We start from the raw sequence: 144,179 nt of genomic DNA, 5'->3' as shown, positions 1-144,179 counted from the left end.
GCAAGCCAAGTAATAGAAAATTAGGCTTGTATACTCCACTTCCAAATCCTTTTCGTCCTTGGGAAAGTGTTTCCATGGATTTTGTTGGGGGATTGCCAAAGTCTAGAAAGAGTCACGATTATTTGTATGTAGTTGTGGATAGGTTCAGTAAGATGTGTATTTTGACACCATGTAATAAACAGGTCACAGCTGAACAAACTGCAAATTTGTTCTTTCAAAATGTATGGGTTCATTTTGGGTTACCCACTTCTATTGTATCCGATCGAGATTCTCTATTTGTCGGGAAATTTTGGTCAAGTCTATGGGAGTTAATGGACACAAAGTTAAATAAGAGCACGAAATTTCATCCGCAAACATATGGTCAGATAGAAGTGGTCAATAGGACAGTGATATAGTTATTGCAGCAAGCATTCCAAACTTTGGGATGAGCATTTGTGTTATGTGCAGCATGCTTACAATCATGCAAAGCATTCTTCTACTCAGAGATCTTCTTTTGAGACTTGTTTTGGTTTTATACCAAAGTCTCCCTTGGATTTTGTCTTTGGAAAAGACATAGTAGTTAATGGACACAGTGATGTGGACAAAGCAACCAAGTTCATTGAACAAATCCAGGAAATTCACTAGGCAATACAGGAACAACTCGAAAGAAGCCAAGCAAAGTATAATGCACGACATGACAAGCATCGAGTTGAGCATAGTTTTCAAGTTGGTGATCAAGTATGGTTGTACATCAGCAAAGAAAGACTGCAAGGGGAAGGTGTTTGGTCAATTTAGTGTCCTATATTGCTCTACATAAATTATCAATCTGGGTATCGTAAACAGATGAAGTGTAGTGCACCGTTTGTGCTAGCTAACCCTTCTTACCTCTTTGTTTTTATGTTTTATGTTGTTTTGGGGGGGTTTTGGTCTTTTAATTCCTAATGATTTACAATGTAAATTATCAGAACTAAATCTAAAAATGAAAACAGAGCTAAGAAAGAAATGAAAATAGAGTTAAGAAAGATATGGAAACAAAGCTAAGCAAAAAATGAAAACAGAGTTTCTATTCCTATTTTACCATTATGTCCAGATCATGAATTAAAATTGAAAGTGAAATCTGCAATTGATGTCTAACTAATTACATAAATAAAACTAAATGAAATACTTGGTTACTCTGCCTCTCAATTTTGGGAGAAAGTTTGCTTGGGATGACATTTGAGTAATTATGTACTTCATTAATATAAGAGAAAGCAAATACAAAGATACAGAAATAACTCATTGCATAGATGAAATGTTCAACCACTTAGTTAAGGATGAATTACCAACTTGAAGGGTTTTCCATAAACATTCATTAACACCATGAGTCAGTAAACTAAAAATGAAATGGCAAAGACAGTAAATGACACTAATTAGTTTAATTGAGAATTTAAACTAGCAAAACAGTGAATGAAGTAAACTATCCAACAATGTATCCTTATCATTCTTCAATCCTACTCTCATCCTGAAACAAGGTTAGTTTTTAATTGAAGAAACAAGATTACACCATTGAATTCTATATTCTAAACCACTCATAAAAAACTAAAAAGAGATGAAGCTAATGGAAATTGCTTCTAAATTATAAACACTATTAATAAGAAAATGATGGAAGTTGCATTATAAACATTGTTAGTAAGAAAATGATTATAAACAATGTTTTATAAAGAAAATGATGAATTTACAGTTAACAAGAAGAAGAAAAATAAAATGAAATGAAACCTTCTTCAGTGCAAGGGCCCTCTGCAACTGATTAGGCTACGCTTGCTCAATCAACTCCAAGAAAAATCCTTCAGATGTTCATAAAAACATGTGGTCTTCTCATATTAAAACAGGGACACAAAATGCCCAGAAATTACAGAGTCTAGAACTTCGATTTCACAATAAAACTATTACTATTACTACTCTCTTCTTCAGTCCTTTACACAGGTATTTATAAGAAAAAAACATATAATTGTTTGTGGAGAAAAGCATGCTACAGCTAAACATGTAGAAGACAGATATGCAGAATTTCTTCCTTGGCTGTTGGAGACATAAATCCAAGACATGGTGGTGGATTCGTTTGTACAGGTGGCTATTGGAGTCCGTAGGTACAGGTAGTTGCTCCGGATAACGCTTCCCATCACTGTGAAACGCATTAATTAACCACAAAACAGAGTCCTGTTACCTTCAGTCTCTTTGTGTTTGACTTATCCATTGACCGTAGTCTTATGCCATCTTCTTTGTCGACCTGGGCTGAATGAATAGGACAGGGTCCATGTCATGATGATTTCCAAGCTGCCCATGTGGCTAGTTTCTCCTTCTGACACCTAGAACTTGTTAGAGCATGAAGGTAGCTGCGAAACAGCTGATTAGCTGCAGAATAGGCTGCGTTCCGTAGCTAATATAGAAAAATTTATTCAAACAACAAAACATAAAAGCATAACATGTAAATCACTAAATGTCCTCCTCAAGACAGTGTATACCGATTATTGATGATGAGAATGCATCTTTCTTATGGAAAAGAAAAATAAAAGGAATGAGAAGAGTTGCTAGGGAAAGAATAATTTTGAGGCTCAACATACCCCCACTACAAAATAATTGCATGTCCCCATGCAATTTTCAAAAATGTGAACTTCTTTCTCCTATTGCATCTGTTCTGACACTTCTGCTAGCACATCCAACTTCCTCTTCTTACTTCTCCTTGCACTAACTGCCATCCTAGGCTTCTTCATAAGAATTCTGTATTTGAGGTTGATAAGTGTTCTGCTCAACTTCCTATTTTTCCTCTTCAGCTTCCTATTTTTCTTGTACCATAATCCTAGGTGCAGCATTGTGTTGCCATGAATGGCTCTATCCAGCTTGTTCTATTGCCTCAAGGTTTCATTTTCTTTTTAATGTGCCTGTTCAAAATCTCTAACTCAAAGATTTCTTGTTTGAGAGAGTTAGTTAGAGGTTCTTGTGGATTGACAGGTTGCTCTAGATTGGTTGAGGATCCTGGATCCATTGAGGTATCCTTTCTCTCTAATGACTCTATGTAGTCATAGATTTGTTGTTGTACTGGATCTATGCCAGGAGAAGCTCTACTTGGGCTACCTTCAAAATTCTATGGAGGAGAGTTTTGTGGACTGTGTTCAGGTGGAATACTGTTAGGAGATTGAATTGGGGTTTCTTCCTCTAAGTTTATGAACTGGGCTTCTTTTGATGTTACCTTCCTCACCTTACCTCGGAGTCTAGAGCTCCTTCTCAGGTTTTGGAAGCTTATGGTTTCTTCTCTTGTGTCCTTCTTCCTCTTTCCTATCTCCTTCTTTTTCTTGATTTTCTCCTTAATCTTGGTCAGTCTTTCGGAGAGTAACTGTTAATCTTCTTATGGTGATGAAGGTTCAGGAATGTCTTCATTGATTTCTTCAACTCTCTCTTTCATTTTTCCTTTCTGTTTATTCTGCTTTCTAACCTCTGGTTTAGAAGTTGTCTTTGCATCATTCTTTTGTGAGGAGGTTTGAATGTTAATGATGATCTTTCTCCTCCTACTTTTCTTAACATGACTCTCCTCAAGTGACTCTGGAGCATCCTGGAAAAAATTTCTTACCAATAAATCTTCCCATGTATCCCCTACACTTTTCAAATGGAATTCAACTAGTATTTTCACTAATCCATGATGATAAATAGTTGTTTCTATGGATTCAATTTTCTTTTGGACATTTGTAGCCATCCTTCTTAGATTGTTTAGAAGGAAGAAGGGAAGTTTGATGGTTCCATTTTCTAAAAAATTCATTAATAAACGTATATGGTAAACATACATAAACCCAAATCTTCCTTCACATGTAATGAATTTTTGCAATATTAACAGCATATTACCCCATTTGTTTTTGAGTGTTGAAGTAGGAATTCCCTTCTTAAATACTGTAACATCCATACCTGGGTTTCTAAGGATAACTTTCCAAGATTCACCAAGAAATTCCTTGTTTTTAAACCATCTTTCTCCTTGTCTCGGCAGCTCTGTTGCTTCTGCTATGAAGGATTCTGTGAATGCAAATTTTATATCTCCTATCTCCACTTCTGTGGCATCAAATGACCTTGCAAAAGACTTGGTAATTTCCTTGTGGTAGCCGTCAAATTTCTCAGTAAAATTTAATCATCCGGCCTTCTGTAGCATCCTTTTACGTTGTGGATACCCCTCCATATACTTTACCCCTATAGGCTCTGTCCTGACAATAAGCCCCATATCCCCTGTTTTCGGTTAACCTTCAAAATTACTCTCACTGTCTATAAAACAAGTGCTATTTAAGAAATGGAATGATTGTGTGTATGGAAATGGAATGACTGCGTATATAGAAAATGGAAAGACTGTGTATATGAAAAGACTGCGTGAATATGAGAGATAAACTTAAGAGTTTGCATGTAATAAATAGATAGTAAGGGTTTAGAGAGTCGTAGATAGGTAGGTCACATCATCATCTTGACCATTAACAGGTGGAGTTGTGGAGGACCGTTTGAGTACAGGTTATGGAGTTTGAAGCGGAGATTTGTTATGAAAGAATCATTGAGATCATTTGTCATTAAAGATGGAAGATATGGCGGAGACATAGTGGCGGTCAAATCAAATGATGGTTGATTAAGGAGACATGTGATTATACATACTATACAAACTTATGTTTTCAAATTGCTTTTTGAAATAAATTTTTGCATTTACCTTTGGAACCTTTACCTTTCGCTTGTTAATTTTTTTTTATGTTGATCCACAGGTACCTTAAGCATGGTTGGTCTTCAAAAATTGATTTTTCTTCAATTCCCTACATACATGATTTTATTAAGAGTTTGTTATGAAACCAGCTCACAAAAAGATAGAAAAGAGAGATCCACGCCTTAGAATTCAGCCTCTTCGAGGGGGCAACCTCCTTTACATTACATAAATGAACAATTCTTGGATGATACAAATGAAAATACCTCCTTTCTATATATAGGAGTCTAAGTGGTCCCAATACAATCAAAGCCTACATAACAATAATATTGTAGGGCACAACAATAACAATAGTGGGCTTCTATGTGGCACAATAGTAACAATATGGGCACTACATGGGTACATCAATATAAATAAGGGGTATAACTACAATAGTAATGGGGTAATCACTAGTATTATAGGGACCCAACATGCCCCTCTCCTTCAAAAAAGTGTTGTCCTCAACGCTTGAGTAGTTCAGGATACTTCTGCATAAAATTCTCGTCCTCCCATGTGGAATCTTCAGCGGATAAGTTCTTCCACTTGATAAGGTACTCTGAAATTGATCGATTTCGTAGCTGTCGAGTTCTTGTTTCTATAACTGCTTCCGGTTCCAATATAATTTTTCCTTCTTCATCAAGTTCTGGCAATATTGTTTGAACTGGGAGCTTGTCGCCTATAACCTTCTTTAAGCATGAAACATGGAAAACTGGGTGCAATCGAGAAGCTGCAGGAAGCTCCAATTTGTATGCCATAGTACCAATCTTTTGCAACACCTTGTACGGACCATAATACTTTGGTGATAATTTATTATCCTTCTTAGCTTGCTTGAGGGACATTTGCTTATATGGTTGTAGCCGTAGGAATACCCAATCACCTACATCAAAACTTCTTTCACTGCGATGTTGATCTGCCTGTTGTTTCATTCTATTTTGTGCCAACACAAGGTTATCCTTTAAGAGTTGGAGGACTTGTTGTTGATGTTCGATGTGATGTTCCACTGCCTGAACCTTAGAATTTTCTCTTAAATATGATGTGATGGATGGTGGTTGATACCCATAAAGTGCCATAAATGGGGTCATTTTTGTTGTTGTATGAAAGGAAGTGTTATACCACCATTCAGCCAGAGGCAACCATTTGACCCATTGTGTCTGTTTATCAGATACAAAGCAACGAAGATATCCTTCCAAACATTTGTTTACTATCTCAGTTTGCCCATCAGATTGAGGATGATAAGATGAGCTATGAGCTAACTGAGTACCAAGACAAGAAAATAATTCTGTCCAAAAATTTCCAGTGAAAATGGGATCTCTGTCACTTACAATAATCTTTGGGTTTCCATGTAGCTTTTGAATTGTTTCCATAAATGCAGTAGAAACTGTACTGGCTTTAAATGGATGTGATAATGCACAAAAGTGTGCATACTTGGTAAGTCTGTCAACTACCACCATGATGACACTCTTTCCCTCAGACTTGGGTAAACCTGTGATAAAATCCATTGAAACCTCCTCCCAACGTTGGCTTGGAATGGATAAAGGTTGTAATAGACCCGGTGTCTTAATTGTTTCAACTTTATTTTGCTGGCAAACCAAACATTCTGCCACAAACTTTTGAATATCTGATTTAAGGCCATCCCAAAAAAATTCCTTCTTAACCCTGTGGTAAGTTTTTAAAAATCCTGAGTGCCCTCCTAAGGGAGAAGTGTGCAATTCCATAAGAATCTTTTGTTTTAGCTGGGAATTCTTACAGAGGTATAAGCGATCTTTGTACCATAACGAATCATTTTTCCAGCTAAATGTATCAGACGTACTGGAATCTTGTTGTAGCTTTCGAATAAGTGCCCACACTTCTTCGTCATTCTTCCATTCCTCCCTTGCTTCATTTATCCAATCTGGTTGGATAATAGAAATGGCGCACAACAATGCTTCCACATCCTCATCCTTTCTTGAGAGTGCATCTGCCACCACATTTTGCTTCCCTTTTTTGTAGATGATTTCAAAGTCATAACCCAACATCTTTGTGACCCACTTTTGTTGCTCTTCAGAGGATAATCTTTGTTCTAAAAAGTATTTAAGGCTATCATGATCTGTTTTTACCTTGAAGTGTCTTCCCATTAGGTAGGGTCGCCATTTCTTAAGTGCATGGAGTATTGCCAACATTTCCTTCTCATAAATAGCTTTTCTTAAAAACTTTCCCTTGATTGGACGACTTTCAAAAGCAATGGGTCTTTCATCTTGCATTAGAACAGCACCAATTCCATTTCCTGAAGCATCACATTCCACAATAAAGGTTTTTGTGAAGTCCGGTGTAGCTAAGACCGGTGCTTGGCACATTGCCTCTTTAAGATGTTCAAAGGCCTTTGTTGCTTCCGGAGTCCATGAAAATGCATCTTTCTTCAATAATGTTGTTAGAGGTGCTGCTATTCTCCCATAATTCTTAACAAACTTGCGATAATACCCTGTCAACCCAAGAAATCCTCGCAGATGCTTTATGGATGTGGGGATTTTCCATTCCTTAATGGCTTTAATTTTGCTAGGGTCTACCTTAACTCCTTCATGAGATACAATATGACCCAAATATTCCACCTCCTGGACTCCAAAGAAACATTTGGATCTTTTTGCATATAATTGTTTCTCCTCCAATAGTTGTAGCACCCTGTCAACATGTTCAACATGATCCTTCCAAGACTTGCTGTAGATTAGTATATCATCAAAAAATACTAACACAAATTTTCTAAGGAATGGTTTGAAAATTGAATTCATCAAACCTTGAAATGTTGAAGGTGCATTGGTAAGGCCAAAAGGCATGACCAAAAATTCATAATGACCCTCATGAGTTCTAAATGCCGTTTTCGGAATGTCTTCAATCTTCATTCTGATTTGATGATATCCTGAACGAAGATCCAACTTGGTGAAGTAAATTGATCCATGCAATTCATCCAGTAATTCATCAATGACAGGAATGGGGAACTTATCTTTAATAGTGAGCTTGTTGAGCTCCCTATAATCCGGACACATGCGCCATGATCCATCCTTCTTGTGCACCAATACTACTGGAGCAGAGAAAGAACTTTGACTCGGTTGAATTATACCAGCCTCTAGCATTTCTGCAACCATACGTTCAATTTCACTTTTTTGGACATAGGGATATCTGTACGGCCTGATGTTTGGAGGAACACTTCCTGGAATCAGATGAATAGCATGATCATGATCACGCATAGGTGGGAGACCTTTGGGAGTCTCAAATACCTTGGAATGATTGTCCAGGACTTTTTGGAGATCTGGAGAAATAGATGATTCCAATGTGGAAACATCTAGCGAACATAATTGTGCAATTACACCCCTTTGCTCCTTTTTTAGAAGCTTTGTCATACCATTAGAGCTGATTATCTTTCCTGGTTTCCCTGCAATACCCCTTAATTCAACTTCCTTTCCTTCCACAGAAAATTTCATGAAAAGTTCTTGAAAATTAAAAGCTATTGTACCCAAGGATTGTAGCCATTGGACTCCTAGTACAACATCAGCACCTCCCATTGGAATGGAAAGCATTGGGCTAGTCAATACATATTCTCCCATGGATAGCTTGATATTATGGCACTTTCCAGAGCAATTTATTGTTCCTCCATTTGCAATCATCACTTGACACTCTGGTGCTGGATATAGGAAGCAATTCAATTCTTTTGCTACCCTACAATGAATAAAATTGTGGGTGCTTCCTGAATCAATCAACACTATTACCTTTTTCTTCTTGATTTGTCCTTCTATCTTGATGGTTTGAGGAGTGGTAATTCCCGCCAATGCATTACAAGATATGGTCGGATTTATTTGTTCTTCATCTAGGCTTTGTTCCTGGAATATATCCTCTTCTTTTGACCTTTCTTGCTCCTTTTCTTCTTCCTCTTCACAATCTATGTAGAATAATTTCTTCTCAGCACACTTATGACCTTTTGTGTATTTGCTATCACAATTGTAACAAAGCCCTTTTGCTCTTTTTTCTTCCAATTGTTGTGGTGTCAACCTTGTAGGTTGTGGAAGACTATGGGCAACAACACTTCCATCTTTATAGTTGTGAATGGTATGCTTCCTAGTTGCCATAATTTTGCTTTCCATTTTTCTTGCTAACCTGAATGCCTTCTCTAATGAATCAGGTTCCCAAAGGCGAACATCATGTTGGATATTATCCTTTAAAGACCCTATGAACACATCAATCCTATGCTCCTCTGGAATATCTTTTACCCTTATGTTCAATTTTTGGAACTCCTCAATGTGCTCCATTATTGAACCCTTTTGTTTGAGACTTATCAATTGGCTAAAAAAAGTGTTGCTTTTTGTATCCTCATAATGTGCTATCAATTCTTCCGTAAAAATTGCCCAAGTGATAAATTGTTTACGAGAACAAAGCCATTGATACCATACAAACTGATTTGGTTCCAAATATAAAGTTGCCATACGTACCTTTTGTGTGTTTTGCACATTATTGAGATCGAAGAATTGCTCCATCTGTAATATCCATGTGGCGGGATCCTTGCCATCAAACTTCCTCATATCGATTTTTGGAACATGGTGAGTCTTCGATCCAACATTAGCATCTATGGTATCATGATTAACATTTCTTTTGTTCTCATCATGAGTTTCCTTTACTACCTTTTCACCATTAGTGACACTTTCTTGTAGCAACTTCTTCAATTCTTCCATATCTGTCTTCAAATCTATCTTCAAATCTGCCATGTCTCTCTTCAAATCTGTCTTTGAATCATCCATCTTAGCTTCCATGCCCTTTATCTTAGATTCCACGCCACTTATCTTAGCTTCTGTTAGCTTTTGTGAGCGTGACATTTGTTGCACTTGTTCTTGTAATTTTGATATATCATGTAGCATTTCTTCTTCTTCTTCATGAGTCATGCTAGAGCTTTCAGGTTCCTTACTAGGTGTTTGCATTTTCTTTTTTTTCACTTTATAGAAGCCTGATATTGAATCTGATGTGTCTCTGTAATTTCGAATCATCCAGTTCTGAAATTGCTACCTGCAGTAGCCTTCTGCGTCCTCTTTCCAATGCCACAAGTCTGAGCCAAATTGGATTCTCCAAGGAAGAGTTATGTGAAATCTCCCACAGTGACTTGCTTTTAGACTGGTTCAGTAGAGCGAACTTGTACGACGTGCCACGAGTCACTGTTTCAACCTTTGAATCTAAAACACACATACAAGAAACTACAGTCCGTCCTCTTTCTGTACCTTTTTACGAAATTTCAATCCGATCCTCAGAGAGAGAGTTATGACGATTTTCCCCAGGTCACCTGTTTTGAATGTAATTCAGGAGTCTGCAAAAAGGCCAACTTCCTTAGATCATATCTCCGAAAATATCGTGCGAAAATCTCTGAAATTCGGACCCAAGGTTCAGCGCCAATTCTTCTCAAATGGGTTTTTTTTTGCGACTTCTGAAACGTCACAGAAAAAAAGTTATAGCGAAAATGCCACGATGACCTGTTTGGAGCAGCGAAACCCTAGAATCCAAAGCTCTGATACCAAATGTTATGAAACCAGCTCACAAAAAGATAGAAAAGAGAGATCCACGCCTTAGAATTCAGCCTCTTCGAGGGGGCAACCTCCTTTACATTACATAAATGAACAATTCTTGGATGATACAAATGAAAATACCTCCTTTCTATATATAGGAGTCTAAGTGGTCCCAATACAATCAAAGCCTACATAACAATAATATTGTAGGGCACAACAATAACAATAGTGGGCTTCTATGTGGCACAATAGTAACAATATGGGCACTACATGGGTACATCAATATAAATAAGGGGTATAACTACAATAGTAATAGGGTAATCACTAGTATTATAGGGACCCAACAGAGTTGTACACTTGTGCCTGAACTGATAAACAAATTGTAGCTGCAGAATCATATTAGCTACAGAACAGAATCAGCTGCAGAACGTGAAACAGAAAGTGGAATATGGCTTATGGATCATGAATGAAATGGAAGTGGCTATGTAAGTGAAATGAAATGAGATGTAAGACAAGATGATAAATGAAATGAAGATGGAATGAAAACTGTAAAAGGAAAAATTGAAAAATTTATTGATGAAATATGACAATGGGATGAAGTGAAACTGCAAAAATAAAACGGAGTGAGGTGAGATGAGATGATGAATTTGCATAATCTAAACTGCAGAGTGACTGTAGCTTTTTGTCACTACTTATTACAGAAAGAAAATGGAAAATATAGGGTGTCAAAAATCTCTGATTTTCACCCTGTATTTTCTGTATAAGTATGCCAATCAATGATTGGTTTTCAACCTTATACAATATATATATATATATATATATATATATATATATATATATATATACATACAAGGAAAAATAAAGATTGAGTTAGTGGAGAAGAAGAATTCTTCTTCACTAGCTTCATTTCAGAATTGTCTTGGAAAATCTTAATGAACTCATCTTTTGAAATTGGTTTCTGATATATCTTTAATCTATGACCATTCATAAGAAGAGGATTTTTACTTTCATCTATTGTTCTTATCCTCACTGCTCCATTACTAAAGACTTTTTCAATCTCATATGGCCCAAGCCAATGAGTTTGAAACTTCCCTTGAAAATCTTTAAACTTTGAATCAAACAATAGCGCCCAATCTCCCACTTGAAACCTCTTGTCCTTGATATATTTGTCATGCCATTTAGCTCTCTGTTGTTGGACTATACTAGTCCTTTGAACTGCCTCTTGCCTGATTTCATCAAGTTCATTTAATTGCTCCAGCCTATGCTTTTGTGCCTCTGATAAATCTAGTCCCAGTTGGACTGCCATCTTGAAAGTTTTGATTCGAAACTCTATAGAGAACAGGACTTGTTTCCCATAAACAAGTTCATAGGGTGTATGTCCCATTGTGTTCCTCCATGTAGTTCTGTAGGCCCATAAGGCTTTAGGAAGCCTTTCTGCCCAATCTCTTCTATGTAGATGCATAGTCTTGGTGAGAATTCTTTCAATCACTTTATTTGTAGATTCCACTTGACCATTTGCTTGTGGATGATAGGGAGTAGATTTCCTATGTTTGATCTTGTATTCTTCCACAAGCCCTTCCACCATGTTAGATGTAAATTGAGATCCCTGATCTATCACAATTTCTCTTGGAACACCAAAACGAGTGAAGATGTCCTCAAAAAGAAAATTAACTACAGATTTTTCATTAGCAAAAGGTAATGCTTTGGCTTCTACCCATTTAGTGACATAATCAGTGCATACTAATATATACTTCTTCTGCTTAGATGGAGGATTAATTGGCCCAATAAAATCTAAGGCCCACTTTTCAAAAGGTTCGATGAGTACCTGAATTTGTAATGGAATTTCATTTGAGGGAGTAGGTTTCCCTACCCTTTGGTAGTTGTCACATCTCTTGACATATTCTTTAGCATATTTGAAGATGGATGGCCAATAATATCCTAAAGAAAGGATTTTATAGGTTGTCCTCTTGTCAGCAAAGTGTCCACCACATGGCTCATCATGACATGCCTTAAGAATCTCGGCATTTCATCTTCCCTGACACACCTTCTGATCATAAGATCTGGGCTTGTTTTATACAATTCGTTAGTGATCCATGAATATCTTTCACTTTCCTGAATAATTTTTCTTTTCTCTCTAGGAAACAAATGTGAAGGTAACTTTCCTGTGACCAAATAGTTAGCAATATCTGCAAACCAAGGAGTTTGAGTAGTTACTGTAGAAAGATATTCATCAGGAAACTTATCTTCAATCGGAGAATCTTCTTTGATATTCTAAATCCTGGATAAGAAATCAACAACTGTGTTTTGTTTTCCAGGTCTATCTAGCATAGTAATGTTGAATTCTTGCAAAAGTAAAAGCCATCTTGTAACTCTGCCATTAGTAATAGGTTTATTCATTAAATATCTAATTGCATAGTGATCTGTATGAACAAAGGTTTCATACCCTGTTATATAGTGTCTGAATTTGTTAATTGCATGAACAACAGCTAAAAATTCCTTTTCAGTCACAGTATAATTTAACTCAGTGGGAGTCAAATTCTTACTTGTATAATAAATAGCATAAGGAATCAAATCTTTTTGTCCCAATACATCCCCCAGAGCTGTATCTGAAGCATCCGTTGAAATATGGAAAGGGAGTTTCCAATTTGGACCTCTTAAAATGGGTGCTTCAGAAATTTTTGTTTTTAAGGTTTCAAATGCCAATTTGTAATCAAAATTCCAATTGAATTCACAATCTTTGGTAAGCAATTTGAAGAGTGGGGATGCTATTTTAGTGAATTTTTCTATAAACCTTCTATAGTATCATGTAAATCCTAGAAAACTTCTAACATCCTTTTGGAAATTTGGAATTGATAATTTAGAGATGACTTCAAATTTAGATTTGTCAACTTTAATCCCATCTCCTGAAATGTGATGTCCTAAAACAATACCTTCTGTAAACATCATAAAACATTTTTCATGGCTTAGTGAAAGGTTTGTTTCTTTACATCTTTTAAGAACTTTTTCCATTTTTTCCAAAGCTTCTTCAAATGTATTCCCATAAACTGTATAATCATCCATATATACCTCTACACAATCATGTATTAGATCAGAAAAAATCCCTAGTATTGCTCTTTGGAATGTTGCAGGTGCATTACATAACCCAAAAGGAAGTACTTGGTAGGCATAAGTTCCCCATGGACAAGTAAATGTGGTTTTATCCTGATCTTCAGGTGCTACCTGAATTTGATTATAACCATTAAAACCATCCAAGAATGAGAAATACTTCTTACTTGCTAATGTATCTAACACTTGATCTATAAAAGGCAAAGGGAAATGATCTTTAAGGGTTGCTTTATTCAATTCTTGATAATCAATGCACACCCTCCATTTATTATTCTTTTTAGGCACAATTACCAAAGGAGAAACCCATTGGCTATCTGAAATTGGGTAAATGAATTTTACATTTAGTAATTTTTTGAGCTCTTCTTTCACAATCTCCCTAAGATTTGGATTCATCCTTCTCTGAGGTTGTCTGATAGGTCTACAATTTTCCTCAATGTAGATGTGATGGATACAAGTCTTAGGATTAATGCCTTTCATGTCGATGTATTCCCATCAAATGCAACAAAATGTTTTTGTAATGTTTTGATTAGCTCTTCTTGTTGTAGTTTCTCCAAGTTTTTGTTTATGTTCAATGTCCAACCTGGAAAAAATTCAATTGTAGAGCTACCAAACTCTTCCATAGAATAGAGAGACATCTGCCTAAATGACAAATATTCAACATTAGATTTTTCTTGAAAATTCTCATGGTCATATTCTGAAGATGATTCAAAATTTTCTAATGTATTTAAAATTTGACTATCTTCACTAATATCTGAAATAGTAAAGAGAGGCTAATTATCATCTTCATCATCAATCCATTCTATGTCATCTATTTTTGTGATTGATTTTGTTGGAGGATATAGAGTAAATTTTTTGTTGAATTACCATCAGAAATATACATGTCACCAGATCTACAGCTAATAAAAGCATCAGCTGTGGCTAGCCAAGGTCTTCATAATATGAGTGGATGTCCTCCAAGATTGTTTTTGGGAGTTAAGATCATGAAATCAACAGGGTATTCCCAAGAATCTAAGGATACTGAAATATCTTCTAACACTCCATCTGGTTTGATTACTGATCTATCTGCTAGTTGCAGTAAGGTAGGTGTGTAGAGAAGATTAGGAAGCTTGAGTTGCTCCATAGTTTGTTTGCTCATGATGTTTATTGTTGCCCCTAAGTCAATCAATGTATTTGGAATTTCAACTCCATTGATATGTGTTTTCACAATTGGACTTCCTAGATCCACATATTTTTGTGTGGAAATTTTTCTTATCATTATGTTTGCTATTTTTCCTACCAGGTGAATTCTTTTTGTTTCCTTTGTTTTTCTTCCTGGTTTCTTTATGCTCAACTCCTTTATTGTTTTGGCTAGAATTGGAATTTCTTTAATGGCTTGTAGCAAAGGGATTTTGATACAGACATTCTTCAATTCATCTAGAAAATCATAATTGGGCAACATAATCTGCTTTTCTACTCCTCTATCAATTTGTAATCTTTCAGGAAAAGGAGGTGTAGAAGTAGATGTTGGTTGCTCAATGATAGGAGTTGTGTTCACTGATTCTTTTTGTTTTTCTTTTTCAATGTTTTGGTTTTGGAGAGATGTTCCCTCAAAACTTTTATTGACCTTTAGAGAATCTTCCTCAGAACTGTCATGTTCCTGAATAACTATAGAAGGTCTTTCCTTTTCTAATATCCTACTAGATCTCAGTTGAACATCATTAAGATCTAGAGGAGTAATCATATAAGTTGGAAATTGTTGTCCTTCTACCATGTAAGCATTCTGAGGGTTTTTATTGTTGGGGTTTGGTAATGGTTGGGCAGGTAGCTGATTTGGTTTCTGCTGAAATGGCAGTAAGAGTTGAGGATTTTGGTTTTGTTGTGGAGATTGTTGTGGAAATGGTAATGAAAGTTGAGGGTTCTGATTTTGAAGTTGTGGCTGCTGATTTTGTTGTTGAATGTGTGGGGGAGGATAATTCTGATATGATGGAGGATATTGATAATATTGAGAAAATCTCCCATAAGGATTTTGTACTCCTTGTGCCCACGGTTGAGATTGAGATTGAGGTTGAGGCCAAGGTTGAGATTGAGATTGAGGTTGAGGCCAAGGTTTCTGCCAAGAATTCCAATTTGGTGGGGGCTGAAGATACATTTGATTGTTAAATCCTTGATTTTGTGGCCCCTGCCAAGGTCTTCTAGCAACAAAACAAAGAGGTTCTGCAGAATTTGGGATTGTTTCCTCTTGAAAGACAACATTAAGACTTGGAACTGAAGGACAACCCTTGGTCTCATGGCTTTCTGAGAAAATCATACAAGTTTCTACAACTTTTGCATCTAAAGGACATTCTCTTAGAGCATGTTTTTTTCTGCATTTTGGACAAAAAATGGCTAAAGCATCAGCCTCGGTTTTCTGCTTGTTTTGTAATTTAAGGGTGTCTATTTTCTCACTAAGACTCCCTAGAATGTTAGTTTTAAATTCATCAAGCATATTACCAATTTCTGCCCTACTTATAGATCTAGTTGCAGATTTGTTTACTCTAACAAGAGAAGGATCTCTTGGACCTTTCCCAGTTTTAGATTTTCCACTTGAGAGATGAACACATAATTCTCCTATATCTTTTAATGGAAGTTGAGAGATATCTCCCTTATCCATCATGTTAAGGATATCTATCCACTCATCTCTAATGGCTTTTAATAAAAGAGCTTTCAAGGTATCTTCATCTAAATTGCCCATTTTTTGTCTTTTCAAATTATAGTTGAATCTCTCAATCAAATCCTCCAAGTTTTCATCCTCTCTTTGCATCATTTTGAACACTTGATCTTTGTGATTGGTAGGCATGAAATAATCCAAGTATCTATCCAAAAACATTTTTTTCATGTCATTCCATGTTCTAATGGACTGAGTGACTAACCCCATGAACTGTTGAGATTGCAACAAGATGATGGAGCTTAGTGAAAAGAGTCGCCTTCACTAAGTGGGCCTGCAGGCAAATTATGGCGCAAGTTCTATTTTTGATCCTAGCAGGGATGATCACAATGTGGGTGACCACAATATGAGTGATCACAGTGTGGGTGACCACAGTGTGAGTGATCACAGTATGAGTGATCAAAGTCTATTTTTAGACTGGCTGTCAAAAATAGAAAAGTCAAATATTATTGTCTCATAATAATATTTGGACTATAAACTTGATCTTATTCTCTTGGAGCACTTCAGGATGAGCTACGGATGTGGTACATGCAGATCCCAGAGGGAAATACGTGGTTACCTATGGGATGACTAATATTTGCATGCAGGACTTCAGTTAGAACTCAAGTAAGTTGAGTTTAGTGGACTGGAGGTGCAGTTAATGGAGTTGTGTTCAGTTTAGCTTTGTTAAACTGGTTGTATTTAGTCTAACTGGCAAATAGACTAGAGATGAGTTGGGTGAATTAGTTATTAATTAATTCACAAGTTATTAACTCATAATGCAACTATAGAATACATCAGTTAACTCAGTTGCATGTCAGTGCATGTTCAGTTCAGCAGGGACAGGTGTTAGAGGATCAGATTGCTATCAGTTGTGACTATAGTTGTGCATGATGATTTGCACAATCAGAGGGATTGAGTATGCCAATGAATTGGCCAATATCAAGAATTGTAGCCTGTGCTCACGTCCAACACAGTGTGAGTGATTCTTTGTAGGTGAAATACGAGTTTGGTAAACCATTCTCATCAGTTCTTGAGCAGGTATTGAGCTAGAGAGGCAGGCAAGCAGTGGAATAGATTTGGAGATCAGATCTGAGCTGTATTGTGTGTAACAGGTGGAGCTGGTACTGGATTGCTTGTGATAAGCATTGTACTTTGTAATGTTACATGGTCTCAATCATTAATATACAGATAGTGTGGGGTTTTTAGCGAGATGCTTTCCCCGGGTTACATATTGTGTTAATGTGTGAATGCTCTTGATGTTTTATTGTTATTGATGCTGCTATATTGATGATCAACGTAGAGGAGCTTATGTATTGTGTATGTATTCCGCAATAGTACATGATCAGGATAATCTCTGTTGAATATGTGTTAAATTATTCAAAATTTCTACATGAACCACTTCAAAGCAGCTCCTTTTAGTGTTGAATGAAACAATTTGAGTTTTTGAGAGTCTTCTAGATAGTCATAGGTTCTGCACAAGACTTCAAACTCAAATAAGAATGTTTCAGGATCCTCACTTTTTAACCCATGAAAGTTTGGGAGGACAAAGGGTGATATATTTTTCATTGTGGCATTTGTTTCCTCATCCACTATAGGGAATCCAAAAGAATTATATACTTCCCTATTTCCTCTGCCTCATCCATTATTTCCTCTACCTCCTCCATTGTTTCCTCTACCTCTTCCTCTACCCCCTCCAAACAGACTGAATTCCCCGTCTTCGCCTTCTTCTGCCATTATAGTTTCCTCAAAGTTAGTATAAGGTTCAACCTGCAAGGTTACTTTATCCTCCTCTGGTTCTTTTATTAATGGGATATGGGAGAGAGGTTCTACTTCTTCTTCCTCACCAGGTATTCGTAATTATTCAACTAAAATGTGCTCTCCTGTGGAGGTGAAAAGGGTTATTCCTGTTGTTGGAGATTCAAGATTTTTCTCCTCTATGACTGAATTGGTAGATGAAGTAGGAGATTCTTTTGATTGAATTTCTGCCTTTGGAATTTCAGGTGTTCTATGGCTAGGAGTATGAGTTTGGGATGGAGGTGTATCTTTCCTTGTTCTTGGTGGAGTAGGTGGTGTTAAAGGAATTGAACTACTACCCCTAGCTATAAATCTACCCCTAGAGTCTCTTTCTCTATGCATATCATTTTTTTTTTGAATGTAAGAGATAAGGCTACCTAGTTACACTTCCCCGGCAACGGCGCCAAAATGTTTGATCAATTTAGTGTCCTAAATTGCTCTACATAAATTATCAATCCGGGTATCGTAAACTGATGAAGTGTAGTGCATTGTTTGTGCTAGCTAACCCTTCTTACCTCATTGTTTTTATGTTTTATGCTGTTTTGGGCGGTTTTTGGTCTTTTAATTCCTAATGATTTACAATGTAAATTATCATAACTAAATCTAAATTTCGTAAAGACTGCTCAAAATCTAAAAATGAAAACAGAGCTAAGAAAGATATGGAAACAAAGCTAAGCAAGAAATGAAAATAGAGTTTCTATTCCTATTTTACCATTATTTCCAAATCATGAATTAAAACTGAAAGTGAAATTTGCAATTGATGTCTAACTAATTACAGAAATAAAACTAAATGAAATACTTGGTTACTCTGCCTCTCAATTTTGGGAGAAAGTCTCATTGGGATGACATTTGAGTAATTCTATACTTCATTAATCTAAGAGAAAGCAAATACAAAGATACAGAAATAACTCATTGCATAGATGAAATGTTCAACCACTTAGTTAAGGATGAATTATCAACTTGAAGGGTTTTCCATAAACATTCATTAACACCATGAGTCAGTAAACTAAAAATGAAATGGCAAAGATAGTAAATGACACTGATCAGTTTAATTGAGAATTTAAACTAGCAAAACAGTGAATGAAGTAAACTATCCAACAGTGTATCCTTATCATTATTCAATCCTACTCTCATCCTGAAACAAGGTTAGTTTTTAATTGAAGAAACAAGATTACACCATTGAGTTCTATCTTCTAAACTACTGATAAAAACTAAAAAGAGATCAAGCTAATGGAAATTGCTTCTAAATTATAAACACTATTAATAAGAAAATGATGGAAATTGCATTATAAACATTGTTAGTAAGAAAATGATTATAAACATTGTTTTAGAAAGAAAATGATGAATTTATAGTTAACAAGAAGAAGAAAAATAAAATGAAATGAAACCTTCTTCAGTGTAGGGGCCCTCTGCAACTGATTAGGCTATGCTTGCTCAATCAACTCCAAGAAAACTCCTTTAGATGTTCATAAAAACATGCGGTCTTCTCATATTAAAACAGGGACACAAAATGCCTAGAAATTACAGAGTCTAGAACTTCGATTTCACAATAAAACTATTACTATTACTACTCTCTTCTTCGGTCCTTTACACAGGTATTTATAAGAAAAATCATATAATTGTTTGTGGAGAAAAGCATGCTACAGCCAAACACGTAGAAGATAGATATGCAGAATTTCTTCCTCGGCTACTGGAGACATAAATCCAAGACATGGTGGCTGTTGGATTCGTTTGTACAGGTGGTTGTTGGAGTCCATAGGTACAGGTAGTTGCTCCGTATAACGCTTCCCATCATTGTGAAACGCATTAATTAACCATGAAACAGAGTCTTGTTACCTTCGGTCTCTTTGTGTTTGACTTATCCATTGACTGTAGTCTTATGCCATCTTCTTTGTCGACCTGGGCTAAATGAATAGGACAGGGTCCATGTCATGATGATTTCCAAGCTGCCCATGTGGCTAGTTTCTCCTTCTGACACCTGGAACCTGTTAGAGCATGAAGGTAGCTGCGGAACAGCCGATTAGTTGCAGAATAGGCTGTGTTCCGTAGCTAATATACAAAAATTTATTCAAACAACAAAACATAAAAGCATAACATGTAAATCACTAAATGTCCTCCTCAAGACAGTATATACTGGTTATTGGTGATGAGAATGCATCTTTCTTATGGAAAAAACCAAGAAAAGTAATGAGAAGAGTTGCTAGGGAAAGAGTAATTTTGAGGCTCAACAGAAGGTAAAAAGTTGAAACCAATTAGATATGGTCCTTTCAAAATACTTGACAAAATTGGTGAAAATGCTTTCTGCCTAGATCTACCAACGTATATGCAGATCTATTCTGTCGTAAATGTTGAAAACTTGCGATTGTATGAACCTTCATTGGTTGAAGATCCCGAAGAGAAAGGTCAGCTACCTTCCATTGAAGATCTTTTGCCCAAGTATCTCAATGAGCTACAGGAGGATATAGTTCTTGACAAGAGGATAAGAACTTCGCGACGGGGAAATGTTGAGTATCTTCGAGTTGGACTCAAAGCTACAAATTCAAGTAAAGCACGATGGATAAAGATTGGAAAAGTGAAGGAAGTTTAGCCTCACTTACTCGACAACTAAAACCAACTTTTGGTGGTCTAAAAGCTTCCAGTGGGGAGGAGTGATCCAAAATGGATCCAGTTTTGCCTCTGCTTCAAAATCTTCAAATGCAGATGAAATTGGGATCAAGTCGAATTGATCGTCGATACAATTCCAACGGTGCGAACAGTGCGTAAATCCAAGTCCAGATGAAGAAGTTAGAGTCAGTCAAAGTTTATGGAAAATTAGGGCAAAAAAGTCAAAAGTCAAAGGTCAATAGTGAATGATCAATGATCAACGGTGTCAATGCCTACGTCAGCAGGGACACGTGTCAACCCGGGAATGAGCCACGGGTCCTAGATGATGTCAGCAGAGGAGGTGATGTGGCAGATTATGATTGATTCATATGGGCCAATCCGGTGCTGACACGTGGTAGCCCGGATTTTGCCCAATTTGCCCTTGTTTCCAAAATTTTGGGGTTCAGGGAGGATCGAACCCCTGACCTCCCAAAATGGTCGAGTTTTCACCAGAGGACCACACCGGACAGGCTACGTTGGGACTTGTTAAGATTTGTGTTGAGATTATATTTATTGTGAAGCGGATTGGGTTGCCGGAAAAAGGTTGGACAGTCGGGGTCAACCCCACGAGTGTCGGATCTTGGAATTTATCATTAATGTAATATCCCACATGCAACGGGCGGTGGTAACCATATACCACATATAAACCAACCGAACCACATAACAAGCAACAACAAGCGGAACCATAGCGGAATGAACCATAGTCTATGTATATCCAATGTAAAACGACGGGAGTGTCGAGTGAGGGTTTCGACCCGCCGACCTCCAACCTTATATACCAACGCTTTGACACATCTCTGCTAATCAACATGTCACATGTTCGAGCTTGATACAAAGCCGAACAAAATTTTATTTAAACTATTGCAGGTGTCGAACCCGCCATACCACCAGCACGCAGTCCTAGGTGGTTCTATGCAAGCCAAGGTGGTTTTTTCCAAACAGAGAGTGGTTTTGCAGGGACAGAGGCTGTTTTGGACCATTCCAGGGGGTCTGGAGGTCACAGTGGCCAAATATGGTCAAGTTTATACTTGTTTGACTCGAAATTTCGAGCTGAACGCAATGGTGAGGTCCATTTTCTCATTTGAGACTCTATTTTTGATCTCATACATGTAACAACATTTTGAAGACGAAATAAAGCGATCAACACTAGAAGCTAAAGGACCAGGAGATGTAGCCAGGAAATCTGGTGAACTCCTTTATTAAATTTTGTTGTGTTGATGTGTTTGAATGTGTTTTCAATTTGCTTGTGTGTTTATGTTATTTGCAACCTTTTCGATCCATTTCACTAAGTAACATAAACAACTTCACATAAAGTCTGTAATACCTTTTTCATTAACGAATCAATATTCTAGACTTGTTTGGGTTGCATTTAGGTGTCTTGGTAGATGGTTGTCATCCTGAAAGGGAACCACATAACTAGATTTAATGGCGCAACCCTAGATCACTGTTGTGAGGGGATGCATATCTATTTGGAAGGATTGAAATAAGCCCAAAACCCAACGTACTAGTGCAGGACCCAAGAAAGGGCAGGCCGCAACAAAATAAGGTATGTTTTATGTGTTTATTAATGGTATCTCTACTACAAGTAAGTCACAAATTGTTGTTGCTTACAATAGGTGATTGGTGGAGTGTTGAGGGTCGTGAAGCCTTGTGGAGTAGACTCTTTGCAGGCGCAACTTCTACAAGAACAACACAACTTGTATAGGGGTAAAGGAGGCTTCAACAAGTAGTTTCCTTGTGCTTTGAAGCAACCCTAAAATGTTGTAACAATTCGAGATCTTTGAGAGCCTTATGGAGGTATCGAAGGTGTCTTAGAAGTCAAGGAAGGGACAACAAATTAGGTGACACATTTGACAAGGGAAATAGTGGTTTTTGAGTTATGGTTTAGGGCTGTTGTGTGCCCTAACTAATGATATACATACACAGAAATCAAGGACAAGGAGACAACAATGAGTTAAGGTTGCAGATGACTCCTTGGTGACAGTTGGATGCTAGTTGGAGGATGTCCTAGGAGAGGACTAGATTTGGAGGACTGTAGCAGCCAAGTGATTGGGTTAACATGGAATGTCAGATGCCCTAATCAATGGGCAAATGTTGTAGCAGTATATTGGAGCCTAGATTTGTACAATAGCTCTTCTATTGCAGAACAAAGGGCAGGCGTGGAGAAGTCTATTAGCAACCATGTGTAAGGGTCTCCTAGGTGTGAGGATGCCCTAAATAGGTGCAGTTGCAACAACATGGACTTGGTCACTCGTGGTCTATTAGAGGGCAACGTGAGAGCGGGCCAAGTGTGGACGTGATTGGGCACTTATGGTCTTTTGGAGGACAACTTGATGGTGTCTAAGTTGGAGCCCAATGAGCAACATCTTGATGGACAAAGGTAGTTGCGAGAGAGGAAGTCGTTGAGCTCAAGGGTCTGATCATCAAGGAGCAATTTGTGGAGCCCTAGACTTGTGTATGGAGAAGGACTTCTACAACAGATGATGGGTAGTCCTCCTAGCTCATGTTCATTATGGGAGATGGACATCTTGTAGTGATAGGTGGCAGCCCTTCGTGCCCTATGTTGATCTTCATCAGAGCAACATAGGAAGACCATAGTGGGCTGAAGTCCCTAAGTAGCTGAGGAGGAGCGGTGGGCAAATTGAGAGTTGTTCACAAGTGGAGCTATGAACAAATCGATAGGAGTCTCGATGTGTTTTGCCTTTGATGAACTAAGGCACAACTAGTGAGCAGATTGATAGTCGATATTCAGTGGCCAGATGGACTTGGAGCATTGATAGAGGCATGAACTCCAGATTGGGAGCCGAAGGACCGGGAAGGTACATGGTGCAACCGAGAGGAGCTAAGAGAGTCGACTGCTATAGCCAGATGACCAGCGTATATTTTTGAGGGCAGATTGGTTGTCAATGTACTGACACCAAGCCCCATTTGTATTCTTGTACTAGTGGATGTATGGGGCCATTATCCTTGGTACGGGAGCCCTAGATTGTTGTAATATATGCTGATTAATATAACAAATTTGGGTTGAAAAATGTAAAAAGTTGTCTATTTTTTGTGCATGTGTGATTTACTGTTGTTTATTTTCCGACGTGGAAAGTATTTCTGTTGAGATTCTTGGTTAGGTAGCATTAGACATTTTAAGATTCTATCCTAGACACCAAGGTCGTGGAAATTCAACATGGTATCAGAGTGTGTTTGAGCTACTTTGAGGGACAGTGAATCAGAGTGTGCACAATGAAGCAACTCAGAGGGAGTTATGGGTGTTTAAATCATGGAGCAGAGGGTTCAGCTGAAGACATGGAGATGTGGTCTTGACTGGCTTAATAGCGAGATTGGTTGGGAGTTCTGTTGGATTGGAGGTGAGCCCGGTGAACAACAATTTGTTTTAGGGCAGATTGTTGATCATGGACTTCCGTTGATTTGTTATGGATGGTTGGGACAACTCGAGGGTTTCTTTGGCATGGATGAGATCAGGATGGTCGAGATGGATTCATGTGATGGACTATAGCTTAGCAGGCTAGAGTCTTCATCATATCGTGATGTTTCATATCTAAGATTGGTGGGATTTGCACGAGCGCTATTTGATCTAGGAGGATGAGTTCTTGTAGGATTGAGCCAGTGGAGACCATGTAGGCTCAGAGGGAGTCTAACCTCAAAGGGAGTAACCCTATGAAGGTTTGGAATCTTCAGGTTCGAATGTGATGAGGTAGAGGCACTACCGAGATTGCCAGATTCATTCTACAGGGTATGTTGCAGTGATGGATGCAAGATGGGCTAGTGTCGTCGTCGAAAATGATGATGATTACTTCCTAGTCTTGGAAGTACCTCTCTCACTAAGAGGAGTGTTGATTTTTGTGTAACTTGGGAGGTACTCCAAGCCCTAGGGTTCGGGGATTGGAGGGAAAAGCACCATAAGGATCACTTGTGGGCTTGAAATCCAAGCTTAGGGTTTTTCACCCATGGAGATTTGGTCCAAAACCATGAGCACATTACAACATGTGATGGATGAGGATGATAACTCTCAGTGAGATGAATCTAACACAACAAGAATCATTCGATTTCGAGTTGTAGAAATGGAGATATGAATTTTGAATTTTTGAAGTTATGATTGGGTTTTGCACACGAGGTGTCAAGGTTGGCCTAACGTTATTTAGGCTTGTGATAGTTGTTCAAGCCCTATTGTGATGTTGGAAGAAGCCCTCCTTTATGTGTATATATAGGAGGTGTTGTGGAGCTCTTTTGATCATCCTTTGAGAGCAACACATGACTTGAAGAGAGAAGAAGAGCTCGTTGAAAAGGGATGACCTTTCTATCTTAGCCGCAAGTAAAGGAGAAACCAAATGAAAGAGGATAAGCCTATGCATAGGGCTTATCTGTTGGTCATTGGATAAGACAATGCTCCCCATGTGTTTTGCGACATGGACTAACTGCCTCTCATGGATCCTTATCTCTGGCGATGTGATCGTTGACTAACACATGTGGGTTTCAGTGTAACAACAATCATGATTCCCAACAAGTGGTATTAGAGCGTAGGTCACGAGTTTGATACACACCCCACTTGCGTTGGGGAGGATATTTTTGGACATAAGATAAGCCAATGCTCCCCGTGTGTTTCGTAACATGGACTAATTGCCTCTCGTGGATCCTTATCTCTGGTGATGCGATCATTGACTAACACCTGCGGGTTTTGGTGTAACAACAATCATGATTCCCAACATTATTCATGATTGTCTTGATTCCATGATTACCTTGCAGGAGGGCCGAAGCGAAAGGGAATATTCTGGACTTGTTTGGGTTACATTTAGGTGTCTTGGTGGATGGTTGTCATCCTAAAAGGGAGCCACATAACTAGATTGAAGGGTGCAACCCTTGATCACTGTTGTGAGGGGATGCATATCTATTTGGAGGGCTGGAAATAAGCCCAAAACCCAACGTACTAGTGTAGGACCCAAGAAAGGGTAGGCCGCAACAAAATAAGGTATGTTTTCTGTGTTTATTGGTGGGATCTCTACTACAAGTAGGCCGTAGAATGTTGTAGCTTACAACAGGTGATTGATGGAGTGTTGAGGGCCATGAAGCCTTGTGGGGAAGGCTATTTATAGGCCGCAACCTCTACAAGAACAACACAACTTGTATAGGGGTAAAGGAGGATTCAATAAGTAATTTCCTTGTGCTTTGAAGCAACCCTAAAATGTTGTAACAATTCGAAATATTTGAGAGCCTTGTGGAGGTATCCATGGTGTCTTAGAAGTCAAGGAAGGGACAACAGATTAGGTGACACATTTGACAAGGGAAATAGTGGTTTTGGAGTGCATGCATGTAAAACCAAATTATGCAGAAAAGAGGAGAATGACAAAATAAGCTCACACACACATAAGACACAAGATATGCTCTCTGGGAAACACTTTCGGGAGAAAACCCAACTCGAAGGTGAGGCCACTTAGCTTTCTTTCTCTGTCTAGAAATATGGTTACAGGTATAAAGAATGCTTGTGGCCCGTGGGTTGCTACAATGCACATATCATCTCTGTGTGCTCTACCTCCTATCTCTCCTGGCTATCTTTGCTCATCTATGGAACAAATTCTCTCGAAAAATGGAATGCCTCTACCTCCTAGTGGCCCGGTTATAACAGAGCCCAATAGCCTACTAGTGGTTAAGTTTGACTACATCAACTCTTAAGTAGAGTTACAAAATAGACTCTTATAGAGTATTCTACATCAAAAACACGTGGATGACCCCTTTTCCATGAATAATGGGGGCTGACGCGGCATTCTCCTGGACTATAGGTGTGAAAACAGGAAGGTCAACTTCTGAATGGCATAACTTTTGCATACATACTCTGATTGACGCGATTCTTGCGTCGTTGGAAAACTTTTTGTGTGTAGACTATCATGTAAAAGTATTATGCTTATTCAACAAAGTTGGACCCCCAAAAAACATTATTTGATGCCTCAAACACTCCTTGAAGGTTTCAGACCCTGTTTCGCCAAACTAGGTCCCGCGAGTAAAAACGGTCTGTGAGCTAATTCCTCCACTTTTTCCACTCCAAATGCATCGAGATGGATGACAAACAATATAATGATTCAATTCGGATCACACCTACCCATTTTGGGAGGATTTTGGTCTCCAAAAGCTTTTACTGAATGAGTTAAGGAAATTTTTCCTCCACCTTCTCCCTGTTGTACCATTTAGCTTTGCCTGGAAGTTGTCCCTTCAACACAATCTACCAAAGGTATTGTTGCCCTTGTCTTATAGTTCTGGACCTCTTCTATAAAACTGCATCTTCTGTCAACTCTGCCTAAGCGTTTGGTGTCAAATCCTCCACAGAAGGTAGGACATGTTCCTCTTCCTAATCTAACATGGAAGGCTCATAGAGTTTCAAATTCTCTACATTTACAATTGAGTAAATGCGCATATATGGTGGTAAACTGAGTCGATAGGCATTATCACCCACCTTTTCTAGTATCTCAAAGGGACCATACCTTAGAGCCTTGATTTTCTTACCAGCCCCTTGCAGCCTCTTCTTGTTCAACTATAGCCATACTCTGTCTCCCACCTTGAATGATTTCTCTGTTCTATGTTGATCATGCCTGGCCTTATACTTCACTTGCGATTTCTGCAATGTTTCCTGTACCTGTAGATGGATCTGCCTGATCTTCTCTATAATTTTTTCAGCCCTCAAAGCATCTCCTATAATGTATTCCTTCACTCTTCCTTGTTGTCCATATGCAATATCCAAAGGTGAAGGGGCAAATATCCCAAACAAGTTTCAGATGGGTACTTACATGTAGAAGTGTGGACCACTCTATTATAATAATGTTGTATATATACCAGATTTTCATCCCAAGTCTTCGGATGCTTCTGGTTGTAACCCCTCAGAAGTTGCACCAAAGTCCTATTGACTACTTTTGTCTACCCATTTGTCTGTGGATGGAATGTTGTAGGTCTATTCAACTTCGTGTCCATATTCTCCCACAATGTAGTCCAGAATGCACTGAGAAATCTTGTATCCCTATCTGAAATGATGCTCCTTGGTATCCCAAAGTGTACCCAGACCTGTCCAAAGAACAAGTTTGCTACTTCTTGTCCATTGATGGTCTTTTTACAGGGCATTAGAACACACATCTTGTTGAACTTGTCAACTACCACGAACAGGTAGCCATGTCCCTTCCTCGTTGTCCGTGAACCTCCCACAAAGTCCATGGAAATGCCTTCCCAAGAATGAGTAGGTACATGTAAGGGATGATACAGACCCTATTTCCTATTGCTAGGCTTGTTGGTACAACAAAGCATGCATCCTCTTATGAACCTAGCTACTTGTTCTTGCATCTTGGGCCAATACACATACCTCTGCAAGTTAGCCACAGTCTTCCCTACACCAAAGTGCCTTGCAACCTTGGAGGTGTGAGCCTCTCTAATTAGTTGCAAATGCTCACCTTTAGGAACACATAGCTTATCCAGCCTATAGAGTAACCCATCCTAGAGATGGTAGTCAATAATGTTGTCGCCATCGTGCACATGACTCTGACTCTGCAACTGTTGATACACCTCCTTGAAGTCCTCATCTTCTAAATATGCCTCTCTGTATGCATCATGGGTGAATGGCTCCATGTGCATAAGAGTCCCCAAAGCTGTAATCTTTGATGTGGGTGGCCTTGAAAGCATATCGGCCAACTTGTTTGTGTTGCCCTTCTTATACTTGATCACCAAATGAAACTGTTGTAAAAGCCCCATCCACTTGTAATGCCTGGTCTGTTGTAGCTTATTATGGGCCTGTAGGTACTGTAACGACTAGTGATCTGTGTGGATTATTGTCTCCTTTCCCATTAGATAATGCTTCCACTTCTTCACAACTTGCACCATGGCATAGAGCTCCTTATCGTAGGTAGGGTAGTTAATAACTGCCCCATGAAATACTTCAGAATGGTAGCAAACATGCCTTCCTCCTTGCATCAAGACAACTCCCATAGCATACCCACTCGCATTTGTCTCCACTTCAAAGGGTCATTGCAAGTTTGGTAATGCCAGAACTGGTGCTTCACTGATCTTCTTCTTTAACTCATCGAAAGCCTTCTACTGCCCTTTTCCCCACTGGAAACTCTTTCCACTTGTTGTTATGGTATGGAGTGGTGCTGCTATCGCTGAAAATGAGGCTACAAATTTCCTCAGGTACTGTGCTACTCCAATGTAACTCCTAACCTTAGTAACATTAATAGGCATTGACCATTTCATGATGGCCTCCATCTTGGAAGGATCTATCTTCAATTCTTCTCCACCAATCACATATCCCAAATACACCAAGGTATGTTGCGCAAACTCACACTTCTTGAGATTTGCTAGCAGTTGGTGCTTCTTCAATGTTTCCAGCACCTGCGTTGAATGTATATGCTCCTCCCAGGTAGCACTTTATACCAATATATCATCCAAATAGATAGTAACAAATGCATCTATAAAAGGGCGCAGTACATCATTCATTAATCTCATAAATGTAGTTGGTGAATTTACAAAGGCCAAATGACATAACTAACCACTCATACAAACCTTGCCTGGTTTTGAAGGCGGTCTTCCATGTATCTTCTTCTTTGACTCAAACCTAGTGATATCTAGACTTCAAGTCTAGCTTGGTGAAATACTTTGCTTGCTGCAACTAATCTAGTAGATTATCTATCCTAGGCAGGGGGTATCTGTTCTTGAGCGTTATTTTATTCAACGCCTTGTAATGTATACAAATCCGCCAATTCCCATCCTTCTTTGGCACATTGATGATGGGTAACCCACATGGTGATGTACTCAATCGAATGACACCTTGTTCCAGCAGTTGCTGCAGCTGTTTCTTCGCCTCACTTGCTTCTATAACAAACTACCTGTAGAGCCCAATATTTGGCAATGGGGAGTCTAGCAATAGCTTGATCTCGTGCTTCACTTCCCTCTTAGGGGTAGCCCTTTAGGCTCTCGAAACACGTCCTTGTATGACTGTAACAACTCCTCCTATTGATGTTTTTGTTTCTTAGTACACACCTCTAGGGATGCCTTGCCTCTTATTGACTCCTCTACAAATTGATTTTCTGTTAACAAAAATAAAACATACTTCTTGCTAGAACTGATCAATTTCTTGGCCTTGTTGGCACTTACTAGCGAAATTTTTGACTTGCCTTTATGCACGTTGATGATGAATGATTTTGTATCCTTGATGAGACGACATTGGTTATCTCTCCTCATGAATATTGCATCATGCATGTACATGTATGGACTCCTAAACACGACTCCACATGCATCAAGGGGAATCACATCCAGATCCACTTCATCAATAAAATCAACGCTGATAACAAATCTAATTTTACATTTTTTTGTTACCTTCAGCTCTGCATCCTTATGTACCCATCCCTGTGGATATGGATTTGGATGATCACGAACTTCCAGCCCCAAGTTCTTGACCAGATATGCCGCAATGAGATTTTCCTACGATCCAGAGTCAAATAGAGCATCAATCTTCATCTTCTTGACTTGTATCTTTATATGAAAGAGTTTGGTCATTTCTTTCTCTTCATGTTGCTGAAGGCTACTGAGATTCACCTCCTTCTGCACTGATGTACAAACGATCTTCTCATCCACGTTTGAGTTGCTTTCAACTTGGTTGCTCGAATTAGTGGTTGTGAGACTCTTCTTCTTATTATCTTTCTTCTTATTCTTCGGGTTTAGATCTGGATGCAATTTCCAACACTTCTCCTCTGTATGGCCATCATTGTTGCAATCGTTGTTGGGATCTTTGCACTGGTGTATTGTGGCTGTCGTCTTTTTATCTTTTCCCCTTTTTGCTTCTTCTTCCACTCCTTAGAAGTTTCATGTTGCTCCTTCTGCTTTGATCCACTTGATTGCACTCTTTTCAAGCTTGTGTTCTCCAGGTACTGTGCTTGTACACAAGCCTCGTCCACTGTTTTTGGCTTGAACAACATCACTTGCTCACGCAGATGGTGGTGTAGACCACCCAAATACTTGAGGAGTACATTTGGGTTCTTTGGAGAGATACCCAACATTATAGCCATCTTTCTGAATTATGTGGTGTACTCCTGCACGCTTTGGCCCGACTTTTGCCTGAACTAATGCCACTGGATCCACTGGTATTCCATGTACCCAATGGGATAAAACTATGACTTAATGAGGGTTTTGAAATCCTCCCACTTAGTCATTGGAGGTTCTCCCTCCAACCTTAGGGTTTCCGTGTGGCTCTCCCACCAAGTCAGTGCATGGCCCTCCAATTTCAGCCGCGTGAATGAGATCTTATGCACTTTCCTTGATCTAATGGACACTGGAATAAACTTCCAGTTGTTGAAACCAATGGTTCAACTTTAGAGCATTGATCTTGCCATGGTATGGCTTGATATCGACTTTTGCTTCCACTTTAAACAGGGATTGGTTCACGACACTCGAACTAGGTTGATATTTTTCGGGTTCTTTCTTCGGATGGTTATCTGCATCTTCCCGATCTCCTAATCCCCCTTCTGATTTGTCCTCTGCATTCGAACCCCCTTTTTATCGAAATATCCCCAGATTATTTCTTAAGGCCGCCATGAGGAGGTTGACATTGCGGTTTATATCCGCGACTTGTTTTTCGAGCCGCGAAAACCTCACCTCTATAGGATTACGAGGTTCATTTACAGATTCGTTGCCCATGATTAGGGTTTTACGATTTTCAACCTCGCCGATCTAGATCCCTACAATCTCCAAAAAAGGACCCAAAGAAACTTGCTATGATACCAAATGATCTATAAATTATCGTGGATATTCCACTCAATAGTTCGTCACACCAGATATGATAATATTATATTAAAAAGTTGAGATTCTATACTATTACAGTTTTATTTAATTTATAGATCTGTAGATCTTACTGTAATTAGTGCTTGCATGTAAAATAAAATTATGCGGAAAAGAAGAGAACGACAAAATAAGCTCACGCACACATAAGACACAAAATATGCTCTTTGGGAAACCCTTTGGGAGAAAACCCAGCTGGAAGGTGAGGCCGCTTCGCTCTCTTTCTTTGTTTGGAAATATGGCTGCAGGTACAAAGAAGAAATGCTTGTGGCCCGTGGGCTGCTATATTGCGCAGATCATCTCTGTGTGCTCTACCTCCTATATCTCCTAGCTATCTTTGCTCATCTATGGAACAAATGTTCTCGAAAGAATGGAAGGTCTCTACCTCCTAGTGGCCCGGTTATAACAGAGTCCGATAGCCTACTAGTGGTTAAGTTTGACACATAAAATCTTAACTAGAGTTACAAAATAGACTCTTCTAGAGTCTTTTACATCAAAAACATGTGGCTAGCCCTTTTCCATGAATAATGGGGGCTAACGTGGCATCCTCCCGAACTATAGGTGTGAAAATAGGAAGGTCAACTTCTGAATGGCATAACTTTTGCATACGAACTTCGATTGACACGATTCTTGCGTTGTTGGAAATATTTTTGTGTGTAGAATAACATGAAAAGGTGTGACATTTTAGCGGCAAAGTTTTACCCCAAAAAAAAAATCGTTTGATGCCTCAAAACACTCCTGGAAGTTTTCAGGCCCCATTTCGTCGAACTGGGCACAACCGTAAAAACGGTCTTGTGAGCTGATTCCTACACTTTTTCCACTCCAAATGCATTGAGATGGATGAAAAACAATATAATGATCCAATTTAGATCAATGCTAGTTGGAGGATGTCCTAGGAGAGGACTAGATTTGGAGGACTATAACAGCCTAGTGATTGGGTTGACACAGACTGTTAGATGCCCTAATCAGTGGGCAGATGTTGTAGCAGTACATTGTAGCGTAGATTTGTGCAATAACTCCTCTATTGTAGAACAAAGGGAAAATGTGGATAAGTATGTTAGCAACCATGTGTAAGGGTCTCCTAGGTGTGAGGATGCTCTAAATAGGTGTAGATGCAACAATGTGGACCTGGTCACTCGTGGGCGGTTGGAGGGCAGCGTGAGAGTGGACCAAGTGTGGACATGATTGGGCACTTATGGTCTGCTGGAGGACAACGTGATGGTGTCCAAGTTGGAGCCTGATGAGCAACACCTTGATGGACAAAGGTAGTTGCGAGAGAGGCAGTTGTTGAGCTTAAGGGTCTGATCAACCAGGAGCAATTTATGGAGCCCTAGAATTGTGTGTGGAGAAGGACTTCTACAACAGATGATGGGAAACCCTCCTATCCCATGTTCATTATGGGAGATGGACATCTTGTAGTGATAGGTGGAATCCCTCCGTGCCCTATGTTGGTCTTCATCAGAGCAGCGCAAGAAGACCATAGTTGGCTGAAGTCCCTGAGTAGCTGAGGAACAACAATTGGCAGATTGAGAGTTGTTCACAAGTGGAGCTGTGAACAACTCGACAGGAGTCTCAATGTGTTGTGCCCTTGATGGACTAAGGTACAACTAGTGAGTAGATTGATAGTCGAGATTCAGTGGTCAGATGCACTTTGAGCATTGATAGAGGCAGGAGCTGCAGATCGGGAGCCGAAGGATTGGGCAGGTACAAGGTACGACCGAGAGGAGCTAAGAGAATTGACTACTACAACCAGATGGTTAGAGTATCTTTTTGAGGGCAGATTGGTTATCGATGTACTGACACCAAGCCCCAGTTTGTATTCTTGTACTAGTGGATGTATGAGGTCCATTATCCCTGGTACGAGAGCCCTAGACTGTTGTATTATATGTTGATTAATATAACGAAGTTGGGTTGAAAAATCTAAAAAGTTGTCTATATTATGTGCATGTGTGATTTATTGTTGTTTATATTTCGTTGTGCAAAGTAGTTCTGTTGAGATTCTTGGTTTGGTAGTGTCAAAGATTTTAAGATTCTATCCTAGACACCAAGGTCGTGGAAATTCAACACCACATGGCCAAAGAATGCTTCTTCTTCTCTCCCTCTTACCACATCTTTGTATGGCCATTTAAAGTTCTTACATGTTAGTGTAGAAAGGCCAAGGTAAAGTAAATTAATTATTCCATTGAACTAACTCTTTTGGTATTTCAAATTAAAAAATGTCTTTCAATGGAAGGGGGGTTGATTTGAGTATTGAGATCAATCAAGAAATTGGGACTTACCCACATCAATGTTCAAGGAGGAAAGTCCCATTTTTTCCAATCAAAATTAATCACAATATCAAAGGGAAGAGGTAGATAAGTGAAGGGAGGGCTCAATTTGGCCATCAAGGTTGATCACCAGATTAGGACAAGGAAACAATTAATGTAGTTGAGGGAGGCCTTGGTTTGGTGGCCTGGATAAATTATGAAACTGAGCTAAGCAGAGACTTTGGTAAGTGCTCAAAATTTGAGAAGAGGATTTTCAAAGTTTGGGAGGAGCATCCATGTTCAAGCAAAGGCTTAAGGAAGTCTGCTTTAAGGATTGGGATCAATTGAAAAATTGGAACCCATTCTCACTATTAATTGAGGAGGGATGCCCCAATTTAGCAGTTGGGCCAAATTCAAAATTGTGATAAGGAAATCATAGTTCAAAGATAAGCTTGAGATGAGCCTTGACTCAACAATCGAGGTTAACACTAAATAAACATGAGGAAATTGTGAATTTAGTGAAGAGAGGTCATGGTTGGAGAATTTGGGTTGACTCAACAAATCAAACTTAACACATTTTGGCAAGATTTCATTATTTGGAAGAAAAAATTCAAAAAGTTCGAATAAAGGATGAAAGTGTTCAAAGGATAAAAAATATAAGTTGATGGCAAAGGGGGCTTAATTTGAAGGTCAAGCCTAGTTTGAAATTAGGACATACCCATACTTTGGTGCTACTCAAAAACTCAAGCCAAGCACGAGGCACGATTATGATGGGATGCCCTAATTTAATAATTGAGGGGATTTTGAACATTGGCTTAAAGGAATTATGTGAAATCTTTCAGTTAGTTTAAAAGTTTAAATGAAAAACTTCATGAATTTCAAATGTTCATGAAGTTCAAATAAAATGAAATTTCAAAGAAATCAAAATTGTTAAGAGAGCTTGAAGGAAATCTCAAAGCAATCAAAATTGTTAAGAGAGCTTGAAGGAAATTTCAAAGAAATCAAAATTGTTAAGAGAGTTTGACTTGTTAATCGGCCTAATGGCCAAAATTTGAAAAGTCAAATTAGTAATAAAAAAATGTGAGCCCACCCAATCTAAAAATAGAGAAGCTAAGCCAACAATTAAAGAATGAAAGAGCTTGATTTAAAATTAAGCACACTTGAAAATTGGAAGCAAACTTCAAAAAAAAATAGAACGCAAATTCAAAAATATTAATTTAAGGCACTCCTAGATGTTAAGTCATTAGTTCAACTCCCCGCCCTAATACAATACAATGTTATTCTTACATATAACCATAACTTAGCTTCACCAACACCAAACTTAAATCAACCTCAAAATAACAATTTTGCTATACAAATTGATAATTAAAACTCCAATTTGAAAATTGAAATTGGTTTTAAATTTCAAAATAAAAATCAACCAATCAAGAAAAAGAATAAGTTTTAGATATCATTTTTTGGGATTCAACTGCGTTAAGTAAGTCATTCAAACGTATGACCATTTCCATGAGAGGTAGTCGTAACTGACTAATTTCTCATGATTTTTGAATAGTTCACTTAGCACTCATTGCATCGGGTGATGCTCACAGGGGTGAAGAAGTGGGATTGAAATTAGTGAAATGTGGAGAACGAATCACATAGCATCAATCATCACTTCCGGGGCTTGCACCCGGTAACCAGGACTTCCCAGGAGGTCACCCATCCCAGAACTCCTCTGGCTCAAGCGCGCTTAACTGTGGAGTTTTTCCCCACAATCAAGCCCACTTAGCTTGCTACCCCATTTGCAAAACCTTAGCAAGTATTGTGCCTCATGAACCATTCAAGTAGAGATCCCTTGACTCTTTTTGAATTTAAGTATGGGGGATTTACGCAGTGCATTATATTAGATATCATTTTTTGGGATTCAACTGCGTTAAGTAAGTCATTCAAACGTATGACCATTTCCATGAGAGGTAGTCGTAACTGACTAATTTCTCATGATTTTTGAATAGTTCACTTAGCACTCATTGCATCGGGTGATGCTCACAGGGGTGAAGAAGTGGGATTGAAACTAGTGAAATGTGGAGAACGAATCACATAGCATCAATCATCACTTCCGGGGCTTGCACCCGGTAACCAGGACTTCCCAGGAGGTCACCCATCCCAAAACTCCTCTGGCTCAAGCGCGCTTAACTGTGGAGTTTTTCCCCACAATCAAGCCCACTTAGCTTGCTACCCCATTTGCAAAACCTTAGCAAGTATTGTGCCTCATGAACCATTCAAGTAGAGATCCCTTGACTCTTTTTGAATTTAAGTATGGGGGATTTACGCAGTGCATTATATTAGATATCATTTTTTGGGATTCAACTGCGTTAAGTAAGTCATTCAAACGTATGACCATTTCCATGAGAGGTAGTCGTAACTGACTAATTTCTCATGATTTTTGAATAGTTCACTTAGCACTCATTGCATCGGGTGATGCTCACAGGGGTGAAGAAGTGGGATTGAAACTAGTGAAATGTGGAGAACGAATCTCTACTTGAATGGTTCATGAGGCACAATACTTGCTAAGGTTTTGCAAATGGGGTAGCAAGCTAAGTGGGCTTGATTGTGGGGAAAAACTCCACAGTTAAGCGCGCTTGAGCCAGAGGAGTTCTGGGATGGGTGACCTCCTGGGAAGTCCTGGTTACCGGGTGCAAGCCCCGGAAGTGATGATTGATGCTATGTGATTCGTTCTCCACATTTCACTAGTTTCAATCCCACTTCTTCACCCCTGTGAGCATCACCCGATGCAATGAGTGCTAAGTGAACTATTCAAAAATCATGAGAAATTAGTCAGTTACGACTACCTCTCATGGAAATGGTCATATGTTTGAATGACTTACTTAACGCAGTTGAATCCCAAAAAATGATATCTAATATAATGCATTGCGTAAATCCCCCATACTTAAATTCAAAAAGAGTCAAGGGATCTCTACTTGAATGGTTCATGAGGCACAATACTTGCTAAGGTTTTGCAAATGGGGTAGCAAGCTAAGTGGGCTTGATTGTGGGGAAAAACTCCACAGTTAAGCGCGCTTGAGCCAGAGGAGTTCTGGGATGGGTGACCTCCTGAGAAGTACTGGTTACCGGGTGCAAGCCCCGGAAGTGATGATTGATGCTATGTGATTCGTTCTCCACATTTCACTAGTTTCAATCCCACTTCTTCACCCCTGTGAGCATCACCCGATGCAATGAGTGCTAAGTGAACTATTCAAAAATCATGAGAAATTAGTCAGTTACGACTACCTCTCATGGAAATGGTCATACGTTTGAATGACTTACTTAACGCAATTGAATCCCAAAAAATGATATCTAATATAATGCACTGCGTAAATCCCCATACTAAAAAAAAGAAAAAAGAATAAGTTTAATTAGAAAATAAAACCTGATTTAAAAATTAAAATACAAATGTGGAAAGCACGGCATGACAATCCACCCTGATTTGAAAGAGAAAACAACCCCAAATAAATGGATGAACAAAGAAACTGGGTAGAAAAAGAAAGTTTAAAGAAGAGAAAAAAAGAGACACAATCAATCAATAAAGTAAAACATAAAAGCTCATGCTTAGCTTTGATTCTGATTGCGGTTATTTTATATGATAATCCGACTCTGTGTGCTTATCAAATTGACGTCTTTCTGTTCTTCCGCGACCTTAGTGTGAAGGTTTTCTAAAAGTCTGTGACCTTGATTCGGATCTTCGCAGCACTGCATTGCCTTTTGAGGTATTGATTTTGCCCTAAATTTCGATTTGCCACCTATTTCTGTTAAGATTTCATTCGCAGAAGATTAAAACATTGACCTTTGGAGATTTTCCTGACTGGGTTCGAATTTTTACTATGTAATTTTTGTGGGTTTTTTTGTGTCTCTGATAAGAAGGCGGATTTAGGGGCACAGTGTGCGGTATTTTGTCTTTCCGCATGGTATTGTGCCCTTATTGTAAGCCCTAATCTATCTTGGCCGTAAATTCTCCATTTCTGAGTGATTTTGGGTTCTGAGAAGCATTTGTTTTGTGATTAGGGATTAGGGTCGTATCTTTTTGATCTTTGAACATATGGGGTTGTGATTAGATGGTCTTCTTTTGTCTTCAGTGTCGTTTCGAAATTGTAATTAGGCTTTAGATCTGGGCCGTTATCGAGGGTTTTTCTTATTGTTGTTCTCCTTTCCTTTTTTATTTTTGTTTAATTTGGTTGTCCCATGTTTCCGACATCTATCCCTTCCATTTTGTTACCCTGATTTTGATTGTGGGTTGCCATCTTGTTGGTTTATGAATCTATCTTGGACGTATATTTCATTGGTGCACAGCCTATAGTGATTTTAGGATTGATTAGGTCCTGCATTTTTTTTTGGGGCTTTAGTGTTTATGGTTTTCTGAAATGTACATCGTTTGATGGTCTGTTACTTGCATTGTTTTTAACTGCAGAAGGTTGTTTAACCTATGTATTCACATAATTCAATCGTTATGGGTTATTGATGACTAGTTTTACTGTATAATTCATCGATTTCATTTTAATGTCCATTTTGTTTGGCTTTATTTGAGAACTCTTTTATTTGTTGCTACTTTTCACTGGACAAGACATGAGGACAAAATTGCAATGTATTCGAATCTGCGTCTTCAATTGGTTTCAACAAACGACTCAAAGTATTCCTTAGTCTTGGTTCACGCTTGCACTTGTGTTATATTTAACCATAGTTACGATTCGACCCAACTGAACGGTTGGAAATTTGATGTCATTGTAAATATTCTTTAGGATGTATCATTATTTCTATGAAATTCAGCTGGAGTGAAAAATACTGATGGCCTTCATTGAAGGACTGATGGAGCGATCTTTTATAGTGAATATGATTTTGATTGATGTGAGGTTTGTCAGCCATCCTAGGGGTCCATGCTATGCTATGCTCAGTAAAGGGCCTTTCCCTGGCTGGTGTGAAGGTCATTATGAGTTTTGGACTATGCCATTTGGACTTAATCAATTGGGATGCGATTTAGCATAGACGTGTGGGAGTTTACCACAGCTAATCCAAGTTAAATTCTCTTGTATTCATACACCTTTACTTAAAATTTTCATGACACAATCATAGAGTTTTGATCTCGCTGCTAAATGATCTGTGCAAGCTTCGAAAGCTGCAACAAGCATGTGGGTGCTTAATAAACTTGCAATTACTTATAAACCCTGAGTTTTGCCAAGTCTAAATAAAAAGAGCTTAGAAGATGGTGAAAATTTTAACAAGCATTATTTTGAAACATGGGAATGCCACTTCCATGGGGCTTGGCTCTAAGTGCATACCAAACAAGGGAGTGATGGTTTTAAATTTAATGGTCGCTCTTCCATATCCATTTATTTTAAAACCATGACTCTTCCGGATCTGTCTTTTCCTAATCAACAACGGTCACTGTGAATCACCCTCCACATATTTTCTTCATCAGTGACGGTTACTATGAATAATCCTTGTATCTTTCAATAATCCTCTGCACTGGTCTACCCTGTGGCTTTTTCTTGAACTGCTTTTTTTTATTTTTACTTTCTAGATTGGATTATTCTGCTCCCAAGGTTTTTCAAGTAAGACTATGTCGAACTTTTTTTCAAGGAAAACCTTGCTGGGAAACCCTTGGGAACTTCCCGATATTCTGTGGATGTTACCCAGGGTAAACCTGTTGGTGCTGATTACGGTGCCTAACCTGGCGGAGACATCAAGTGAGGCATGCAGCAGAGTCAGCTAGTCCACCAGGTTAAGTTTGCCCCGAGACTTGTGCTGCATTTATCAAAATTCCAGTTGAATTTGTGATCCAGTTGTGGAATTTATTCACATCATGGTTACCATTGTTTTTCTTAATGTTGGTTTTAATATGAATGCATAATGAAAATAAAGGCAAGAGATGAATGTGAGCACAAGTGTTCTCAACTCCACTTATATTATCAACTCGATATTGCATAAATGTGAATATAGTACAAACTGGTGCTATAATTGTGAAACTAAAAATTATTCTTAAAGATAAAGTAATCTTGAAGACGAGATTTAGAGATAAAGCACATCTTAATTTCCTAAAACAACACTCTTCACATCAGAATGCTAGAAATACATGATAAAAGCTTAAAACACAGTGGCCCTTATGCCCAAATCAGATAGTTAATGTCTACTTCACACCAGGTTTTAGTCTGAAGTGATAAGCATTGGGAACTGTAATTTTTATGTTTCTCATATTGTTGATCACTGATATTTTCTATTCTTATCTTGCCTAGCCAGGGAATTCACTTTAGAATCTAGATGCACAATTGCAAATTAATCTGTAGCTCCTCATCCATTGAACAAATCAGGATGGAACTTTATGCCCTGAATGAACAATGTGATGGTGCTTAAATAGCAAAAGTGTTGAATGTAATTGTTGAGGACAATCGTTAGACATTTTTGCACCTCCAAGTTTTATCTCGTTGAGGTTTGTAATGCCCTTTGATAGTTGATTCCTGGGTTAATTTTTTAAGACTTTGGTCTCCTCACAACTGGATCCATCTTCATTATCCTGGGAGGCTGGCCTTCTGAATCTGCTAACTTTTAGAGAAAGTTTGATGGGGTTTCCTACTTTTAAGAACAAAAATAATCTATTCAACTGGACTTGAACTCTTCTGTAGTAAAGTGAAGGTGATGAGGTATGCAGCTAAACAACACTCTGTCTCTTTGCGCAAAGTGCATTGCAAATAGTTTCAATTCTTGTAGCTATAGCCTACACAGGAAGATAATTGTTTCCCTCTCTATGGCTCAACATCTGTACTCATGGCTATGTCAACTTCTGCACAAGGACCTGATTGCTTGTTCCTTTTTTGACAATTACACTAGAGAAATTCCAGGAATTTCTGATCTTGAAACTTTTAGACGAACCTCCAAAGCAGGACCTTTGTTGGGAAAGTGCACAAATGCAAGCCCTTGTGGCATTGGAACTTTTCTGAGCTCCAAGGATGGGTTTATGGTTGATTAGTTTTGTTGTTGTATTTGCAATGCTCTTGTATATTGATTGCTTCAAAAAATGTGCTCATAGGACTGAAAGAAAATCAAACTTCAATTCATGTAAATGGCCTTCCACCACCGTTTTGATCAGTTTTGGATGTTCTTGATTTGCCTTATTCTAGCGAAAAGTAAGCCCTTAGCTTGCACTTAATTTGGTCTGCACAGAATGTTCTCTGTTTTTTAACCTTTGACGACATTTGTAACATTAATTTCACTCTTGAATCAAATGAATTGTATCCAATGAATTGTTTTGTAACGTTGCAGTTATCATTATCGGGATAATATCGGTGAAGGAAAAAATCAGGAAAAAATTGTAAAATACAAAAATATTCATTTTTTTAATATCTAAAGCATCTACAACATAAAATAAATACATTGACACATAAATATGATAAAAGAACTAATATATAAGATGTGTAATATCATTTCTAGTGCTACATCACACATAACAGTGAATCATGTCCTGAATAGTCAGTCTTGACTCCTGAGTTGGGACTCAGCCTCAAAATATCAACAAAAATTATAATAATGTATCTGATATCATGAGTCATAATGTCATATACAATGAAATGAACCAAATAACTAATACCACTGATTTCCTCTGCCCCTCTTGCGAGAAAATGCAATAGCTTTCCCTGTAGATGTAGATGCTGGTGGAGTTGGCAGTGGACTCTGCTGTGCTCAAAAGGCTGAAGAACTAGAAGCTACAGGAGGTAGACCACGTCCTCTACTAGTAACAGGGGTAGCCTGGGTAGGTTGTGTCAGCTCCTCATCGCGATTATTTCAAGCTATCGCGGAAAAAAAATTAATGTAAAAATCAGGCAATAATATCGCCACACTAAAAAAATCGTGATTTTCGCAACACTGGTTTTGTTTTCTTAAAAATTGTCGGTCTGAATCACTGTTAGTGTTCTAGGACTAAAGAGTGAAGGCTCCAGGTCCCAATGGAAGTTAAACTAATTTTAAATTCACTATTCTTATGTTGGAGATATATTGAGAAATAGTGCTATGGATTTATTTTTATTTTTATGTTTTTTCTTTCCCTTTTTAGCTTTAATTCTTAGTTTTAGTTTTACCTGGATGGTTAACTTGTGAATCCATCTTTAGTTTTGTGGAAGAAATTGTTCAGGAATAAATGTTGTTTGGCTACCAAGCATTGCTTGACTCAGGAGAGATTGTCAATGCATTTTTATTTTTATTGTTCATAATGGCAGATAATTTTACTTGTATCTACTTGTTTTTGGTCATGCAGGGTGCAGTGCTTGTGCTCCTTTTTCTTTGAATAGGTTCAAATATGAATGATATGTGGAATGGTCTGTGTGTCAAGTTTTCCGTGTAAAGCCTTAGTAAATGCTTGACTTCTTAACTATGATGTATTGAGTTTTCTGTTAAGGTCCTTCATATAGCCATTCTATTGTCGTGCTTGGCTTACAGTGGACAGAAACATGTTTTGCTCATTTTATTGGTAATCTAGATGATAAATGTTATTCTGTGATGCAAATAAAATGTATACAATAATATGCAGGCAATGTTTTGATATCTATATTGAAATCTTGTGGTTGGTTATTTGTATGCTTGGATAATTGAATAATGCTTTGATGAAAATAATTATGTGTAATTTGTTTCGTACAATTATTTATAGGACTAAGGAGGTCAACCAGAGCTTACTGAGCTTATTGAAGACAAAATAAGTAATATGGCAGAACAAGATGCAAAGGGATCTGAGTTTGAGAGGAAAGCAGACAAGAAGATACAGGGATGGTCGATTTTTGGTTCTAAATATGATGATGCTGCAGAGTTATATGAGAAGGCTGGCAATTCCTACAAGCTTGCAAAATCTTGTAAGTTGCATTTTCGTGCAATATTCAGACTCCTGTGTAGGTTACTGAAAAATTACATGATATCAAATAGGTATCGAGAGCAACTTTGTTTTCTGACTATCTTTGCTACTTAGCAACATGCAATGATGAAGTTCTGTATCCTGCTCAGGGAAAATAACCGGAAGCCGAAATGGACGATTGGTTGGAGTCAGTCATCTGTCATTATTAGAGCTGAACAGGGAAATAATCAGAACTTTAAAGAAACTTGTGAACTGTGGTCTATGCATGAAATGTGCACATGCATACATATATATTAATTATATGAAGGTGCCCAAATAGTAAAAAATATTATGAAAATTTAATCATAGAATAAATGTCCTAGACTCAACATGCATGATTTTAACAAGGTCTATTAAACCACAGGTTCAACAGCCTATGACCCAAATGGTTTTCTATTCTGCGTATAGTGAAGAATGCTCCAGCCTCTAATCTACATTGCAATGTAATGTTTCTTTTGTCCATTTTTGAAGTGAGGACATACTAATTTGACCAATGGTGCATACATACATACAGAAAACTAGTTTGCTTATCTCAAACAATGAGTGAAGACGCTCTAGACATACAAAATGTAAGAGCTTTAGCCAGAATCTTATTAGGAGATACTAAGAAGGATAATGGGTTTCCATCCTCTAATATAATCAGATGAAGTATTTTCAAGAATCAGTTGAATAACCCCTTTGTTGCAATAGGCTGTTAAGTTATTCAAAGAAAGAGCCTCATTAGCCATGTAACATAGGTCATCTTCACTATATCCCACAGTCTTGAAAAACAAATGCACAAGGCAATCCATCAATGCCAAGAGACTTACCATTCTTCATGGGGAACAGGGATGCAAAGAGTTCTACCTTGGAAAGCGCATAATGTAATCAGTCTCAATCTGCTAGTGTTCCATGTGAATGTTGATTTCTGGTAGCATCGGATGTGCTCTAAGTCTCAAATTTTGCAGGGAGGCTTGTGCACATGTATTCCAAAGAACCCAAAAAGTGTTTTGGGAAATTCCACTCGAAGACAACTTTATTAAAATAATTAATTATTTTTATGGAACCCTAACTCTAAATTGAGGAAATTATCATTCTTCATGGAGAACAAGGATGCAAATGGTTCTACCTTGGAAAACGCATAATGTAATCAATCCCAATCTGCTAGTGTTCCATGTGGATGTTGATTTCTGGTAGCATCGGATGTGCTCTAAGTCTTAAATTTTGCAGGGAGTGCTGGGCACATGTATTCCAAAGAACCTAGAAAGTGTTTTGGGAAATTCCACCCGAAGACAATTTTATTAAAATAATTAATTATTTTTATGGGACCCTAAGTTTAAACTGAAAATATTAAAATAATTAATGGGTATTAATCTAACTGCGTGTGTAACTTTTAGAAGAAGACGAGGATCAAGCAGAAATGATCTTAGCCATTGATTAGCTTCTAATCTAGGTCGTTGAATGTAAACAAGAAGATTATTTAAGGAGGCTTGAGGGTCATTTGGAAAACACACAGAGAGTTGATGAGTCAGATTGAATTGCTGAAGCTAGAGGCAACACAGTGATTTGTAGTGATCACGTAGTGAGTGGCATAGGGAGTTTTGGCTGGAGGATCTTCTCTTGAGCCAAGAATACTCAGCAAAGAGGTAGAGAGACACATAGAGGAGGCAACGTAGAGGGAAAAGAGGGTGACGTAGAGCTAGGAAGGGCTCACGCAGGCTCCACGCAGAGCAGCGCAGAGGCCTCTAGTGCAAAAGTCTGATTTTGCCAAGGAGGCTGATGTTTCTGAGCTGGGAGGGTTGGAAAAAGCTTTTGAGGGCAAATCGATTCCCAGTTGAGCTGACGGAGGGCTTTAGAGGTTGATGTAGGGCCCGCGCAGGGGCAACGCAGAAGTTGTCGGGGACTCGTTGGTTCAATGATCGAATCAACCGGAACTTGCAGTGTAGAATGAGGTAATCTCATTAATTTCTTCTGCCAAGTGATATTCTCTGTAACTAGATTGCTGGGAAGGCATCCAGAAGTTGTATTTAGAAATACTTCAACTTACTAATAAAAACCCTTAGATCTACTACACTGGATTTCCTACATTGGGTTTTTCCAGGGATGTTTTTCCAAAAAAACTGTCATTTGTGTGTGTCTTTCTCTATTGTTCAGTTTCTTGCTTCGACATATTATTTAAATGGTGTAGGCTGCAGTGTATGTATTTTGATGTTTGCTGTAGGGAACTGCAAATAACTTGTTCATGTAAACCTAACAAGTAGAAGAAATATCATCAGTGCTGCAGTAAGAATTCCTGGGTTTAAGGATATTTCACATGGTATCAGAGAAGTGCAGGTGAGACAAGAAGAACAGTGCCTGAGAATCTAGCGTTGAGTAGAAGAGGAGAGCGAAATAGCTGCAGGAGGCAACAGTTCAAATCCCCAGAGGGGTTTGCGCAATCCAAGCCAGGAGGGTTGATATTTTTCGAGGAAAGTCTCTCTCTGAGTGAGTCGACAGAGAGGAAGGGCTTCCAAATCGAAATCTTGCTGTGGTAGATGGAGTAGTGCTAAGCCTCAGCGTGAGGAAGAGTTGGTGGGACAAAGTTTGCTGGGCTGAAAGACGTCAAAAGAGAGAGAAGTGCAGTGAGAGAATTTTTCCTTAGTAGACTTCTTGCCAAGAAGTCTGTTTTCTTATTGGTTGAGCAACAACAGTAAGAAATAGAGAGGAGTAGTTCTACATTTTCGTGGCAGAGATGGCAACCAGTGGGCTGAGAGATCAGGACAAGTTGGATGGGGCATCCAACTACGTCATCTGAAAGGCAAGGATGTCATTCCTTCTAGATGAGCATTCTCTCAAGACCTATGTCGACAGCATGGCGGCTGTGCTTGCAGATCTAGATCCGCTGAAGAAGTATCGAACAAAAATGGCGAAGGACAAGAGGATGATTCTTGATGGCGTAAAGGATCACGTGGTCTGTCACATCATTATCAAAGGGACTGCTAAGGAGATGTGGGATGCGTTGTCTACGTTGTATCGGGGATCTTCCGAGGAAAGGAAGATGTACTTAGAGCAGAAACTAAGATCTGCATAGATGCAGAAGGGGGAGCGCATAGATCCATTCCTCACGAAGTTTCAAGAGACCTGTGATGAGTTAGCAGCTATGGGGTCTACACCTCAAGGGTCCGAGTTGGTTAGACTGACCCTCAATTTTGTCTCAGATGAGTGGCAAGTCTTTGTCTAGACTCCAGAGTATCTTGGGTAGGGCGACTTTGTCGAATTAGTATGAGATGTGGGCAACTCTCAAGCAAGAGGAGCTAAGAGCAAGACCCCAGAAGAGAGAGGAGAAGCATACTATGGGGTCTACACCTCAAGGGTCCGAGTTGGTTAGACTGACCCTCAATTCTGTCTCAGATGAGTGGCAAGTCTTTGTCTAGACTCCAGAGTATCTTGGGTAGGGCGACTTTGTCGAATTAGTATGAGATGTGGGCAACTCTCAAGCAAGAGGAGCTAAGAGCAAGACCCCAGAAGAGAGAGGAGAAGCATAGTGAGGAAATGTTTCCTCAGTAGACTTCCCGCCAAGAAGTCCGTTTTCTTGTTGGCTGATCAGCAACAGTAAGAAATAGAGGAGCATTTTTGTTGGGTTGTGTTATATTCTTTCCACGACTAGCCTACCTAGTTAATCGGGGGTTAGATGGGGGGTTGAGCCCCTCCTTTATTGTGCCGCAGGGGCGTCACTGGGGGGGCGGCAGCGCCCCAAGGAATTTTTTTGGACCCTATATTAGGTGGGCGGACCTACCTATGGTTTTGTGCATGGTTTTCGCACATGGTTTTGGGCGCGATGGTTTTCGGTCCATGGTATTGGATGCTTCGGCATGTATGTATATGTATTGTAACATTGAAAGGAACATAATGAAAAATAAAACTGGTAGTCTTGGTTTTGGGATCCAGGGGAAAATATCTCTGTATATTTGTTTTATGTGTTATGCTCTCGCTATTGTTTATTTTCTATGTTTTAGAATTCGTATGTAGGTAATTTCTGTACGGGGTTAAAACCTACATTTGGTATTAGAGCTGTTTTGGCTTCAAGGGGACGTCTTTGTTGCTGAGGGGTTTTGCTCGGGCCTGTGGTAGACCCTGTTAAGTGGGAGATCTGCAGGATCGATTCTGTTGGTGAAAGAATATGGCGAGCAGTGGAAAGATAGAGTTCGAGAAATTCAATGGTCAGAGTTTTGAGTTATGGAAACTCAAGATGGAGGATTTGTTGGGAGATAAAGATCAGTGGATCGCAGTAGATCCGGGTACTAAACCAATGGGGGTGTCTGATGAAGAATGGAAGTTGGATCGGAAGGCAAAGAGCACAATGCGATTATGTGCCTCAGATTCAGTATTGTTGAATGTATCAGGGGAAGCTATGGCTAAGGCTTTGTGGGACAAGTTAGGGACTTTGTATCAATCTAAGTCTCTGGTGAATAAACTGTTCCTATAGAAAAAAGTTGTATAACCCAAGGATGAAAGATGGAGACTCGGTGACAGAGCATCTAAACGCATTTAATACTATGGTAAGTCAGTTATTATCTGTTGATATTAAAATTTGAGATGAAGATAAGTGCATTAGTTTGTTGTGTTCTCTACCAGATTCGTGGGATATTCTAGTTATTGCAATAGGTAGCAATGCAACTGCCTTGCAGTTTGATGAAATAGTTTCATCCTTATTGACGGAGGAGATGAGATGGAAAAATATGGATAGCTAGAATGGTGATGCCTTCTCTGTACGAGGAAGGTCCCAGAACAGAAACAAAAATAAGTCATCGAGTGGGAGATCTAAATCTCCAGGAAAACCGGTAAAGGAGTGCTGGAAATGCGGAAAGGAAGGGCACTACAAAAGGGGAAATGTAGAAAGGAAGGGCACTACAAAAGGGACCAGTGTTGATAATATCGCCGAAATATCGGCGATATTCGCAAATATCGCGATATTTTCGGCGGGCCGAAATATCGCCCCCGAAAAATCGCGATATTTTCAACTTTTGAATTTCGCGCGAGAAATATGAAATTTCGGCGATATTTTGGTAAAAATCGCGAGACGAGGGTAAATATCGTCGGTTAGGTTGTATCGACGAATTATAAAATGGTTTTTCAGTTTTTCGTGAGAGCTGGAGAGTGAGACGGAACGCTGCGAAGGAGGGTTTCCCGTTTGGCTGCCAAGAAAACTTCAAAGGTATGAATCCGAGTCCCGACATCGTGTCATCGTCTTCACTGTTCAGTGCCGCTGCGTTTAGTTATATACAAACGCTGGTAACTGGTTTACAAATGCTGGTCTTCACTGTGTTTTAAACTTTTATCATTGATTCATTTATACTCAACGCAAATGTTACACAACCCCTTCAAGGAAAATACTGTGGACTCCAATGATACGATCCCTTATAAACAGAGTTAATAAGTCTGCTACAACACTAAATAACAGTAAGATGGGTCTGCTACAGCGCTAAATAACAGTGAGATGATAGGTCTGTTAAAACTTGAAATAGTATATTCGTTTGTGAGGGAATAGATATATGTATTATGTATATCGTATAATATGATTATATTCACTGATTCACAGTTGGTTGCATCAGAAATAGTGAGGAGGCTGCCGCTGTATTGTTACGTATCTGACATAAGAGCTTCTGAAGGAGATTTATCATTCTGTGGCTGTCATCAATATTTATCCTTTATTATACTCCATCCTTTATGGCAACAAGGGAAACAATTTTAAGAAGATATCAATGCATGTGCAGTAGAAACACAAGTAGTAGAACTCATGAGCCTGAGTCCTTAAGTTCCGAGTGGAATTAGTTAGGTTGTGTATTATAATTTTAATTATCACCTTGCACTTTATCTTGCTTTATCTCATTGTAAATAATAACTGTCACAGGTGACTTTATCAAACTGGATGACTCTATTATGATAAACTCTTCAGGTTTTCCCGCGGGGCTACAAAGGGTTTTCCACAGGCAATTATAAACTATTAAACAGATCATGAATAGACCACAGTGAGACTCGGATGATGGATCTATATCCCACTGTCTCGACATAAGGAGCAATATTACACTCTATAAGGAGAAACAATACTAAAGCTTCAACAAACTGATAATGAAGGAATGATATAGTCTCGGCATCATAACAATAACAAGGACTACATGATGAGAACTTCATAAATCAATGATATTGGAGAAATGTTGTAAGTTTGTAACTATGACCAGAGAATTTACCAACATAATCAAAATGAAGATTACACAACAAAATATAATAAACCCTCTGCTGTTGCATTTTTCCCAGTAATGTAGAATGATAGAATCTAGATGAAATAAACTTCTAAACGTACAGGGCAATATTTCTTAGCGATGGGACCACATTGACCTATAGTAATTCAAATTTCAAACACTTAGCTATCACATGGTCTGCCATCAGCAGGATTTGGTATCGCCTTTGAAGTTTGATGTATCATTTTATTTGACATCATATATATCAATGCCTTCTTCATATTTATGTGCCAATGTGTTTAGTTCATGTTGTTATTGCTTTATATGTTTAGAAATCTGAAAAAAATAATATATTATGCATTTTTTATGCTTGCCGATATTTTGCCGATATTTTTGCCGATATTTCCGATAAGATATTTTTCGGACCCTCGCCGATATTTTCCCGATACCGATATTATCAACACTGAAAGGGACTGTAAATCTAAAGCTCATGACAAAGGAAAGGGATGATGCTCCTTTTGCAGAGGCGAAAACCACCTCAGATGAAGGTGGGGATGTGTATTTGGCTTCTTCAAGTACACATGTAGATCACGAGGCATGGTTGATTGACTTAGGTGCATCCTTTCACTTCACTCCCCATAGAGAGTGGTCCTGTGAGTATGAGAAATATGATGGTGGTGATGTCTTCTTGGGGGATGACAGGAAGACTAAAATCTTTGGTCGCGGAAAAGTTAAGTTGAATTTGCAAGGTGGAATGATTAGAACACTTCCGTGTGTTCTACATATTCCTGCATTGGCCAAAAATCTGATTTCTGTAAGCAAGCTGGATGATGTAGGTATAAAAACAGTGTTCAAGAAGGATATCTGTAAGATGTTTCGGGGAGCATTGGTATTGATGCGGGGAGTTTGGATTGGAACTCTGTACAAGCTGCAAGGTAGCACTGTTGTTGATGGGTGCAACAATTTTGTGGTTCTTGAAAGTGGAGCAGAAAATCTAGTGGTCTCCGGAGAAAAGACCATGCTTTGGCATCAAAGGCTTGGACATATTGGAGAGAAGGGCATTCGAATACTTTATGGTAAAGGTATGGTAGTAGGTATGACTAATAGGTTTCTGGATTTTGGTTTCTGTGAAAATTGTGTATATGGGAAGCAGAATCGGGTGAGTTTCCCCTCTGGTGGTAAGAGGACGAAACCGATATTAGAGTTTGTGCACAATGATGTGTTTGGACCTGTGAAGGTTCCATCACTGGGTAAGTCTGTGTACTATGTATCATTTATAGATGAATTCTCAAGGAATACATGGATATATTTCCTCAAGAAGAAATTTGAAGTCTTTAACAGGTTTAAAGAATTTAAGGCTCTGGTGGAAAACTAGATAGAGAAGAAGATAAAAGTGCTGAGGACAGATAAGGGTGGAGAGTTTTGCAAGAAGGAATTTGAAGAATTCTGTAAAAAGTGTGGTATAGCATGACATAAGACTACTCCATACACACCTGAGCAAAATGGAGTTGCAAAAAGAATGAACAAGACGTCGATGGAAAGGGAAAGAAGCATGTTCAATGGTGCCGGGTTAGGACGAGAATTCTGGGGAGAGGTAGTGGAGACAACATGTTACCTGGTCAATAGATCACCTTCATCAGCGTTGGAGGATAAGACTCCACAAGAGGTGTGGACTGGTAAGAAACCCTCTCTTTCACATCTAACGGTATTTGGATGTGATGCATATGTACATGTTCCAAAGGAAAAAAGAACAAAGTTGGATAGTAAATCTGAAAAGTGCATCTTTATTGGGTATAAGGATGGTTTAAAGGCTTATAAGCTTTGGAACCCAGTAACAAGGAACATTGTGTATAGTCGAGATGTGGTGTTCAGAGAGGTGAAAGATGTTATTAAACTTGAAGTCCAACCAAAGGAACCTGAGAAGATAGAGTTTGAGCTTAAGGAGGAAGAATCAGAGTCTACAGCAGAAGAGGAATCAAAAGATGAAGAGCCACAAACTTCGGTTGTGAGAAGATTAGTTCGAGAAAGAAGGCAACCAGAAAGGTATAATTCATCTGCTTTATGTTTAAATTTTGCTTTATCTATTATTGATGATGATCCCACAATTGTGAAGGAAGCAGTGGATTCAGAGGATGGCGAACTTTGGAAAGAGGCCATGGTTGATGAAGTGGCATCTTTGCACAAAAATGAGGCTTGGGATCTGGTGGAGTTGCTGGCTGGAAGGAAATCCATTGGTAGCAAATGGGTGTTCAAGAAGAAGACAAATGCAGAAGGAAAGGTGGAGAAATACAAAGCTCGGTTGGTAGCAAAAGGTTATTCCTAGGTGTCAGGAATTGATTTTGGTGATATTTTCTCTTTTGTTGCCAAGGTAGTTTCTATTAGATTACTTTTATATGTTGCTGCTGCTTTTGATTTTGAGGTGGAACAGATGGATGTGAAGACAACATTTCTTACGGGGATTTGGAAGAAGGGATCTACGTGAAGCAACGTAAAGGCTTTGCGGTGAAGGGTAAGAAAGAACTGGTATGCAAGTTAAAGAAGTCTTTGTATGGTTAAAATAGTTACCAAGGGTGTGGTATCAGAAATTTAATACATTTATACGGAGACTTGACTTCACCAGAAGCAAAGCAGATCACTGTGTGTATTTTAAATTAATTGGTGACTATGTTATTTATTTGGTCTTGTATGTGGATGATATGCTGCTGGTTGGAAATGACAAAGAAATTATCTAGATTTAAAGACCCAATTGTCCTCCAAATTTGACATGAAAGATCTTGGTGCTGCAAACTATAGTTTGGGGATGGAAATTAAAAGAGATCGGGCAAAGAGGAGCTCTAGTTAAACCAGAGGAAGTATGTGAGAATACTGCAGAGGTTTAATATGTAGGATAGTAAATCGGTGAAGGTTCCTATTCTTGTAGGTGTAAAGTTATCTGCTGAACAGTGTCCCAAGACACAAGAAGAGGAAGAGGACATGTCCCGTGTTCCATATGCAAGTGCAGTGGGTAGCTTGATGTATGCGATGGTCTGTACTAGACCAGACATTGCATATGCAGTGGGAGTATTGAGCAGGTTTATGTCAAAACCAGGGAAGGAGCATTGGACAACAATGAAGCGGGTCTTCAGGTATTTGCGTGGCACTAGTGATTATGGTTTGTGCTACCAAGGAAGACCAGGATTGGACAAAGTTTTTGATATTCATGGCTTTGTTGATGCACACTGGGTTAGAGATCTGGATCAGAGAAGATCTACAAATGGGTATGTGTTTAACGTATTTGGAGGTACAGTCAGTTGGATGAGTAAGAAACAATCTGTAGTGGCATTATCAACTACAGAAGCAAAATACATGGCAACCACTCATGCAAACAAGGAAGTAGTTTGGTTGCAGAGATTCTGTTCAAGTATTGGGTTAGTACAGGGTGTTATAAGAATAGATTGTGATAGCCAAAGTGCAATTTTCTTAGCAAAGAACCCTGCTTACCATTCAAAGACAAAGCACATTGATGTTCAGTATCACTTTGTGAGGGATATGATAGAAGACAAAAAGGTGTTGCTGGTAAAGGTGGACACTTTGAAGAATACTGCAGATGCATTGACAAAATCTATGAGCTCTGAGAAGTTCTCTTGGTGTAGAGAAACAATGGGTGTTGCAGGGTTGGATAAATGACTAAGCTCTCTTGTGGCCCCTTGTGGAAAGAAGACAACAAGTGGGAGAATGTTGGGTTGTGTTATATTCTTTCCATGACTAGCCTACCTAGTTACCCAGGGGGTTAGAGGGGGGGGGGGGCGACAACCCCCCTTGTACAGGGGATTTGAGGGGGGCGGACGGTCAGGGATTTTTTTTTGGACCCTATATTAGGTGGGCAGACCTACCTATGGTTTTGTGCATGGTTTTCGCACATGGATTTGGGTGCGATGATTTTCGGTCCATGGTATTGGATGCTTGGACATGTATATATACGTATTGTAACATTGAAAGGAACATAATGAAAAATCAAGCTGGTAGTTTCGGTTTTGGGATCCAGGGGAAAATCTCTGCGTATATTTGTTTTATGTGTTATGCTCTCGCTATTGTTTATTTTCTGTGTTTTAGAATTCGTATGCAGATAATTTCTGTACGGGGTTAAAACCTACAAGACCTACATTTTCGTGGCAGAGATGGCAACCAGTGGGCTGAGAGATTAGGATAAGTTGGATGGGGTATCCAACTACGTAATCTGGAAGGCAAGGATGTCATTCCTTCTAGATGAGCATTCTCTCAAGACCTATGTCGACAGCGTGGTGACTGCCTGCAGATCTAGATCCGTTGAAGAAGTATCGAACAAAAATGGCGAAGGCCAAGAGGATGATCCTTGATAGCATAAAGGATCACGTGGTCTGTCACATCATTATTAGAGGGACTGCTAAGGAGATGTGGGATGCGTTGTCTACACTGTATCAGGGATCTTCCGAGCAATGGAAGATGCACTTAGAGCAAAAACTGAGATTTGCACAGATGCAGAAGGGGGAGCACATAGATCCGTTCCTCACGAAGCTTCAGGAGACTTGTGATGAGTTAGCAGCTGTGGGGTCTACACCTCAAGGGTCCGAGTTGGTTAGACTGACCCTCAATTCTGTCTCAGATGAGTGGCAAGTCTTTGTCCAGAGATTCCTAGGTAGGGCGACTTTGCCAAATTGGGATGAGATGTGGGCAGCTCTCAAGAGGAGCTGAGGAAAGACTTGGCCAAGTGTAAGCTTGACGAAAGAAACAATAGTGGGTTGAAGCCCAAGGAGGGGATGAGAATGAAACCCTTGCATCGAAGGGGTAGCAGGCGCAATGGAGGCGGAAGAAGGACGTCTCGAAGATCAAATGTTTCAGGTGTGGTGAAATGGGTCACTACGCAACACTATGTCCTCTCAGGAAGAAGGACAAAGATGAGAAGCATGATCTGAAGGTTGCACCCGCGAAGATTGAGGAGGAGTTTGCCAGGATAGCCGAGATACCTCCAGGAGGGAGGTGGCTGATTTGGAGCTGTAGTTCGAAAGAGTTACAAATGGGCATGATCCTTTAGGGGCCCACCTCTCCGATCAATTCCTTGCTACGAGTGCCAGATTAGTAGTAGCAGGATGGACCAAGTGTCAGAGGGTGCAGAGGAGTGTTGGAGCGACAGATGTAGTGGCTAGAACGCCAAGTCTGAGCAGCATAGTGCAAAGTTGTAGCAGTGTAGGGAGGTACAGTGCAGTGACAACAACAATGCAGTGGCTTCAGAAGGGTAGCGTGGGACTAGCAACATTAGATCTTCAACATCGAGATGCATCTATGCTGAACACCTGTTTAGTAATTTGGGATGTTTTTCCGTTGTTGATGCAGTAGCAACACCAGTTTACAGTGTAGGAGCTGTTGGCAGTGGTAGTGCCAGCAACAACATAGATGCAGAAATTCAGAGGCAGCTGTAGTACGGATGCAATGTTGACAGTGCCAGTGTCAGCAGCGGTACAGTTACAACAGCAACGCAGTAGTTGGTGGATAACATGTTAGACATCAACAACGCAGAGGACAATGTTATGAAGTCAGGGTGAAGCTTCCTCGATAAGAGGGAGTGTTGATTTTCGGTAGCATCAGATGTGATCTAAGTCTCAAATTTTGCAGGGAGGCTTGGGTACATGTATTCCAAAGAACCCAGAAAGCGTTTTGGGAAATTCCACACAGAGACAGTTTTATTAAAATAATTAATTATTTTTAATGGGACCATAACTCTAAACTTAGGAAATTAAAATAATTAATGGGTATTAATCTAATTGTGTGTGTAACTTCTAGAAGAAGACAAGGATAAAGCAAAAATGATCTTAGCCATTGATTAGCTTCTAATCTAGGCCGTTGAATGTCAACGAGAAGATTATTTAAGGAGGCTTAAGGGTCATTTGGAAAACACACAAAGAGCTGATGAGTTAGATCGAATTGCTGAAGCTAAAAGTAGTGCAGTGATTTGTAGTGATCACGCAATGAGGGGTAGAGGGAGTTTTGGCTGGAGGATCTTCTCCGGTGCCAAGAATACTCAGCAGAGAGGCAGAGAGACACATAGAGGAGGCAGCGCAGAGGACAGAGAGGGTGACGTAGAGCCAGGAAGGCCTCACGCATGCCCCACGCAGAGGCCTCCAGCGTAGAAGTCCGAGTTTGGTAAGGAGGCTAATGTTTCTGAGCGGGAGGGCTGGAAAAAGCTTCTGAGGGCATATGGATTCCCAGTTGAGCTTACGCAGGGCTTTAGAGGCTGACGCAGGGCCCACGTAGGGGCAACGCAAAAGTAGCCGGGGACTTGTTGGTTCATCTACCGGATCAGCTGGGACTTGCAGTGTAGAGTGAGGTAATCTCACTAATTTCTTTTGCCAAGTGATATTCTCTGTAATTGGATTGCCGGGAAGGCATCCAAAAGTTGTATTCAGAAATTCTTCAGCTTAATAATAAAAACCCTCAGATCTGCTGCACTGGTTTTTTCGCATTGAGTTTTTCGGGGACATTTGTCCAAAAATAATTGTGTCATTTGTGTGTATCTTTCTCTATTGTTTAGTTTCTTGTGTCGGCATATTATTTAAATGGTTTAGGCTGCAGTGTATGTATTTCGATGTTTGCCGTAAGAAACTGTAAATATCTTGTTCATGTAAATCTAACAAGTAGAAGAAATGTCATCAGTGTTGCAATAGGAATTCCCGGGTTTAAGGAATTTTCATAGTGGATGCCTCCTCCACGGGGGGGGGGTGGGTGTGCTCCCTAAATTTCCCAGACTTTTGGGGTGTAATGTCATCTGTAAAGGGGAAACACATTATTTGATGTTATTAGGGTGACATTGGATATTTTGGGGAAATTGGAGGAAAACTTGTGGTAAGAGCCAAAGTTGGGGCAAAATGAAGGGAAACTTGTTAGCCCCTCAAATTAAAATTAGGAGGAAAGACCCCAAAGGGAATTTGTAAAAAGCAGAGCGGAGAATCATTTTACTGTGGACTATTGATCTTTCTTATTTCTGAGTTGCAACACTTGAGGGTTTTAAGATCCCTTTTCTCTAGTTGGTTTTGGTGGTGAAAGGTTCCACCCTAGCCAATCCCTCTCTCTTCTTACTTAGCGTAATTTCTGAGGTGTCATCTATTTATCTGTGGCAACAAGGGTTCTGTCGCACAATCAGTGGCAAGGGTTTTTGGGACTAAATCTTTAGCAACAAGGCTTTGTAAGCAATTACGGGAAGCAAATAATCATTTAAACATTATTCGAAGCAATGACCATCTTCAAGTACCTATCTATTCTAGCGCATTAGTTTCTGAGACTAATCTGCAGGAATACATCACCTCTTTTGGCAAAGCTAGGATTGGTAGCTTCAGTCCCGAGGCAACAAAGTTTGGGCTAGATTTGAGGCAACAAATCTGTGTCGAGGGACAACAAGTGAAGTTTGGGTAGCGAAATTGCCTTTGAAACCCTACCTGAGGCAGTGCCCACCTTCAGGGAGTTTTTCCTGTGGTAGCACAATTGTTTATAAGGTTAAACCCTTGGTAGCGAAGTTTCTTGAGGTAAGAAAAAGGCTTGAATAAACTTTGTTGTGGTAGCGACTACCTGTGAAGGGTCTTAATGGCAGCGGCTCATACCTAGTCAAAACAAACTTCTATTGAGGGCAATGGGTTTGTGTAGGTAACAATTTTGGCATTGAAGGTCTGTTTGGGACAACATAAGTTGGTTCAAGGTTTGCTGGAGCAACGACTCACCTTTATAACATTCTCTAAGGCAATATGTGGCATAATCTATAGCAAATGAAGTCTGGCTGATTGGATTGTGGTAGCAAAGAGGCAACAAATCCAGCTGATCACTAAGGATGGTTGTGATCCAAAATGGATTCAGTTTTGCCTCCGTATCGAAGTCTTCAAATGCAAGTGAAAGTGGTATCAAAGCAGTGAAGCACAGTCGTTGGATCAGTCAGATCAACGAACAAGAGTGAGGGAGATAGACAGCTAGGATTAAGTCGTGCAAAATAAAGTTAAGAAATGAAGAGATCAGATTAAGCACGTGGGTAGTATTTGGCAAGTGGTAAACGGTATCTCGCGCGCCCTAAAGGCTGGAAATGGTATTTCTAAAATTCACGCGATTAACCTTAGCGTGCGACACGTAGCACGAGAAAACCACTTTTCTTGCGCGCTCTCGATCTGATATCGGTCGTGCAAGAATCTGCACGAGATTGCGCGATAGCCGTTCGATTGGACGAATCACATCGACGGTGAAATCGTCCGGGTTAGTTGGTGAGCAGACGATGCGATATCCGTTGGATCATGCGGGACAGATCGACGGTGGAGATTTGGTAATAGATATGATAAACTTGTATTTATTTTGGTGTCGGGATCTCAACCGCAAAAAGGCCGGACGGTTGGGGTCAACCCCACGACCGCCGATCCTTTGATTTTATGTTATCGCATTATCCCACATTCACCGCAGATTGCAACTACATATGGTATATCAATACCATATCACCAAAATAGAACCAAGATGCCGAAGAGTGGGACTTGGTTAACCAAGCCACCAGTTTTTTAATAAACCATTGAAGGGGCCGAACCTGCCCTTCCACCAATGCGCAGTCTGAGGTGGTTTTATGTAGGCCGAGGCGGTTTTTGCCAAACAGAGGGTGGTTTTGCAGGGACAGAGGTGGTTTTGGACCATTCCAGGGGGTTTGGAGGTCACAATGGCCAAATATGGTCGAGTTTATACTCGTTTGACTCGAAATCTCGAGCTGAACGCAGTGGTGATGTTCATTTTCTTATTTGAGACTCTGTTTCTAAGCTCATATCTGTAACAACAATTTGAAGACAAAATAAAGAGGTCAACACTGGAAGCGGAAGGACTAGGAGACATAGCCAGAAAGTCTAGTGAACTCCTTTATTAAATTTGGCTGTGTTGATGTGTTTGAATGTGTTTTCAAGTTGTTTATGTGTTTATGTTATTCACAATCTTTTCTATCCGTTGCACTAAGTAACATAAGCAAATTCACACATAGTCTATAATACCTTTTTCATTAACGGATCAAGTGGTATCAAAGCTACAAGGTTTTTAAGGTTTGACAAGTTTGTGTGGAGATTTGAATGCTTACTAGGTTGAGGCTCGGACGAGGTGAAGGTGAACTTGTTGAGGCGAATCTAGAGATTGGAAGGGTCTTTTCACAAAGAAGGATGGCAGATGAAACTCCACTTGGGTCAGAATCTCAATTCTTGGATAGTTTCATGACAATACGTGCAATGGTGGAAGAGATGTATCGCGAGTTTAAGAAGAACAAAGATGAAGGCACTTCATCACCTAAAGATCAAGAAGATAAGGGAAAGGGAGGAATGCTTCCTCCACCATCTCCTCCATCATCACCATCATCCTCTTCTTCTCATAAATCTAGTCCTTCTAAGAAGAAGAAGAAGAAATCCTCTTTGACCAAATTAGATGTAAAATTTGATTTGCCAATTTATGATGGAGAACTTAACGTTGAAAAGCTATAATTAGATAAGACAAATTGAAGTGTATTGCAGGGTGCAGAAAGCTGTTTCTAAAAGAAAGCAGATCCAGCATGCTAGCCTTCGACTTGGAGGAACTGCACTTGTATGGTGGGAAGGCAAGCCATAAGCAGATCTCCAAAAGCATGGTAAAATCATTTCAACTTGGAATGAATTTGTTTTTGTTATTAAAAAGCAATTTTATCCTTTGGCTTATATGCAATAAGCAATGATGAGTTGGCAAACACTACGTCAATTAAAAGGTCAAAGTGTTCAAAGTTATACTCGGGAATTCCGTAAGAGAGCTTTAACATTAGGCATATCATTGGACTCACCAGAGACATTGTTGAAGTACATAGGTGGTCTTCATAGTTATTTGAGGCATACCATACTTATGTTTAATCCAACTAGCTTAGAGGATGTATCGGTTCAAGCAACTCATCTAGAAGCTAGAGGCAAAAATGTAACCCAAGATGTTGGGAAATGATCCAAACCTATTGAAAGCAAGAATAAAGGCAAGAAGAAACTTAAATGGAAGGAGAAGAAAACAAACACTGTGAAGGATAAACCTTCATGCACTCATTGTAAGAAGGAAGGACACGATGAGGCACACTGCTGGTCATTGCATCCGGAATTGAAGCCTAAGAAGTTTGGGAGTAAAGAGCGAAAGAATGCTGTTGCTATTCAAAAGGACTTGGGATCAGATTCAGGTGACGAGACAACGATTACAACTACAGGTATAAAAGGTAAAGATTCTAAAGCATCTACAAGTACTTCGCATTTTGTTGATAATGATAATGATGAGAGGAAAAGAAATGAGCTATTTCATATTAGAGTCATTTTCAAGCATACTAAAATTGATACATTATTTGATAGTGAGTCACAAGTTAATTTGATTTCTGAAGCAATTGTAAAGAAGTTGGGTCTAGAAACAAAACCTCATAAAAAGCCATATCTATTAGGTTGGGTGTGTAATAAAATTAAGCTACAAGTTACGAAACAATATAAACTTCGTTTTGCAATTGGGTCAAAGTTTGTAGATGAGGTTGAGTTAGACATAGTCCCATTGGACATATGTGGAATTGTATTAGGAAGTCCATACTTGTACGATAGAAATGCTATCTTTTATCGAACTGAAAATAAGTATCAACTCACTAAGGATGGAACTAAATATATTGTGAGCGCTCATAAACTCAAAGATAATTTCTCTCATAAATTCAGGACAGATGAAAAGAATTGTAAATTCAGTAAACAATTTTTACTTCTGATTGTAAAAGCAAAGGATATTGATAAATTCGATGTATTCCAAGGTTGTAATCCTAAACAGAAAGCAGATCTGGTTAAAATTGTTTCCGATTATGATATTCTGTTTCAAGAGCCTAAAGGGCTTCCACCCAAGCGAGAGATAGAACACGTGATTTATTTGCAGCAAGATGCTCCACTACCCAACATTGGAATGTACAGGTTATCAGCTCTAGAGAATGTAGAGATAAAGAAGCAGGTACAGGAGTTGCTCGATCAAGGGTTTATTCGACCAAGCACATCACCGTGCGGATCACCTATTGTGTTAGTGCGAAAGAAAGATGGTTCGTGGAGAATGTGCATTGATTTTAGAGCATTAAATAAAATCACAATAAAGAATCGTTATCCTCTTCCTCATATTGATGATTTGTTAGATCAGTTAAAAGATGCAGTTTACTTCTCTAAATTGGACTTGCGAAGCGGCTACCATCAGATTAGAGTTGCAGAACAAGATGTATGGAAGACTGCTTTCAAAACGAAGCAAGGACTCTATGAATGGATGGTTATGCCTTTTGGCTTAACTAACGCTCCAACTACATTCATGCGAGTCATGAATGATGTATTTAGACCATTCATTGATGATTTTGTAATAGTCTATTTAGATGATATTCTTGTTTTCAGTAGAACATGGGATGAACATGTAAAGCATGTAAAGCAGATTTTAGATGTTTTGAAAAGAGAAAATCTCTATGTAAAACTGTCAAAATGTGAATTTGGTAGAACATCTTTGAATTATTTGGGTTATATTGTAGGGGGTGGTGAATTGAAGATAGATCCCTCTAAGGTCGAAGTCATTGTAAATTGGCCAAAAGTTAGAAGTTTCTTAAGGGCAACACAATATTGGAGAAAGTTTATTGCTAACTTTTCTTTGATTGCAGCTCCTTTACATGCTTTGACAAGTGTGAAACAGGTGTTTCAGTGGGGAGGCAAACAACAGAAAGCCTTCGACACATTGAAAGAAAGGATCAGTACAATCCCAGTACTAGCACTGCCAGATCTTCAGCATCCATTTGAGATTGAGACAGATGCAAGTGAATATGCCATGGGGGCAGTGATGATGCAACATAGAAAGCCTATATGCTTTCATTCTGAGACATTCACATTAGCAGTGGTTAACTATCCTACATATGATAAGGAATTGTATGCATTAGTTCAGAGTGTTAAAAAGTGGAAATGTTACATAATGGGTAAATAAACAATCATACACACAGATCATCAACCACTTCAATATTTACACTCACAAACTAAATTGCAACAGTGACGACATTATAGGTGGATGGGTTTTCTACATCAATTTCATCTTGTTATCAGATATAGGAATGGCATACATAATAAGGTTGCAGACATGTTATCAAGACCAATTATAAATGCATCCACAATACATTGAAAGTTACATTGAACAATATGCTCAAGACACAGATTTTAAGGATGTATATGCAACTTTAAGTCATGGCAAGCAGGTAGAAGAATTGGATTATTTCATAAAGGACAAACTCTTATATCATTTGGGAAAGTTATGCATTCCACAAACTAAAAGAGTTAATATAATTCGAGAAGCACATACTTCTCTCATATCATGTCATTTTGGTGTAAGTAAAATAGTTGCACAATTACAAAGATTCTACTATTGGCCACGAATGAATGAGACAATTTCTAGATATATTAAAGGATGTACTATGTGTGCTACAAGCAAGCCAAGTAATAGAAAATTATGCTTGTATACTCCACTTTCAATTCCTTCTCGTCCCTGGGAAAGTGTTTCCATGGATTTTGTTGGGGGATTGCCAAAGTCTAGAAAGATTCATGATTATTTGTATGTAGTTGTGGATAAGTTCAGTAAGATGTGTATTTTGACACCATGTAATAAACAGGTCACAACTGAACAAACTGCAAAGTTTTTCTTCAAAATGTATGGGTTCATTTTGGGTTACCCACTTCTACTATATCCTATCGAGATTCTCGATTTGTCGGGAAATTTTGGTCAAGCCTATGGGAGTTAATGGACACAAAGTTAAAGAAGAGCACGACATTTCATCCGCAAACAGATGGTCAGACAGAAGTGGTCAATAGGACAGTGATACAGTTGCTTCAAGGATATTGCAGCAAGCATCCCAAACTTTGGGATGAGCATTTGTGTTATGTGCAACATGCTTACAACCATGCAAAACATTCTTCTACTTAGAGATCTCCTTTTGAGACTTGTTTTGGTTTTATACCAAAGTCTCCCTTGGATTTTGTCTTTGGTAAAGACATAGTAGTTGATGGACACAATGATGTGGACAAAGCAACCAAGTTCATTGAACAAATCCAGGAAATTCACCAGGTAGTATAGGAACAACTGGAAAGAAGCCAAGCAAAGTATAAGGCACGACATGACAAGCATCGAGTTGAGCATAGTTTTCAAGTTGGTGATCAAGTTTGGTTGTACATCAGCAAAGAAAGATTGCAAGGGGAAGGTAAAAAGTTGAAACCAATTAGATATGGTCCTTTCAAAATACTTGACAAAATTGGTGAAAATGCTTTTCGCCTAGATCTACCAACTTATATGCAAATCTATTCCGTCGTAAATGTTGAAAACTTGTGATTGTATGAGCCTTCATTGATTGAAGATCCCGAAGAGCAAGGTCAGCTACCTTCCATTGAAGATCTTTTGTCTAAGTATCTCAATGAGCTACAGGAGGACACAGTTCTTGACAAGAGGATAAGGACTTCGAGACAAGGAAATGTTGAGTATCTTCGAGTTGGACTCAAAGGTACAAATTTAAGTAAAGCACGATGGATAGAGATTGGAAAAGTGAAGTAAATTTATCCTCACTTACCCGACAGCTAAAACCAACTTTTGGGGGACCAAAAGCTTCCAGTGGGGAGGAGTGATCCAAAATGGATTCAATTTTGCCTCCGGATTAAAGTCTTCAAATGTAGATGAAAGTGGTATTAGAGCAGTGAAGCACAATCATTGGATTAGTCAGATCAACGAATGAGAGTGAGGGAGATAGACGGTTAGGATTAAGTCGCGCAAAATAAAGTTAAGAAATGAAGAGATCAGATTAAGCACGTGGGTAGTATTTGGCTGTGTTGATGTGTTTTCAAGTTGTTAATGTGTTTAAACTTTATGTTATTCACAATCTTTTCGATCCGTTGCACTATGTAACATAAGCAAATTCACATAGTCTATAATACCTTTTTCATTAACGGATCAGGTTGTAAGGTCAGACCAAGAGTATTAGGACAGTAGGGTTTGATAGCAATTATGTGTTAAATTGGAAGGACTATGGGATTGTAAGTTTGTAACACATTATGTACTATTTGATTGGCTTCATATGTATGAGTTGGTGAAATTAAATATTGGTTACACTGCTTATTGCAATTTAATATTATCTTTGTTTTGAAAGAATATTGTGATACTAGTTAAAATACAAATCTTGTCATGTGCTCTTTCAAACCCTAAGGGTAAATTTCCCCTAAGGGATATTATAGTGGTATCAGAGTTGGCTCTCTTGCCTGGATGGTTTATTTAAGGAATTAGTTTCCCCATTGGGAGAGGAGTCCATAGAGTTTTGGCAAAAATTTGAAGATTGTAACAAGAACCTAACAAAAAGGATAGAACAGGCTAGAACATGGGCAAGGGCACACCGTGATTATTTTACATTACTAACACCTTCTAACAAGAGTCAAACGGTTGCCCGCATAAATCAAGCAAGGGAGGCCAAATTTGAACGTATTGGTGCCAAAACCTTTGAACAACAATAAATCTCATGCATGTCTTCATCTTAATAGCAAGGAGTGGATGCATATCATTGGCAATCAACTTTTGGGGGCCTTCTGTAGAAGACTGTAGCCCAATCCAATCTCAGTCAAAAGAGTTTCAAAATATTCCAGAGGGTGCTTTGGTGGAACACTCGATCCATCTTGATAATGGGTTATATCAAATGTCTGAATGATCTTGCATTCAAGACATGAGACCTGAGTTTCAACAAAGATCTGAGGAGTTTCATGTAGAAGATGTGAGCCTTGAAGAACTCAAGCAAACATCTAGGTGTTCCAACCCATGGAGGAGTAGAAGCAACATATTTTGCAGTTGGTCTCCCCAATGGCAAATTTATATTAAAAAATAGACACAATTCTTAGTGGTGGATACACTGGTGGCTCTGTAATGTACGTGCAACAACTCCAACCTATAATTGCTCAATAAGAAATAGTGATGAAAGATGAACTCGAAACCAAAGCTATTTTAAGCTTGAGGGCAACTGATAATCTAAATGATATTGGAGGTCCTGCTCCTTCAATTGAACACGAAATATCTTTGTTAGGAAAGGATATGGAAGGGGTTGAGAGTCGAGACCACTGTGCCTTCTTTACCTTCTCAAGAAAGCTACATAAATGAAATAGATGTTGGGTTGCCGTTAGTGCTTGACGTTTCGTCGTCATCAGAAAGGAATACTTTGGGAGTATCAGAAACAAGCTTTGTATTGCCATTAGATGCAAGCAAAGGGTTTGAAAAGGTGTCTTTGAAGTAGGTAATGATCAATGGATCTCAGAATATGGATACTGATCCTGGCTCTATCACCAATTCATCTGATGGAGTTGAAACTATCAACCATGATATTATAGATATGGGTGCCACTAGACAACTTAAAATTGAAGAGATTGTTACTGAGGTCCAATTTTTTTTGATGGAAAGTGCTAAGCCATCCATTTCCTTGAATAAAATAAAGAGTGGCAGAGTGGATAACATTGAGCTAGTTATTGCTCAACTAAGTGTTTCTCAAACATAGAGAGTATTGTGCTGTCTGAAAAATAGAAAAATGGTCTTCCTTGGCATGATCATGCAAAAGAGACTGTGATCATAAACATGGTTGAAATAGACATTGCAATGTCGTTTTAATCAGTCAAAGAGGTAATTACCATGTCTGGAGGAATAGTTGATTGGAAAGCATAAAATTATTTGAACATGGAGAAACATGAATTTGTTGACGCCGAGCTTCATAGGTTGCAAAAAAATCGCCTTGAGTTAAAGAAACAACTTAATGTAGCATAAGATGCAAAGGCGCAAGTTCTGAAGGAGTTGGAGCACAAGGAAGCTCATAGATGATTTAATAGTGAATTTGGAGAAAGCATAGACTATAGAACATCAAGCAACACAAGAATTTGAACTTGCAAGGTTGACAGTTGAGGAGATGGAGAAAGATGTGACAAATGAAGTAAGTGTTGTGAGGAAGACACAATTGGAAGTTGCAAAGGGGAGGCATGCAACAATTGTTGCAAAATTGCAAGCTGCAAAGAATGAATTAGAAAACATGAAAGAAGAATACTTGCATTTGATGAAGGCTAGAGATGTTGCGATCAAAAAGGCAGATGAGGCCTTATATGCATCTAAAAAAACAAAGAAAATGGTTGATGAGTTCACCCTAGAGCTGATTGCAACAAAGGGCTCTTTAGATATGGCTCACGCTACACACCAAGAGGCAGAGGAACATCGATTGGCTGCTTCAATGGCCAAAGAGCGAGAGGTTGAGGAAAGAGATAAGGTAATGAATATTGAAAAGGAGGAACTTGAGACGCTACAACAACACCTTCCTTTTGCTAAAACTCTGAACTCAAAGCTTCAAATTGTAGAGCCTTTGTTGCAAAGCTTAAAAATGGAACTTGCTTCTCATGAGTAAGGTGAATCAAAATTAGTAGCAAAATCGGTTGAAGTTGAAGAAAGCCTCACAAAAGCAATGGATGACTTGGAACAAGCGAAAATAGCAGAGGGAAGCAGTTGCAACTTTTGATCCAGTTGAAGTAGAGTTGGAGGAGGTAGGCAAGTAAAAAAAAGCCACAAAAGATGTATCTCAATTGACAATTGAAGATATAGATGTGTAGTGTTTTTATTTTCGGAAATGTTAACCTTGGATTTCAAAATTTTTATTGCGATGGCGTCCTTAATGAATATGTTGGTGATTGTGTTGAAAGGCGCTCTCCAGTTCAATATGGAAGAGATGTTGTAATGTCCTGTCCTATCTTGTCTTGTTAAGCATTTTGACGCTGTCAAATTACATAAAAATAAAAATAAAATAAAATCAACCTAGATCCATCTTAACTCTAGATCTACCAAGTGTTGAGTGGGATCAAATCTCTTTTCACTTTAAAAGAGGTTTTCACCTCAAGAGATTTAATCCCTCGTGACACTTGGTAAATCCAAAATTAAGATGAATCTAGGCTGGTGATAATGGAGTGGGAGTTTAAACATCTTGTATTAATTCGTTCTTTCTTTGTGCCTACTAGTAAATTGTTGGCAAATTGCAATTCTTCTTGTGTTATAATTGTGGCCACAAGCAGTTTTGTTGCCATGGGTAATGATATTTGACCAACAATGTTTATTTCTCGTCAGCTTGTAAATTTTTTGGTTATAAGCCAAATCTAATGAACAGTGGCCAAAGGCCAAGATCATAGAATGAAAATTAAGTGACCAAAGGAATATTAGCCTCACTAGGTGACCTAGACAATGTGCAACACATATGAGTGTTACCATTGTCGTCTGAGTAACTACTCCCCTCTTTTAGTGAGGACACAATCCAACATAAGGGGGGCTTCTTTGGTAGGGCCAAGGAATCAAGCAACCCAGGGATCTTAAGCTAAGAGACCCCTAGGGATTTTGTAATAAAAATATCCACTAGATTAGGATATGACAAACTAAGGTTTGCAGTGGATGAGTGAGTAAAGTCAAGGTTTGTGTTCAAGGGGCTTGTGGTTAATCTAAAGGCTAGGATTTAGACTAGGGAGTCTCAAATAGGTTACCCGAACACACCAAACTAAGAAAAACTCAAGGCTGCTATAACTAGGGTTTTTGGGGAGCAAATAGCAGCAAAACCAAAGTTTACAACAACAAATTTGGTTGTTAAAAGTTTATAAAAATGACATGGAATGAAGGTTAAATTAAAAAGTAAATTAAGGGAAAATTTACAACAAATTTTGATGGTTAGAATAGTCAATAACAAGAAGTAAAGAATGACGTCAACCTTAAAAATGGCCGAAAAACTTTGAATTAACTTTTGTAATGCACTTTTAAACAAACCCTAACCCTAAGGCATACATCAATGAGTCATTAAATCCTAATAACACTAGATTTCAGTTAACCCTAACTTACCATAAAACAGAGGAAAAATGAATTTAGGGTTTTATTTTTTGAAAATAAAAAAAGAAAAGGAATGCCCCAAATGATAAAAACTAGTGCCTTATCAATCTAGTGCAAATGTAGTCCAAGATACAAACCAATCATGTGTTTCTTTTGGGGTATTTCCAAATTCAAACAAACAAACTAGGATAAATAAAGTTACTTTAGGATTTGCAGTTTAGGTTTTCAATTTTTCGGATGGTTAAGGGAAAGGGAAACCTATCTTTGTTCCCCAAATACTTGGAGGAAGGGTTTAGCTCAATATGGGATGATGAAACAAATACTAGCACAAAAACATACATCATATGGAACATAATACCAAGATAAAGCAAATAAACCAACTTACTTCACCAAGCAACATCCAAGATCCACCATAAACATCCAAGAAAAGGGATCACATCACATCCAAGATCCACCCAAGACAAGTCGCTCTATGAGGCTTCCATTGTCCACTAGAGATAATAGGTCACTAATGAGCAAGCATAATGATCTAAGTGTGACATTTATTTAAGGGAAATTGAATACCCTTTGTTTGCTCTAAATTAGTCCAAAAGTCCTAAAAATGAATAAAATCCATGATACAAGGTGGACAGATCACAAATTGACAGCCAAAGATGGTCAAATGAATGAAATAACAAAAAAACAGTCCTCAATTAGCCCACACTTGTGAGTCTAATGTCCTAAAGATTATGTCAACATCAAAAGGATGTAATCAACTAGGGCAATTTTTTGGCCAGGGTTTCCAATATATCAAAAAACCACACAACAACAGTATACATATCAAAAAATTCACAATAGTAATGCATATTCATTTGATTTTGGCTAGGGTTTCTTCAATAAAATAGGCAGATTATATGTCAACCGTGCAACTATGCCTTTGTAGAGGGAGTGCTTAGCTGCTTGAGTTACCTTCACTCGCCTTTGTTTTTCCAAGCTCTCAATATTTTCCCTTTCTTTTCTTGCTTTGTTATGATTTGCTTAACAAGCTTTATGGATTTATCAATAATAACCTTACAATCACTCTTTAATGATGGGCAATTTATCACTTCATTGAGGTTGGGATGTTTACAAAGAGTTTCATTTACTTTGATAGGGGTGATATGCATGGGTACTCTTTAAGGATGAGTAGTTATATAACAGGGGGTAGAGCTCAAGCTAATATTGGCTTTTACTCGCTTTACATCCCTTGCCATTCTTTTGCGTTTTAACATTTGACTCATGCTCTTCATCTTGTTACAATGACATCAACTTTAGGTATATTCAACCCCTTCTCATAGGACAAGGCCAATAGTGAACCAATATGAGTGATTAGCAACAACCAATCAAAAGATGGGATAATGGATATATGGGAATGCTAACAAGTTGAGTATGAATAACCTGGAGCGCTACCACCATCAGAGCCTCCCATTTGTGCTTCTTTTAGACAGTGAAAGAAAAATCTTAAGGAAGGTCTTGCTGGACTATAGACACAGGATAACCACCAAGGTGAAGTAGAGGAACAAGTACACAACCAGTAGTGGTCTATAATTCAATTTTGACCTGTGATCCATACTAGAATGCCTTAAACATTAAATGAAAAAACTTGAATGCAAAAATGGTTAAAGTACATCTCAATAGATGACCCACTTTCATCAGATGAGTAGGCCAGATCAATGAATACAGTGACTGGATCATGGATGAGAGGCATCTGAGGCTGGCTATCTGCGGATTATGGTAGGGCTACTGGCTGGCAAGCTGCAATGTAAGAGAAAAATGTCCTCCTAGGCTATGTCACAAGGTTCGTCGAACTTTAACCTTGAGGTTTGAATTTTGGCGAACCTTAAAAAAAATTTGAGGTTCGGCGAACCTCATCGAACCTCATAGCCATTGACCAAGTCCATAGATCAAAACTCATAACTTCATGTCACAACTCAAGCTTGTAATTTATCCTTGCAGTTTCCATGTCCGTGATAGCATTTTTGATGTTTACTGATGTTAATTTCTTACTATTTTATCCTATAATTCATTATATATATATATATATATATATATAGACGAACCTAATGGCGAACCTCATCAAAACATTCGAACTCAAACCGAACCTAATCATTGCTGAACCCGAACTCGAACCCGAACCATGTGACATTGCTCCTAGGGTCACCCATGTATTTGGTTGGGTAATAGTGCGCAGTGGTGAATTGCTGACAAATTACAATTCTTCCTATGTTATAATTCAGGTCAGAAGCAGTTTTATTGCCATGGGAAATGCAATTTGACCAACAATGTTTCTTTCTTGGTGGCTTGTAAAAATTTTGGTTTTAAGTCAGCTGTAATCGAAAATGGCCAAAGGTCGAGGTTAAAGAATCTCTGAAAATTAAGTGACCAAAGGTATGGGGAAGAATCTCCACAATATTTTCCCAAGCAATACCAATGTAATGAACCAAATTGGTTCATATGTTGAATATCTGAAATAAATAGGATAGCCTAGATGTATCCATACAAATAAAAACATTGTATTGAATATATAATGATAATAGATGATTACAATAGCATTTGCAAGTGTATGTCAATTGGGTTTATCTCTGGTGATAGGGAGAAATGATTATTTTCCTCCCTACCTAGATTCACTTCCTGCAAGTGACATGATGAGCTTTGTTGTAACTTGTAATGGCTTCAAGCCTCATTGTTGAGTCTGAGCAGTCCCCCGAGGACCAAAACATGTATGCTCCTCATATGGAATATAAAGATATGACACATGGAAAAAAAACGTGTACAAGCGTATAAATATACATGGAATGGTCACCTATGTGAATAGACATGCATTTTAGACATGTAACCTTTGGTTATTTGATATTGTTTTGTTATAACTATTATTATTAAAGGTGTATTTAGGTGTGTTACACTAACAAATTTTATTCAGGTGTGAATTGATTCTCTTTGTTAAGTTTTTGATCTATGGTGAATAGAAGTGAAGTGTGTCAATGGCAAGAAAGATCCATCAATAAGGAAGCTGGCCATTTCACATTTTCCAGAATTTAATCTTATTGATTATCATTGACTTTCTGCGGCAGCTTTTGAATCCAAGTGTATAAATATACATAGAATGGTCACCTATTTGAATAGACATGCATTTTATACTCGTGACCTTTGGTTATTTAATATTGTTTTATTAACTATTATTAAAGGTGTTTTTAGGTGTGTTACACTAACAAATTTTATTCAGGTGTGAATTGATTCTCTTTTGTTAAATTTTTGATCTATTGCGAATAGAAGTGTAGTGTGACAATGTCATGAATGATCCATCAATAAAGAAACTGGCCATTTCACATTTTTTAGAATTTAATCTTATTGATTATCATTGACTTTCTGCGGCAGCTTTTGAATCCAAGTACTCCATAAGGGTCCCACGATTTCACATCTCCAAACTGAGAGTGCTTCTAATGCTTGAGCTGCAGAAATATTTATTGATCTATGATATTCCCATTAATAATTGTTTTTTTAGTATATCAAGTAAGGGAATGTGCATATAGCATAGCACCCTCGGTTAAGTCTATTGCGGGGAATCTGGAGGGGAGAGTCAAATCAATCATGTAATAATTTCGCTTGTTTTATATGCTAACGGAGATTTCATTAAAAAATAATAATAATAAAGTAAAGGAAGATGATTTAAATGTTCATGGATGTATGCCTTAGAAGAATGTTGATGCAGAGAACTATTTGCATGTCACAGGGGACAAAGCTGGATCAACATATATCAAGCTAGCAAATTGTCATTTAAAGGTTTGCCTAGCAAAATGTCTATCTTATTGACTTGAAATTTTGAAAGTTTTATTTCCTAACTTTGGTGTCAAACATGGTTTTAATGTTGCTATTCCTTACAGCTGGAAAGTAAGCACGAGGGAGCATCAGCATATGTGGATGCAGCTAACTGCTACAAAAAGACTAACATTCAAGGTTCTGTTCAAGCTTTAGATGCCTTAAGTGTTCTTATTTTACTGTATATATTACTCATTTGCATATAAAGTTCACAATGTATGCCCCTATCTGGCCTTTCAATATGAAATCCGGGAAGAGGATAATTTTTATGGGTGGGGATGCAGAATATATAGCTGGATAAGACACCTTTATTTGCATCTCCTGTTGTATTTAACACTAACTTTTATTGTACCTGTTGTAAGTTGTCGCTATCTATATTAATATTTTTTTTAGTTGTACATATTTAAGACATTTGCATAAGTCAGATTCCCAGCCACAGGTGACACTGTCAAATCCAAAAATGCTGAATTTGAGTTCCTTAGGCTAGAGACCCACATGTTTATTTATGCTGTGCATGCTTTAAAAAACTAAACAGGGAGTCTCAATGGACAAAAGGATAGGGCCAACTTCCTAGTACAAATAACCATTGGCCTAGAGCATATTCTAATTTCTAAGGAACCACAGAGCAAAATCCAAGATGGAAAACTGTGGTTACAAAACATAAAAAGAATCATCGGTATACTGAACAACAAAACTGAGTTGGAACTCTAGCCAGTTACACTGAAATCTCCTCACTTATCAATAATCCTTGATTGATCTCTTCCCCAATTTCACTTCATAATGCGTTAGATTACATTTGATATCACCTTTGATTAACCTACTTTCCCAAATATATGTTGGATTGGCAATTGATCCTTCCTCAAGGTTGTTGTTTCTCACCCATTGCTTGGCCTCTGATTCTCATATTGCCCTTTAGGTCTATGTTAGCAATTTGTGTTGTGACAGGAGGGGGTGTTTTGAGGAGTGACCAATTACAGCAACAAATCTTGTGGCTGGCCCATCATGACAAGCCCACAATCCGTAATTTACCTAATTGGCATAATGAAACATCATGTCTCTAAACCCTAGCTTCACTATTTGTGAAAGAGTCATGACCTTTTCATTGACCATGAAGGTGACACTGGGTTAAGGGACATGGTGGATTGCAATAGGTAGGATTAAGAAGCTGAGTTAGTCCACTCATATGATGACGGCACACAGAAAGGGAAATACAAACCCTGTTCTTGGAAGAACATCTCGATGAACGGATGGATTATGATGAAGTAGTAGATTGACTGAGAACCATGTATGCAGATACACATGAATGTGATAGTGTTTTTGATCTGCTTGTTTCCATGATTAGATTCCTACTTTTGTTGAAAGAAGCAACCTTTATAGAAGTGGGGGATAATCATATATTTCTTGAGAAAAATGCCTTTGGAGCTAGATTTTCGAAAATGGTGCAAGCATCATTGGAGTAACAAGAATGATAAATTCTTGGAATGTTATTCTTGCCTTGGATATCACTGCCTATCACTTCTATTTTCTGCATTGCATACTTCCCATAGAGTTCTCAAGGTTCTTGGAATATTGCTGGATTCATTACTTGTGTCTAATCTTGGTGTTACAGTTTTGATTTGGCAAAAATTGATCGTGTCAGGTTTCCACTATCAATTGAGTTTTCTAATTTGTTGGATTAGGGCAAGACCTATGTGAATGAAACTAATAGTGCAGTAGTTTGGGAAGGCTGATGCATGTTCGTGGATTTGCACGGAGGTTGATTTGATAGAGCTATTGCCTAAATCTATTAATCATGTGGACTGGTAGAACATATCTACAATGCTCAAGATATTTAAAGCCCCCAAATGCTTGTTAAGGATTACCCACATAGAAGGGTGCTCAAATCTGGTTAACTTAACACTGGAACTTTTGCAAGTAAGGAGGCTGAAAAATCTCAAGTTATATGTACGGAGTCTGTCACATTCTCTTCCCCAGGGAAAGCAAGGAGGATGCCTTTGAGGCATTGGAGAGAAGGCAATGTAATAAAATGGATATCAACATCTATGCTTAAAACATGTGAGGTGCATGACCCTAAGGCCTTAATCAAGGATTTTATATTGAACCAAAGACTTGAAGTGTTGTTTGTACGAGGGAAAAACTTTTGGCTTTTTATCTTTGACTGAGAATGTTGCCTTGTTGGCATGATTCCTTTTGGGCCATTAATCATGGACAATGTTTTGGACCTCGGGGTAGCACCCTAATAGAACTCTTAGTCTCTTTTGGTATGGACCTTGATAACATGGGTGGGTGGATTAGTTGCCTTATTGTTGGTAGAGTGGTTGGCTTTTTGCTCCAGCCATGCTCCATTTCTTGTGTAGTAGACTGTAGTTGGTTGTGGTAGGGGTACCGGAATTGCTGGTCCCCCTTGCACTCTTGCTCTTGCTGGAATTGTTGTGGGAATGTGCTGCTGCATAAAAAGAGATGCTCCTTCACACTCCTTAGATAAATGACATGACCATATCATTAAGTTAAAAATGTTGATTATTCACTGGGTTCTAGTCAACAATTGTAAGGCTTGGCAACATGGATGCTTTCAAGTGCTGAACACTTCTTTGCAAGTGAGCTGTTGGAGCACCTGCAATCCAGTTCAGAGTCTACTTATTATTTGCTTTAAAATATTCTATTTTTTTGTAACTGGGAGATTGTGATATGATCTTTGTTACCTGTGTTGTGTGTTCTAAATGGTTGGTTCTTTAATGATTAATCTACCATGGATGACATTTCTAACTAAATATTAATCTAGTATCCATTGACAAGTAGGACAAAAATGTGTATTTTTGTATTTCCACAACCAATTTGGTACTCTGCATGCATTTTATAAATATATATGTTTAAAAATACATAAAATGTTTATTATATAAAAAATTCCTCTTGGATGCTTTGCACTCGGGATTTCTTTGAAGTGGTGCTTTACACGCTCTTGCTTCTGTTGATAATTATAGCTTGGACAGGAAATTCTGCAAATCTTTAGTGTGGGTATGCCATAATTTGTTTGAGATATTTTTGGAAAGTAATTCTACTTTGTGCTTGACTTGAATTAAAAAAGTGAGTGTTAATGAAAAGGTAACTTCGCACTTTGACTAGAAGAAATCTTAAAATAAATTCCTTGCTAAAAATTAAAACTATAAAGACCAGGCAATGCAGAGGCTTTTAAGTTTGAACACATACACTTGAGCAGTTGAGCAAAACAGAGGGTGTGCAGATAGTCAGAGAAGAGGCATTCCTGGGTAGCATGCAATGTTATCGGAACTGGACAGGTCATTGAACCAGTAGATCCCCCAAACAGGGAACCGGTCAGAACCAAATCGAAACTGGTAAAAAAACTGGACCAAAAAACCCGTCAACCAAAAACAAATAAAATATTCAAATTTTAAAGAAAAACATATATATTCATGTGCATCTATGAATCCAAACCATTTATACACAAATAAGCCAAAGTTTCTCATTTATATAGCATGTAAGGATGCACGTAACCAAAATAACAGGAGCGCAATCCATCTTGAACCAAAAATACATCAAAATGCAGGCCCTCTAATGATTGGTTCTAAATGGTTGGTTCTTTAATGATTAATCTACCATGGATGACATTTCTAACTAAATATTAATCTAGTATCCATTGACAAGTAGGACAAAAATGTGTATTTTTGTATTTCCACAACCAATTTGGTACTCTGCATGCATTTTATAAATATATATGTTTAAAAATACATAAAATGTTTATTATATAAAAAATTCCCATGGTACTCTGCATGTAATTCTACTTTGTGCTTGACTTGAATTAAAAAAGTGAGTGTTAATGAAAAGGTAACTTCGCACTTTGACTAGAAGAAATCTTAAAATAAATTCCTTGCTAAAAATTAAAACTATAAAGACCAGGCATTGCAGAGGCTTTTAAGTTTTAACACATACACTTGAGCAGTTGAGCAAAACAGAGGGTGTGCAGATAGTCAGAGAAGAGGCATTCCTGGGTAGCATGCAATGTTATCGGAACTGGACAGGTCATTGAACCAGTAGATCCCCCAAACAGGGAACCGGTCAGAACCAAATCGAAACTGGTAAAAAAACTGGACCAAAAAACCCGTCAACCAAAAACAAATAAAATATTCAAATTTTAAAGAAAAACATATATATTCATGTGCATCTATGAATCCAAACCATTTATACACAAATAAGCCAAAGTTTCTCATTTATATAGCATGTAAGGATGCACGTAACCAAAATAACAGGAGTGCAATCCATCTTGAACCAAAAATACATCAAAATGCAGGCCCTCTAATGATGTGTTCTAAATGGTTGGTTCTTTAATGATTAATCTACCATGGATGACATTTCTAACTAAATATTAATCTAGTATCCATTGACAAGTAGGACAAAAATGTGTATTTTTGTATTTCCACAACCAATTTGGTACTCTGCATGCATTTTATAAATATATATGTTTAAAAATACATAAAATGTTTATTATATAAAAAATTCCCCTTGGATGCTTTGCACTCGGGATTTCTTTGAAGTGGTGCTTTACACACTCTTGCTTCTGTTGATAATTATAGCTTGGACAGGAAATTCTGCAAATCTTTAGTGTGGGTATGCCATAATTTATACACAAATAAGCCAAAGTTTCTCATTTATATAGCATGTAAGGATGCACGTAACCAAAATAACAGGAGTGCAATCCATCTTGAACCAAAAATACATCAAAATGCAGGCCCTAGATGGCCTCTAGCATCCAAAAAAATCACGCTACAACAAATACCTACATATCATCAAAATCTTTGCCTATATTGAGATCTTCGTCATCAATATCACCCTCTAAGCATTAAAATAAGATAGAAAATGCTTACCATTTCAATTCAGGATTTTGTTTGAGTGATGGGTACATTTTTAGTAGGATCATGATGTACATAGAGGGTTTGGTGCTCTTGATGAAATACTACTTCCATACATTCGTACATGACAAAATCCAATGGAAATATTTTAATCCCCCCAATCCTGAAATCCTGTTAAGCCTGCTGGATTTTGAGTGGGACCTAAATTTTTTTTTTTCTCCACATTAAATCCAATGACTTTGGAGCCACTCTCAAACATCCTGAGTCATTTCATGGTAATGTTAAAAATTTAAGTAAAAAGATGATTTTTCATTTTCATCCTTTTACTCAGTGTTTTACGAAACGGCCGGGTTGACTCCGAAACGGCCGTTTCGATCCGGGTCAACCAAAAAAATTTCAAAACGGCCCTATGACCCGGCTCGGTGACCGGGTCAGCTATGACCCGGTCAACCCGGCCGGGTCATAGCTGACCCGGTCAACCCGGCCGGGTCACGTCAAAAAACGGCCGTACCGATTGGAAACGGCTGGGCAGCGTTTTCACTTAAAAAAAATTAATTTTTTGCTGATTTGGAGCTGATTTGGTTAGGGTTTGTGGTACTGGTACTGGCACCACTTCTACAGTTGCAGTTGGAGACGATGATGATGAGGAGGAGCCATGGGGCCCCTTGTCTGGCTCTGCCTCTGATGATGATGATCCAGAGATTGGTCGAGATGATCTTGGCTCCTCTGGCAGTAGCCAGTAGCTACTAGCCTCCTTGGTTATTTGTATTTTGTTTTGACTCTTGAGTCTTTGATCATGTATGACAGACTACAGTTGACTATGTATTTACTATTGCCATTGGGTACACCGTACCATTTTGATATAATGGATTGGTTCATGAGCCTACTTTGATCATATGTTGTCTTCCATGTATATTATAATGTTGTGTGTTTGGAAACTTGAATGAAAATATTTAAAATTATGTTTAAACTATTTAAAATTATGTTTTTTTATAAAAAAAATAAATATTTAATGTATTTTTTACAACGACCGAGTCATTGAAATCGAGCCGGCCGAGTCATTGCCGTTTCCGTTTCCGTTTCCGAGTCGATCCTCGGCCGAGTCCGAATCCGAGTCCGTTTTGTAAAACATTGCTTTTACTTGAAGAATTTAACATTATCATGAATTGCATAGCATTAGTAAGGCCATAGACTTGAATATTAGGCACGTATTGTTGGCCAATAGCCAACTAAGATTAAGAAAAAGAAAAAAGGGAAAAAGAAAAAAAGAAGCAAAACAGTCTGTAAAGTTCTGCAGAGTCATACATACATATATGTTTGGATTCATAGTCATACAAATAGCTCTGTGTAGGCTGTACAGCCTGTCCCACAGGTTGTACAACAGTTTTCTGCTGTTTCTGTTTTTTTCTTTTCAGCAAGCTGTACTAGCTCAGCTCAGGGTGTTTTTGGTATCCATGATTCCATGTGGTGTTGTTTTTTGGGTAGCCTGTGAAGTTTTCCTTGTAAGTTTTTCTTGAAGCAATGAAAGCTGATTTGAAGGAGTAATTACCTTTGTATGTGAAATTAATTTTTATTCTTCCACTGTCTAATTTCTAGCTATTGTGTGATTGATGCGATTTTCTGAAATTTAATTTCAGTATCAATTAAATTTAGCAATCTACTTGTATAATTGAGATCATAATGACATTAATCACCTAGATCTTGAAACTTTCATAGCTCCCACTCACCACTGCTTTGTGCTCTATACTAAGAATGGCTTGTGGTTTGGATTACCATTTCACGGTGAAATGTTGATTGGATCCTCTCAGGTGATTATAACATAGTGTAATGAGAGGAGATATGGAAGGTAAGCTAATCTTTGTTCTTCCTAGAGGAGAGATAGATGCATGATCTAGGTGACAAAGTTAACATTCAAATCTTTGATGTGAAACAGAGGCAAAAACACTTGGAGTTTGGGGGTTGGTCTACTTTGTCCAGTATGAGAAGAACTATGGCTAGAGTATTGGTTTAGTCTATCAATGTATGGGATCCGACCACTTTCCCCTTGTGTCAACCATGATAGTGGAAGAATGTGTAGATTTTATTACTGCTCTTCCTTTTAAGTTGAATGTGTCTTATCTTGCTTCTAAAGTTTAAACACTAGTAAGCACTGATCTTATATGTTTGGAATTTGGTTCCCTGACTGGAGAGTGATAATGGCAGGATCTTATGGTGGGAGGTGACTATTAGAACTGTTGGGTTTCTTTGAGTGTGGGGGAAGACGCTTTGCTAGATTGATCAGAAGACAAAAACAATCATGACAAGTTGGTTGATATACAAACACGTTTAGGCATAGTTTTAAAATTCGGCCGATTCGAAACGGAAACGGCCGAGTTGATCCGTTTCATTGCCCAAAAATATGACTCGGTGGAGGAAACGGTTCGGGAGGCCGAGTTAGCCATGACTTGGCCGTTTCCACATCTACTCGGCCGAGTCACTAAATCCGGCCAGTCACCCAAAAGAACAGGGATTTTTCTAATTTTTTTTAACTTTTTAACATTTAGCTGATTGTTGGGGACTCCAAGATGTTTTCTAAATTGGTTAAGTGCTATTTGGGGTCCATTCCCCTCTCCTAGTATTGATATGCTATTCAAATTTCATGGTAATGTTAAGAAGTAAAAGTGACATTCTTATTAATCTTCATTTTCATCTTTTTACTTAAATTTTTAACATTACCATGAAATGACTCAGGATGTTTGAGAGTGGTTCCGGCCTCATTGGATTTCATATGGAGAAAGTAGAATTTTAGATTTCATTCAAAATACAGCAGACTTATCAGTTTTTCAGGATTTCAGGATTGGAGGATTGCAATGTTTCCATTGAATTTTGTCATGTATTAGGGTATGGAACTCGTATTTAATCAAGAGCACCAATCCCTCTATGTACCTTGATGTTAGTGACATTGGTTGTTGAAATCCTCCGGGATTCGCACCCAAACCAGGAGCTTCTGAAAATGTCACTCGCACTCCCGTTTTCGCTCTCGCTCCCCACTTTCGCTCCCGCTCCCAAGTAACACTAAGCCAGATGATGTTGGCAACTCTCGCAGTTGCCAGTAGTACTGGTCATTGACTTTTGTTGTAGAAGCCATTTATAGTCTCCTTGGTTATGTGTTTTTGTTTTGATCTCTATGTCAACATCGTGTATGTATTGGACAGTGCACTGGGTGCCATTTTGATATAATGGATATATTCATGAGCCTACTTTGATCATATGTTGTCTTCTATCTATATTCTAATGCTGTGTGTTTGGAAACATGAATGAAAATCTTTAAAATTATTTGTTTTTATAAAAAATAAATATTTAGTGTATTTTTTACAACGACCGAGTCATTGAAATTGAGCCAGCTGAGTCGATACCGAGTCGGAGTCGACCCTCGGCCAAGTCGGAGTTTTAAAACATTGCGTTTAGGAGGACATATATAATGTTATCTTGCAGGAAGTAGCAGCTATGTAGGAGCATATTCATGGATATATGGAGGAATATAGAGCCAACATTCAGAATTAGAGCCCTTTTATAGTGGGTGGAGGTTGATGAGCCTTTGATTTTCTCAAATGCAAGAACTCAGATGCTTGGATTTGTTTTGCGTAATGTCTGGGGCTGTTGTAAATTCTGACAAATCAAATTATTGGCCGACTTGGACATCATTGTTAGCATATTAGGGAAGGGGATATTTAGATTTCTTGCTGTCCCATTTGGAGTTAATGTGTCCCTTTGATCAATGTGGAAATGGTTCCTCCAGGAATTGCAACACAAAATTCACTGTTGGAGCTTCCATTTGTAGGGAAATTGACAATCATTAGGAAAATTCTCCAGGCCAATCATGCCTCTTGTTGTTTCTCTTCAAACTCCTAGTTCACCCACTTCGAAAGAATTTTGGGGGCACTTTTGTGGGCTAAAGTTGCTGGTGATAGATCCCTTCTAACAATTCCTTGGAGCATCTGTACCTTACTCAAGCTGGAGGTAAGGTGCTGTTTTTTCAGGTAAATAGATTGTTAGGTTCCCTATTCTTAAAAGATTATTGATATCATGGAAAATAGTGGTACTCTGTGTTTCCTCACTGTGGTCTAGGCATAGAAGAGGCATTGGTATAGCATTATTGTTAGCATATGGGCTTTGGAAGGTATAGATTTCTGTTGCTTCTCACATTGAGAGATTTCTTCCTATGAGGCTGGTAGGATTGTTCAGCTAGAGGGATCAGTGGGACAGGGACACATGGAATGGAATTTTGGTCTCTCCTCTCACGAGTATAGACTTCTGCATTTGGACTGGCTTGGAGCTTCAGAATTGCATTCCAATTGATGAAAGTTGAGAAACACATTAATTAAATAAATGCACTCCAGGGCCTATTTGGTGTGATTTGATGTGATTTATGATAAGTCCATCTAGATTTATAAACCATATAGGTAAGCATCAGGAGCTGCACCCAAAGTATGCTTTTAAAGAAACTCTGAACAGAGTGTGGGATTATGGATGAAGAAATAAAATTGGTTGATTGTCTATGGACAGTGTAGTCCTTTAAGTTCTCTTGTAGTTGAGGGTTTTCTCATGGCCGTTGATTTATCAGGGACTGCCCTCAGAGGAGAGCTTATTAATGTTTTCTGTCCACAGTGGTTTGCGGGGGGCGATGGGGCGGGGAGTACTATTCACCACTTTTTTGCAACTGTAAGTGTTCTAAAGAGCATTGGGAATGCTTATATGCCACTTGGCAACATATCTTGTACATAATGATCGTTTGTTTTGCTCGGACAGGTGTTCTAATCTCAAGTGGTGTCTATGAGGTTAGGAACACAATTGGATTAATTATCTCCAAGCCCAATTTATTTTATGAAGGGAAAATGTCTTAACTAGATTTATTAACCAATTTTAATTATTTTCCTAAGTCTAACGTAGGGAAATGGGTTAATTAATCAATATTAATTAGGACAAGTCGATTTCTCTCTAGTGACTTCTAGGAAAGTGATTTGATGTTTGTCAAGATGATCTTAGCCATCGATTGAGATTAGATCATGGCCGTTGATTCGTCAACAAGAGATTGTAAGAGGAAATCGATGGGGCTCTTGGAGACAATTTTGAGTGAGCAAGGTCGCAGTGACAGCGTGGAAGACACTAGCAGCAGGGTTCAGCGGTGATTGCGATCAAGTTGCCGGAGAGAATTTCTTCACAGAGATTTCCAATTTCTTAGTGACTGAGGGAGATCAAATTATTCTGCAGAGGCTGAATTTCTCTAGGTGGTGCGAATTGACAGGGAGAGGCCGATTTGCCGGAGTGGAGGCCGAATTATTTTGCTAGGGAGTGCGAGTTGCCAGTGGATTCTCCAAGCTGCACGTGTGGGTCGATTTTGGGCTGTACACGAGGGCCGAATTGATTCAGAGGGGCCAAATAGCTTCTGGGAGGTCGAAGTTGCTTGTAGAGGTGAAGAAAATAATTAAGCGGTGCTTTACTAATTTACAACAAGTAGTTTATGTATTATTTCAATTATATATTTGCTGAATATTAATAAAACCATCATTTGCAGAACTGGTTTTCCCCACCTTGGATTTTTGCCAGGCACAGTTTGTCCAAAAATATTGGTGTCCATTTTATGTGTGTGATTTTCTTAGTTCCTGTGGTTTTGTTTATTTGGTGAAATTTGTAGTTGTTTTATTCAGTATTTGCAATAAATAATTTACTGGGACAAATAATCTGTAAAAATTTGGAGAATAATAACCAGATTAATTTCAATAGAGATTTCACACATAAAGGTTTTCTGAAAAACTACCCTGTTAGGGGATTGTTGACTCTCTTGCTCCTCACAAAGTAGTGTCATTGCATTAGTGCTGTTGCTTTAAACGCTATCTGCAAGATTGGATGTGAAGCTGTAATTAGATGGTCCAAGTTCTCTATTCTTCTGTTTAGAGAATGCCTTTTCGATGAGTTAGCTGTACAATTCAGAGTTAAAGGCTCTCTCACTAGGAGAGATGCAAGATATTGTACTCCCACTGCTCTGTCTGATCTAAATGTATCTTAGTGTTCTTTAGGTATCTTTGAGCGTTTTGTGTGTGATTTCTCTTCCATTATGCTTTTTCATGTATTAATATAGGCAGCTTTTTGCCGAAAAATTCTCTTCTTCCTCAAGGTCTCTGTTATAAGAACTTAAGAAGTAATATCACTCTTGTGTGTTTTCTTATGTAATAGCTTTGTCCAAGTTATCATGTGTATTACCTTTTAGCACTATTCTTGCTTGTTGCTGCTAAAGTAACTGTTTGCTAGCTGTAAGCCTTTATGTCAGTACTACTCCTGCAGGTATGTCAGGTCCCAAATCAAAACTATTCTTAATCTCTTGACTGGATTTAGGTATGTTATCTCAAGGGAGGTTGAATGTGCATTAACTTTCACATGTGCATAAACATCAAGCTCCTGATGTGAAATTTAGCTCGATATATGAGAATTTAATGAATTATTGGCACAGCCTTAGGCTGTCTGACATTTTTGACTCAACTGGCTGGAACACAAAAATTATCCTCTGGGGTCCTCAATTTGGATGCTGACCATATGAGACCTCATATTGCCTCCATCGTAGTCTGAGGCCTTTCCCAGACAAAGAGTGATTAAGTTAATGCATCTTCAATGCTTCCTATTAGGTGTTCATTTGCTCGTTTGAGACAAGATTGAGCTTTTCATAACCCATTTGGGTAGTTGTTAGTTTGCAGTTTGGATTGAAGGTGCACCACACCTTAACTGTTATCTGGCATATAGGGACACTATTTTTACTTGGTTATGTGCTTGATGTCATAAGCCTCAAAAGAGTCAAGGAGTTTTCTAATTTCTCGTATTCTCAAATGAGAGATTGTCCATTTGCTCTTGGTTAATTTTGTCACAAGAAGAGGGACCTAGTGGATTTTGATTACATGTTTTGCTCTTTCAAACTTTATTTCAGTCTTTTGAAAATCTGAATAATAGCTTGACATTACTGGAAATTCTTTGTGCTAGTTTATGTGGCCAATATGTGTAGCGAGATTTGTCTAGAATGTAGGTGTTCCACCCCTTGACACTTGGTTGTGTTTAATTCTTGTCTGTGTGACTTGTTTGAGTCTTGTTTACGTGATGCCTGTGTTTTATCACCTAATTTTTGAGATGAAAATTGGTTGAGTGTAATCCTTGTCTATGTGACATGTGACGATCATTTCCTTTCCAAATTTGTGTCAAGTGGATGATTCTTCTTTATATTGTGACTTCATTGTTATAGAGCAGAGTTGAGTTGAGATGAATGAAAAAGATTGGAGGAAGCAAAGATCTTTGATGTTCGAAGAAATTCCTCCCTAGCTGAGAGGGAGTGTTAAAATTTGGCAGCTTAGGCATGAATTTCTCCTAGAAGAAATCATATCTTTCAATTCTGTTTGAACCACCTATAATAAAATTTCATTTCTGACAATTCTAATATGACTTTCCAAAAATAGCAAGTCACATCTCAATTTGGAAGTGACTTTCCAAAATTAGAAAGTCATGTCTAAATGATCAAGGATGATCTCAACATATGGAATCCACTTTAAAATCAAATCAACCATGACTATACAAGTCAAGAATTAATATATTTATCCTTACTAGTATTATTATTATGATACTACTATTTATGAAATAGTTTAAATTTATTCACCTTTAATGGATTAATAAAAACGAATTTTCTCATGGAATAAGTAAATTAAATTGAAAATCTCTTACTTGGAAAATCAAACCTTTCTCTTGGATTAAAATAATAACTCCACACTTAAGAGAATGTAACTCTCCCTCACTAAATCAATGTATGGCAAAAGTGTAACTCCTCATTAAATGCACTTGTAACTCCCTTATTCAATTCGATTTGTAACTCTCACTAAATATTCTCTTATGTTTAAATGTAACTCTCCCTCCCCCTAATTTGAATTGTAGCTCCTCAAGACAAGTGTACCTCTCTCTCTATTCTTGGGATGAGTTACACTTCTCCTCAAATAACTCCTCCCTCATGGAATTCGATTCTCCTTATTGGCTCAAGGCATGAATTCATTTTGTAACTCCTCTCCTTTCTTGTCTATTTAAGCAAAAACAAGTGAGAGTTGGGAGTAGCATGTTCATTGTGAAGGAGAGTTAGTGTTGAGTGTGTGTAAGAGAAGTGTGAGAGCGAGTGAAGAGTAAGAGCAAGGGAAGGGCTAGAGCAAGTGCGAATGATAAGATTTGATCAAGAGAAGGAAATCTTTAAGCAAAGAGCAAGATCACCTTAGTTACAGGTTGATCAGACATTGGTGACTTTATTCATTCTCATTCTCTCTCTCTCTCTCTCTCTCTCTCTTTGTACTCTGCTAAACAATTGAAGAAATCTAATAGAAGAAGAATCATTTGGGGTTTCCCCTTGTGGGTTTTGCCCTGGTCATTGGACATAACTCCCACTGTCTTATATTTGTGCTTGACTGACTTCATATGATCCTTAAGTTTCTGTTCTATCTACAATTGCTGATCTGAAAAGTTTTGAAGAAGAAATCTGCATTCTAAGTAATTACAACAACATAAAACATTTAGTTTTTTGCAAATTGCATTCAATTTTCTGCAAAGTTATTCAGTTTTTGGCTTCAAAGTACATTAAGTTTCATTCAATTCTCTGCAAAGTACATTCAATTTTCTGCATAGAATTTTTAAGTTTCTACAAAGAATTTTTAAATTTTTGCATAGAAATTTCATATTTTGACAAATTAATCGATAGGGAACATTACAACTTTAAAATGTTGTCTACTGGAATTCAATTTTCTATTTTCTCTAACAGAGATGTACTCAATTAGAAGATAATCCCATCCGTTCTCTGACTCTGATTCAGTGGGTGCTCATTTGGAAAGCAAATTTTCTCTCCCAAAAATTTAAGAAGGGTTCTGGACATTTCTTTAAATATTGCTTGCTGAAATGTGCTTCATAATCCATGTAGGCAAAGGAATTAATTAACATGCTTTCAGATGGCACATGTGCATGTGAAGAAGGAAGACAAGACAATGAATGATAACAATAAGTAGGTCAATGGGACTGTAAAAATAACCTCTAGTGTAGGGACATTGTGTAGTGATACTCTTGAAAACAGATAAAGATAAAGATCTATGTCTAGCTAAAAGAAACTATAAGAAAAAAAGTACATTATAAATGCTAAAAACTGAAACTATGTACATTGCAGATGATAAAAATAAAGATCTATGTCTCTAGCTAAAAGAATCTATAAGAAAAGCTTAAAGTACATAATAAATGCTAAAAACTGAAACTATGTACAATACAATTGATAAAGTTAAAGATCTATGTCTTTGGCTAAAAGAAGCTATTACAATTGATACAAGTACATGGAAAATGCTAAAAACTGAAGTAATGTACAATAAAAATGATATGATATCAAGGTATACTAGAATTAGCTGCCAAGCCCAAGTGAGGGGATTGAGAAGCAAGCTCTTGATTGGAGTCATCATTCATTGTGAAATGGTCAATACATTGTTGGATGATGTTAAATTTCCATGAAACTCTACAACTACTTAGATGAATAACTGAAAACTGAAACTAGTTAACTTTCACCAAGATACAAAGACTCTTAACAAATTATAAGCAGCAGAATAAAAACACAGATAAAAACACATCACATAAATATTGACACACTTGTATTCTCAAGAAACCAAACAAGGAAAACTTGCTTGCTTGTATTTTACAATGTTCCACCAAGTCTCCAAGACAGGGGGGGCGCAAGTGCGGGGAGACACACCAGGGGGGATGTGTGGGAGCACCCTCAAATTTTAGGGAAATTTAGGGGGGACGGGGAAACGTTGGGGTATATAATCTTTTTTTTTTTAAATTTTTTATATTTTTATATTTTTAATTTTTTTTTTTTTATATATATATATATATATATTAAAATTCAAAGCATAAATATGTTCATCCATACATAATTGAATTAAATAATGAAATACACTAATCTATATTCATCGTTCATACTGGTACGTATATCATTCATACTCATCATTTATCCATACATTGCGAGAGTCATTTCTAAAATACATTGATTCATGTATATCATCATACTCATCATTCATCCATACACTGCGAGATTCAATATTGAAATACATTGATCCATATTCATCATTAGATCCATAAAACTTAGATTTACCATTCATCATTCTAGAATGTAAATTGATTTAAAATTTAAATTCATTATTCTATAATATAATTAGTACTAAGAAAAATAGATTATAGTAGATACCAATGTTATCGGAACCAAACCAGTGATCAAATCAGAAAACCCTTTGAACAGAGAACCAGTCGGAACTTGTTAAAAACTTGGACCAAAAAACCAGTCAACGAAAAACACCTAAAATATTCAAATTTTAAAGAAAAAATATATCTTCATGTGCATCCATATGAATCCAAACCGTTTATACACAAATAAGCAAAATAAGGGTGCACATAACCAAAATAAAATCAATTTCAATCCATCACTGAACCAAAAATACATCAAGAAACAAGTTGTAGATTGCCTCTACCATCCAAAAGGAATCATGCTACAACAAATACTTACATATCATCAAAATCATTACCTATATTGGGATCTTTGTCATCAATATCACCCTTACATTAAAATAAGATAGAAAAAATGTAGCATGTCAAGTCAAGATTTTGTTTGAGTGATGGGTACATTTTTAGAAGTGCCATAATAGAGGAGTTCGACAACCAATGCCACTAACATCAGGTACATAGAGGGCTTGGTGCTCTTGATTAAATACTATTTCCATAACCTTGTACATGACAAAATCCAATGGAAATGTTGCAATCTCCCCGATCTTGAAATCTTGAAAAACTATAAAGTCTATTGGATTTTGAGTGAGATGTAAAATTCTACTTTTTCCATATGAAATCCAATGAGGTCGGAACCATTTGCACTTGAGTCATTTCTTGGTAATGTTAAAAATTTAAGTAAAATGATGAAATGAAAGATAAAGGAGAATGCCACTTTTACTTTAAGAATTTAACATTACCATGAATTGCATAACAATAATAGGGCCACAGGCATGAATATTAGGCTTCCCCACAATTTTTTTTGAAACTCAAAAGGGGTGCTTCTAGGCATTCCCCCTCAAAAGGGTTGCTTTTGGGCTTCCCCCTTTTGAGGGGTTGTGCCCAGAAGCACCCCTTTTGGGGAGATGCGTCCCCTACACTAGGGAAATGTTTCTCTCTATGTCTCCTTGCACCTCTGAAAAGGGGGACGTGGGGAAATGTTTCCCCAAGTGCCCCCCCGTCTCGGGTGCGTGGGAAGCATGGGGTGCATGCAACCCACCCTAGGGGACACATCCCCGGGGAACACTGCTATTTTATTGGTTGTCCTTGGATCAATTGAATCTATTACAAAACAATCTGTCTCTCTTGAGAAATTGTCCGACTTCTCACACTAAATCTTAGCTAATACAATTGATCTTGGCCTTCCTTGATCACTACTTGATCTCGGTTTCTGCACATAATTGATTCTCTACTGCCTCCTTGACTTGCTTTGCAAACCCTTCTATCTTGCTTCATTCTTATCCCTTGCGCTGATCTCCTATTTCCTAGCATTTCTGGCCCTATTTCTTAGCACACTTGAACTTCTATTTTTTAGGACCCTAGTTGCTTTCTATGCACCACTAATCAACGCCTAAATCCTAGCGCACTTGTGCCCCTATTCTTTAGGACACAATTCCTGCTCTCCACAATCAAGGCTCTCTCACACTAGCTTGTGAGCTCTGTCTTGTCACAATTCTTTGTGCACAAAACAATTGTAATTTACTTGAGCCTTCGTCCTTCTTTTATAGATTTGATCCATGCTAAATTAGGCTAGTTTAAATATAGAACTCGAGCTCTGATAGCGAGTTAACTGAGAGTGTTACTTGCTCTCCTCCCAATTATCACTGGAGTTATTAATTCCTGCTCTCTCCAATCAACATTGGAGATCTAACTCGCTCTTCCTTCAATCAAGACTGAAGACCCAACTTGTTCTAACTGAACTCAATCTGCAAACCAATTTTGTAGTCAAACTAATGAAGACTTCCACTTAACTGAAGCTCCAACTCTACACATGAACTCATGACGATTATTCCCCTAAATTGGAAATTAACTCACCACAATTGAAGTCTATATCCTGAGGACAACTCAAGGTCTGCACTAACGCACAAGCTAGAAGACCTTGGTCGCTACATTTTCAACAAATGATGTCCTTTGGGGAGTATTTGGGGCCAAGGGGGCTTGGTAGCATGATTTTGGGCCTTGGGGGCATAACAAGAGTGAGGAGGTCCAACTCTCCTAACATCGAAGGATGTGGTGAAAAACTGTAGATGGAAAATTGGTTGCTCGATTGACCCTGGTTACTAGTGTTGTTTGTCTTAGGTTTTGGAGCTGTAAATTGTCAAGAGACCCGAGGGAGGTTGGTCAACCATTAGTTTGTGTGTTTTTGGGGAGGGTGTGTTGGGAGGAAACTTGAAGTCTCACTGTTCTAGAATTTGAAATGGTGTTGATCTTTTCTTACTGCTCGTTGCCTTGATTTGACAAGACAACTGGGAAGAAAGGGGTGATCCTCTTGAAGTTTCCCTATTGGGTCATTGCACATAGAGATTGTGATTTATGTTTGGAAACCTCTTTTTCTTGAAGAGAGCGAGGCAGCATTAATTGCGGTAGGAAAAGAAAGTGGAGAAGGAGCTCGATGAGTCTTGATAGACAAAGTAATTTCTCCCTTTGATACAAGAGTTGATAGAGCATGGAAAAATGGGATGATGCTTTGTTTTAGTCTCTTGTAACTTTGTAAGTAGCATAATAGATAAATCAAATCAGATCATGAGATGTGGTGACTAGTTTGAACCTGGAGTTGTTGAGAGTCTACTTGGAACAAACCATGGGGGATCCTTAAGGCATTCATCCATTGTGCATGTGTATATAGAGGTTTGACACTAAAGCTGTCTCTTAGCTCCAGAACATGCTCAGAATAAAAGGTCATCTCATGGCCAAGATACTTAAGTGAGCTGGATATGCTTGTTTGTAGATGTCCTCGTTGATTACCTAGTTCAGGTTATGTTTAAATGGTAAGAGGTGCCTTGGAGCATTTGAACAGTACTTAAAAGTGGGGAGATGGTTCGACGAGATGGCCACTTGTTGAAGTGCCTGAATTTTTTTGAAAACAAACAGTGGACTTGCTGTACAAAGGAAAGAGATCAATCTAAAAATGTCCTTGAAGTGTAAAGAACAGGATTCAAACCTTGTGTGGAGTAAGGGCCGGTGAATTATCTGTTCACACCGAATGACACATTGAAGAAGGGTTTGGACTCCCTCTGTCCTAGCCCAATCGGTCTGAAGCAAACAATAGTCCCCCATGCCTTAGAAACATGAAGGATGGTGGGTCTGATGATCATGTCCAAAAAGTGCATCTTGGACGAGATATCCTTGAAATGGTTCTGAAAGCGCAGTCTCTCTCAAGGAAGGAAAGGGGGCCATATCCAAGAGAGACATTATATTAATGTCCACAAATAACAAATAAGTTTAAGGGATTTCTTGTGAAGAGATGGAACTGTGCTTTTAAAGAGGATACAGACTTTGTATAATCAAACTGTTTCTTGTGTGTTATACCTTATTAAATGGACGATTCTCTTTTGAATGGTTATTTGTGACCATTAATTAAGCAATTGTTTTCAGTGCTATACCCTATTAAATGCAGACTTCTCCTTGTAGTGGTTATTGATTCTTAATTAAGCAATTTTCTAATCATTTTGGTGGATATCAATATCCAGCACCTCTTTGCACTCCCTGGGGCTTATATAACGATTCATGCTTCTGTCAACAGTTTTTTAGTCTTATTCCTTCATATTGTGTCAATTAAACCACAGATACTGAATCTGTCTGGTTTTGAACATTGATACATTTTTTTGTCTGTGCAAAGCTTTTTAACTTCATGAACTGTCATTATTGACAGTGAACTAGAATGAAGAAACTGAAATTTTATTGTATAAAAGACACCCAATAATCTGGAGATGTAGCAAGAATAAAGATTGCTATTACATATGTTATCATCATTGCCACCAGAATGATTTGCATCCTGAAGGGTTGGTCAGTCTGGTATGCTGGGAGTTGTTTTATATATTTACAGTGCCAGATTTTGTTGACAAAGGAATTATCTCTCTTGATCTCATCTTTGAAGATTTTCTAGTTTGCCAGTTGGGGAGTCATGTACTTTATTTGGAGATGAAGCTTGCTTCTCGTTAATATTTTCTTTTCCTTCGGAACAAAAGCCTTAATTAGCTACACATGTGTTCATCTGACATGCTTTGACTGATAAAATGCGTATTAGGAAACGGTTAGAGACTAACCAACATAGGCAAGCACATTGGAGGGTTTTATTAATATGCATCTGAGTGCCAGCTGATTTCCCATTAACTTTGCTTCAACAAAGCTGGTTTAAGTTTTCATTTTGATTTTTATAGTTTAGTATATTGTTATTATTTTATTAATAACAAATTTAAAATTTCATCAGTTGTAAAATGCAGTATTTGGGATAATACTTCTTAATTTGGACAAATAATTTGCTTAGAGCAATATTTTGGGAATAATATCTAGCTGAAATATATTCATATATTGTTTTTGTTTTAATGAGAAATTTTATGTTGTTGAAGGTTGTCCATTGTATAATGCAATGCTTGGGAAGAACATTTCGACATTTAGACAATAATTTACTTATGGGTGATTTTAATGCTATCTAAATCCAATGCCTGCTTGATGATCAACACCCTTGATGTCCTTTAGGTTGTGCCCTTGTACTTGATTAGAATTTATGTCTCATGCGTGGTGTAAGTGGTGATGTTTAGGTTGCTGTATTAGTTTGTTGAGACCAATGGTTTTATTTTATTGCTATTGAATGGTTGCCAGTTTTGATTTTACTGATTTATGTTTTGCAGAGTCTGTGCGATGCTTAAATTTGGCTGTTAATCTCTTTCTGGAGATAGGAAGATTGTCAATGGCTGCAAAGCACTGCAAGGTAATGCATTCATTGTAGTGCAATTGATATGACCTTTTTATTACACGTTGTCTATGTCTGAACAAATGGCGTATTTATTGTTTTACTAAATGTGCTTAGATTAAGTTCAAAGATATGTAGCACAGTTACATGTCTTCTATCATTTTGTTCTTAATCAAGCCGTTCATTAAATCTATAATATATTTTTTCTGTAGGAGATTGGTGACCTATATGAGTCGGAAGAAAATTTCGAATTGGCTATGCAATATTTTGAGCGTGCTGCAGACCTCTTTCGAGGTGAAGAAGTTACTAGTACAGCTAACCAATGCCAACTTAAAGTTGCACAGTTTGCAGCCCAGCTTGAACAGTAAGTTCAGTATGGAAAGAGCGATTGTTAACATGAATATTAGTGTCAAACTGACCTTGCTGTGGGATAATAAGTGACCATAGTGTTTCCATTTGTACTGAATATGAAGAAAGTTTTCAATGTTCAGTTTGCAATTGTAATGTTTTTAGCAAAAACGGAGAACTCTGCTTGCCATTAGAAAATACTGTTTGATTTGTTTGTGTTGCAAATTTGATTAGTCATGTTTATAATTTGTGATATACCCTCATTGTTTAATTCTCTTTTTGTGATTGAACATGTATCATTGGCACTGTTATGCTCCCCTAATCCTGGTAGAAGTCTATTTCTTGCCAATATTATTGTGTTCACGTCTCATGCTTTTCTTTAAGTAGGGCTGTTTCAACTGGAAACTTGCTAGAGTATCTATAACATATATCCTCATCAAAGATAGGATTTGTCATTTAAATCACCTTGTGAGTGGAAGGATCTTATAGAGTCTAGACAAGATAGGAGAATATGGGCCCATGTACTTTATTCAAAAACTTGGAAATGCGACATTGATGGAGTCATGTCTTGAACATTGGGAGGGTGGGTTTTCTTCATGTGAACTCACAAACCCTTGCTCTGAAAAAAGGCAATGTTTTGATCTGCCCAGATATCATATGCAGCCCCTTTTGATTGGCAAACATCCATTGTGAGTCCATAGGTTCAATGCCAAAGAAGAAGGCTTCGTTAAGTCTTTAGAAGTTTCACCTTAAGAAACTCAGCTGAGACAGGTGCTTGCTTCTTTGGAAAAACTGCAATGCACATGCCTTGAAGGAGAGTTTAAACCCAAGGGAGCCCTAGAAAAATGCTCCAGCCTTGAATGTGGGTTTAAATCCCAGGAAAAGAAACAATTTGAAAAACCTAGTTTTGTAGTTGAAAAGAAGCCTTAAGCTATGCTACTATTCAAAAATTTTCAGATTAGTCATTGAAGGAGGTTTAAAACCATCGTTGTGAGACTTGACCAAGAGTCGTGGGTCTTGCTGAGTATGATGAGTTGTTTTTGAAACAAGTACTTAGCTAAGACTTGCCTTGAAACTTTCTGGCAATCAAAAACTTTGGAAAGTCATAAAAACTGTGTGAAACATGCCCAATGCTGTCATTATTATATTTTTCTGCACAAAAGTTTTTGTATTTTGTATTTTTTCTTTTTAGAGTTTTGATGAGTCTTCAGTTGAGTTTTGACTCATCGCTTAGTATTTTTGAGGCTTGTGTTGACCAAGACTTTGTGGAAAATTCACGAAATTCTGCAACTGCTTATATGAACAATCTGAAAACAAGTTTCTTTTCACATAGGCACGAAATTTCTCTACTTTATTTTGCAATGGAATAGGAACAGAAATAAATACACAATCACACAATTCAACAACACAATTTTGCTAGGGAACCCAACTGGGAAAACCCTCTGCTTGTTTGAATACTGAGCAGTAGATCTCTTACAATACAACTTTGTTTCAATAGAAACCAATCTGATTTCCTCTGTTTGTACTTAAACTGAAACACCCGCAAGACCCTGATCTCCTTTCCTTCTTCTTGCGCAATCTTGGAGGCCTATTTCCTAGCTCAAATCCTCCTAAATCCTATTAATTTTTCTTAGGGCTATATTGTTATCTGTTTTGATAATTGCATTTCTTCATTTACACATTAAATTCACCCCATAACATCTTAACATTATTCAGATTTACATCATTATTCAACAACATATGCAACTATATAGAAAGTTCAAAGAACAATAACATCATCAATGCAGCGGAACATAAAGGAACAATAGAAGACAAACATTCACACATAGAGACACCAGGATTGGTCGGATCCAGGGAAAAACCCACTATGGGGAAAACCCTTTGAAATTCTTCTTCTTATTAGGTTTTCATTGAATGATTCAACAAATGGGAGTACAATAATTCATATCTTCAACTGTAAACCTATCTAACAATAATCAACAAAACAATATCCATGAAATGAACCCATCAATGCTTATACTCAAACCCTGTAATGAATTGTCACTGTCTGTGGTCAATTGCCAAACCCTGCGGTCAACGAGCAAAAACTCTAGATAATTGAAAAACCAAACCCTAGATGCCGGTCGCATGGAGGACGTGGTGTGTGTGCGACTAAAAAGCTTCAGTCGCTCCCTTGAGCCTGCAAGCTTGTGACTACATTCGAATTCTGCCTTTTGCAAGCTTGCGACTGTGACCCAGAAACCCTAGAAGCGTGCACGGACTTCAAACCCTATAATTTCTCCTTTGTGCGAACCAATCTCCGCGGGCTAGCCTTAGACCTGTGCGAGCCAAAACCAAGAAAGAGAATAGAAGTATGTCTCATGATGATCTCCAAATGAGGTTGAGGTCACTTGTATTTATAGCCTTCCAAGGGTGTCCAATTTGCTTTAGGGATGACCTGATCGAATATGCACATGTGGGCTTACAATTCAAAAATGCACTTTCCCTTGTCCAAAATTGATGATCTTTAGGTCAATTTTGGTCCTCTCGAAAAGAGGAATTGAATGCAATCACCATCTCCATCAAATAAACTGTCAAAAGTGGAATCTGACCTTAGTTGCCAATTTTAACAAATCTTGGCGCATAGGTTGCTCCTATTTAATAGGAATTTCCTCCTATTTCTTAGTGCAATTCCCAAGGAAAATTGCTCTCTACCAACTCACATACAAGCTCCTTCTTGTTCCCCTCTCTCACAAGATCACACACAATACTTGTGCTAAAGAAGAAATGATCACAATTGTGCATTCATTCCTCCTTATAAACAATTTGAATGGCTAAATCTGGCAAATTTTATTTTAGGAATTGGTTTTGTGATTAATGAGTTAACTGAGTTGAAGTGGCTCATGCATCTTGTCCTAAGTCTTGGATCTAGAATTAGAGACTTGTCACTCGTCCTTTTCCATTTAACTCGCACTAGAAGACAATGAACTCGACCTTCCACTTTTGCACATTAGTTAACTGTGTCATAAGTTATCCTATTTTTTAGGAACTCATCCTAAATTATAGGAGCTTATCCTAATTTGTAGGGACTTATCCTAAATCTTAGGAATTTGTCCTAACTTATAGGATTTGATTCCTAACTTATAGGAATTCAAGCATGCTAATGAAGTACTCGTTGAGGTCTCTTTGATTAAGGCACAAATCAAGGTACCTTTCTCCCTACTTAGTACTATTTTCAAAACTCCCTCTTAGCGAGGAAGGTGCTTCTGGAAGAACCTCGTGCACTTGGATCTGTCTCCAACTTTACCATGTTCTCTGCTGCTACAATGACTTCCTCTGAACTAGAAGACTTTCTTGCTTTCTGTTGTAGAACCCGATCTGAATACATGTTCTTTCCCACCATGTTCTGCGAGTCCATCACTATAGTCATAAGTGCCATGTACCTTGTGTATCTCTGTGGCTACTTCCTCTGGTTGGAAGTGATACTGGAAGATTCAACTCTCTTCTGATCTCCCTTAACCAAATCTTCTACCCACTTGGCTCGAAATCTCCTCATACTAGGGGTCTTTGACTGAGTGGCTGCCTCCATTCGCCCGGGGCTATGCTCGTCATCATCCTGCTGGTTAGCCCAACTGCCGACTAGCTTAGACTCAAACTGAGATAGTGGTTGAGGCTCCATCTCGAGAGCTCTATCCCGCTCTCCCTCAACCACCGCTTCTCTACTGTGAGCTCTCCTTGCCTTGCTGCTCGGTTGCACCTATCTCAAACAAATTTGGCCACTAGTTACTCTCTTGTTCCAAGATCGTCAGCTCTCAGGGTCTTCAACAAATTGTCCATTAGCACTGATATGGCTGCTCCATCATCACTACTCTTAGGGACTTTTGGAACTGCCCTCTTATCAACCATATGGCTCCTTTCATCAAGTGAATTGGGGCTCCCATTTGAATATGCCTCTTAACAAGCCATGACTCCTTCCATGAACACTGTACTTGAGGTCTTCAACAATGATGGCTTCTCACAACAGATAAGTACATCTACCCATTGCATACTCGCGCATGAGAAACATTCATCACAACTTCGTTTATGAACAGTACTTTGCTGCCTAAAAATAACTTTAGGACAACCTTCTTCTCACGAATTCTTCGTGCTGGTCTAGATTCTTTTCACTGCACTAATACCATGTTGAAAATCCATGAAATTTTGTAATTGCTTATATGAACAATCTGAAAATGAGTTTCTTTTCACATAGACACAATTTCACTACTTAATATTGCAGCAGAATAGGAATCATAAATAAATACACTGTCATACAATTCAACAACTATAGACTTGACAAATTCTTCCAACTGCTATACTATATTGAGGTATTTATAATACAATATAGTATTCTACAGATTGAGATTCAGCTGTGGATATTGATAGTGGCAGATTTGACAGCTGGAGATGCAAGCATTTTGAAGTAGCAGAAGTTGCAGTGATCAATAGAAGAGGAGGCAAAGTACCTGCGAGATTTGTTCAAGGAGCATCCTTCCACATGACTGCAATGAAGAAGTATTTTAGCCACCTGAAGGAGGACATACAATTTTAGATCGAGCTAGGAGATGATGGTCAGTATGCAGCTAGTGGAGTTGGCACTGTCAGTTTTCACAGGGAGTCATGTAATCCTCTTCATCTCAGAGATGTCCTCTATGTTTTAGGGTTAATTCAAAGCCTTGTTTTGGTAGCTACCCTTGAGGACAAAGGATATGATATCATTTTCAACAGAGATAAGGCGTACCTCTAACACTTAGCTACTGGATGTAAGAAGCAAATAGGTGTGAGGGTGAAGAATCTCTACAAGTTGCAGGTAGAGAAATGCAACCATGAGCAACATGGCAGGGAGATCTCAGAGTAGAGAAGTGGTAGTTGGGTGAGAGCAGGATGGAGCTCTCAAGATGGAGCCTCAACCAGTATCTCAGTTTTAGTCTAAGCTAGTTGGCAGTTGGGTTGACCAGTAGGATGATGATGACCATAGTCCAGGGCGATTGGAGTCAACAACTCAGTCAAAGACTCTTAGTATAGGGAGAGTTCAAGCCAAGCGAGCAAAGGATTTGGTTGAGTTGCCCAACATAAAGAAGAGTTGAGTTGCCCAACATAAAGAAGCAACCACAGAGGTACACAGGGTAGGGTACATTGCAGTTATGACTAAAGTGGTGGACTCACAGAGCATGGTGGGAAAGAACTGGTCTTTTAAGCAGGTTCTGCAAAATAAAGCAGGGAAGTCCTCCAAAACTTGGTAGTGTTGGAGACAAATCCATGTGGACGAGGTTCTTCCAGGAACACCTTCCTCACTAAGAGGGAGTGTTGAAAGTAATAGTGAGAAAGGGTTCCTTGATTTGTGCCTTAATTCAATGAGCCTCAATGAGTTTCTCCTTAGCATACTCGAGTTCCCTATAAGTTAGGACAAATTCCTATAATTTAGGATTCTTTTCTAAAAGTTAGGACGGGTAATGAGGCAGTTAACTAATAGGTTGAAGTGGAAGGCACAGTTTAGTGTCTTCTAGTGCGAGTTAGCTGTGGATGTCAACATGTGTGAGTTCCAAGTCTAAATTTGGAGAAGGACAAGCAGTTTCAGATCGAGCTAGGAGATGATGGTCAATATGCAGCTCGTGTAGTTGCAGAGGTATTCTTCAGGGAATACCATATTGTTTTCTAAATACACCAAGTAGAAAATCGACGAAATTCCGCAACTGCTAATATGAACAATTTGAAACTAATTTTCTCTTCATATAAATACATAATTTCTCTACTAAACTTTGCAAAAAAATAGGAACATAAATAAATACACAACCACACAATTCAACAACTCAATTTTTCTAGGGAACCCAACTGGGAAAACCCTCTACTTGTTTGAGAATTTTATTGATAGAATACTGAGCAATAGATCTCTTACAATACAACCTTGTTTCAATAGAAACCAATCTGATTTCCTCTGCTTGTACTAAGCTGAAACACCTGCAAGACCCTGATCTCCTTTCCTTTTCCTTTGCACAATCTTGGAGGCCTATTTCCTAGTGCAAATCCTCCTAAATCCTAGCGCATAGACTGCTCCTATTTAATAGGAATTTCCTCCTATTTCTTAGCGCAATACCCAAGGAAAATTGCTCTCTACCAACTCACATACAAGCTCCTTGTTCTGCTCTCTCAGAAGCTCACACACAATACTTGTGCTAAAGAAGAATGATCACAATTGTGCCTTTGTTCCTCCTTTTTAAGCAATTCGAATGGCTAAATCTGGCAAATTATATTTTAGGAATTGCTTTTATGATTGATGAATTAACTAAGTTGAAGTGGCTCATGCAACTCGTTCTAAGTCTGGATCTAGAATTAGAGACTTGTCAGTCGTTCTTTACCATGTTAACTCGCACTAGAAGACAATGAACTCGGCCTTCCATTTTTGCACATTAGTTAACTGCTTTATAACTTGTCCTAACTTATAGGAACTCATCCTAACTTATAGGAATTGATTCCTAACTTATAGGAATTTGAGCATGCTAAAGAAGAGCTTGTTGAGGTCCCTTTGATTAAGGCACAAATCGAGGAACCTTTCTTGCTACTATTTTCAACAGATTTGCTGAGTTTGAATCTTACAACATTGGAGAAAGCCATAGTAGCACAAGAATCTCTCTCGGTAAGAGGAAACTACGGGAGCTTTGAAATGGGTATGGAATGTTCCTGAATCCCAAACTAGTAAAATCAGTTTTGAGATCACAATGAGCATTTTGGGAACATTTTAGTTGCAAGTGGTTGCTTCAGTAACTCCTTAGTGTTTCCTTTGTTGGTTTGCAAATAGAGGCTCCCAATCAGTCTATGTGTGCTCAATTTGAGGTTGCAACCTATGAGATACATGGGCAGTTCAATGACATGGAATGTGCAGTTTACATGAACGTCTTATAGTGTTGAATGAGGGCTTCGATGGGGTAAGATCGAAGGCTCCCTAGGGGCTTCCGTTGCTCTGAGAAGCCTGAAGATTGTTAACTCCCTTGCCTCAAGAATCTCTTTCTCAGCTTGTGAAATTGCCTTTGCTGTATTGGATTGCCTTCCTGTTTTGCTTTTTCTTATTGTTGCCATGCTGTCCTCCTAGACCTCCAACTCTCTTTTGAGCCTTTGATCTTCTTCCATGGCTGTGATTAGTAGGGGTAGTTACTCAAACATTGACTGGAATTAGATGTTGTAGTTAAGTCTTCCATTATTTCTTTTACAGCAAGGGCTGGTGGAGGCCCCCCTTGATCTTAGATTTTGACAAGTTGGGTGAGGGGACCACAAATTTGCTACCTTCTTCCGCAATATCAATAATGATCTGCTTGGCGTTTCATAAATTATTTTTTTTGAGAAGGCTTTGTCACTATTTCCTCTAATCATATGCTGAAGTTTGAGTGTTGCATTAACCTTTTTAGAACACTTTCTAATTCATATTCATAATGGCATCCACTGAACTCATAGATGGGGATCCTTGTGGCTCTAGTTGAACCAAAGGATTAGCCAGAAAGGGAAACTTCCCAGATTGTAGCATGCTAGAAGAGTGTCCCACAGGTGGGTATTACGTATGTTAGTGGATTTTAGCTCTTACCTTGGTAATGAGTCTCCTCAATTTCGAATTCCTCATCTCAGTGACCCTTAACCAATATTTGTTAATGGTTATATCTCCAACGTCTGTAGTCTTTGCAAATTAAAAAACAGGAGGGAATGGTGATCTAGTAAGACCTAAAAATATGTTCTTGTTCCAAACTTCGAGCGGATGTCTTCAGGAACTTGTCATTTAGATTTACTTGCACATGTCCTAATAATTGTTGTTTTTTCCATTGTCAAGGAGTTTGACTATTTTTAGTAACGTTCTCAGCCTTTCACCCATCCTCTTAAGGATTTTTCTGAAAACTCCATTCCTTTAAATCACCTTATGAAGGCTTGTTGAGAGTATTTTATTTCTTAACAACCTCGTACACTAGTACCTCTTTCATGTCCACCATATCCTTGCTTGACTTTTTGATGTACCTTGAAGTTTTTCTTTGTTGCATCCATAAGACTTTCCTGTGTCTTCACTGAGTTTTTCTATTCTCTTTATCAATGTGAAGGATTTTTAGTGCACCTTTAGCATGAGTGCTTCAGGGGACATAGAAAGCTTCCTAGATACATCGTCTGGGTTGATTGTAGACCAGTGCCTAGGACATCTTAGATAGATGAGTGCATGGAAGATTATGAGTGGGGTTTCTGTTGCACTCCAATTGTCACGTAGTTAAAAAGATTATAAAGGGGGCTTGGTTCAATAGTCTGTCATGCAGGTAAACTCAAGCCGATACATGGATCCAAATGCTCAGGGGGTATATCGGGCCAACCTCAAAGAGAAATGTCTGGTTTTGGTGGCCGACACACAATAATAGGTAGCTTTATATTGAAGTTGTAGTAAAGTGAAGAGGAGGAAAGGAAGGAGGGAATTCGATGCAGAGGATTATAGACAGGACAAAATCCTAAGCAATGATGTTCCAATAGAAATATGGAAGAGAGAGGATGTGGAAGAGCAGAGTGCTTATTGAGGTTCCATACCAGATATAACATGGGTACCATTAGCGCTAAACAACAAAAGTAAATCTGGGCTCACACAGGTACTGCAGGTTAATCAAATAACACAAGTAAATCTGTCTTGCACACAGGTACTATAGGTTATAGACTAACACAAGTAAATCTGTCTTATGCACAGGTACTATTCACTTATTTAGTAGCCTAGATAAATCCATGAATCAGAGGGAAACCGATAGATTCATCACACTATTTTTAGAGAAGGAAAACATATATGAAATGAGATTACAGAAGGGAAAACATACTGCGCATTGATCTGCTTGGAATCACTAGGGAGTTTCATTAATCCAATATGAGTCCAACATACCAGTCCATTTACATTCAATTAAGATATCACTCAAGTCCCTCATGGACAGGCAAGTAGAACCAAAGTGGAATCGCAGAAATCCTCACTCGTAGGTGCAGAATTCCGAAACCTTTTCTAAGTGTTTCTTCCCCCTATTTATAAGAAGAGGGGGAGCTTGGGTTACAGTTACAAAAATACCTTTGCTAGAGTATCTAGCTGTCTCGGCGTGCAAGGCTTTGCAGCTTAAAAGGATTACAATCGAGATTTGATCCCTTTCTTGAAACAGACAGAAATTACAGAATAAACAGAAAATAGAGAAAATTGAAAGATGATGGGTGGAAGTGTCCCTCTTCTATTCCTGTGAAGGCCTTTGATCAGGCCACGTCTCTGTGTTGGAGTGCCTTTCCTGATGCTTGGCCGGTTCCCATCGCTTTCACATTGATTGTCTGACTTCCCCACTCTCTTGGATTGATAGCGATCGATTGTGGTTTACTTGTCACGGAGTAGAAGCGAAGTTTATCAAGGCAGTCCTTTACATTTACGACTGAGTGGAGATCCATGCTGAGCTATTAATCTTCCTGAGCCCCCCATACTGAGTTGCCCTTGCGCCATGCTTTTATTTAATACTTCAGCTGTCGATTCTTCCACCTTTAAAGCTCTGTACTTTGTTCCCGGAGCATTACCGCATCAAGACCTTTACTCTAAAAGACGTCATAGAACAATGGGTCTCGATTGCCTTTGGCCCCCTGTGACTTAGCCCCCTTCGGTGTTTCTGCATAATAGGACCGAGGGTTGTGACTTGGGGCTTAGCCCTAAGGCGCTAGAGCCTTTAGACTCTTGTCCGGGACCTTTTTCCTTTAATACATGAAATCTCACACTTCGACGTTTTCTGATGTTGGCCATTGATATTTCCTCTTGACCCTTGCGATCATCGATCTGCGGGGTCGGGCCCACCGAAGGCATTGTGATCGCAATACGGGAGAGGGAGACCCTTTACAAGAAAACCTCCCTTTATAGCGTTGGCCGACTTGTCTGGACGTGAAATCCTCATAAGATATAACACATAAAATATCGCATCCGGGAAGTTCCCGCATATCGCAATCGCAAGCCAGAAGGGACTTTGGCAGAGGAGAAACTTTGACCTGTGCGATCGCCAATCTGCGGGATTGCTGATGTCATCAGTGCCATGTGGCACTTCCCAAGTGGTGACACGTGTCACCTGAATATGCCCCCAAAGGACCCCTGAAAACGCTAAATCAGCATGCCACGTGTTCTCCTGTATCGCCACGTCATGTTGACGTCAGCTGCCATGTCAGTCTATCGCGACCAATAGTATTCTGCCACGTGGCCTGTCAGAGGAGAGAGAAAAGGCCCGCCTGCCTCTTGTTTTTTGCGTCAATTTCCTTTGTAAATCAACCTTTGCCCTCCCCGGCGCTTTAACGCTATCGGCGTTTTTCCCCCGCAATTCCTTAAGGATGGTCCATTGGGACCGCCGATTTGCCGATATTGCGGGGTCTGATGTGCGGGATCGCCAATATCGCGGGACTGCGGGGTGCGGGACTGCTGCGATTGTGATATGCGGGACTTGCCCATCGCCGATACGCCGATATGCCGTGCCCTGGATCCGCTGATAGCCGATTTGCGATATCACCGAATGGCTGATCGCCGATTTCGTTGTCTGCTCCAATTGCTCCTTTAGAAAAGCCCCGATTGTGATTTGCGATGAGCCTGACCCTTAGCCTTTTCCCTTTGTTTTCTAGCTTTCAAAGGGGCAGCTTCAATCTGCTCTAATTTTTGATCCAGGAGGCCATTTTTGGACTTCCACCTACCGTTGGAAAGCTTGTTCCGAGCACTATCCAACGGAGAGGGTCAGATTAAGGTTTGAGAGCTTCTGTGACTTGGGAAATGGCTTCAAACTTCACTGCTCTTTCTTACCCTTTTCACAGCTGAAAACACATTTAGCAGTGAGTGACAACAATATCCTTGCTTGACTTTTTGATGTACCTTGAAGTTTTTCTTTTCTTGCATCCATAAGACTGATTTCCTGTGTCTTCACTGACTATTGCTATTCTCTTTATCAATGTGAAATGCTGGATCAGATCTAAGCCTGCAATTCTGAGATACAATTTGCCCTTTCAAAATGAGGTTTAGGAGCCTGCTTGGGAGAAAATCCGAAAGGGGTGCACTGTCATCATTGGAAAGGATTGATCTGCCATTGACTTGTAACCTGCTTTGAAATGCTATGATTTTCTTATCCTTGGCTGGTGATCTGGCTGTCTTACCTCCCTTAAGCTGTCATTTCTTCTCATCTTTTGCTTTATACTGGGTCTATTACTCCCTTATTGTCTTGATTTGTGCCAATGGAGATTTTCCCTCCTTACGTGGCCTAGCAGTCTAATCCTTCAACTTATTTTTGTAACCATGTTCTTTTCTCAGATATTGCTCTTGGAGGGGTTGCTCGTAGAGGTCAATTCTCTTCCTTTGTGCTATCTCCATTGAACTGTAACCCTAATCCTTCTGTGACAGTTTTCCTTCCTTCTTGCTCATTCCTTTTAATCCTGAACCTAAGGAAAGTTTTTCATCACTAAGAGTCTACAATGTCCATGGTTACATTCATTCTTGTTTCAACTTTGTTGATGGGCTTTCTTGTTTACGTTTTGAATCTAATTCAGAATATATGTAACACTGGGGGAATGTGCTTTTATGTGCTTGTTTCTAGTGTAGCAAATTGCCAGGTTCTCTGGCCTCGGAATCTTAATTCAAAAGCCATTGGATCATCTCCCTGATTCCCTTTGTGATGTTTTTCTCTGTGATTTGATTTCTTGTTTGTGACACCTGCAGATACCCAAAGGCCATCCAAATTTTTGAAGAAGTAGCACAGCAGTCAATCAATAATAATCTTCTCAAGTACAGCGTTAAGGGTTATCTTCTAAATGCTGGTCTTTGCCACATTTGCAAGGGTGATGTTGTGGCAATAAACAATGCACTTGAGAAATATCAGGTTCAGCTTTGACTCGTTAAATTGTTTCTTCTGATATTTTCTCTATAAGTTCGAAGCTTGTATGGCTACTTGATCAACCAAACTCCTTCTTCAATTGTGTCATGGTTGCCAATGCAGGAACTTGATCCAACATTTTCGGGTACCAGAGAGTGCAAATTCCTAGCAGTAAGTCTCTTTGCTTTTTCTAATTGCTTGATCTATTGAGAAAACATTCTCTGCAAACTTGGCTGAATATGGCAGTGTCATCATACTTAAGACACAACCAAAAGATAGGATAGGCTCTTTCTTGGTATTTGAACTTAGAGATTACTTCTTGTTTTCAGGATTTGGCGAATGCAATTGATGAGGAGGATGTGGTGAACTTTACTGACGTTGTCAAGGAGTTTGATAGTATGACTAGACTGGTATGCTTCTATCTTTAAATGTAAAACCGTTGCACGATTATGTACTATATTATATGTTTTTAATTTGATTTTTAATTTGAAGAAAAAATATGTGTTTTCTCTGTAAGCTTATATCCACTATAGTTTGTCTTAGCCATTAGGCCCCACTCGGGCTGTGTACAATTTTGACAGAAATATATCATCTTTCAATTTTCTCCTGATGCTTCTATGTTGATAATTGTAGTTTCAGATAATGGTTATAATATTATCAGATGAAAGTTCAAACTTAAAGCAGTAATACAAAAATAATAAAAGGGAATTACAAATTTTATAAAATTCCAATAGAAAAGCTTATTAAAATCTTATTGCTGTGATTACCCAAATAAGTCTTATAATGTTATCCAATCACATGTGCAACTAAATGATGTTTTGGCACAAAGTCAATATTTTGAAAGCATTGCTTGACAAAGGTTTGGGGATGGGGCATGATCTTTGGCGTCAGCTGTAGAGACCACTGAATTTTAGGGGACATCACTCTCTCTCTATATATGTGTGTGTGTGAATGAATATATGTGTCTACACTTTTTAACATTAATTGAAAATATACTAATGCGAGATTACTTCTGCCCCATTTATACCTGTAGGCATAGGTAATCCCAATAATTCATCCCTATATCTGCAAGCTGTTGATGACTTAGAATGTACAGAGAGTATTTCCTGAAAATAAAACAAAAATGATCTCAGTGCCATCACCTTGGATATTCCTGTTATGCTTCACAGCTTAAACATGGATTCTTTTTGAGATTTCTGGTTAAGCTGACTGATTGAGCTACAGCTTTAGGCATGCCACAAACAATGACAAGCTGTAACAGTCACTTTTGGTTTCCACATAATATGCTGAAGATAAATATACAGATATATTACATTCATACAAAATATGAATAATTGAATGACTACCTATGATATACATGTAACACACACACACACATTCACTGCATGTATGCCTACCCATTCCCCTTGTGTATTGGAGGATGCACCAGCATCCTTGTTGTGTGGTGTGTCCCCGGGATAGGGACAATTTATAAGGAATACTGTTATATAAAAATTAAAGTCTGTTTAAGCCAGGGCCTCCCACATTTGTAATCATGATTCAATTATATATATATATATATATATATATATCTGTTCTTATCGAGTATATGTACTCCATTTGGTATCAGAGGCAGGTGCTCCTCGGGACTTTGTTGCTGCTCTATCCACTGCCATTGTTTTCCTTCCGCTGCCGCTGTCCCTGTACTCTCTTGCCCGTTGTGGCCGTGCCTATCTGCTGGCTCCGAACACTACTCGCCGCATCAATCCTCCACCTCACTGTGCCGCTCATCCCTTTTTGTTGTTACCTTACCTGTTCCCCGACCACACCTGTCTTCAAGCGCTGCCTGCGTTGTCTCCCGACCATCTGTTTGCGTTTGAACCCCGTTTGACCGTCATGCTCCCTGTCTTATTCGCTGTTCTGTCGTGCTCCTCGTCATATCTTCCCTGTCATATCTGCGTTCCTTCCGATCGCCCTGTTCCCTCTCGACCAACATGCCTTACCAACCCTCACTCTATATAGTCATTAATTTTAATTTATTATCTAAATCATATCTATATGTTTTATTATATAGTTGGTTATATAGTTTTATTATATAGTTTTTATAGCTAATTATATTTAAATATTAACTATATAAGTTAACTTAAAAGAAATTTAGGATCAAGTTAAGAAAAAGGGTTAAGTTGGATAAATATGCATCACCACATACCCAAGCAATGACTTCATCAATGTCGATGTCTGATTTCAATAAAAGATTGATAGATCTTGAGACTAAGGTGATTGGACATGGCGAACAAATCAAGGCGCTCCAAGATACATCAAAGAGAATAGTGAGTCAGCTTGAGCAAAACAATGGTGATGTTGACCTGTATTTGTGACAAATTGAAGATTACACCCGATCAAATACCGCAAAATAATGAAGCTACTCAACATCTCAATTCTCCGGATACATCAAACTTGTCAAACTCACATGAGAAACCTGAGTCTCTAAAAGCATTGTCTATGCCCCATCAACAAAATAGTAACACGAATTTTCAAAATATGTAGCGCTGGAATCAATACTCAAATATGTAGCTTGGGAATCAATATCCCTTCTTCACCCACCAGTTGCTACATATCAACAAAGAACAAATCTTGAGCTCTCCAAATTTGATGGTAACGAGAAGTGTAGTGTTGCATGTTTCAATAAAGCAGAAGAATATTTCGAGATTTACGGTATTGACAATGATGACAAGAAGATAAGGCATGCATCCCCATGCAAATGGGAGGCGAAGAATATAATTGGAATATGTGGTGGAAAAAGACACTTGCTATCAGTTGGAGGAAATTAAAAAATGCATTCTTTAAAAGGTTCCAAGGTGTCAAGGAAGAAGAGTTTTCTTAGCACTCACCAGACTGCAACAAAAAGGAGATGTGGACAAATACACTCGAGAATGGGAAACTTTAGCTACATGAGTACCTCGGTTATCAAAAACTCGTCTCATTCAATCATACACCACAAGACTTAAACCCCATCTATAGAAGTAGCAAGACAGAAGGCAAAAGCTACTGAAAAGAAGCACAAAAAGATGCAATGGCCAAAAGTTGAAAGAATATATTCAAGACAAAGATTTCCCCAAGCCGCGAACACGGATAACATAAAATATGTTCCGCCACATCTTTGTGAAGGAGAAAAATCTAACTTGGAAATGCAAAGAATGAAAAAGGGCAAGTGCAAACGTTGTGGCGAAAAATGGGACCCTAAACATAGATGTGCTAAAGGAAAAAAACCAAGAACCTGTATAAATGTGAAGCAACTAATGATTCAAACAGTGAAGAATTAGACGTAGAAGAAATTGAAGATTCTCCAGAACCAGCTAACAAGAATATTCCGCAAGTGTCATTATTTGCTATGACAGGTATATCTCAACCCCAAACATTAAAGTTAAAAGGACACATCAAAAAGTGCAACGTAATGGTTTTGATCGATACCGGAAGCACCCACAACTTTTTGGACTCAACTATGGCGAAAAGACTCAACATTTTCACGTTTCCCATGCCCAACATGAAGGTTATGTTCGCCGACAGTAAGAAAATTGAAAAAGTAGGGAAATGCCATAAATTCAAATTAATTAATCTAGAATCTCCGTTCTACACTGTACCATTAGGAGGAGTGGATGTGGTCCTAGGTATCCAATGGCTTCAAACCCTAGGCACTTACTCTGCCAACCATCAGAAGATACAAGTTATATGGGTTCTAGCCCCCTGAGAATCAAATTGTATCATCATCTCAGATGATGAAAATGATCTGGAAGGGAGCACCGACTTATTTAGTGCCGTGTCATCAATTAGAAGTGCTAACTTCAATTATGATTAGCGAAGAGTCACCTGAAGTTCAAGAACTAATTCAAAAGCATGAAAAGGTGTTCCAAGACCATCCAATGAAGTTGCCTCCTAAAAGAGAAATCAAGCATACAATCGAAGTCAAATCAGGATCAAATCCCATCAACATCAAAACGACATCGATATCCACATCATCAAAAACCGAAATTGAAAGATTAGTCCAGGATCTTTTAAATGTGGCATTATCACAAAAAGTAGAAGTCTGTATGCTACACCAATTGTATTAGTTTGAAAGAAAGATGGTTCGTTCAGACTATATGTTGATTACTGATGATTAAACAAAATAACAATTAAAAACAAGTTTCCAATCCTTTTTATCGATGAAATGTTGGATGAACTACATGGAGCTAAATACTTCTCAAAATTGGACTTAAGGTCAGGGTATTACCAAATTAGAATAAGGTTGGAAGACATAGCAAAAACTGCGTTCCGAACACATGAAGGTCATTATGAGTTTAAAGTAATGCCTTTTGGTTTAACCAATGCACCAACAACATTCCAAGCTACTATGAACGAGCTATTCCATCCATATCTAAGGAAGTTTGTGTTAGTGTTCTTTGATGACATTCTAATTTATAGTAAAACATGGAAGGAGCACCTACAACATTTGGAGCAAGTTCTTACTATATTAGAAGAGCATCAGTTCTATGCCAAGAAGTCCAAATGCACTTTTGGGAAAGAAGAAGTAGAGTATCTCAAACATATAATATCCAAGGAGTAACAGTAGATCCTAATAAAGATCGAGGCTATAAAGAAATGGTCCAAACCAGTTAATATTTCCAAGCTAAGAGGATTCTTAGGATTGACCGGGTACTATCGAAGATCTATTAAAAACTATGCCCATATAACCGCACCCCTAATGAACCTTCTAAAGAAAAACTCATTTCGGTGGAATGATGAAGCAAAAAAGTGTTTTGAAGACTTGAAAGAAGTTATGTCTAATGCCCCTGTATTGGCAACTCCAAACTTCTTAAAACCATTTGTAATTGCGTGTGATGCTTCAGGTTTTGGCATAGGAGCAGTACTAATGCAGGATAGTCACCCAATCGTGTTTGAAAGTAGGAAGCTCAATAAACAAGAACGTCTCAAGTGTGATGCTTCGGGTTTTGGCATAGGAGCAATACTAATGCAGGATACCCAATTGCGTTTGAAAGTAGGAAGCTCAATAAAGAAGAACGTCTCAAGTCTACATACGACAAGGAAATGCTTGCTATTATGCACGCATTAGCCAAGTGGAGACAATATCTCTTGGGAAGTAAGTTCTTAATACAAACAAATCATAATAGTCTTTAGCGTCTCCTTTAGCAGAAAATGCTATCTACTGAACAACAAAAATGGATTGAAAAAATCACTGCCTTCAACATGGATGTATTACATAAGAAAGGCAAAGTTAATGTAGTAGCTTATGCTTTGTCCAGGAAAGGCGAAGAATTGTCATTACTCGCAGTTTCAGTTGTTGTTCCCGAATGGCTGGATGAGATTCAAAGTGAATATGGAAAAGATCTAGAAACAAGTGCTATAATCAATAACCTTCCCCATAATTCAAAATTTGAATGGAAAAACGATATTCTTTGGTTCAAGGGAAGAATTTATCTGAGTTAAAATTCCAAATTTAAAGCCAAGATTCTCAAAGAGTCGCATGATTCACTGTTAGTTGGACATGTAGGATTCTTTAAAACCTACTGTAATGCACACCAGTCATTTTTTTGGAAGGGAATGAATAATGATATTCAAAAATATGTAGTAGAATGCAATAAATGCTAGAGGAATAAAAACGAAAATATTATGACACCTGGACTACTTCATCCTTTAAATATCCCAAATTAGAAATGGGAGGAAATATCAATGGACTTTATCGAAGGTTTACCTGTGTCTGATGGTAAGGATAAAATTCTTGTAGTAGTCGACAGACTCACCAAGTATGCTTACTTTATTGGAATGAAGAAATCAGACTCAACAAAACAAATTGCTGAGGTATTTTGCAAAAATGTTTACAAATTACATGGATTTCTTAAGGTCATTGTGAGCGATAAAGATGCCAAATTCAAGGGTAATTTTTGGAAGGGATTTTTGAAACGTATATGAACCTACCTCAACATGAGTTCAGCCTACCATCCTCAAACAGATGGCCAAACAGAGGTTGTCAATAAATGTTTAGAAACCTACCTAAGTTATGCTACAGACAAACAAAATAAGTGGGTTCAGTGGTTAGATCTCGCTGAATGGTGGTACAATTCTACTTATCACACGTTAGCAAAAATGACTTCATTTCAAGCTCTGTATGGTTACGAACCTCCGAAATGGAAGGACTTTGCTATCATTGAGACAAAACTTCTAGCTATTAAAGACCAGTTAGAAGAAACCCAAAAAGTCGTCCAAACTCTAAAAGAAAATCTAAATAATGCAAGAAATCGTATGAAGCAACAAGTTGATCGAAACAGAACAGAGAGAGAATTTGAAGTTGGAGAATGGGTATTTGTTAAACTTTAGCCTTACAAGCAATTGTCCTTAAAACAAAAGGGAAAAAACAAATTGGCACCAAGGTTTTATGGACCGTACCAGATCAACAAAAAGATCAGCCAAGTAGCATACAGTTTAAGCCTTCCTGATAAAAGTCGTGTTCACAACGTTTTCCATGTATCTTGCCTTAAAAAGGCACTTGGTGAACATCAATCAACACAAACAACACTTCTGAGATGACGAAGGAAGGGTCATTCTAGAACCAAAAGGTATTATCTCCATTAGGGAAAAAAATTGCGATCACGAGTAATCAAAGAATACCTGATCAAGTGGAAGGACTTACCAGAAGAAGAAGCTTCTTGGGAGACAAAAGTGTTTCGTCAACAACACCCGTCATTACGTATGCTTTGAGGACAAAGCATCTTTTCAAGAGGAAGACAATGTTATATAAAAATTAATCAATTCTTTAATTATTAATTAATTAGGCAAAGGGCATGATCAAAGATCTTGCCCATCCACCAAGAGGCACCCAAGGCAGTATCTAAGGCAGGGCCTCCCACATTTGTAATCATCATTCAGTTATTTAATAATAATAATAATATATATATATATATATATATATATATATATATATATGATGATGATGATGATGATGGTTAACGTCCACTCAGACCAAATTGGTCTATCGGACCTACAATTTTCTTAATTTTTACTTGTCTGGCTCCTCGTCTTTCTTGGCGAGATTGGTGTTGTAGCTTTCTTTCTTTTCTCTACGGTCTTCCAACTTCCTTTGTCTTGCATCTCCTTCATCTCGTCTGGTTCTTGGGACATTGGTGTCTTAGCTTCGCGATCTATTGTGTTCGTTCTTTTGAAAATAGTCGGAGATGAAGATTTATTTTCTGCGGTATTCAAATCCTCATAACTGTTGATTTGTTGGGGCGGGCTTTCTCCTTGCTTGTTTTGAGAGTTGCTTCCTTCTTCCTTGATTTCTTGTGACTCATTTTCTCTAGAATATTCTTCTTCTTTGATGACAGTGTAGTGTTCTTTTTGTGCTCCTTCCCACCATGTAGATCTGTGGTGGTTTTTTCTAGCAAAATTTTTCTCAGAGGCTTTTGGGCAATTTTTGGCTAGATGCCCCGTCTCAAAGCACGATCGACATCTGAAGAGGACACTTTCATAATCAAGCTTCTGGTTCCACACATAGTCTTTACTTGTTAGGTTTATTTCAGCTGGGAATCCAGCGTTGAAATCCATTTCCACGCAGATGCGTGCATAGGTGGTTCTGGCATATTCCTCTGTTTCTGGGCACCTGCAGTAAAATTTCCCAATTGCATTTCCGATGGCTTTTAGCGAGGAGAGATTCCAGAGATGCAAGGGTAGGCTTGGCAATCTCACCCAAACTGGTGCTGAGGTTATCACTGCTGTAGAGGGATCGAATGATGGGTTCCATGGCTTCATGAATAGGCCTGATTTTTCCCAAAACCAAGGGCCGGAGTCTAGAATACATTGTCTGCTTTCAGGATTTTCAAAATCTACTATAAAGAAACCTCTAGCACAGGGGTAGATATTAATTTCATCAGAAATGATAGGCTTCCATACCTCCGAGATCCAATTGTGGAGTGCTATCAGCCGCGGCCAAAAACCATTGAACCGGCAAATTAGGGCACTTTCGGAGAACTTCAAAGCTTCATCGAGTGAGTCCTGGACCACTTTCTGTTCTTTTCGAGTATATGTACTCCAAGTATCCAAAATATTCAAATGTTCAAAGTAAGTGAGTACTCATTAGTTCTCAGTTTCATCTGTTGCTATTGATGATTGCTTTTTTCCCCAGGAAGGAAAACTGTATTTTCATTCATAATTGAAAAGCAAACACATTTTGTATATACACACTTGACGTGTGAATTCATCAAGAATTTGCCCAGATCCTTAAGTAGCAAAAAATTAACAAAAAGATATTAGCTGTCATGTGCTTACAATTTTGCTATTGATGCTTGCTTGATGAGTGATACTATGTTTTTCTTAAATGTCATCCTACAGTTATTTACCTTTCTTTATATTCTCCTCTCCTTGGATCTTCTTTCTTTCATTTCGTAGAGTTTGAACACCTTGTTATCTAATTAATATTGTGTTTGCCTACACTCTTATTGAGAGCTTGCAAACAGCCAGGGTATTGTTTTTCTAACCAGGTATTATCTACCCATTTGGTTACTTCTGTGATATAAATCAATCTTGACAACGCATACTCTTTTCAAACAGAAAGACCTATTCACCATGTGGGTTGATAGTAGATACCTGTATTTTATCCCTTTCCAATTATGACTGGAAAAATCCTACTGCTTTGAGGAGAATATTATGATAGCACTCACTCCTTGGGCGAGCAGATTGGCACTTCCAATTTACCCAGAAATAACACTACAGCCAACTTATGAGCTGCTGCCCAATGGCTTGAACTGGCAAACACTCAGGGTGGTCTAACAGGTCGAGCTACATATGGTAGCAAGTGTCAGTATCAGTATGCTAAAGTTGGGGGGAATTACATTAAATATTGGATTAGAATGAGAGCAGACTGTAGAAAATCCACAAAATTCTGATCTGCTAATGTGAACAATTTGAAATACTAGTTTCTTTTCACATAAATGCAGAATTTCTCTACCAAACTGCGGCGAATAGGAAGAAAAATAAAATCACAATTCACACAATAGAAATACTCAGGGTGGTCTTACAGGTTGAGCTACATATGGTATCAAGTGTCAGTATCAGTATGCTAAAGTTGGGGGTGAATTACATTAAATATTGGATTAGAATGAGAACAGACTGTAGAAAATCCACAAAATTCTGATCTGCTAATGTGAACAATCTGAAATACTAGTTTCTTTTCACATAAATGCAGAATTTTTCTACCAAACTGCAGCAAATTCTTTTAGCTTCCAAGCCAACTCACACTAGAAGACAATTAACTTGGTCTTCCATAAAATCGCACTAGTCAAACTCCTTCTCGAACTCGTCCACATCACTGGAACTCGTACACGACTAAGGAGAACACAAATTCTATTCCTTGCATTAAGGCACAAATCAAGGAATCCATTCCTTTGCTACTTTTCAACACAATTCACACAATAGAACAACACAATTTTTCTAGGGAACCCAACTGGGAAAAGCCTCGCTTGCTTGAGAATATTATTGAAGAAAAATAAGCTACAGATCTCTTACAAATAACCCTGCTTCAATAGAGAATACAAATTGATCTTTCAGCCTTGAACTAGGCTTGAAACAACCCTGCAAGAATGCTGATTTGCTTCCCTCAACCAGCCCACACTAAGGCCCGAAATCCTTGCGCATTCCTTAGGAAATAGGCCCCTATTTCCTAGCGCATTCGACCTCCTAAAAAATAGGAATTTCCTCCTATTTTTGTGCACACTTCCCAAGGGAAATTCTCCTCCAATAATTCGCACAAGGAAACCTTCTTGGCTCATTCCTTTCACAAGCTCACAAACTCGTGCTCAAGAAGGAATACATGGTGTGCCTTCGATCTCCTTATAAGCACTCCGAATAGGCTATTGTTAGTAAGTTCTATGTTTGGAAAGTTGAACTAGTGCTTTTCTAGTTAACAATAGTTAACACAACTTGTTAACTAGTTCTTCCTAAAATTTAGGAGGCTAACTCCACAAATTCTTTTAGTTCCCAAGCCAACTCACACTAGAAGACAATTAACTTGGTCTTCCATAAAATCACACTAGTCAAACTCCTTCTTGAACTCGTCCACATCACTGGAACTCGTACATGACCAAGGAGCACACAAATTCGATTCCTTGTATTAAGGTACAAATTAGGGAATCCATTCCTTTGCTACCTTTCAACACTCTCTCTCTTAGCAAGGAAGGGATTTTGTGCAACTCCCAATTTATTTATGTGATGAACAAAACTACTTCTTGCCAATGTCTTGGTCAAGATGTCTGTTGTCTGCTCCCCTGTTGGAATGTACGATAGCTTCACTATCCCCTTCTGCACACAATCTCTAAGATGGTGATACTAGACCTCGATATGCTTTGAGCAATCATGAAACGCTGGGTTCTCAGAGAGCTTACTGCAACTCTGATTATCACAATGTATCACGGTAGGCTCCATCCTTCGTTTGAAAAGTCCCACAAGTAACTTCCTCATCCAAATAGCCTCGCAAGGTGCTTGACTAGCAGGCATGTACTTGGCCTGTGGTGAACTGAGTGCAACTGATCTTTGCTTCCTGTCGTACCGGGAAACAAGTGTTGACCCAATGCTGAAAATGTCATTTGAATTACTCTTCTTGTGTGTGGAGCTCTTTGCCCAATCTGCATCTGTGAAGCCCCCAAGCCTCACTCCATTGGCCTGGGTGTACCACAAATCCGTAGTTCGCTGTGCCTCTAAAATATCTCAACACATGTTTTGCAGCAACCCAATCCACTCTGGTCAGTTCCACCATGAATTGACTCAACTGGTTGACTGCAAAACAAATATTAGGTTGTGTGTTGACCAAGTACATCAACGACACAATGAGTTGCATGTATACTGTAGGATCCACTTGCTCTCCTCTCTAGCATCCACCTTCCTCTAGTTTGTGACTACAAGCGTTGCCATGGGCCTGCAATCTTGCATATGAAATCTCCAAGGAATATCTGTAGTGTAATTGCCTTGTCCCACGAAGCTCTCACCATTACCCTGCGAAACCTCCAAGCCAAGGAAATAGTACATAAGCCCCATATCCTTCATCTCAAACTCCCTTGCAAGGTCCTCCTTGCAATCCTGGATTAAGCTCTCATCTCCAGTCAGTATAAGGTCATTGACATAGAGAACTAGAACGAGCGGAAGCACTCAACCATGATTGAGTATAGGTTGGCATCCGCCTCACTCTTTGCGAAGTCCAATCCTCGAAGGTAATCCGAGTGTACCATGCTCTCAGAGCCTGCTTGAGCCCATAAAGAGCTCTCTTTAGCTTGCACACGTGTGTCTATGTTGAACGGCTCAAACCCGGATGGCTGCTCCATATAGATCTCCTCCTCAATCACTCCATTGAGGAATGGTGTCTTCACGTCCATTTGGTGGATCTTCCACCCCATATGTGCTGCAAGTGCCAAAATAGTCCTAATGGATGAATACCGTGCTATTGGGGCAAATGCCTCCTCATACTCTGTGCCCTCAATTTGTGAGAATCCCCTTGCCACAAACCTGGCCTTGCACTTCTCTACACTCCCACATGCTCCAAGCTTCACCTTGTACACCCATCTCGATCCAACAACTGATTTCCCTTCAGGTTGTGGAACAATCTCCCATACATCATTCTTCATGATAGAGGAATACTCCTCCACCATGACATCTTGCCAAACCTGCTGAGAAGTTGCCTCCTTATAAGAAGAGGGCTCAATGTCTACCAACTCTGTCATTAGTGCCATATAACCTGTGTACCTCTGTGGTTGTTGACTTTGCCTAAACATGGTGTTAAGAGCCTCGACCTGCTCTTGAGCCTCCTGAATCAACCTCCCGACCCACTTGGCCTTCCTCCTCCCTATGGTGGGTGGTTCTGATTGATTTGTCTGCTCTCGGCCTGGTTTCTCCTCCTCATCTTGTTGTGAATCCTGTTGGCATTATGATGCATGTGTTGTACTTGATGGCAACCCACTTGTAGCAGAGCAACTCACTTGCATATGGTAACTAGATGAATCTACGTAACTAGATGAATCTACAAGAGATATATCTGATGTGACAGAATGCATGACAGTTGTGTTTACAAAAGTGACAAAATTCAGTGTAGTTCAAAGGAATCATTTCAGAAGTTATATGGCAAATCTTAGTGTAACAGGTCTATTCAGAGGTAACATGGCATTGGCATAGAAGAATAGGAAGATGGAATTAAGGTATACTGATCAGAATAAAGAAGTTGAAAGAAAAGGATGGTGTAAAGCAGTTTAAGAAGTATACACAGGTCCACTTAGTCAAAGCAACGTATACACGTTGGTTCACAAAACAAAAAGAGTGTATACGTATACACACATTTTCACAAGAAGAAAAGCGCCTATATGTTGGAAAATCAAGGAAATTCAAGAGGAGACAATACCAGGGGTCAATACCATGGTATTAGCCCACAATATTGAGTGGAGTAACGACTATTTGATCTCGTCTAAGAATACCACAGGTCCTAAGTGGTATTGGTTCGAGGTATTGGTCAGAGGTTTTGGTTCGAGGTTTTTGGTCCGAGGTTTTGATTCAAGGTTTTTGGTCCGAGGTATTGACAAAGGATTTAAGTATATAAGAAGGAGAAGATCAAAAGGCTAAGCACACAAGTAATGAATATTTGATGAAGTGTTAGATCAAAAGCATGTTATGGGTTTCTAATGCTTTGATCTGAACTAAGTGTGAACCTGAGTGTTTGATGATGGATGGGATCTAAGAATGGATCATGATCATAATGACTTATCTTATGTGATCTGATAATGGATAGGCTAGATTTGAAAGCTAACAAATGTTTTATCCTTTATATGTCATGATCTGGGTATGTCTGGAGTCTGGAATGGTTGCAAAGTTATAAGTAAGTATTTGCAGATCTATACACTGGTTTGCTTTGGTGAAGTTGCATATACACGGTGGTTTGACTCTTCCAAGTAGCGTATGCAAAAGAAAAGTATGTTGTTTAGAGATCACTAATCGATTTGATCAGTACTATTGTTTTACTGCTGTTTGTCAATGATGTCTTCATTAGATGTGAAATTAAAATTGATTGAGAAAGAAGGGTGATCCTTGTTGCTATCCGTTTAGAACTCTGTAATATGACAGTGGATCTTCAGAATGTCACAGATTGGTACAATTTGTGGTTCAGAGGTTTTATGATTCAGTATCTTTAGAGGTATACACAGGTTGAGCTAAAGGAAGTAGCATATACACGCAAGTTGGCTTCATTGAAAGAGCTTGTACATTGTGACACATGATTTTTGAGGTTACAGTTAGTGTTCGTTGTTGATGCAGTGTTCTGGGTTCAGATCTGTGTACTGGTTACAATGATCTGTTTGTTCCAGTTGATTGGTTGAATTTGATTAAGTTTGAATGAATGGTTGATTTAGTTGTGTCAGAGGTTTAATGATTATTTGATTTAGTTGTGTCAGAGGTTAATGATTGTTTGATTAAGTTGTGTCAGGGGTTCAATGATTGTTTGATTCAGTATGTCAGAGGTGTCAGTGATTGATTGTTTCAGTGATATCAGAGATTGATGATTGGGTTTCAGTGATTGGTTGATGCAGATGTATTTGATGGTTGTATTGCAGTGGTGATTTATTTTGAGCTTTATTGTTACTGATGGGTCCAGTATGAAAATTTGATGAAACATGGTCCCTGGAGGATGCTGAGGGTTGGAACCTTCAGTGAGGAAGTCGAAGCTTCCTGCCAATAGTGGCTGGTGATTTGATCAGGGGGTTGGAGCTCCTTTCCAACAGCAGTTGGAGAACAAGTGAATGCGCCTTCTATAGGCTGACACCTTCTGATTGGCTAGTACAAGAGCTAGGGGGTTGTAGCTCCTTTCCAGTAGAAGCTGGAAAACGAGAGAAGGTTGTAGCCTTTTGCAGGTGGGTCCCTGCGTACTAGTATGAGCCTACACCAGTACAAGATTGTAAACAAATTATTCTTTATATTAAAAGAAGACAGAGACAACAACAATAGGTGGTTTTTCTCCCGCATTGGGTTTCCACCTTAAATCTTGGTGTTCATGTGTGTTGCTTATGTGTGATGGTTTATTCTGTTATTACTGTACATGGTCACTGTTTAATGTTTAAATAAAGTACTTATGCACTGATTAAAGATCAACATATGATGAATTAACTAAATCATAAGCTCGCTGGATATATGCTGGTTGCCTTAAGAATAATTGCGTGGACACGCGAGTTCCCTTCACTGAAGTAGCGTATGTAAATTTGATTATGGAAATGAAAAAGTTATTGATTTGTAAATACTAATTCACCCCCCCTCTCAGTATTATTCCCAACACCCTCTTGCCACTAGGCTGTGGTTGTGGCTGACTCTGAGGTGCTAGCTGTGACTTCTGTTTGGGAGTGAGTAGCTCCTCCTCAGGTACTGCAATTTTCTTACACTCTAAGGAAACCCTCAGAGCTTGATCGTCTTGGAATCTCACATCTCGCCTGAGAACTGTCTTATTGAGTCTTAGAAGATACACCCTATATGCCTGTGCTCATACTATATCCCACAAAAATTCCTTTTTCTGCTCTGGGATCCAACTTCTTCCTACTATCATTGGACCCATGACAGTAAACCTTTGTGCCAAAGATTCAGAAGTGTGAAACATCGGGCTTCTTGCCTGTGAAAGCCCTCCTCTAGTGTGACTCATCCAAGCACCTTGTGTGGACTCTTGTTCTGCAGAAATACTGTATTGTTGCATGCTTTTGCCCACAAGAACCTAGGCGGATCTTGATCATGCAACATAGCCCTAGTTGCTCCAAAAATGCTCTTGTTCTTCCTCTCCGCCACCCTATTCTGTTGAGGGTTGTGAGGTACTATCAACTCTCTCCTAATACCTTCCTTTGCACAAAATTACTTGAAGGCATTGGAGATATATTCTCCACCATTGTCACTTCTCATTGCTTTCATTTTCTTCTCGGTCTGCTTCTCTACCAAGACCTTAAACTCCATGAACCTATCTAAGACCTCATCTTTCTTTTTGATAATATAAATCCAAGTTTTCAAAAAAAAATCATCAATGAAAGTAACATAATACCTATGTCTCATCTGGAGAAGACAAGGGCCTGCATACATCTGAATACACTAGCTCCAAAATTGTTATCACCTAAAAAATGATCACCTACCCATTTCTTACTAGGTTGATCGAAATACACCATGTAGAATGGGTTTTTACATATTAAAACCTGCTTTCACCTTAGGAAATAATTTAGTAAACCATTTTCCTAAATTAGTTCTCCTTAAAATCCAAAAACCCCACGAGAATAATTAAATAAATCATTATTTATTTATTATTCTCTCAAAATAATTACTAAATCATTATTTAATGGTCTAGGAGGTCTTGGATAGACAGTGATCGTGTGCTCTGTTAAGACAATCCTTGATGTGAAGTCACCAGTTCAATTCCCTGCCCCAATCGGGGTGATATATTGGGCATGATGAAGATGTAGGCCTACCAAGCTTACAAAAAGAAATCGTTATTTAATGATTATTTCCAACCATTTTTGACTTAATCACACTCGGGAATAATTAAATAAATCATTATTTGTTTATTATTTCATAATTTTATCCGTTATTTTTCACATTAGATAATTATTAAACTTTGTTACATGGGAACTGCTCCCTAGAGGTGGGAAACTCGTTCCAGTGGTTCCTGCTCTCCCGAAAGCTCTGGCATTGTATGGGAATGTTCCCTTTTCTGTGAGAGCTGCAATGGGAGCTTGGGAAAGTTTCGGGAGCTTTGAAGACTGTTTTTTTTGGAGTTCACGCGTTCCCTGGGGTTGGGGAATACAAAGCATGTAGACAAATATGTTGAACTTCCCACAAAACATGAAGCTTTGTTGAAACCTTTGCAGGAAGAAAGGCCAAAGACATCCTTAACACCGATATCCTTAATTGAGAAACTGGAGCAATCTCTTGATGGGTTAAGGAAGCATGTGACACCTCAATGTAAGGGCAATATCTGGGATGTCATGCTGATGAGTATTTATTGTTTTGTTTATGTATATGTATCGCAGAAGATTGTGTGCATATTGTATGTGGCAGTCAATGTTTAACCATTAGAGTCGCTTTACTTTTTCTCATAAGAATAACTAGGGAAACATAGGTAAAATTGTTCCTTTGTATTTTTAAGGCAGATTGTTTCAAACACTGGTCATGTGTCAGAGAACTGATAATGATCTTGACATTTTAATATTTTATATATATAAAAGGGAGAGACTCAGGAAGAGAGACACCTAGAGAATATATTTATATATAAGAGAGATTATATATTTAAATTGATTTTAATATTTGAATATATTGATTTAATATTAATTTTGATTATTATATAATTATATATTTTTTATTATATAATATTACCGTTCCCGATTAGCCATTTCTTGTAAATTTTGGGGAAACCTCTAGCCGTTCTCGACACTCATACCCAAGTTCCCAACGTTCCCACATTCCAAAAACTCATGCAACATAGTTATTAAACCATTATTTTTAATTCATCTTTGATTTTATCCCCATAAAGTAATTAATAGTCCATCTTGTCTTTTTTAATTACTTTAACCGGTATTTGATCATTTCAATTAATCTTCCCTCTTTAAAATATAATACAATATTACCAATGGCTAGATCTTGATTTTGTCTAACATTTTTTATTATTATCCTAAATCTCTATCTATCCTAATATTTTATCATAAATAGAGGGGTCTTCTCCTCATTTTTTACCATGACCATTCTCATCGTCCTCATTAAAGTTCTGTGAGATTTGAGCTCCCATTTTGACTTCAAGCCACCATTAACACCGTTTGCCCACTACAACCATTAGGAGAGAGAGAGCTGAAGCTGAAGCGTAGGGTATTCAAAGGACCCATCCCACGTAGGGGGAATCTGTAGATCCAAGTCCTACATATTCTCCTCACGAGGTGTAAACAATTTCATTGTTAATAAAATCAAAATTTTTGTATTTCCATTGGGTTGTTGGTATATTATTTGCTATTATATGTTCCCATGTATTTGCATGCCATCTTTTTGCAGGTTTTCTAACTTTTTGTTGCAAATCTAAAGAAGATTGACAACCATTTTTTGTTGTTAGAGCTATTTGTCACCAGTGGCTTAAGTGAGGATTTTTGGTACAATTGCTAGAAAACTTCATACTAATAATAAGTCGTCATTTGTTAGGAAGGAACTTTAGAGCAAGTGAGCAAAAACCCCTTTTGTTGCTCCTAGTGACGAATAGCCCTAACAACAAATAAAAAAGGCTCCTAATATGCTTCAAATCTGCAAAACATTAGTTAGAAAACTTGCAAAAAGATGGCACGCTTACAAACGGAACATATAGGAGCAAATGATATACCAAAAACCCAATGGAAATAGAAGGAATTTCATTTTATTAAAAATAAAATGTTTACATCTGGTGGGGAGAATATGCAGACTTGGATCTGCAGATTCTCCTATGTGGGATGGGTCCTTTGATACCCTGTGCGTCAACTTCAACTCTCTCTCTTCGAATGGTTGCAGTGGGCAAATGGTGCTAATGGTGGCTTGAACTCGAAAATGGGAGCTCAAATATCATAAGATGATAATGAGGACAATGAGAATGGTCATGGTGAAGAATGAGGAGAAAACCCCTCTATTTATAACAAAATATTAAGATAGATCTAGATTTAGGATAATAATAAAAAAATGTTTAGACCAAATCAAGATCTAGCTGTTAGGAATATTTTATTATATTTTAGAGAGGGAGAGATTATTTGAAATGATCAAATATCTTTATTTAGAAAGTGGTTAAAGTAATTAATAAATAAAAATGATTTATTAATTACTTTATGGGGATAAAGTCAAATATAAATTATAAATAATTATTAAATAAATAAATAATGATTTATTTAATTAATCTGGAGTGGTTTAGTAAAAAACCGATTAGAAAAAATCATATAAATAATAATTTAATAATTATTTCATGAGCATAATAAATAAATAATTATTTATTTAATTATTCTCATGGGATTTTTTGGATTTTAATGAGGAACAATTCAGGAAAATGGTTCGCTAAATTATTTCCTAAGGTGAAAGCGAGTTTTAATGTGTAAAAACCCTTACTACATGTTGTATTTCAATCAACCTAGTAGAAAATGGCTAGATGAACATTTTTTGGGTGATAATAGATTGCCCCCCAATGTAAGAGTGTTAGGAGCACATGGTATGACTGAAAGATGTTGTAGTTTCACTTTCATGAGACACTGAAGGGGAAGTCATAGAGAGAGAGAGAGTTGAAGTAATGAAGGGAAGGACTGAAACTGGAGCGGGCCATACCTACTTATTAGATGGAAGTCTCCTTTTATGATAAGTACATGATCTCAATGAGGCAGGGGAGGCATGCCACATACCCATACTCGTTGAGATAACTTAGTACACAGAATAATGGTGTGCCCAACAATGCGGGTCTAAGCAACAAAGTACATGATACAAGATGTGCTGGAATCAATGGGCCAAAAGTAGTACAATGATATAATGAGTCCCATATAGATATTTGCCTGGAAGATAGAGGCAGGACTGATACAATAAAACATTGATGAACTGAGTACATAGGATTGAATGCCTTGAAGTTGATGTGATACAATGATACAAATGATATAGTGAGTCCCATATACATAAGTTTCTTGGAAGACAAAGGCCAGGAATGATACAATGAAATCTGCTGAATGTAGTACATAGGACATAATGCCCCCAAGTTGATATGAGGTGGAGATCACAACCAAAGAAGCCCTATTAAATAGGAAAGGGCTCGGAAAATCTTAATGGACCATCTGAAAGAGAGGTGCATGTTGTGGGCTCTGTGATCAGCGAAAATCGAGCCAGTCAAATCTACGGAACTACATCTGAGGCTGGATCATGATCTGTTGGTGTTTGGGCCTGTGGGGGGCTACTTGAAGGGCCACCCCCGTAGGAGGTTTAAAGCATCTCACACACACCCTGGGAATGCTGGGACAATCTGCTGGATCACTGGAACATCAAGTGTACGATTCTCAATCGTGCGATAATGAGTTGGAGTCAAGCACGCGAAAAACAACCAAGTCAAAGGGCAATGATGATTCCCTTTGCTTGATCCGAGGCACCGAACAATGATGAAGGCTGGAACCAAGGTACATCGCCCTCTAGACCACTCTCCTAGAATAGATGTGCTAATGTAGACAAAAGAGGGCCCGCCAGAGTTGAGGCAATGATGAGTCCTCAACAAAGGCACAAGGATTATAGTAATAGGACTGATAGAGACTGGCGTTGGGGATGATATGGAGGGAATGAGGGGACTGGTGGACTTATGGCTTCCCTTGTCAGAGCATAATATGAAGGGTTTGACCTGGTAGCGTTTGACACAATTCTAGAGGGGACAGTCAATTACTCAGGCTTTTCAAAGATAGATTAGGATCGCTAGAGGCCAAACATGAGCAAGACGAGATGCATGCAGCACATGGAGGGAATAATATATTGTAACAGGACTCAATGGGATGCTCAACAGACTCGATGGAGATAGGGGTGACTCATCTCTGATGCTCTAAACAAGGTGACTCTATGATGCTGCCACATGGGAAAGGCCCAAAGGGGACCATGAAAACATGAGTAAGTAGTGGTTACTCATGATGAAACTCTACATATAAGTCGATAAGTGCAAGGAAAAAGTGGTGGCAGAGTACCAACGACTCATATGGAGAGATTAGATTTTAATAGGTGGCAAAGTGAGACCTCATGGAAAAAATGGTTTCCCAGCAAAGCTTCAAATTGCCAAAAACGAAGAGAGACCCATTATAGGATCGGTGAGAGCTTTCCAATAGTGCAGTCGGTTCGTCAAACCGAGCTACAGTTTGATTATAGTGGCCAAGAGAAAAATTAGGGTTTTTCTTATAAAAAGGGTCGTTTGCTCCTAAATCCAATTCATTTGTGCATTGAGCTGTTGGTGAATTTGGAGAGGAGGAGGAGGCCCTAAAACTTGTCGAGCTCGTAGTGGAAAAACAAACCATTGGATTTTGGATTTGCGACATTCTAGTTGGTAATCATACTTGTCTAAAATGGCCTTAACGCTTCTTGGAAGGATGGCTCCTGGTGAAGAAGCCAAGTAAGAAAGGAATGCATGAATGAATTACTAGAGAAGGTCTATGATCATCCTCGCCCACCAAGTCGAACATGGGGATTGGGTGGTAAGTGTGGTATCACACAGAGTAGAATATTTGAAGATATGGTATCAAGCATCTATCATATGCGATGTGTATATAGCTCGACAGAGAGACCGGTAGGACAAACTATCCAAGGAATGAAATGATAATCAAACATACCTAGACCGTTGGGGTCTAGGCCAAGACTAATGCTAATTAAGTGAGAAAGTGGCCAGGGACCATCATGCCCCCAAGCATATGTCATGAAGGGCACTGATCGGGTCTGCAAAGGTGGGAATGATGCCCCCTAGCTAGATGTATATGTAGCGTGCTATGGACATGCTGAGTGTATTTAGAATAATGGATTCTAAACACTTATATGGATGGTTCGGTACATAATATGGTTATGCACTTTTTGTGTCGTTGCCATTTGTGGTTATGGTTGTCTTCTTATGGGCAGAATGTATGGATGTAGTAGAAGGGAAATGGTGGATTAAAAATCTTGTTTGGCATTACATATGTGAGTCAAAGGGATTGAATTTCTGGGTTTGCATACATGCTGTCACCATACCAAAGAGTGGCTTCAGATATAATGAACCGATACCCACCTATACGACACTGTGGTTGAACAACAACACTTTCTAAGGGATTGGGTTATTGATTGAAGACGAAGGAATGATTAAGTGGATCATCCCCATGGTGATCTGGAGTGATATGGGACTCTAGAAGTTCTTCGAGATGTGGAAGAGTAATGGAACTAGAGTTGACACTACCAAATGCACTAAGAGGGTTGGGGAGAATTACTTCTCATGGACTCTCAAAATTGGATGCCCAATTATCCGAACATTGAGTGACAATGTAATGGCCACAAGGTGGATGTGGTTCTAATTCGTGGGTTTAAAGTAAAGGGTTATGGAACCAATCATCATCATGGGAGATATAACTCACATACGCAATGTCGTCAAGGGGAGATAAATGGCTAGTGGATCTAGAATCCACCGATGTTGAGACCGAAGTGCCTCCAGAGGGTGGTTTTGAAGAAGCACATTCAGAAACTCCTAGGGAGTCTAAATAAGTTGTTCCCGTGGATGATGACAGGTAGAGATGGGTACTGAATTATCCATCATTTCGACATCGGGAGGGAATCACGATGGTGGGTTGAGAGGCCTCTTGTCCTGACAAAGAATTGGTACCAGGACTCGCAGGTAGAGAAGGAGGGTCACTACGAGCGATATTTAGTTCACGAAGCACATGAAGTGTATCGCGAAACATGTCGAGATGAGGACAATGATGAGGGTAATGTCCGTATGTATTGCACAAAGCGCAAGGGTGGTTCTTGCGTAACGATTTATTCTTCTTGGTTGACTCAGGTAAGGTGACTTGTACTTTTGAGACATTAAGGTTGGGTTGAACGCCCTATTCTAAAACCATGCTCTTAATGTGGGGAAGATTAGGGCAATTGTTAGTGGCATGACCTTGAACATCACACAAAGCACATGGAGTAGGCTTCAGTGGTTTAATAAGAGTGGTTGTTGTTTGGGTTGCCTTGTCTTTGCCCCCCATTTTTTGGGCTTTGTTCCCCTCACCAGATGCTTTAGCAATAAGAGTAGCTTCCTGCTGAGGTTGTTGTGGAACTGAATCAAAGGATGGGGTGTTAAGAACATGTTGTACTGGAGTCAAAGCCATGTAAGGTTTGAGTTAGTTAGGAGTGTTTGCAAGAGGATTGATGTACCAAACTTGGGATCCCCAAAGTCATGTTAGGGAGACTCAACATAGCCATGACAGTAGTAGAAAAGATTCCTGGTGGCAGGTATAAGAAGGTATTTGTCCAAGAGGATAATGACTTGGAGGAGCTTGTCTTGAGGGAGGATGGCCCAGAGGAATTGTTCTTGAAGGGCCAACTGAGTCTTGAGCAATGGATTGCTGGGGAGCTAGCTGCTAGGAAGACATACTAGTCTGCTTGTTGGCGACCTGTGACGCTTGAAGCATGCAAACACTTGAAGAGCTAGGGCTTGGATGAAATAGGCGGTGGGTCATAATAAGCCCTAAGCAGCATGGAATCTTTATAGACTCCAGTGGAAATATTGGTGAAGGTGGGGGTAGTCTTGTTGCCCGACATTGAAGAAATGATATTTGAGGAGAAGTCTAGGATTGAGGGTTGTAATATCTTAAGAAAGATAGAAGAATCGACAACTGACATGGCATACATGAAGCTACGACTAAGCAAGTGGTTATAATTGAGAGGGGCATCGATAACATTGATGTCAATCACGACTTGCTTGCCAATAATGGTGTTGGGGCAGTTCTGATATAAACGAAGTGGCTGCGAGGGGTGACCGTCCCATGCATAAAGTGTGATAGTTGATGGTGACATGTTGGATGAACCAAGTTGCTTCTAGACACTAGTGGCCATCACACAAGTAGATGCGCCTTCGTCGATTATACATCGTTGAACAATGGTGTTTTTGTTAGAGACTAGTGTTTGAAAAGTAACGGAGGAAGGAAGGGGGGGATGATCTGCTTTATCAACATCAAAGACGTTCATACAATAATCAGAAGGATCCATAGTGCCCAAAGCAAATAATAGAGCTTTCTGTTGGGATAGGTACGTCTGGAGAACTTCCAGCATTGACATGGTAGCAGGAGACTGCGCCAAGTCATCAATACTATAAGTGTGGGCGACTCTAGAACTAACAACATTTCGATGTAATGGTCCTTTGGTGATCTTAGGTTGAACCTCTACGTTAGGCTATAAGGGATATATAAGGTACCATTTGGTGACGAAAGGGGCTCAGTGGAAACTTTGGGTTGAGAATTGGTAGCTGACTTTTTAGGAGGATTGTTATACTAGCACGACCAAGTTTGGCGGTTGATATCTTCAAAATTCATCATGAGAATCTGGTAATTTCCATTCCTGGAGGATTCTGGTCAGTTTGGGAGGCCACGTATCCTTGGTGAGGGGATGACTTGCTAAGCACTGTCGGCTGCATGGAAGGAGGAGGGGGTTGAGTAATAGGCTATTTCCCTCTAGAGGCAACTTCTTGAGCTTCCCATGCCTTACACATCTAAGGGAGAAGGGGACATTCATGAGTGTAATGGCCATGAGTCTTGCAACACGCACACGGTTTATTGGTTTTGAGAGCCTTGCTCTACTTGGGCTATCCACCTTGTTGCTGGGTTATGGGATTGGATTGATCACCCTTATTGGCATTAGGTTGTCTACCTTGATTACCTTGAGATGGTTGACTCTAGTTACCTTTTCCCCTTGTTCCTCTACTTGGGGTTGGGGGGAATGGTAGCACTATGCTGAACATACACTTGACATCGTGGAGGTAGTTGTTGCTGCGGCAAAGATTGTTGAGGCATGGGGGGTTAAGGTGCTGGTGCCATTGGGGCTAGAGCACTAGGTGACGCATATGGATAATAAGGGTCCACGATAACATTTTGGTAACTAGGTTGAGTAACAATTGGCCCTGGCATCGGTTAATGTGAGTGAGAAAATGCGTATGACGTACTCGTACCTTGCTAAGATTTGACGCGCAAAGGATCAAGAGGAGGATAAATGTAGGTGGAACTGGTTCCCCCCAGTGTTGACCATAACTTGTAGGAGGTTGAGAATATGGTGATGGGTGAGGGGAAGAGAGGGATCTAATGATACCATCGGCAACAAGAGATGCCTCCACTGCAAAAGCAACACCAAGTCTAGGAAGATTGAGAAGGACGGTATAACATAACCTCACTGGGGGGTATATCAGATCATATTTCAGAGCTATCTGGAGAGCTTCCTCCTCGGTTTGAGGAAAGTGTGAGGTGACATCTTTATCTATGTGGGGGCCAGGAGAGTTCTCAAAAACCAATCCATATAGACGTGGTCCTCGAACTCAAGAGCTTTACAAAGGCTCCTCCTTTATTACCTTTCTTGAACATGGTCAGAAAGGCGAGTGACAAAAGTTTGATTGAAGGAAGTCAAAAGTTTGGTATCAGTGTCATATTGAAGAAGTAACTGAAAATATGATAGGAAGGCATTGACGAGGGTCGCAAAAGTGGAATGAGAGGCTTGCGGTTGGTTGACATACCACTTGGCAGCAACTCCAGTTAGAGTGCGTTGGAAAAGCGAAGACGAATGGAGTCCTCAATGATGGAGTTGGAAGACCACCACATATTGAAAGAAAAAATGTGGTTGGTAGGTTCTTCTACAGGATTCACTTCAAACTTTGAGATATCTGTGGGAAGTTTGGTTGGCATAGGAGGCTAGTTTTGGTCATGGAGAAGGGGTTCATTAATGAGTTGGTTTTAACAGAGGAAGCTCAAAAAAGCCATGTAGGGAAGGGTTGGTTAGTGGCCATACCTGAAGAGGTTTTGATACCCTCAAATGGCGACTCCAACCAAACTTCCCTTAGACATCCCCAAATTTGAAGGGAATCTTGGAGAAGACCCTTCCAACCACGTTCGCTCTTTCTGTATGTGGTGCTCCTCCAACTCCATCACTGAGGATTCCGTTCATCGTCACCTCTTCCAACGCACTCAAACTGGAGCTGCTACCAAGTGTTATGTTGACCAACCCCATGCCTCTCACTGTACCTTTGTGACTCTCGCCAATGTCTTCTGATCATAATTTCCAATTACCTCTTCGTTATGACACCAGAACCAAACTTTTGACTTCCTTTCATCAAATTTGCCACTCGTATTTTTGACCATGTATGAGAATGGCGCAGAAGGAGGAGCCTTTGTAAAGCTCCTGAATTTGAGGACCATGTCTACATGGATTGGATTTTGAGAACCCTCCTAACCGCCATATGTAAAGATATTGCCTCGCACTTTCCTCAAACTGATGAAGAAGCTCTCTAAATAGCTTTGAAATATGATTTGATATTCACCCAGTCAGGTTATGTTTACATCGTCTTTTCCTATCTTCCCAGGCCTAGTGCTGCTTCCGTGCCGAGGGCATCTCACGCTATTGATGGTGTCATTGGATCCCTCTCTTACCCTCATTCATCACCATATTCTCAACCTCCTACGAGTTATGGTCAACCTCAGGGGGGAACCAGTCCCACTTATGCTTTCCCTGCTCCTTATCCTTCACACGTGAACTTTTACCTAGGCATGAGCACGTCATATGCATTTACCAATTCACATAAGTTGATGCCAGGGCCATTTGTTGCTCAACCTGGTTACCAAAATGTTACCACAAACTTTTACTATCCATATGTGCCGCCTAGTGCTCCAACCCCATCGACACTTGGATCGCAACCCCCCATGCCCCAACCCTCTTTGCCACAACAACAAATACCTCCACAAAGTCAAGTCAATGCTCAACAGAGTACTACCATTCCCCCCCACCCCAAGCTGAGGAACAAGGGGAAAGGTAACCGAAATCAACCATCTTAGAGCAATCAAGGCAACCAAGGTAGACAACCTAATGCCAATAAGGGTGATCAGTCCAATCTCGCAATCTAACAACAAGGCTGGCAACCCAAGTAGAACAAGGCTCTCAGAACAAATAAACCTTGTGCTTGTTGCGGGACTTATGGCGATTACACTCATGAGTGCCCCCTTCTCCCTCAGATGTGTTAGGCATGGGAAGCTCAAGAAGTTGCCTCGAGAGCGAGGCAACCTATCGCTCAACCCTCTCCTCCTTTCACACAACCGACAATGCTTACCAACCCATTCCCTTACCAAGGACACATGGCCATCCAAGTTGGCTAGAATCCTTTTCCAACTCCACCTTTGCAACTAGGGAGTGGGGCTTACCAGATTTTCATGACGAATTCCGAAGATATCAACCTCCAAACTCGGTTGCGCCAATATGATAATTCTCTTGATAAATCAACGATCGATTCTCAATCCAAAGTTTCAACTAAGACCCTTTCATCACCAAATGGTACCTTATAGATCCCTCAACCTAAGGTAGAGGTTCAACCTAAGATCACCAAAGGACCATTACGTTGAAATGTTGCTAGTTCTCGAGCCGCCCACACTTATAGTATAATAGATGACTTGGTGCAATCTCTTGCCGCCATGTCAATGCTAGAAGTTCTTTAGATGTGCCTGTTACCGCTCAAACAAGGAGGGGTCCTAAAAGGGGATCCTTGAAGGGTTACTACTAGTTTTAGGGAAACAATGGAGCGATAGCCCACTGCCACCTTGGTTAAGGCTCCCTACTCTTTACGGATTTTCACTGATGGCATGAGACATGTTATGACAAGGATCATGAAATGGATGGACTAATGATAGGGTGAGGGGTGATCCTTGAAGCTTATTCAAAAGAGCAGCTCAAATATGTGGCTTGCTTGTCTTGGAAGACAAGATTGCAGGATCTCTAGGAAGGGCTTGGGGAAAATGTCTAAGGTTAGGTTTTGAGTATGTCTTATAAAGGAGATCCCTAAGCCCTAGAATTCTTGTGGAAACTTGGGTTCTAGGTGATCTTTTGAAGAATTAACCTTGATATTGCATGGGACCACACAGAACCAAGTGGGCTTGAGGTTCGGTCAAGGGGATAGGATTTAACAACCAATGATATGCTTGACCTAATTAGGGAGGGGAAAGGGATCAAGGAATGAATTTTCAATGAAAGGCAATGCAAAGATCCCAGTGAGGTTTCTAGCCTAAGGGAAACCAAGGGTAAGAATTGGTCTTCGAGCTAGGGCTTGCGATATCTCAAGATCCCACTGTCGAAATCTCATGAAATTTGGAGGGCTTCTTGAGGACACACTAGCGCAGTTGTGGACCAAAAATCGAAGTATTTGGATGGCTAGATCGTGAGATAATTGATGCCCTAGGTGACCTAGAGGACCAAACCTATAGAAGAGGAAAGGGGAGAAGGAAAATAGGTTTAAGGTAATCACCTTTGAGTGGACCAGTGCCTAATTCTTTGTGGAGATTGGAGTCAGGTAGAATTATGACTATGGACCTTTGAATTTTCTAGGTCAAGGAGGCCTAAAAGACAATTTCGCTTGGCACTAGGGCATCAACAAAAGTAGCTTCAAAGAATTTATACTTCGTTTTGTAAGATAAATGGCTTGTCAAGATGAATTTTAGTAATGAAACATCCCTACGAACATTCATTTGTTATACATGGCCCATACATGAAGCATTCAAAATTTCCACAACTTCACATAAGAGATGCAACAAATAAGCCCTAGTATAGTGAATTCTCAGGAACAATGTATATGACAAAATTAGAAAGAAAGAATAGCATTAAAATGTACTTACATGTATAAGAATATATCCAACCATCCAAAAACTTGCCATCAAGAAGCTCCTAGACATATGAAAATTATCCGAACATTAAAATTCATTCCATGCTTCAAAAATTTGTCCACCAAGAAGCATAACGATAATCTCTAAAGAGATGCTAGTTCCAACTCCAAGTGATGATGCTAAAATGAATCTTCATCAGTTCTATTTATATCCTTCTAATGAGTACGATTTAGCTACTTGGGCCCACCAAACTATCTCATAAACAAAAGAATAAGCCTCTTAAGAGGTCAAATGATCAATAATACATGTCGTTGGGCCTTCTAAGAAGCCTGATGAAGTCCATAAGTGCCATAATGATGAATAGAACTCCCAAAAGTAGTGGACAAGGGGTTGGCCCCTTGTTCACCAAATAATAAACCTGTGGTGCTCCCAATGGGTGTGAGGGCACACAAGTAACCTCATGGGTCTCCAAGTAGGTCAAAGATGCCTGTAGGCCATCTGTAAGGCCTCAGATGATGGTGTCAGTGATGCCACATCAACATACAAGTCCTGGGTCATCTGCTAGGTGTGTGGTACAACTGTGGCGATCGCTGGGCATGGTGAACAAGGTGCATCTTCCTTGTCCAATAGGTGAATCTCGAGTAATTTCTGAACATCCCTGGGGATCCATGGAGTGCTGTCTACTGCTGTGGAGGCCCATGGCTCCCAACACACCCTACATGTGCCAATGTAGCCCTCTGGAGAGTTAGGACTCTGTATAGGGAGACCAAACCCAAAATGGAGATCATCTCCAATCCTCCATAAGATCCAGTGCGTCCCCTAGACTTCTAGTACAACAAGTCACCAAAGGAAATCGAGTTAAAGAGTTTAAAAACCATGGACAACAGGTGGGCACTTCATAATGGCATGCCCTTCCATGGTGGGCTTTGGCATGTGCTTAATGTCTCTAAGCTCCAAATGGGGTTAACTGAGTATCCTATTAGGTGGTTTTTACTTTTAAAGGGGATAATATGTCCAAGATACATCCTTCAACGGGTGGTGGCATGTGATAAATAGATGAATGGAGTAGGGAATGAAAGGGGCAGCCCTGGGTCACATGTTGGGGTACATGGGTAGCTAATAAAAGGGAAGCCCACACTTGGGTATATAATGTATAGGAGGGAGCAATCGTGGTGCAAGAGGTGCGCCAACCTTGATTTTTCCACCCTTCTTTATATTCCTTTTTCCTTTTTTTTTTAATTAGCTGCTCGGAGCTCAAGTGGTAAGAGCATGATGTGTAAGGTATAATAGTGGATACCTCCTTTAAGGTAGGGTGGTTCATTGCCTTCCAGGGTTTGAGACAATCATGGGTCCCTGAATGATAAAGGAGGTTCATCTAGGGCCTATAGGAACTAGGGTGATGGCCATGATGATGGGGTAAAGCTCATGTATTGGATTTTTCCCACGTGCTAAATGTGTTTGTCTTGGCCATCTTTTGCATTTTGTGGTACATCTTCCTGTTGAATGTGGCCAATTATGCTTTTACTTTTCTTTTCAGCTGCATCAATCTTCGTGGCACCATTCCAGGCCTAACCCAAAGTGTGGGCAAGGGGAGGGGGAAGGGTGACCTTATGTGGACCCAATGGAGGAATGTGGGCCCATGTGGGAGAAATGATGATGGGGTTATAATGAGTGGAAGGGGAGTGATATATGTGGATGAGGGAGTGGGACCACAAAACCAAATTAGGGTTTCCCATGTAGTACTATCCCTAAAGCCCAAAGGTCAGTAAAATAGATCCCACGGGATTAGGGTCCAAGCTTAACATCCAAAAGAGGTCTAGGGGACAAGAGCACAGACCTAGCCCATTCTTTCCGTCGAATCCCCCCATTAATCCATGCCTAAAAGTATCCATGATAAACAAACTACAATACTCAATTACCAAATGACAAGGCATACCTTTAGGTTCGGGAGGCCCAACTTCAAACATATGATCACGACAGATGGGTGAGGGACCACATGGTTGACTTAGGTGGCAATGAAATGGCACAACGAGCTAGTTGGTCGCTGCAAGGGGCTGCTGACTAAGGACCATCTTGGAGAAATTTTTTCTCATAGGGATATTGCCCACAAAATGGTGGGTAATAGTGTCCATCCCAATGGAAAGCTCTACGATCTACTATGCGTGCTGTGGATTGTTCTAATGATCGTATGATCACCTTTGACGGTGATAAAGTGGATCATCCACCCTTTCCCTCCTCTGTTGCTTTTCAGATACCAGTCTTCGTAAAAAACACTATTGTTCAACGATGTATAGTTGACGAAGGCGCATCCACTTGTGTGATGGCCACTAGTGTTTGGAAGCAACTTTGTTCCCCTGACCTGTCACCATCAACCATCACTCTTCATGCATGGGACGATTGCCCCTCGCAACCTCTCGGTTTATATTGGAATTGCCCCATAGCCATTGCTGGCAAGCGGGTCATGATTTGTATCGAAGTTATAGATGCCCCTCTCGATTATAACCTCTTGTTTGGTTGTAGCTTCATGTACGCCATGTCAGCCATCACATCTTTTGTTTTCCTTAAGATGCGATTTTCCCATAATGGAAAGATCGTCACCACCGATCAACTGACATATTACGACCCTCAATCCCAAAATTCTCAAAATATCATTTCATCAATCGCTGGTAATAAGACCACCTCTACTTTCACCAATGTTTCTCCTAGAGTCTATAAAGATTCCATGCTGCTTGGGGATTATTATGGTCGACTTCCTATTACCATCGAGCCTAGAGGCTGCTAACAAGCAGTCTGATATGCCTCCCTAGCAACCAACTTCTTAGCAATTCCTTGCTTAAGACTCAGCTGGTCCTTCAGGGACAATTCCTTCAGGCCATTTCCCTTCCAGTGGCTTTCATCCAGGCATCCTCCCTTAGGAGGTGCTCCTCCAGGTAATTACGCCTTTGGTCAGATACCTTTCTTATTCTCGCCACCAGGAACCTTTTCTACTCATGTAATGGCTATGTTGAGTCTCCCTAACCTGACTTTGGGGATCCCAGTTTGGTACATTGACCCCCCTGCAAATACCCCTCCTGATCATCTCAAACCATACATGGCTTTGAATCCGGTACAACTTGTCCCTACCACTCTTCCTTTGCTTTAGTTCCATAACAACCTTAGTAGGAAGTCACTCTTGTTGTGAAAGCATTTAGTGAGGGGGGCAAAGCCCAAAAAAACGAGGGCAAGGACAAGGCAACTCTAGTGGCAACCACTCCCACTAAACCATCGAAGCCTACTCCTCCATGTGCTCTGTGTGATGTTCGTGGTCACACCATTAACAATTGTCATGACCTTCCCCATATTAAGACTATGGTCTCAGAATATGGTGTTCAACCCAATCCGAATAATCCCGAGGTACAAGTCACCTTACCCGAGTCTGCCAAGAAGAATAATTTGTTATGCATGAACCACCCTTGTGCTTTGTGTGATACGTATGAACATTATTCTCATTATTGTCCTTGTCTCGAAGATTTTCACGATACGCTTCATGTTCTTCGTGAACTAGATTCGGCTCATAGTGACTCTCCTCCTGGTACCAATTCTTCTCCAAGACAGGAGGCTTCTCAACCCACTATCATGATTCCAACTCTTGATGTCGAAATGACAGACAATTCAACACCCATTCTCTACTTGTCATCATCCATGGGATCGACTTATTCAAACTCCTTAGGAGTTTCTGACTGTGTTTCTTTAGAACCATCCTTTGAAGACACTTTGGTCTCAACATCGATGGATTCTACATCCACTAGTCATCCATCCACCCTTTCTGACGATGTGCATGTGAACCATGTCTCTCATGATGATGATTTGTTCCATCACCCCTTACTTTGAACGCATGAATTCGAGGGTAAAGGGGCATCCATTCTTGAGAGTCAAGGAGATGCAATTCTCCCCAACCCTCCTAGTGTATATGGTGGTGTTGATTTTAGAACCAATACTCTTCCCCATACCGAAGAACCTCTAGAGTCCCATACCACTCTAGATCACCTTAGGCATGATCCACTTAATCATTCCTTCATCTTCCACCAACGACCCAGTCCCTTAGACATTGTTGTTGTTCAACCTAGTGTCGTCTAGGTGAGCATCAATTTATTATTTTTGAAGCCACTCTTTGGTATGGTGACACCATGTATGCGAACTCAAAAATTAAGTACATTTGACATATATATACAGTACCAAGTGAGATTGGCAATCCACCATTTCCTTTCTCCTATTGTATCTATCCATTCTTCCCATAAGAAGACAATCATAACCACAAATGGCGACGACACCACAAAGTACTTAACCATACTATGTACATCCGTACAAGTGTTTGGAGTCCATCATTGTAAATACATCTCGGCATGTCCATAGCACAATGAATATACATCTAGCTAGGGGGCATCATTCCCGCCTTTGCATAGCTGATCAGTCCTCTCCATCATCATATGTTGGGGGGGCAATATCTCATGCTTGGAGGCATGATGGCCCCCCCCCCCTCTCACTTATTTAACATCACTCTCGACTTAGATCCCAACGATATAGGTATGGTCGATTAGCCTCTCATTCCATGGATAGTTTGTCTTACTGGTCTCTCTGACAAGCCATATACACATCGCATATCATAGATGATTCATACAATACATTGAAACATTCTACTCTATGTGATGCCACACTTACCACCCAGTCCCCATGTTTGACTTGGTGGGTGGGGATGATCCTAGACCTTCTCTAGTAGTTCATTCTTGTATTCCTTTCTTACCTTGATTCTTCACCAGGAACCATCCTTCCAAGAAGCATTAAGGCCATTTTTAGACAAGTAAGGCCACCAACTTGAAAGTTGTAGATCCAAAATACGACGATTGGTTTTTCTGCTATGAGGTCACCAAGATTTAGGGCCTCCTCCTCCTCTCCAAATTCTCCAACAACTCAATGCACAAATGAATTGGAATTGGGGGAAAGAAACCCTTTTATAGGAAAAGTCCTCGTGTTTCCCTTGGCCATTACAAGCAAACCATAGCTCGGTTTGAAGAACCTTCAACACCGTTGGAAAGCTCTCATCGAGCTCTATAATTGGTCTATCTTCGTTTTTGGTAAATTTGAAACTTCACTGGGAATCCATTTTTTCCATGAGGTCTCACTTTGCAGCCTATTAAAATTGAATCTCTTCATGAGTCGCTTGTACTCTGGCACCATTTTGCCTTTGCTCTTGTCGACTTATGTGTCGAGTTTCGTCATGAGTAACCATTGTTTACTCATGTTTTCATGGTCCCCATTGGGCCTCTTCCCCACACCAACATCATTGAGTCACCCTTGTTTAGAGCATCAGAGGTGAGTCACCCTTATATCTATGGAGTCTGTTCAATGTCTCATTGCATTTTGTTACAATATATTATCCCTCTATGTATTGCATTCATCCTGTCTTGCTCATATTTGGCCTCCAACTATCTTGATTTGTCTTTGAAAAGCCGGCGTCTGAGTAATTGACCATCCCCTCCGGAATCATGTCAGTCACTGCTAGGTCAACCTTGCATATTATGCTCTGACAAGGGAAGTCATAAGCTCACTTGTTCCCTTATTCCCCCATCATCATCTCTGGTGTCAGTCTCTATTAGTCACATTACTATGATCCTCATGCCTTTGTTGAGGACTCCTCATTGCCTCAACTGTGGCTGGCCCTCTTCTGTCGACATCAACACATCTATTCCAAGAGAGTGGTATAGAGGGTGGTGTACCTTGGTTCCAACCTTCATCATTATTCAGTGCCTCAGATCAAGCAAAGGTAAACGTCATTGCCCTTTGACTTGACTGTTTATTGCGTGCTCGAATCTAGCTCATTATTGCATGATCGAGAATCATACACTTGATGGTATAGTGATCTAGTAGATTGTCCCAACATTCACTGGGTGCGTGTGAGATGTTTCAGGCCTTTTAGGTAGCCTCCCACATGCCCATATTTTAGTAGATCATGATCCGACCTTAGATGCAGTTCCATAGATTTGACTGGTTCGGTTTTCGCTGATCATAGAGCCCATAACATGCACCTCTATTTTAGATGGTTCATTGAGATCTTCAGAGCCCTTTCTTATTCAATAGGGCTTCTTTGGTTGTGATCTCCCCCTCACATCATCTTGGGGGCATTCGGTCCTATGTACTCAGTTCACTATTCATTGTATCAGTGCTGGGCTCTGTCTTCTAGGACATTATGTATATGGAACTCATTCTATCATTGTATCACTTTCTAGCCCATTGATGCCAACATATCATGTATCATGTACTATGTTGCCCATATGCACATTGTTGGGCACACCATTATCATTTGTACTCAGTTATCTTGGCGGGTATGGGTATGCCTCCCCCACCTCATTGAGATCTTGTACTCATCATAAAAGGAGACTTCTATATGATAATTAGGTCTCGCCCCCTCTAGTTTCAGTCCTTCCCTTCATTGCTTCAGTGCTATCTCTCTCTCTTCCTCTCTCTCTCGATGACTTCCCTTCGATGTCTTGTGAAAGTGAGCCTGAAACGTATTTCGGTCATACAATTTGCTCCTGACACTCTTATGTTGGGGGGCAATCTGTTATCACTTAAAAATGATCACCTAGCCATTTTTTACTAAATGGATCGAAATACACCATGTAGGATGAATTTTTACATATTAAAACCCACTTTCACCTTAGGAAATAATTTAGTGAACCATTTTCCTAAATTATTTCTTAGTAAAATCCAAAAACCCCGTGAGCAAAATTAAAATAAATCATTATTTATTTATTATTCTCTTGAAATAATTATTTATTTGTTATTCCATAATTATTCCTTATTTCTCTCGCGAGCTAATTATTAAATCATTATTTAATAATTATTTCTAATTTATTTTTGACTTTATCCCCATAAACTAATTAATAAATAATTTTTTATTTATTAATTACTTTAACCACTTTCTAAATAAAGATATTTGTTCATTTGAAATAATCTTTCCCTTTCTAAAATATAATAAAATATTCTTAATGGCTAGCTCTTGATTTGGTCTAACATTTTTTATAATTATCCTAAATCAGATCTATCCTAATATTTTGTTATAAATAGAGGGATTTTCTCTTCATTCTTCACCGTGACCATTCTCTTTGTCCTCGTTATCGTCTTGTGCGATTTGAAATCCCATTTTGAGTTCAAGCCACCATTAGCACCATTTGGCCCCTGCAGCCATTAGGAGAGAGAGCTGAAGCCGAAGCATAGGGTATTCAAAGGACCCATCCCACGGAGGGGGATCTCCAAATCCAAGTCTGCATATTCTACTCACCAGGTGTAAACAATTTCAGTATTAATAAAATCATTTTTTTTTCTATTTCCATTGGGATGTTGGTATATTATTCGCTGTTATATGTTCCTATGTATTTGCATGCCATCTTTTTGCAGGTTTCCCAACTTTTTGTTGCAGATTTGTAGAACATTGACAACCATCTTTTGTTGTTAGGGCTATTTGTCACCAATAGCTTAAGTGAGGATTTTTGGTACACTTGCTGGAAAACTTCATACTAACAAAAATCCCCTCGGCCCTGCTATCTTGGCCATGGAAAGAAGACTTGGCATACTTTCCAAGCGTGCACCCCTTGTACACTCCACTCTTGTCAAGGCCACTTGTTGGTAATCCGGTGGCAGCCTGCTGAAGAATCTTCAGCGCCCCATGATGCAAGTGTCCCATGCCCCTGTGCCAAAGTTCAACAACATCTGCACATTCTGCTTTGTTGTTCAAGGCTGCATTTGTCTCTACCTGTAACTTGTAGAGATCCTTCACACTCACACATATCTGCTTCACTGTTCCTGAAGCTAGATGCTTGAGGTAAGCCTTACCTCTGCTGAAGATGACATCATATCCTTTATTCTCAAGGATAACTACTGAAACTGGGTTCTTCTTCAGCTCTGGAGCAGAGAGAACATCGCTGAGATGAAGAGAATTACCTGACTCCCTCTCAAAGCTGACAGTACCAACTCCCTTGGTAGCACACTTGCCATTATCTCCAAGCTCGATATTCACCTGCATATCTTTCTCATCCAGCTGGCTGAAATACTCCGTGTTCCCAGTCATATGGAAAGAGGCTCTTTAATCAATATACCACATATTGCTCCTCACTGAGCTTGCCATGCAAGCTATCAATGAGAAATCCTTCTCAAACTGAGAGGCAAACTCATCTACCTCAGCTGATGCAGCCACATGCGCCTTATTCGACCCCTTCTTTCGGTTAAGACACTTAGAACCAGTGTCCAAAAACATGGCAATGGAAGCATTTGATCTTTACATAGATCCTTCTTCTTCTTGTCACCCTTTTGACTGTTCTCACTCTTCCGTTTGCCTTTCTTGCCTTTGAATTTACTTGCAAGAGCAAGATTCTCCTCCTAAACCTCGGAACCCTTGCTATCGCTGCTGGAAGTCTCAACTAGTCTGAGCTTTAGCACTATCGCTGCTGCAAGTCACTCCATAGGCATTGCCAATCTGGTAACTCCTCTCATCCAGAAATACTTTGAACAAAGGTATGCCATTCTTTGGTAAACCCATTCAACTGCATCACGAACTTCTTGTGTCTACGAGCCTTTCTCCAACAACTGCATCACGAACTTCTTGAATTCTGGTGAGATAGGCAGTTACACTCTCACCCTCATGCATCTTGAAAAAATAAACCAGATTCTGCAATGCAAAAAGATTATAGCACTTGGGCAGCTAAGAGATTTGCAGCCCTAGAGAGAGCAATAAACCCTAGGACAAGTGTCTTAGAGAGAAATATCCCAAGCACAGATAGATCAAACCTAGATCAAACCAAGAACAAGAGAGCACAATGTTTTGTGGTGGTCTTAGGGTAAATCACTCATATAACTATGAATAATTGATCACAATATGTGGAAATACGAATATTAGTATATTTATGCACGACTAAAGATGTAGGGCACCTTCCCCAAGGAGGGACAATGAACCTTTATTGAGATGACTTGGTCGGTCTTAGTAAAACCTAGAAATATATGATAAAATTACAAATAAGTATGGCCACATGGCCAAATGCCAAGATTACACCCTTAATTTCAACAAATGAGAGTCAAGACCCTCAAAGTACAAATATAACATGAAAGTGTGAATCATATGCATCATTAAAATAGTTGTATCCTGTGTTTTCAGCTGCTCTTGGAACCACCGTATTTTCTCCTTCAATAATATCACTGATGCTATAAAATTCATTGTTAACAACAACAAAAGCTTACTAAGGAATGCTCTCTCTCTGATACGTGAGAAAGTATTGGATACATTTTGCTTCTGAGTTTGGTGAAAGTGACTGTTAGTCGTCATGGATGTTTACTCAGTATTCACAATCTGTGCTGCCTGTGCCCTATATGGCATAATTTGTAGGCCAAATGGAACATAGCAAAATTTCACTGTTGAGTATTAGTATCACACGTCATTAATTTATGCCTAAGCTGTGCGGACATGGATACAGGTACGGAGATACTGTATCTGAAAGGGATACGGATTTTTTTCAGAAATCATAGGAATCAGGATTCAGGATACATCAAATATAATAATAATAATAATAACGAAACACCAGGAAATTTCACAATACCATTCTTGAATTTCAAATTTGGAAACGAATCCAAAAAAAGTTCCCATTAAGAGAGAGGTCCAAACCCTTAAGTTATAATTTTATTTGTAAAAAATTAGTGAATGATCCTTTGATTTATTTTGTTCTTCTAATGTTCTTGTTTTCACTCTATTGACCGAGATGCCAGCTGAAAAGGCTGAAACACTGGTTGCAATTTACAAAATTGTTGGCTGAAAGTACCAAAACACCCGATGCATTGTTTCAAAATTTAGAACTCCACTGGAATGTTTCTGCTGTGTTTTGGAGGCATTTGAAATATTTTCGAAACACATTTTCAGCACCTTGGGGTGGAATTTCCAGTAACATAGATTTATGTTGATCCGATTTTAAGTACTAGCAGTGGAAACAAGTTGATGTTGAGAGATCTCTGTTAGATCCGAAGAGATCATCGGCATAGTATCGTTGCCAAGATTCTGTTTCTAATGTTAGTGGACAGAAACTTTTAGAATTTCAGTTCTGTACTTAGGAACTGGAGTGATATTTTATTATTTTATTATTTTTCTCTTCAATTCTCAATTTCATCAATTGGATTGCAGCTTGAGTAGCCATGTTACGCAATGATGAATAAAGTAGTTTGTACATTCCAAGTGTTCTTGAAGAGATTGGAACTGGTCATGCTTAGTTTTTAACATTTTATCCTATTGTTTTTGTGCACATTACCCAGTAGAGATGGTTATATTCCTTTCTTTCAAGCCTCTCCAATTACACGTCACTGCTTGTGCTTTTACCTAATGATATCTTGCGTTCAACAGAAGCATTTAGATCAAAAAATGAAGGTGCCGTTCACTCTTGTTGGATAAAAAAAGGACACAAATTCATTCATGTTCAATGGAAGCATTTCAGCCAAAACTAGATAAGAGGTTGATTGCCAATGAAAACTAGATATTAGGTTGGTTGCCTTCTGACACATGGCAGATTTGAAGTTACCTATAATGCAGGATGTCATCTATCACAATGAAATCTAAAACTGATTTTTTAATGAAGCGTTCATAGAGGATGGTTCAGCACTCTAATTTATGCCTGTGATCCATTTTAATTGTTTGTGCATCACTTGATGCTATGTATGATATACTTGAATAATGATAGCAAGGATTTTTTCCGCATGAACTGATTATTCTGTTTTATTTGGATGGAACAGGATCAATGGAAAACATCCCTCTTGCTTCGTGCAAAGAACACTTTGAAAGCTAAGGAGGTTGAGGAGGATGACCTTACATAGGTTACTCTAGTAACCTGGGTGTATTATTACTGGCTGCGTATATTTTCTTTTGCAGGAAGGGTGGTTGTCATCAGGATAGACTGATGTTTGATTCACCTTAAAGTTTGAGACTGCCCATCTTTGATTTATGGATAGAGGTTGCTTCCTTGCCAATTACATAAAATCGGGACTAAAGGTGTTGCTTCCTTACCATTTACATAAAATCGGGACTAAAGGACTTTGTATCCGGGTAGCTTTAAACAGGAGGTTTGCTGACATGTTGGTGTTCTATATTTGAATATTCATTCTCAAAATTTAGTGCTACCGAGTCTGTGTGAATATCGTTTTATTTTCATTTGTAAACCAGCTGTCCACATGGATTTATTACATGTGTGACCAGGGCTTTTGGTGGTGGAAGATCTATATTTATGAAGCTATTTGCATTATTTCCTTTATAGGCCTATGCTGGCCAGAATGCATTATGAAGATCTTTATTTGTAACTGGGTTAAGTTCTTAAGTTGACTTCAGAATATAAATTTTTTAGTTTTGTGCTTCTTGTACTGCGATTTCTAATGTGGGACACCCATGCTCATTCATGTGCTATGGACATGATTCTGCAAATAGTAGTACATTTTAATTGTAAACTTTCCAAACCCTAGGCAACTGCTGTCTTATGCTTCTTTATTAAATATATCAGATCTTGAATTTACTCAATAACTAAAATAAAAAATCTGAATATAAATAGAGTAGAAGCATAAATAATTAATTTCTGATAGACATGTAATTAATCCTTCAAATCAACTTTTCATTCCATAGAAAAAACTTACAATGAAACCTCCGACTGTACCAACATGTATGGACCTGTTTGTATGACTATACAGGCTTCCGTACAACTGTACAGACATGTACATACCTGCCTGTATAGTCTGTACGGTTGTACAGAGTTACATATGATTGTATGGAACTATATGAACAGTTGTCAAATACTATGTGCTACTTGAGAATGCCATTTCTGACTGCATACTCCCCCTCATTCATAATTCATATACTAAAGTATGTGTAATAGTCTTTACCTTACTGTGTCTTTATAGTTTTTAGTGAAGAATCCATTTTTAGGATTACTCAGTGTATGTACAATTTTTATAGTCGGATGAGCTTCATTTTTTCACCGAAGAAAATGAAAAAATAAAATTACTTTTTCAAGATTATATATTTTTTGAAAATAATTAAAAAAATTTCACATTGCATTTGCGGAATTTTGTATTTGAGCTATAATTATTAACACTCTTAGCGAGTAAGGAATTCTATACCAATCCAAGTCTATGAATGCCTCAACCTTACGTTTTGCCAAGGGTTTGGTCCCATTATTAGCAACCTGTTGATCTGTGGCCACATATGTGATACCTGATCTCTATTTGCTTGGAATTATCATGCAAAATTGATTTTTTTAGAGATTTTGATTATCGTGGGAGACTATTGTGGGATCGAACTTGTGATCGAATAAACCTGCAAGTAACTTGCCAAGCCAAATGGTCTCACAACTCACTGTACTAGTTGACATATGCACTGCCTTTTTGGATTCTAAGTGCCACAAAACTTTGCTTTCTATGGAACTAGGATATTTTGGCCAATCTCAAACGCACATGGATGCTCTTCTTGCCCGTTGTGTTTCCTGTCCAATCTGAGTTTGTATACCTTTGCAATTTCACTTCACAATCTCCAAGTTATTTGAGACCATATTCCACTATGTCCCCCAAATACATGAGCACATGTTTTTCTGCTACCCAATCCTCTTGCCTAGGCTCCACCATTAGTTGACTCAAGATGTTCAGTACAAAACATGTATTTGGTTTGGTTTTAACCAAAGACATCAAAAAACCTATCAGTTCCTTGTACAATTTGGGATCCACCAACTCTAGATCTGAAGTTGCCACCTTCTTTAGAGTGGTGATCATGTGTATAGCCCTAGGTTTGGAGTCCTCCATCCAGATTTTTTTTTAGGATTTTAAATGCGTACTTACCCTACCTAAGGAACATCTCCTCTAGTTTTGGAGAGACCCATAGAATATCTCCTCTAGTTTTTTCCAAATCTCCAAACTCAATACTAGTGCATCTTGTCAATGGGCATATTTAACTCAATTGCCATATCTACTTTATGCAATGAAATTCTTTGTGCTTGTAAGAAACAAGTCATCTACACACGACACCAAAATAAGAAGGTCAATCCCAACAAATATGAAGTTTGGATTTGCTTTACTTTTGTTGAAGCCCATAGTAAGCAAGTGTCCATTGATCATCAACTACCATTTTCTTGCTCCTTGCTTGAGTCCATATAAGATCTTCTTAAGCCTGTAAACATGGGATCCCTCTCCATGTAAGTCAAACCCATGCGGTAGCTTATGTAAATTTTCTCAATGATCCCATTAAGGAAATTAGTCTTCACATCCATCTGATGTATCCTCCATCCCATGATTAGGCAATAGACATAACTATAATGGATTCTACATACCATGATTAAGACAATAGACATAACAACTTTAATGGTAGTGTATTTGGCATGAGGAGCAAAGGTCTTTTCATAGATCACTCCCTCTTTTTGGGAGAACCCTCTTCCCACAAAACTTGCCTTGAATTTCTTTTGATGCCGGATGCATCATGCTTGATCTTGTAGAGACATTTTGAACTCAAAACTGATTTCCCCTCTTTGTCTTGGCACTATGTCCCAAATATCATTTTTCGTGATGGAGGTGAACACTTACACCATGACATCCCACAATATCTACTGGTCTGCTACCTCTTGAAAATTGGTTGGCTTGAATGCCATATAGTTTGGAAACTTCTTTGGAGATTTTCTTTTCTTGAATGTCCCCTTAAGAGCCTCAACATATTCTTGAGCATCGCTAAATGGTTGTGTGAACCATTGAGGTCTCCTAACAACACTAGAAATGGTTAATGTCTCCTTCTCACTTGAAGGTTGGCTTCTTGAACTAAAAGCTTCTTGTGTATTGGGTAACCTTGGCTCAACGTTCAAAGTTTCTTTCTTTTCATCTTCTATCATTAGAATGGGTTCATGAAACTTCCCAACTAAGTCAAATTAATATCCTTGCTTACTTTTGGTTTCCTCCATGTTGTGCTATAGATCTTGTAGGTCTTTGAAGTCTCATTTTTTTGTAAGTTTCATAGATATATTTATATTATTGAAAAAATGATATTACATTGATAGCTTCTATCTCCCAAAAACTCTGAGGGATTCTGTATTCCAGTAATGTAGACAAAACATATTCCCGTATTCCTAGAGTGTTCAAAAAACATACAAAACTTTATTAAAGATCAAGCTCGATACACATGGAATTTCCCATAAGTAAGTACATGTAGAAGTGTGTTCAGGGCAGCCAAACAAAACCAATGTTCACATATAGCATACTAAGACATCTTAAAAGCGATAGAAGCATAGGAAAGCTAGGCATAGCCTATTCAAAAATGGAGAGCCAAGTGCCATGAGAAACTATT

General features: G+C 38.9%; 1 protein-coding gene across 2 annotated transcripts; it reads left to right on the top strand.

The window, feature by feature from the left end:
* Positions 1-37,028: 37,028 nt before the first annotated feature.
* LOC149172412 (alpha-soluble NSF attachment protein 2-like) lies at positions 37,029-141,225 on the top strand. Of its 2 annotated transcripts, XM_089424313.1 has the most exons (11): positions 37,029-37,232; positions 39,097-39,237; positions 42,152-42,350; positions 70,235-70,284; positions 70,386-70,458; positions 90,158-90,237; positions 90,432-90,583; positions 102,287-102,446; positions 102,564-102,611; positions 102,770-102,850; positions 140,609-141,225. In XM_089424313.1, the coding sequence occupies exons 3-11, from the start codon at positions 42,206-42,208 to the stop codon at positions 140,687-140,689; spliced, it is 870 nt and encodes a 289-aa protein (XP_089280439.1). In that variant the 5' UTR covers positions 37,029-37,232; positions 39,097-39,237; positions 42,152-42,205; the 3' UTR covers positions 140,690-141,225. The 2 variants fall into 2 exon arrangements, with proteins under 2 accessions (XP_089280439.1, XP_089280438.1); XM_089424312.1 differs by lacking the exon at positions 39,097-39,237 and having other exon boundaries at positions 37,030-37,232.
* The last annotated feature ends 2,954 nt before the right edge of the window (positions 141,226-144,179 follow it).

The sequence above is a fragment of the Pinus tabuliformis genome, chromosome 4_2 (genome assembly GCF_031772625.1).
Source record: "Pinus tabuliformis cultivar Carrire ecotype Pingquan chromosome 4_2, CPIR1, whole genome shotgun sequence".
NCBI classification, from domain to species: Eukaryota; Viridiplantae; Streptophyta; class Pinopsida; order Pinales; family Pinaceae; genus Pinus; species Pinus tabuliformis.
The sequence above is the reverse complement of the archived record's forward strand: the minus strand, read 5'-3'. Positions and strand labels throughout refer to the sequence as shown.

Coding starts and splice junctions, on each gene's coding strand:
- LOC149172412 (XM_089424313.1), top strand. CDS start 42,206: ATGGCAGAACAAGATGCAAAGGGATCTGAGTTTGAGAGGAAAGCAGAC. Junction 42,351..70,234: donor CTACAAGCTTGCAAAATCTT/GTAAGTTGCATT, acceptor TGCATGTCACAG/GGGACAAAGCTGGATCAACA. Junction 70,459..90,157: donor CAAAAAGACTAACATTCAAG/GTTCTGTTCAAG, acceptor TATGTTTTGCAG/AGTCTGTGCGATGCTTAAAT.